We start from the raw sequence: 144,179 nt of genomic DNA, 5'->3' as shown, positions 1-144,179 counted from the left end.
AAACATCTAAATGAGCGATAGATTTTGGCAAACATTATTTCATTTCACCTGCTATATCATAATAATACATTTTATAATTGGCATGTTCAATAGCAGAATATCCCATGGACTGGGCAAGTGGGGATTTTGGCTGTTGTAATGGGGTAGGTAACAGAAATGTAACAGAAATGTTTCAAAAACCCTGTACTGTGTTTGAACCTGACTAGTTCTACCCCAACCCCTGAGGGACTTGGCAACTGTATTACTACCCGTATATGGAGGAGAGCGTCATCAGACTGATCTCAGACCTGTTCTGAGCTAACCTGGCCTGAGGTACTGAGGACTTGCGGAATACTGAAAGGTACAGTAACTGTCCAGCTAGCACATTTGGTTCCTTGGAAGTTGTGGGAACGTATGTTCTTGGTTTTACATTGGTTGTGGGAATGAAGCCATACATTTCCTGACTGGTAAAACATGTTTTAAACGTTCTGAGAACAGAAGTGAACATTTCGCTTGTTATGGGAACATTTATCATTAGGTTGCAGGGAGGAGCTGAGAACGTTTTATTCTGGTTCCTTGAAAGTTTTCCTGGGAGGTTTTATTAATGCTCCGAAAACTAAAATGATAGGTTATTTGGAGGTTTTTATATAACTTCCTTAAAACCTTCACTGAACGTTTCAATAAGACTTTTAATAACACTGCTATTACTATTATTTTGGGTAAACTTTTTTTGAACTTAAAGCACAGCTAGGACACATGGAAATTAATTTCCTTAGGATTAATCATGCAAACTCTTTTTTTATTGTGACACAATATTATTGAGATTCAAACCTATAATTTTCTGTTGTGTATCCATTGAATTAGTCCACTGCGCAACCAGCATGGCGCTAGCATGCCATGTTTTTTTTTACGCATACAAAGCTGTTCATTTTAATCTATTCAAACAGACCCCATTTAAAAGGAAACAAGCACTCATTAAGATCAGGTGTGGCCAATTAGTGGGCGCGGCCAACACACCTGAACACACTTAACAAGATAGAGGATAGAGTTTTGTTGACGCTGAAACAGAATGTAAATGTTTCAAAATCACATTCTTTAAGTTCTTGTGGTTTTCATGGAACATTTTCTTAACATTCTTGGAACAATTTGAGAACATTACTTTAAATAGAACCATTAGGAAACATTATGCTGAAGCACTGCATTTCCCACAGAAGAACTTTGTTTCTTAACATTCTCTGAACTATTTGAGAACATTCTCAATGTCAAACAAGTTGGAGAACATTCCTAGAGCATTACCAAAATTGAAATTAAATGTAACCATGTTTGAACTATTAGGAAATAGTTTATTTTCTTAGCATTTCATTACATTAACAAAGTTTTTTTGTCAACTTCCTTAAATGTGCTGAGAATGTTCCAAAGCCAAGCAACTATCCTGCACCATCCCCAGAAAGTTGTATGCAAAATAACAATAGGACAACCACGCTCTCACCAAGCTCTAAGAAACATATGGTCCTCAGAACATTATGTGCTAGCTGGGTGGAGCCTATTAAAAGAGGTAACAATGTTACAGTATGTTGCAGATAGAAATTGACTTTAGAGCTGACATGACTCAATATTCTCCATGAGAGAAAATCATGTCGGTTCTAAAAAACACATTCTTATCCGAATGTTATGTAACGTTGCAACTCCTTCAATGCGGCCATAAAATGAATGACCATCTAAAATCTTTTACTACGAGCTTACTGTAGCTCAGTGTCCTGTGCTGCCCTCGGGGCAAACTCTGGGTATTCTAAACCTGAGCTAATAGACAATTGGTTTGGTGAAAACACTGGTACTGAGAAAGAGAAGGTTGCTCTTCTAACAACTGAACTGGGGATTTGGAAGACGTCCTGAAGTGGTTCTATCTTTACCCATTATACAGTATATGAAATACAGCATGGCACTGTGTAGAGGCCTGACGGCTGTAAACCTGAAGTACTTAATGCATCTGGAGCATAGAAATGTAAAATAGAGAGACACGATTCTCTATATTCTACATAACAGAGAATCATGTCGGTTCTACTCCATACATTTCTATCTGAACGTTCTGTAATGTTGCACCCTCCAGAATAAGAAATCTGCTCTCTCTGGCCCCTGAGTAGCAGCTTGAGTACATTTACATTTACATTTTAGTCATTTAGCAGACGCTCTTATCCAGAGCGACTTACAGGAGCAATTAGGGTTAAGTGCCTTGCTCAAGGGCACATTTACGTCATTTAGCAGACGCTCTTATCCAGAGCGACTCACAAATTGGTGCGTTCACCCTATAGCCAGTGGGATAACCACTAGGCGTGTACATATCTTATATGGGAAATAACATGTTTACATTTTAGATTTGTGTTGGACTGCTCATTTCGCTAACATTTATTTTCATTTGAGGCATTTCGGGCTGTATAATTCACATGTCACACTGCGCACAACAATTAAGCATAAATGCAAGGTTTGGCAATCCACAGTGCAAGACGTGAGTGTGTGTTCATGCAAGATAGAAGAGCTCTTGTGTGGGTGTAACGTGTTCATCTTCTTGTAACAATCAGACATTTTCAAGCTATATCACAACGTTCAGATAAAAAAATAGTAGTAGCATAATATAGAGGAATTCAATACGAGCACCTGGGCAGGCTAAGCTAGTATAGCCTGAGCATTTGGCTACATTCATTGTCTGGGCAATTTTTTATGGTCGTGTAATGTGTGTGACACAGTGTTGGCAATTTTATCTCACTTACTTTCATCGAACACACATAATAAGTCATACACTTCCAGAAAACGCTTACATTGAGAAATCACATTTAACTAAAAACAATACTCAAGATAGAAAAATAGTTGTATCTTACTTTACACTCAACACATAAATGAAATCCCAACCCATCCCAAACACCCCCCCATTTTAATAAAATAGTTATATTTTCATTGAAAAGATGTCTTCTGAGGTTACTTTAGGTCACGCTTTTTGACCTTTCTGCTATAATGTCTCATGACACGGACCCTGTCTGTCTGTTTGGTCATAAACCTGAGGTGTGGTCAAACTGTAGAATGTTCACCAACATCACTTATATTTGCAAATGTAGAGTAAGTTATTGGTACTTTGGGGTTGAACCGCTTCGCAAAATATTACAACTTTTTATTTTCAGGATAATTCATATTTGTCAAAAGGAATATTCACTCAAAAACTGCAGAAGCATCATTACATTATTGGTTCAAAATTGGGCTGAGAGGAATTTGTCAGGAAACCAGCAATCATGAACATCCAGTGACTTCAACACACCTTAGGTTTAGCCCTTGAGCTGCAGACAACATTCAGCCATGTCTGAAGAGAGACAGAATTGGAGACATGGATGACTAGCCAAAAAACTAGCTTATCTACGGGTTTAATGCTTTGCTATAGTGGTGTTCTTATTGCTTTTGAAGGGAGGATCTGTTATGGCCAAATCTTACCTTGAGAGAAATGTGTGTCTAATGCAAACTACCGCACAGATCCTAAACTGACATCAATGCATGATTTACACAAATGTTTGAGGTACACACACTTGTCTAACAGCTAACAGATGTAGTGTACATTTGAGAAATATTCACATTAGTTGCACACTATTATCTCAAGTTAGGATTGGGCCTTTGGCTTAGTGACTTGGTTGGTTCCACTGTTGCGTAGTAGTTGTGGAATGCATCCGTGGGGCCCAGGCTAGTCGATGGGGCCCTGGAAGATGAGGCGTGTCCAGCCCTGTGGAGTGCTGCTAAGAGGGGCAGAGCAGAAGGGACAGGTGGGCCGGAAGGCGTGGGTCCCATGGGGCAGCGGGGTATCCGCCCAGTACTTGGCTGTCCTCTCTGAACACACGTGGCCGCAGGGTACAAACGCGTACGTAGGCGCTCCTGCATCCACGTACACGGCAGGCTCACACCCCAGCCACAGGGGCACGTAGGGCCCCACGCTCCTGCATAGAGGGCACTCCCGGCGGACTGTGGAGATCCTTCCTTCCCCCTCTCCCTCTCCTCCTCCTCTCGCCTCCTGGCGCTCGGGGCGCTGGCCCCAGTCGTGGCGGCCGTGCACGTGTCCGCAGGTGAGGTAAACCCAGGGCTGGCGCTCCTCCAGACTAGGGAGAAAAGGAAAACTACTAGGTTTAAGTTTTTCCTCAAACTCAAAGCATCATTTATTTTATTGGTAGTAGTTGTATCGTAAAATAGCTATAAATAGACTACAAGGGATAAAAACGTAGTTGTAATCGAGAAATGTTGTGTAGTTCTCAAGGTTGAATTTGCCCCGACCACTGTACCAGTAGATAGGGTCAACTCATGAATACTACCTCCTTGTGGTGTAGCTCCTTGTCTGTCACTGTGTAGTAGCTACCCACCTGTGGCTGCGTGGCAGGCTGGGGAATGCCAGGGTACTGAGGCCTACAGGACACTGTGGCCGGGCAGCGTTGAGCTCCTGTCGCAGCGCCTCCAGGTGGCGGAGGGTGGGAGCGTGGAGCAGGCCCTCTCCAGTACGCCACAGCAGAGTGGCTCCACACAGGTCCACCAGAGAACCATCACGCAGGGCACTGCTCTCTCCCTCCGCCTGCAGGCCAGGAGACACACACACACACAGGGAGGACATCAGACTACTACTGCTAAACACTAGTACATATGCACACAAAGAACAAATCAGAGAAAATGATATGTTCACAGATACATACAGGTGTCTATTCCCTATATAGTGCACTCCTTTTGACCAGGGTCCATAGGTAATAGGGTGCCCTGGTTGTACCTCTTGTAGCCTACGGTACTGACCAGTTTGCCTCGGCTGGGTCCAGAGCGTGTCTCTCGGAGGGCGTAGACGTCCCCACAAACAGAGATCTCCCTCCACAGGCCCTGTCTGCTGTCCTCAGGGAAGCCCTCAGGGTGCATCACCAGCACCCCGTTTGTGGTCAAACCATCCATGTGGCCGTCCGGGTTCTTCCACTTAGTGGCTTTCTCCTGGAAGAGGAGGAGGTGATGAAGAAGATGAAATAGAATAAGAAAACGGAGAAAGAACAGAAGCTTGGTTATTCACATCTAGGATGGGTTGTGTTCAGTAGCCACCCAATTTGAGAAAACGTAGGTAGGTACTACCTGAACCTGTCCTATAAGAACACACTGTTGTCTCCCGTTTGTACCTAATGAACGTGGCCCTAATGAAGTGTGATTCTACTCCAACTCATTTTCAACTGACATCCATTTAGAGCTCTCCATTTGGTCTCTCTACCGAGCCCGTGCTACACACTCACCCCTAGAAATATGTTTTTGGAGGAGTCAAAGCCAGCGGCGTAGATGCGTGCGGTGTAGGGGGGGCTGCGTTCACACACCACCCTGCAGGCGAAGCGGGAGATGGTGCTGGGGGCCACCGAGGGGTCCTCGCCCTCCTTCCCCTCTCCTGATGTGTCCGTCACAACAAAGTCTATGGGACACTCTGTGGAGCGCCCAATCTACAGGGGAAACGGGAGAGAGAGAGAAGCATTACATGGGATCTTTATTGTGTTCAGAACAGGGTTCGTTGGGAAAGCAATTTTAAAAGGTCCTTTGCTCCACTTAAAGTAATATTTATGTCAAGTCGTGATTTTGGTTTTATTGATGATGTGATTTTGATGATTTGAGCTTTTCTTTAACTTGTTAATTAGGCCAGGACTTGAAGGATCCTGCTGTGCTTATTCCTTGCCACGATTTGAATAATCTTTCACACAAAAATAGCAATAACATCTACATTTAATTTCAAGCTGTGTGCAGTTACTCACGGTAAATTAACCACCTGTGATAACCCACTTAAGATACATTTCTTCATAGTTCTACAACGCTCTCCGTGCTTTGAATGTATCTGGGCCCCTGTTCTAAGCTGGCCACCAGACATTACATTTAACATTTTAGTCATTTAGCAGACGCTCTTATCCAGAGCGACTTACAGTTAGTGAGTGCATACATTTTCATACTGGCCCCCCGTGGGATCTATTTCAGAACTGATTGAATATTCATCCCGTTCCCCTGCTGTTGTGGAAGGCTGCTGGTGTGGTTCTTACTCATACAATGATTCCATTCTTCTTTATTTCAGTGTGTCACACACACACGCCAAGCCCATATGTGGTGGAGAGTATTCCCCCAATAAAGCATCCGATACACAAACTCTGGAGGAGGTTGTATACACACAGCAAAAGCGAAAATAACAACCAAATTCTTTGTCTTCCAAAAAGGGAAAAAGTGGTAGCAACACCTGGGTGTTCGGTAGCTATCCTCTTTCTGTTCTTCCTGTTTTTGGAAGACAAAGAACTGAGTATTACCTAGATAAGCAGGCAAGCATTATTTTCGTATTTAGCCAACAACAAAAAAAGTTTTGTTGTGGGGTTTACCTGGAACATGTCAGTGTCGTTGTCGTGGCAGTACTCCACCACCACTGTCTGGTTGCGGGACAGAGTGAAGGAGATGCTGTGCTGCCCCCTGCTGTGGACTGCCTGCAATCACAACACCACCACAGGAGAGGAGAGTTTAGGGTAGACTTCAACATCCTCATTTTGCTGAGATATCCTCTCTCTTTCACACACACACACACACACACACACACACACACACACACACACACTCTCTGTCCACCGTTACTGTCGGCCTACCATGAGGACAGCATTTCCCACCATAGGAAGACTATGGTAACATCACATTCTCACACACACACACACACACACACACACACACACACCTTGCTGCCTTGTGGTGTGTTGAGGATGTGAACAGTGCTGGGTTTGACTCCGTTGGCCTTGGTCCTCCGGTACAGAGCGAAGCGGCTCTTCCTCCTCCCCCGGTCTCCACTGGGCAGAGAGCCATTGTACCTACAGAGAACACAAACACATACAGAGATTCAACATGATTAAATAAATCATTCCTTTACATGCTAAATGTTTTGTTACTAAACTAAACGATGTAATATGATCATTCCTTTGTATCTATGCATATTTTCTTTCTTTTTCTGAGTGGCAGCCCACAGGTATGACAGAAATATACACTCAGTGGCCAGTTTATTTGGTACACCCATCTAGTACCGGGTCAGACACCCCTCCAGAATAGCCTGAATTGTTCGGGGCATGGAAACCTTGCTCAGTTGGTATCAAGGGATCTAACATGTGCCAGGAAAACATTCCCCACATGACTACACCACTGCCACCAGCCTGTACCGTTGACACCAGGCAGGATGGGTCCATGGACTCATGTTGCTTATGTCAAATCCTGACTCAGCCATCAGCATGACGCAACAGGAACCGGGATTCGTCGGACCAGGCAATGTTTTTCCACTCCTCAATTGTCCAGAGTTGGTGATCGTGTGCCCACTGGAGCCACTTCTTCTTGTTTTTAGCTGATAGGAGTGGTCCTTTGCTGCAATAGCCCATCTGTGACAAGGACTGATCAGTTGTGCGTTCCGAGATGACATTCTGCACACCACTGTTGTACTGCGCCGTTATTTGCCTGTTTGTGGCTCGCCTGTTTGCTTGCCATTCTCCTTCGACCTCTCATAAACAAACAGTTTTCGTCCATAGGACTGCCGCTGACTGGATGTTTTTTTGTTTGTCGCATCATTCTCGGTAAACCCTAGACACTGTCGTGCGTGAAAAGCCCAGGAGGCCGGCCGTTTCTGAGATACTGGAACCAGCGCGCCTGGCACTGACGATCATACCACGCTCAAAGTCGCTTAGGTCACTAATTTTGCCCATTCGTTCAATCTAACAGTAACTGAATGCCACGATGCCTGTCTGCCTGCTTTATATAAAATATGATATGAACCGAATATATTAAATTATATGAATATTGTGCCTGTAACCCAACCAACTAACAAAAAAAATCTGGAAAAATGTTTAAATGTGGTCACCAATAGAAATGAAGTAAGAGAATATGCCATGTAGCCTATTCACCTCGTGATCATTGGAGATGTGATATTGCAAATCCCTATCACCTCCACCACTCATTCCTCACAGACAACTAATGTACAACTACTCGCTCATATACGGATAAGTATCACTTGAGCCCAATTCACTGACACGCCACTTGAAACCTCAGAATAGCATGCTTACTGGGCGAACACTCCTTACACTGAAACACCAATTAAACTGTATTCAGCAAATGCCTGAATAACAATGGTTGAATGAATATGGTGCTCTGAATACTTGTAGGTTCAACTCCTTCTTAACCTCACTTCTGGGCACTTTTCTGTGTGTGTGTATGCGTTTGTTAGTGTGTGTCAGCACCGAAAGAGACGGCGAGAGACACGGAAGAGAGAAAGAGAGAGAATGAGCAAGCGTTAGGCTAAGTGGAACTGTGCTGTCATCTCTGCTGATTGTTCAAATCTAAACTCTTTCGTGTCTCGTCTCTAGCTTTCTGGGCAACTGAGTAGAGCTGCGCCGTCACGCTAAGAGTTCACGGTGAGGGCCGCTTTCAGCTAATCAGCGGGGCATGGTACCTATTAAACACTATTCAGATGATGCCCAGTGGACACAGAGCCCTTTGTGAGGGGACATCAATCCTGCTTTCAAATCAAATCACTCCTCTCGCTCGCTCTCTTAGTCTTGCAATCCTCTCTCGCTCTTGGCCACCCTCGCTCTTTTCTTCTCTCTCTCTCTCACTCCCTCTTTCTAGGTCTCTTGCCAGCCCTCCCTCTCTCCTCTTTAACAAAGCTATGCCTCTCTATGCCAAGCTGCAGCTGCTCTTCCTGGACGATCAGAATCATTCCACAGTTCTAAACCAGACCTAAGCCAAGATCTTTCCCTTTCACAATGTTAGTCCAGACCAGACTAGACAAGCCAAGACATTTCCCTTTCCACAGTGTTAGAACAGAGTGCAGTAGAGATGCCCGGTCATGAGATCTAAGGAGAGGAGATCTGAAGGGAACCCACTGCTACCTGTACAATGATCCTGTGTCACATCAGGACAGAGCTGAACAGGCAGGAGGAGAGGGGGTAAGGAGAAAGAGGGAAAAGAGGAGAGGTAGACCAGAAAGAAAGAGACAGGGCAGGGAAAGAGGGCGGAGAAATACAGGGAGAGAGGGCAGAGAGAAAGGGGGTAAACATGAGGGAGAGCGTGAGAGAGAGCAGGAAGAGAGCAGGGCAGAGGTCAGGAAGCGAGGGATACAGAAAGAGATGAGAGAAGGCCGAGATGCAATGTGATGCGGGAAGCAGATGGACCAGAACTGGCCAGGCAAAACGCAGTAGGGTTTGGCGATATTATGATAGTATTGTCTATCAACGATAACTGACAGCCATCGTCGATGGTGACGACATCGTGATGTGACAGACGATGGTTTAACCTATTTGAACTTGACTGGTCCTGCGCAGTAAAGAATGGAGTTGGCCAGCGGACGGCAGGGCAGCACACGAATAACATTCAGAGTAATATGCCTGTTCCTTTCTATTTGATATAGCCTATGTTATATAGGCCTACAGAACGCAAGAGAGGACTAGACAGAGCAGAGAACTCCACCAAAACAGCGCAAAATGTCCAGTCAGAAAACATTGTTTCTCTCTCTCGCTCTGTCACACTGTCGGATGAATGGGCCTTAAAGCCTAAACCTATTCATTTATTTTTTATAAAACGGACACTCCTTAACTATACTGATCAAAAATATAAACGCAACAATTTCAAAGATTTTACTGAGTTACAGTTCATAGAAGGAAATCAGTCAATTGAAATAAATTGATTAGGCCCTAATCTACAGACTTCACATGACTGGGCAGGGGCGCAGCCATGGGTGGGCCTGGGAGGCCATAGGCCCAGCCACTGGGGAGAGCCAGGCCCAGCCACTCAGAATGAGTTTTTCCCACCAAAAGGGCTTTATTACAGACATAAATACTCCCCTCCCCCCATCATGTATGTGAGACACAGACACACACACACACACACACACACACCTGTTCCATGCTGATTCTCCACCAGAAAGGAATATTATAAAATATTTGCTTGCACTTAGCCTCTGCCCAGGCTTTCAACAACATTATCTTTCGTCATGATTCGTCCAGTTGTAGCACGCGATTAATCGCTATTAAAATACGAGCCAATAGGGGGCGATACCATCGTATATCACAATGTTTTATGAGTACATAATCACAATAGGAAAAAGGTTGACATCGCCCAACCCTACAGCACAGCTGTACGCAGTATGAAATATTCACTTCCTCTGCCCCCCGACACAGGGCTTATTTTTGTAGAGGGCAGAAGAGCCACCGAGGACTGCTTCTCTCAGAGAGTCAGCAAACAGCACTGGGGAGGGGGGAGGGGATGGAGAGAGAGAGAGAGAGAGAGAGAGAGAGAGAGAGAGAGAGAGAGAGAGAGAGAGAGAGAGAGAGAGAGAGAGAGAGAGAGAGAAGTAAGACAGAGAAAGATAGAAATGTAGAGAAGGAGAAGTTGGCATGAGAGCAAAGGGCAGGGGTGAGCAGCAGAGCTGGGCCCTGGGTAGCATACAGAACCAGAGAGCCCACTCAGCCCAGTCTAACTAAGATAATGAATGACAGATAGCAGACAGGGACTCTGGTTCTGGTTCAGAACAATCACCACATCACATGCCCTGCACTGAGATAGACAGGCTGAGACTGCAGAGCATGTGAAGGTTAAGGTGGATCTGGCAAATCATGCCATCGTAGCATAACATAGGCTAGTTATAGTCAAAATATACATGTCTGATAGCGACGAGGAGAGGGTTCTCTCAAGATTTCCTCAATGTTATACTGCAGCTAGTTATCCAAGAGAGCGAACATGGAAGAACATTCAGCATTTCCTAGAACATCATTGGGTCTGTGTATGAAGATTTCATTTTTAACATTTACATTTTAGTCATTTAGCAGACGCTCTTATCCAGAGCGACTTACAGTTAGTGAGTGCATACATTTTCATACTGGCCCCCCGTGGGAAACGAACCCACAACCCTGGCGTTGCAAGCGCCATGCTCTACCAACTGAGCGACAGGGGACTATATATGTAATGACTAAATCATTACAGTGTAATTACAAAGGAGCGAGGGAGATTCCAATAGCATTTCTGCAGAGGACTGCGTGCCTTGTAGTGTCACGCATGGCTGTTTTCTCTCTGCCACTGTATGTCCTTTAGCTACAGGGGGGAGAATGCGGCTAATCAGTATTCAAGTGCAGCCTGACTCTATGCCCATGATGGTCAGCAGCATATGGACAGCATAGCCACGAGGGCTAGGTGGAGATTTAACCATACTGCTAACACATTACTATTACTACACTTACTAGAGCTAGTAGTCAGACAGTTTCTTTTATTTTTAAAAGGAGTGGAATTCCACTCTCCTTGCGTATTTTTTGCATGTTATTGAGACAGTACTGAAACGAGAGGGGGAGACAGTAAAGTGTGAAAAGGGAGGATGCAGGGATTGAACCCCAGTCTCTGGTGGGTAGAACCATGTGTTTAGACCCGGGAGCGTTAACACGAGACGGTGGATAAACCATTAGCCTCTACCCTTATGTAGTGTTACTTGTGTAGGTCTGAGAGCATTGGAGAGGTACATGCAACATGCCAAAAAATTCCGGACAAGAGGTAGTCTAGCTATAATAACTATATTGCTCATACCTATCCAATATTTGAATATCTGTGCCCAAGTCAGGGCTAGGGGTTGATTTGGGATTGGTCAGTGGTCTAGTTCAGGGGGGGGGGGGGGGGGGTGGAGAGGGATATCATGGGGTCACTGCATCACAGGCCTGTATACAGGATGCTCTGGAAGCTTGGCGGAAGTTTGAGAATGAGAGAGTGCATGGGAGAGTAGATAAGCAACTGATCCTCAGGACTATAGACTGGGCAGAGGTGGAAATGCTGAATGTCTGTCTCTCTTACACACATCCTGTCTGGTATGAGTGGGGAAAATATGTTAGCTAACATGCAGGCTCCATTTATGAATGTTCCAATAGGCCTGTGTGTGGTTGTTGATTAATTCCCTAAGTGAAACACAAAAATTGGCTATATATACACATTAATTGTGGTGAGATATGTTTGGCTGTGTTTTATCGGTTGGTTTGGTTTCATCCAGTGTCCCACTTTCTGCGATCATCACAGCTCCAGAATAGTATGACATCATAGGTATTTTCAGCCTGAGCAATCGAGTGGTGATTTTACACCCACTCAGACCTTTATTGAAGAAAAAAGGCTACATCCTCCTTCCTAATTTCAGTGTAGGCTTATGGTGCAATGTAGCAGCTACTTATTATACCAATTATATTCGGGCGCTGTAAACAATGTAACAATATTTCGTCGACATAACCAGAGTGTATCAAATCAGTCCTCCAGTGTTACAAAGTTACTGTAACGTTACCATACTTAGCGCTCGTTCTCTTGCAACTTCACAATAATTTCCCCACAATTTTGCGGGGCAAATATGTTGCGAAATAACAATAAGCTTACATTTTCTGTACAGCAATAAAGGATAACGTTTGTCTGTATAGAACAAAACCAACCGAACTCAATCGACTCACACGTCATCCTTTCAATTTTTTCGTAGTAGGCGAACATAATAGTAGTAGGCGAATCGCGCTACTACGACTATTAGTTCAGTTTCGATCCGGTGAGATGAACTACTATTTATCCGTCTAGCCTACTGTTACTCACCCCAATATGACCAGCTCGCCGTATTTTACCGGGTCTTTAACGGGCACATCATCTTCGTCCTGGTTCGGCGAATTCATCAGACTGGCGCGAGCTTGGTCTTGTAAACGTTCGAGAGCGATAGTAGTGAAATAAAATAACAAATACACCCTTCAAACTACGAGGAAGTTACTTGATTTGAAGTGTATCCAAGTTTGTTTAGAGGCAAGAGTTCCTTGAGAATTCTTGTTCTTCGTTTTATTGTTTTGATTCGGTGAGCGAGCATCTTTTGGAAAGAACGTAGAGCAGCTACTGATTGAAGGCCCGCGCCACACAAAACTGTTCTGTAGCAGAGGGTACAAAAACAGCTCGCGGGCAGAGGGAGTCGACTGACCCATCTTTCTTAGGGGAGGACAATAAAAAAAATAAAAAAAAACTAATAATACAGTCCTTATAAGATCACATTTTCTCCCATATGTATTGTTATGAATCAGAAATACTGTGTGGGAATAATACTGAAATACAATTTGGTTCTTTATGAAAATGTAATTCAGTGACCAACAATCTCCCTTTGAAACCATTCAGATTGTCGAGGTCTTAATGAGAAGCTTGCTAGTAGTGACTATGTAAAATAAAAAAGCGGTTTCAAATTCTGGAGGAAATACACTCCCTTTGTAGTCCATATTATATTTCACATTCCTGATTTAATTTTTTTGTAATTTTATAGAAGAGCTTGAATAATTGTGCAATGTCTCTCTGGTGGCAGTCATTCTCTTGCTGACTGTATATATTTCATTTGGATGTCGGTCAGCCAATCCCAGTATATCGGTACACTCAGTCTCACTCCCATTGACATAGGTTGGGAAACAGGGGATATTGGACATTTAATAGATTTATGATTCAAATAAAAAATGAAGTAACCAATTTTGTGGGTCAGTTCACTTGTGTGAAGCTAGCCACAATAAGGATTAGCCACAATCGTGGCGTTTGCTGTTCGCCTTCAAAATAAAAGTCCCCCATCGAAACTGATACAAACAGATACAAATAGTGGAATAATGTCACATTTGGACTAGATCATGCTAAACAAGGTTGGAATGTTGTTATATAACTAAGAAATAAATACAATAATGAATTAATTTGATAATAAACAGTAGAAAAACGGTGGATTTAATAGACTTCATAATTGCATTGGGGCATAACATATACACACACACACATATATATATATACAGTGGGGAGAACAAGTATTTGATACACTGCCGATTTTGCAGGTTTTCCTACTTACAAAGCATGTAGAGGTCTGTCATTTTTATCATAGGTACACTTCAACTGTGAGAGACGGAATCTAAAACAAAAATCCAGAAAATCACATTGTATGATTTTTAAGTAATTAATTTGCATTTTATTGCATGACATAAGTATTTGATCACCTACCAACCAGTAAGAATTCCGGCTCTCACAGACCTGTTAGTTTTTCTTTAAGAAGCCCTCCTGTTCTCCACTCATTACCTGTATTAACTGCACCTGTTTGAACTCGTTACCTGTATAAAAGACACCTGTCCACACACTCAATCAAACAGACTCCAACCTCTCCACAATGGCCAAGACCAGAGAGCTGTGTAAGGACATCAGGGATAAAATTGTAGACCCGCACAAGGCTAGGATGGGCTACAGGACAATAGGCAAGCAGCTTGGTGAGAAGGCAACAACTGTTGGCGCAATTATTAGAAAATGGAAGAAGTTCAAGATGACGGTCAATCACCCTCGGTCTGAGGCTCCATGCAAGATCTCACCTCGTGGGGCATCAATGATCATGAGGAAGGTGAGGGATCAGCCCAGAACTACACGGCAGGACCTGGTCAATGACCTGAAGAGAGCTGGGACCACGTCTCAAAGAAAACCATTAGTAACACACTACGCCGTCATGGATTAAAATCCTGCAGCGCACGCAAGGTCCCCCTGCTCAAGCCAGCGCATGTCCAGGCCCGTCTGAAGTTTGCCAATGACCATCTGGATGATCCAGAGGAGGAATGGGAGAAGGTCATGTGGTCTGATGAGATAAAAATAGAGCTTTTTGGTCTAAACTCCAATCGCCGTGTTTGGAGAAAGAAGAAGAAGGATGAGTACAACCCCAAGAACACCATCCCAACCGTGAAGCATGGAGGTGGAAACATCATTCTTTGGGGATGCTTTTCTGCAAAGGGGACAGGACGACTGCACCGTATTGAGGGGAGGATGGATGGGGCCATGTATCGCGAGATCTTGGCCAACAACCTCCTTCCCTCAGTAAGAGCATTGAAGATGGGTCGTGGCTGGGTCTTCCAGCATGACAACGACCCGAAACACACAGCCAGGGCAACTAAGGAGTGGCTCCGTAAGAAGCATCTCAAGGTCCTGGAGTGGCCTAGCCAGTCTCCAGACCTGAACCCAATAGAAAATCTTTGGAGGGAGCTGAAAGTCCATATTGCCCAGGGGAAAAAAGTATTTAGTCAGCCACCAATTGTGCAAGTTCTCCCACTTAAAAAGATGAGAGACGCCTGTAATTTTCATCATAGGTACACGTCAACTATGACAGACAAATTGAGAGAAAAAATCCAGAAAATCACATTGTAGGATTTTTTATGAATTTATTTGCAAATTATGGTGGAAAATAAGTATTTGGTCACCTACAAACAAGCAAGATTTCTGGCTCTCACAGACCTGTAACTTCTTCTTTAAGAGGCTCCTCTGTCCTCCACTCGTTACCTGTATTAATGGCACCTGTTTGAACTTGTTATCCGTATAAAAGACACCTGTCCACAACCTCAAACAGTCACACTCCAAACTCCACTATGGCCAAGACCAAAGAGCTGTCAAAGGACACCAGAAACAAAATTGTAGACCTGCACCAGGCTGGGAAGACTGAATCTGCAATAGGTAAGAAGCTTGGTTTGAAGAAATCAACTGTGGGAGCAATTATTAGGAAATGGAAGACATACAAGACCATTGATAATCTCCCTCGATCTGGGGCTCCACGCAAGATCTCACCCCGTGGGGTCAAAATTATCACAAGAACGGTGAGCAAAAATCCCAGAACCACACGGGGGGACCTAGTGAATGACCTGCAGAGAGCTGGGACCAAAGTAACAAAGCCTACCATCAGTAACACACTACGCCGCCAGGGACTCAAATCCTGCAGTGCCAGACGTGTCCCCCTGCTTAAGCTAGTACATGTCCAGGCCCGTCTGAAGTTTGCTAGAGTGCATTTGGACGATCCAGAAGAGGATTGGGAGAATGTCATATGGTCAGATGAAACCAAAATATAACTTTTTGGTAAAAACTCAACTCGTCGTGTTTGGAGGACAAAGAATGCTGAGTTGCATCCAAAGAGCACCATACCTATTGTGAAGCATGGGGGTGGAAACATCATGCTTTGGGGCTGTTTTTCTGCAAAGGGACCAGGACGACTGATCCGTGTAAAGGAAAGAATGAATGGGGCCATGTATCTTGAGATTTTGAGTGAAAACCTCCTTCCATCAGCAAGGGCATTGAAGATGAAACGTGGCTGGGTCTTTCAGCATGACAATGATCCCAAACACACTGCCCAGGCAACGAAGGAGTGGCTTCGTAAGAAGCATTTCAAGGTCCTGGAGTGGCCTAGCCAGTCTCCAGATCTCAACCCCATAGAAAATCTTTGGAGGGAGTTGAAAGTCTGTGTTGCCCAGCGACAGCCCCAAAACATCACTGCTCTAGAGGAGATCTGCATGGAGGAATGGGCCAAAATACTGTGTGTGAAAACCTTGTGAAGACTTACAGAATACGTTTGACCTGTGTCATTGCCAACAAAGGGTATATAACAAAGTATTGAGAAACTTTTGTTATTGACCAAATACTTATTTTCCACCATAATCTGCAAATAAATTCATTAAAAATCCTACAATGTGATTTTCTGGAAAACATTTTCTCATTTTGTCTGTCATAGTTGACGTGTACCTATGATGAAAATTACAGGCCTCTCTCATCTTTCTAAGTGGGAGAACTTGCACAATTGGTGGCTGACTAAATACTTTTTTTCCCCACTGTAGGTGGTGGATTTAGAAAATGGCCACCTTTAACCTGAAGTTTTTTCTGGATAACCCTACGTGGGAGGGTTTTGAGAATTGTAGGAGAATGGATTTAGAGATTTTGGCAGACCATTTAGATATCTCTGTGCCAAGGGTTTTTGTTAAGGCGGAGGTAAGGGCATTGGTGTTAGCGGCGCTGATTGAACAGCAGGTGTTGGTTTTGCCTCGGCCTGCGGTGGGAGAGGTGGTGGATGCTCCAGGTACCCCGTATAGGCCCGACGATGAGGTCGACTATAAGGCCCCGGCCACCTTGCCTCGATTTGACCCTCTCTCTCCTATGCCTATGGCTGTACACTTGCAGCTGGAGGCGGAAGAGAGAGCACAATTCCGAAAGGATGATTTACATCTCAAGTTGGAGATGCGCCGACTGGAGTTGGAAGCAGAAAAGGACATTAAGATGAAGATTCCGTGAGTCTGAGGTTGACTCTTACTTTTGTGCATTCAAACGCATTGCAGTGGCTTTGAATTGGCCTAGGGATGTGTGGCCGCTGTTACTTCAGTGTAAATTGTCCGTTAAAGCGCAGGCGGTGATGGGTACTCGCTCTCTCACTGACTTAATTACGACATTGTTAAGGCTACTGTGCTCCGGGGGTATGAGCTTGTGCCGGAGGCTTATAGACAAAAGTTTAGAAAGCACTCCAAATCCTCCATAAAAACGTTTGTTGAATTCGCTAGAGATAAGGAGTCTCTTTGACAAATGGTGCTCAGCGAGTAAAACCAATGACTTTGAAGGTCTTCGTGAATTAATGTTATTGGAAGAATATAAAAACAGCCTCCCAGAGCGGTTGGTTGTATACATTAATGAACAGAAAGTGTTAAAGTTATCTGAAGCCGCGGTGCTGGCAGATGAGTTTGTGTTAACACATAAATCGGTGTTTCCCACACCCCGTAGTGAGAATAGACCGGTTGTATCCTCTCCTGTCTACAATTCCCACCGTTACTCAGGAGGTTCCCGGCTGACTCCAAAGGAGGAACGCGCATGTTTTTACTGTCATAAAGTCGGACACGTAATTTCGGGATGTATGTCTCTAAAACGCAAGTCACCACCTTCAACCCCTATAACCCATAAAAGTGTGGGTTTGATTAAGGTAACCACTAAGAGCTCTGTAAAGGAGAGTCCTGGGGTTGTACTAAGGCTTTGTTTCACTGACAGGTGATTCTGGAGAACAAAAGCCAGTATTGATATTGAGAGATACTGGTGCGGCTCAGTCTGTAATTCTCTCAAGTGTTCTGCCCTGGTCAGAGGAGTCTTATTGTGGCTCTAGTGTATTATTAAGGGGGATCGAAATGGGTTGTGTGCCTGTTCCGTTACATACTGTCCATTTGACTTCTGATCTAGTGAGGTGGATGTTTCAGAATCGGTGTACAGTCCGAGCTTCCCGTAAATGGGGTTGCTCTAATCATGGGTAACGATCTAGCAGGAGGCAAAGTTGTGCCTGTGTTAGAAGTACTAGACAAGCCTGATGCTCAGTCAAGTGCTGATGTTTTGGCCACTACGTTTCCCGAAGCATTTCCAGCGTGTGCCATTACGCGTGCGCAGTCGCGTCGCTTAGGTACCATGGTAGACTTAGCTGACTCTGTGCTTGCACCTATGTTGAATGGGGAAGATATCCAGTGTTCTACTCCTGTGTTCCCAGTGAGTTCTGATCATGACGATGGTAATAAAGACAAGACAATGGCTTCCTCGGTGGACTGTTTAAGGTTGCCAGTTACTCGGGAGAAGCTAATAGCTGCCCAGAAAGAGGATGTGGGTTTGGCTAAACGTTTTTGCTCCAAGTTACCTTTGAGTGAGGCAAAAAAGGAAAGGTGGGACATATTTCCTTGAGAAGGGTCTTTTGATGAGAAAATGGACTCCCATTGCTGACCTAGAAAATGATTGGAGTTCCGTTTTCCAGATTGTAGTTCCTGCCACGTTTCAGACAAAGGTGTTGTCCATAGCTCATGATATTCCCTGGTCTGGTCATCTAGGGGTGACTAAAACCTACGATCGAATCCTCCATCATTTCTTCTGGCCGGGAATGAAACGGGATGTGGCTCGTTATTGCCGTACATGTAGTACGTGCCAAGTGGTGGGGAAGCCTAACCAAGTAATTTCCCCCGGCTCCTCTCTGCCTGATTCCGGTCATGGGAGAGCCGTTTGAGAAAGTAATAATCGATTGTGTTAGTCCATTACCCAGGACTAAGTCGGGTAATCAATAATTGTTAACAATAATGTGTACGGCTACAAGGTACCCAGAGGCGATTCCTATGCGTAAAATCACAAGTAAGGCAATTGTGAAGGCGCTGATTAAGTATTTCTCTACCTTTGGATTTCTAAAAATCGTACAGACGGATCAAGGCACTAATTTTACATCGAGATTGTATGGAAGTGTGTTGAAGTCCTTGTCAGTGTCCCATCAGATGTCTAGCGCTTACCACCTGGAGAGTCAGGGTGCGCTGGAACGTTGGCATCAGACGCTAAAAGCCATGTTGCATAAATACTGTATGGACACAGAAAAAGATTGGGATGAGGGGGTGCCATACGTGCTGTTTGCTATTCGGGAGACTGTACAAGAGTCTCTTGGGTTTAGCCCAGCTGAGCTAATCTTTGGTCACACCTTGAGAGGGTCTCTCAAGGTTCTGAAAGAACAAATTATGGCTGATGATTCAGTTGGGTCCTCTACTAATGTACTAGACTATGTTAGTCAAGTCCGGGAGCGGTTGCATGACGCATGTGCTGTAGCCAGAGAAAATCTGTCTTCCACACAAAATAAAATGAAACGTCACTTTGATGTAAAAACTGTGTCTCATTCTTTTCAACCAGGTGACCAAGTCTTGGTGTTGTTGCCAGTACCCGGCTCGTGTCTCTCTTCCAGTTTCTCTGGCCCATATGTGGTGGAGCGAAAACTCAGTGATACTGATTATGTTATGAAAACGCCAGACCGTAGACGCCCATTTCGGGTATGTCACATTAACATGATTAAAGCCTATCATGTTAGAGTTGGTATCGAATCCCCCATTACCAGTGAAAATCCTATTGTATCCTCTGTTGCTTCTGTGAGCATGGTTACTCACCCAGGAGTCAGCATAAATGATGAGGATGGTTTGGTGATGCGAAATACTCCTGAGCAGTGTGCTCGTTTATGTAATTCGGAGATGGTAGCGTCTCTCCAATCCCATTTGTTGCATATATATATATATATATATATATACATATACATACACTGGTCAAAAAAATAAAGGGAACACTTAAACAACACAGTGTAACTCCAAGTCAATCACACTTCTGTGAAATCAAACTGTCCACTTAGGAAGCAACACTGATTGACAATAAATGTCACATGCTGTTGTGCAAATGGAATAGACAACAGGTGGAAATTATAGGCAATTAGCAAGACACCCCCAATAAAGAAGTGGTTCTGCAGGTGGTGACCACAGACCACTTCTCAGTTCCTATGCTTCCTGGCTGATGTTTTGGTCACTTTTGAATGCTGGCGGTGCTTTCACTCTAGTGGTAGCATGAGACGGAGTCTACAACCCACACAAGTGGCTCAGGTAGTGCAGCTCATCCAGGATGGCACATCAATGCGAGCTGTGGCAAGAAGGTTTGCTGTGTCTGTCAGCGTAGTGTCCAGAGCATGGAGGCGCTACCAGGAGACAGGCCAGTACATCAGGAGACATGGAGGAGGCCGTAGGAGGGCAACAACCCAGCAGCAGGACCGCTACCTCCGCCTTTGTGCAAGGAGGAGCAGGAGGAGCACTGCCAGAGCCCTGCAAAATGACCTCCAGCAGGCCACAAATGTGCATGTGTCTGCTCAAACAGTCAGAAACAGACTCCATGAGGGTGGTATGAGGGCCCGACGTCCACAGGTGGGGGTTGTGCTTACAGCCCAACACCGTGCAGGACGTTTGGCATTTGCCAGAGAACACCAAGATTGGCAAATTTGCCACTGGCGCCCTGTGCTCTTCACAGATAAAAGCAGGTTCACACTGAGCACGTGACAGACGTGACAGAGTCTGGAGACACCGTGGAGAACGTCCTGCTGCCTGCAACATCCTCCAGCATGACCGGTTTGGCGGTGGGTCAGTCATGGTGTGGGGTGGCATTTCTTTGGGGGGCCGCACAGCCCTCCATGTGCTCGCCAGAGGTAGCTTTACTGCCATTAGGTACCGAGATGAGATCCTCAGACCCCTTGTGAGACCATATGCTGGTGCGGTTGGCACTGGTTTCCTCCTAATGCAAGACAATGCTAGTCCTCATGTGGCTGGAGTGTGTCAGCAGTTCCTGCAAGAGGAAGGCACATTGATGCTATGGACTGGCCCGCCCGTTCCCAGACCTGAATCCAATTGAGCACATCTGGGACATCATGTCTCGCTCCATCCACCAACGCCACGTTGCACCACAGACTGTCCAGGAGTTGGCGGATGCTTTGGTCCAGGTCTGGGAGGAGATCCCTCAGGAGACCATCCGCCACCTCATCAGGAGCATGCCCAGGCGTTGTAGGGAGGTCATACAGGCACGTGGAGGCCACACACACTACTGAGCCTCATTTTGACTTGTTTTAAGGACATTACATCAAAGTTGGATCAGCCTGTAGTGTGGTTTTCCACTTTAATTTTGAGGGTGACTCCAAATCCAGACCTCCATGGGTTGATACATTTGATTTCCATTGATAATTTTTGTGTGATTTTGTTGTCAGCACATTCAACTATGTAAAGAAAAAAGTATTTAATAAGATTATTTCATTCATTCAGATCTAAGTGTTCCCTTTATTTTTTTGAGCAGTGTATATATATATATACACTACCATTCAAAAGTTTGGGGTCACTTAGAAATGTCCTTGTTTTCGAAAGGAAAGCAATTTTTATGTCCATTAAAATAACATCAAATTGATCAGAAATACAGTGTAGACATTGTTAATGTTGTAAATGGCTATTGTAGCTGGAAACGGCTGATATTTTAAATGGAATATCTACATAGGCGTACAGAGGCCCATTATCAACAACCATCAGTCCTGTGTTCCAATGGCACATTGTGATTGCTAATCCAAGTTGATCATTTTAAAAAGGCTAATTGATCATTAGAAAACCCTTTTGCAATTATTTTAGCACAGCTGAAAACTGTTGTGCTGATTAAAGAAGCAATAAAACTGGCCTTCTTGAGACTAGTTGAGTATCTGGAGCATCAGCAATTGTGGGTTCGATTACAGGCTCAAAATGGCCAGAAACAAATAACTTTCTTCTGAACTCGTCAGTCTATTCCTGTTCTGAGAAATGAAGGCTATTCCATGCAAGAAATTGCCAAGAAACTGAAGAGCTCATACAACGCTGTGTACTACTCCCTTCACAGAACAGTGCAATCTGTCTCTAACCAGAATAGAAAGAGGAGTGGGAGGCCGCGGTGCACAACTGAGCAAGAGGACAAATACATTAGTGTCTAGTTTGAGAAACAGGCACCTCACAGGTCCTCAACTGGCAGCTTCATTAAATAGGACCCACAAAAAACCAGTCTCAACGTTTACAGTGAAGAGGCGACTCCGGGATGCTGACCTTCTAGGCAGAGTTGCAAAGAAAAAGCCATATCTCAGACTGCCCATCTTAATATTTTATTTTTATTGGCCAGTATAAGATATGGCTTTTTCTTTGCAACTCTGCATGCACTGTACAGCCTTACCTATTGATTGTGCACCCATGAAATGGGGTATCAGCCCACTCAGTGACACCCACAGAACCAAACTATGTAGAGTTATACAAATATTAGCATTTAGATCTTATTGTTGGACTCTGAAAGACTGAAATGAGCCACATTAAGCTCACCAGTCAACCTATTGTGTGAATTGGACAGTCATATTGGACTGTACAGCCTTACCTATAAAGTGTGCATCCATGAAATGGGGTATCAGCTTACTCAGTGACACCCACAAATTACAATTCCAAGGAGTTTACACAAATATTAGCGTCTTAGCTCTTATTGCAGGACTCCGAAACCACTGTGAAATGAAATACGTTAACCACATTGTGTAAACTCGACATAGTTGTGTTCTGTGGGTGTCACTGAGTAGGCTTACACCCCATTTCATAGGTGCACACTCAATAGGTAAAGCTGTACAGTGCATATACGCACTCTAAAACAGGCCATAGGCTACATGTGCACTACCAAGTCAGAACAGTTGGCTAAGTTATGAGGGGAAAAAGGACCAACTATCTACACAACGTACACTTAGTATAACTGTCAAGGGCTGAGGTGTATGGTATGTGGAAGTCAGGCGCAGGACACCGAAGCTAGTCCAACAAAGTTTACTGAAGTTCACCAATAGGCAAAAATACAGAGAACGACCTCAACAATAAACAGAGGCGAGCAAATACGCAAACAGTGCGTAAAACAAATAAACACGAAAACAGGTACAAAACACGCAGCACAACGGACAGGCGAAAAACAACACACAATCTAACCTAAGCAAAACAAGGAACTTATAGGACAAGTAATCAACACACAAACGGACACAGGTGTAAAAGACAGACGAAAGCAATCACACCAAGAAACATAGAGCGGTGGCAGCTAGTACTCCGGGGACGGCGAACGCCGAAGCCTGCCCGAACCAGGAGGAGGAGCAGTCTCGGCAGAATCTGTGACAATTACTTTCTTAGCTACAGTTGACATATCTCCCGGGCATATTACATCATTTATGCAGCAGCATACAATACATTTTTGGACTCACCTTGTGCTGTGCTCACTTGAACAGGAAGATGGCACGGCGGTCCTTCTTGTGGGCAAATTCTGTCATCAAACTTTGTCATCAAAGTCTGTCATTCTCTGGATTTATGGTGCTTTCAAGACAACTGGGAACTCGGGAAAAAACAAGGTTGAGTCATGACGTCAGTGATCTTCAGGTCAGAGCTCTAAAAAGAGCCCAGAGTTCCCGACTTGGAATTCCGAGTTGGATGACCGTTAAACTTATTTTCACAGTCGGAGCTCGTTTTTTTCAGAGTTCCCAGTTGTCTTGAACTCTCTGAAGTCTGAGATTTTCCAGTTCCGAGTTTCCAGTTGTTTTGAACGCAACAGAAGGCATGCTGATTGACAGCATAGCAAATGTATTCAACCATTTCTGGCCCATGGTGTTGCATGTGAATGTTTATCCTTTTAAGCTTGGAAAAGAGAACCTTAAACCCAGACTTGGACCACACACCCTCTCCACCGAATAGGAGGCTAGTGATTGCTTTGCAACGCTTGCAGTTAACCACTGATTCCTTCCAAACGACTCATTGTTGAATTTGAAATTTCCAACTTGTTGTGTAATGTTTATGTCCAATGGCCGATGAGCACCGATACGTTTTATCTATAATTTCTCTTCATATGACAAAGATTTAAAAGGATTTGCCAGTAGATTGTCGACTTGATTCAGGATAATGCCTGCTTGATGTTGACATGATAAGTCCAATCAAAGCTATGGTAGATATAACGTGATTTGACGTCATTTTATCTGTGGCCAATGACCTTGAGCCTTCTTGGATGGGCACTTCTATTGTAAATATATGGCAGCCCCCAATGGGCTTGAACTTTCTAGCTCCCCCTGTAGATTTCGTGGTGATGTGGTGTCCCCATGAGTGACACAACACTGAGCCAATCACAGCGCAACTAGAGAACATTACCAACCCCTACGCTCTGTATTTTCTGCTGGCTGCCCCACCACCACAGAAAGCACTGAGCTAGGCTGAAACACCTGCATTTTGGAGCTGTCTTACTCAAGTAAGCAAAAAAGAGACCATGTTTGTACGTGGCTTTATTAACTCTATTTATTTATTTATTTATTACATTGTTTGTAAACTGATATGTGACACATATTAATGCCAAAATAACATGCAAATCAGCCAACAACAAAAAAAATTTTTTTATAGCTAAACAGGTGGAGCTCAAAACAAGTGGGACTTTGCCCCACTTTCCGTGAATGACGAGTCACCACTGCATATACGTATGCCCCAAATGCAATTATGCAGTCTAATACATCCACAATGGGATTTGAACTGTTATTTTACTGTTTGTTAAATTCATTGTATTTATTTGTAAGTTATATAACATCCTAACCTTTTTTTTTCACTAGTCCAATTATGGCATTATTCCACAATTTATATCCATTTGGATTAGTTTCAATGGGGAATTTATTGTGAAGGCGAACCGCAAATTCCACTATTGTGGCTAATCCTTATTGTGGTTAGCTTCACACAGGTGATTAGTTCCACATCTACAGTTGAAGTTTACATACACCTTAGCCAAATACATTTAAACTCAGTTTTTCACAATTCCTGACATTTAATCCAAGTAAAAATTCCCTGTCTTAGGTCAGTTAGGATCACCACTTTATTTTAAGAATGTGAAATGTCAGAATAATAGTAGATAGAATGATTTATTTCAGCTTTTATTTATTTCATCACATTCCCAGTGGGTCAGAAGTTTACATACACTCAATTAGTATTTTGTACCATTGCCTTTAAATTGTTTAACTTGGGTCAAACGTTTCGGGTAGCCTTCCATAAGCTTCCCACAACAAGTTGGGTGAATTTTGGCCCATTCCTCCTGACAGAGCTGGTGTAACTGAGTCAAGTTTGTAGGCCTCCTTGCTCGCACACGCTTTTTCAGTTCTGCCCACACGTTTTCTATAGGATGAGGTCAGGGCTTTGTGATGGCCACTCCAATACCTTGACTTTGTTGTCCTTAAGCCATTTTGCCACAACTTTGGAAGTATGCTTGGGGTCATTGTCCATTTGGAAGACCCATTTGCGACCAAGCTTTAACTTCCTGACTGATGTCTTGAGATGTTGCTTCAATATATCCACATAATTTTCCTTCCTCATGATGCCATCTATTTTGTGAAGTGCACCAGTCCCTCCTGCAGCAAAGCACCCCCACAGCATGATGCTGCCAGCCCTGTGCTTCACGGTTGGGATGATGTTCTTCAGCTTGCAAGCGACCACCTTTTTCCTCCAAACATAACGATGGTCATTATGGCCAAAAAGTTATATTATTGTTTCATCAGACCAGAGGACATTTCTCCAAAAAGTAAGATCTTTGTCCCCATGTGCAGTTGCAAACCGTAGTCTGGCTTTTCTATGGCGGTTTTGGAGCAGTGGCTTCTTCCTTGCTGAGTGGCAATTCCGGTTATGTCGATATAGTACTCGTTTTACTGTAGATACTTTTGTACCTGTTTCCTCCAGCATCTTCACAATGTCCTTTGCTGTTGTTCTGGGATTGATTTGCACTTTCCGCACCAAAGTACGTTCATCTCTAGGAGGCAGAACGCGTCTCCTTCCTCAGCGGTATGACGGCTGCGTGGTCCCATGGTGTTTATACGTGCGTACTATTGTTTAAACAGATGCATGTGGTACCTTCAGGCATTTGGACATTGCTCCCAAGGATGAACCAGACTTGTGGAGGTCTACAAAAAAAAAGGTCTTGGCTGATTTATTTTGATTTTCCCATGATGTCAAGCAAAGAGGCACTGAGTTTGAAGGTAGGCCTTGAAATACATCCACTGGTACACCAATTGACTCAAATGATGTCAATTAGCCTATCAGAAGCTTCTAAAGCCATGACATAATTTACTGGAATTTTCCAAGCTGTTTAAGCACAGTCAATTTAGTGTATGTAAACTTCTGACCCACTGGAATTGTAATACAGTGAATTATGAATGAAATAATAATCTGTATGTAAATCATTGTTGGAAAAATGACTTGTGTCATGCACAGATGTCCTAACCGACTTGCCAAAACTATAGTTTGTTAACAAGACATTTGTGGAGTGGTTGAAAAACAAGTTTTAATCACTCCAACCCAAGTGTATGTAAACTCAACTGTATATTCTACAGCACTGTATACTTGTCTGTCATTTTTGTTAAAAACAATTTTGTAAAATATTTGTAACCTCTAAATCCAACAGTCACATTGGGTCAATGTATTTGCTTTGACAAATGGTAGTAGACTACTGATAACTACCTCACACTTCCCCTCTCTCGCCCTGTGTGTGTATGAGAGAGCGAGACCCAACCAAATCATGAGAAAACAAAAAGATAATTTCTTGACACATTGGAAACAATTTACAGAAAAACAGAGCAAACTAGAATGCTATTTGGCCCTAAACAGAGAGTACACAGTGGCAGAATACCTGACCACTGTGACTGACCCAAAATTAAGGAAATCTTTGACTATGTACAGACTCAGTGAGCCTTGCTATTGAGAAAGGCTGCCGTAGGCAGACCTGCCTCTCAAGAGAAGACAGGCTATGTGCACTCTGCCCACAAAATGAGGTGGAAACTGAGCTGCACTTCCTAACTTCCTGCCAAATGTACGACCATATTAGAGACACATACATCCCTCAGATTACACAGACCCACAAATAATTCAAAAACAAATCCAATCTGGATAAACTCCCATATCTATTGGGTGAAATACCACAGTGTGCAATCACAGCAGCAAGATTTGTGACCTGTTGCCACAAGAAAAGGGCAACCAGTGAAGAACAAATACCATTGTAAATACAACCTATATTTACTTATTTTCCTTTTTGTACTTTAACTATTTGCACATCATTACAACACTGTATATATACACATAATGACATTTGAAATGTCTTAATTATTTTAGTGTAAATGTTTACTGTAAACACATTGTTATTGTTTAATTCACTTTGGTTTATCATCTATTTCACTTGCTTTGGCAATGTAAACATATGTTTGCTATGCAAATAAAGCCCCTTAAATTTAAAGCGAGAGAACTGAAATTCACTGGTCGCTTCAACTCACTGACTGTTTCCTTCAGTAGAACAAGGTCTGCTTCTGGCCACAGGAGGGCGGTGCTTGTCACAAAGTTCAGAAAGTTTTCAAAATACCACTGAGGAAATAAATATGGCATCTATTCCTCACCATAAATAGCTGTGTTGAATTGACAATCACTAACCACCTCACTGTCCCCAAGAATCTCAAGAGTCTTCCATGGAACTCTCCAGTGGAGGTCTCAGCATGTAGGTAGTGGAGGTGGTTCATCAAACTACCTAAACTTAAGTCAAATTTTCACTTGGTCATGCATTGGTGTCAATTGGAGACTAAGTGAAAATACAATTTGTCCCATGATGAGTAACCTTGGATGAGACCTGAAGACTCCCAGCACAGTCAACTTAGTGTATGTAAACTTCTGACCCACTGGAATTGTGATAGTGAATTATAAGTGAAATAATCTGTATGTAAATAATTGTTGGAAAAATGACTTGTGTCATGCACAAAGTAGATGTCCTAACCGACTTGTCAAAACTATAGTTTGTTAACAAGAAATTTGTGGAGTGGTTGAAAAACTAGCTTTAATGACTCCAACCTAAGTGTATGTAAACTTCCGACTTCAACTGTACATACACACACACACTAGTATTAACGGTAGTGTTTTTGCAGACATGACCGTAGTATACAAAAGTGTTTTTGCAGACATGACTGTAGTATACTATAACATTCACTAGTGTTTTTGCAGACCTTGCTGTAGTATTCACGTATTGTTTTTGCAGACATGACTGTAGTATATAGTATTACCTGCTGACTAGGGTTGGCTAAAACAGCACAACTACCAGACTACGCCAGTTACTGTTTAATGAAGGGAACACCTCAACCTGAACACAGGTTCGTGACAGGCCGCTTATTGAGTTGGGTCAACAGTTCTGAGCAATGCAACGGACCAGACAACACCTTAGCAATATACAAATATTACAATTGTAACAAACGTTAGAGGTTCTATGCCCATTAAAGTGAAACAGTACAGAGGCAGATAAAGAACAAGCAAAGTTTAGTAAAGCTTGGAGGATTAGGTTTGCTTGTTTGACACAGATAACACACATGAAGAGTACACCAAAATGACTTACATCTGCCATTTCCACTAGATAGCTTTCTGAAATAGTGTTTCACAGAGATTCAGCTGATCAAGTTCACAAGATGACCAAAAACAGTGAAAAACAATACTGTACTTCTGATTGTAAAAAATAACAGTTAACCACTGCATTTAGATAATAGAAATTTTAGAAATACAAATGACTTTACTTAAAAAGACAGTCACCTTATTGGAGGGCACTGTCAATAAACTGCCTGGACCTCAAACCAGCAAAGCTTCTCCAAACAAACCAACTGAAAACAATAGGACATTATTGCAGTGGTTTTACATACTGAACATCTTGAATATTTTCAGACATGAATAAACTCAACACATACCATTTAGAACAATCAACCACACCCCAAACATTTCTTCAAGACAGCATGGTCACAAAATGGTTGCTCACAGAAATAAACCAACAGCAACGACGCTACACAGCCTATACACATAAAGGACCTTCCAGGTACAATGCTCTCACCTGGACATGGACATGACCTCCATGTCCTCTCCTAATAAGGTTGCCCAGGGAAACACTGACCAAAACATTGGTTCCTAGCACTGTTACAATATTCTTCAGTTCCAAGACTAACTGATTGAGGTTTAGGTGAGGGTTACGGTGATGCCCATCCACTGTAGTTAAAGAGTAGGCGGAGGCAGAGATGCAGTTCAGTTTAAGAGGCTTTCTAGATTCAGGTACTGGAGATGATACATGGCAGGCAATGATTGACAGTTGACACGAGACTCATCTTGAATTGTGACTTGGTTGTATCTAAAAGACACAGAAAGGTGCAATTAATAAATGGGCAATGACAGCAATGGACACAATTAATCGGCTGTTACTGGCAATAATCAATGACAAATGTATTAAACATATAAATGGGTAAAGCTATGCATAAATATAGCAGCAGTTAACAATGAAAAGCCAGAAAGGGGGTGCAATAGCATGCGGCATGGTAGGCCGAAGCTATAGCAGGCTAATTTATCAGTGGCTGCATGGCAAGCAAACAAACATTTATAAAGCTAACAAAAGTAGCAAGCATAGCCATAAAGCATGCCTAGTTAGCATAACAAAGGCAATGCACAAGAAATGCAACAATTAACATGTGTCCATTAACACAAGTACCAAAGGGAACAGATCAATAGACTCAAAACGGCTGTTTATTTGGACCCCCATTAGATTTTGCAGAAGCGTCAGCTACTCTTCCTGGTGTTCTCAAAAAACAGAACATGACAAGCGACAAAACACTGATATACTGATAGACAAGAACAGTCACAAATGTTAAATACAACCCTATACAAACAATACAACACAAAAAATAATGTGTTAGAGTGTGTCTGTGTGTGCGCGTTTGTGTGCGTGTCCCCTTTGTTCCATGTTTTATCCATATTTATAGGTCATTTCGCTGTTTGCTTGAGTAATGGGAGACGGGAGTTCCATGTGATCATGGCTCTGTATAATACTGTTTGTTGCTTTGAATTCGTTTGGATTTAGGGACTGTAAAGAAACCCCTGGTGGAATGTCTTGAGGGGTCGGAGCTGAATGTTACTTGATTATGCAGACAATCTGCAATTTCCATCACAGTCATCTTTCATATAAAAACTAGAAGAGAATCAGTTAATCTCCCATCAACCCTCAACCAGGAAAGACTGGCATGTTTGTTGTTGATGTTAGTTTTGTATGTGTTCCTCTGTTTTGAGCCAGCTTCAGCTTTGTTAGGTATTTCTTTGCTGCACTTTACTGGACAGTAATCAAGATGAGACAAGACCAGAACCTTAACTAGAACAGTTGATTTGTGTAAAACACTTTTTATAAACAGACATACCCCTCCCCATCTTCACAACAACTTTGTCAATATGACTTGACCATGATAATTGACCATCCAATGTTATACCTAGGAGTTTAGCTTCCTCAACTTTCTCAATGGTCACACCCTTTATGCACGACTCCAGTTGAGGTTTAGGTCTTAGAGAATGTTTTGAACAAACAGAAAGCTTTCCGTTTTAGATGCATTTAAGACCAGTTTATTATTACTCACCCATTTCTGACACTGACTAACTCATTATTTAGAATTTGAGTGAGCTCACTGGCTTTGGGTGCTGACATGTAGGGTGTGGAATAATCTGCATACACAGTCATTCTAGCGTTGTGTAAGACCAGTTGCAAATCATTTGTAAAAATAGAGACTAGTAATGGCCCAAGGCAACTGCCCTGAGGGACAATACACTGTACATACAGTGCATTCGGAAAGCATTCAGACCCCCCACCTTTTCCACATTTTGTTACGTTACAGCAGGGGTGTCAAACTCATTTTAGCTCAGGGGCCACATGGAGGAAAATCTATTCCCAAGTGGGCCGGACCGGAAAAATCATGGTATATATAACTTAAAAACAACAACTTCAGATTGTTTTCTTTGTTTTAATACGATCAACATACAACATAAAGCTGGAGCCTGAGGACAGTGTGTCCAAAATAGTACAAGCACAACATCACTATTAATCATAAAACACGTCAAGTTTATTTGAAAATTCTAAAGAAAAAGAACACACAAACACACACTGCCTCAGTGATTAACAGAACTGTTTCACAGATCACAGAACTATATCAGGGTGTCATTTCTCAGGCAGAAATGTAGATAAAAATAATGAAATCCTGTTCCCCAAACAAGTGCAAGAACCACAGAGTCAAGAATAGGTTAAATATACAAATAAAATAAAAACAATTAAAAACAATAGCACATCAAAATAAAAACATATAAACATAAAGCTGGAGCCTGAGGACAGTGTCCAAAAGCACAACATCACTATTAATCATAAAACACCTCAAGTTATTTGAAAGTTCTGAGGACAAAGAACACACAAACACACAATGCCTCAGTGATTAACAGAACTGTTTCACAGATCACAGAACTATATCAGGGTGTCATTTCTCAGGCAGAAATGTAGATAAAAATAATGAAATCCTGTTCCCCAAACAAGTGCAAGAACCACAGAGTCAAGAATAGGTTAAATATACAAATAAAATAAAATCAATTAAAACAATAGCACATCAACATAAAAACATATAAACATAAAGCTGGAGCCTGAGGACAGTGTCCAAAAGCACAACATCACTATTAATCATAAAACACCTCAAGTTATTTGAAAGTTCTGAGGACAAAGAACACACAAACACACAATGCCTCAGTGATTCACAGAAGTATATCACAGATCACAGAACTATATCAGGGTGTAATTTCTCAGGCAGAAATGTAGATAAAAATAATGAAATCCTGTTCCCCAAACAAGTGCAAGAACCACAGAGTCAAGAATAGGTTAAATATACAAATAAAATAAAACAATTAAAAACAATAGCACATCAACATAAAAACATATAAACATAAATCTGAAAGCGTTGCTCAAACTCCCGTAACAGTCCCGTTATTTTATCTTTGAACCGCTTCATGTCTGCCACATGTTGGGTCGCGCACACATTTTTCAGACAGGGGAAGTGAGCTGCATCACCACCGGCAAGTTGCGTCTCCCACAACGACAGCTTCAACTTGAAAGAACGTATGCTGTCATAATACTGCGTGACAACTTTGTTGCGCCCCTGCAGCTGTTTGTTCAAGTTATTCAGGTGCTCTGTAACATCCACCATAAATGCAAGGTCCTGCATCCATTCTGCGGAATGAAATTCTAACACTGGTTTGCCCTTTTCTTCCATGAACTGTTCAATTTCTTCTCGTAAATCAAAGAAACGTCTCAGCACCTCGGCTTAACCATCTTACCTCAGTGTGGTATGGCAGGCCATAGATGTGGTCTTTCTCTCTGAGAAGGCTGTCAAACTGACGGTGATTCAGGCTTCTGGATCGGATGAAATTAACAGTTTGGATGACCACCTTCATGATGTTATCCATCTTTAATGACTTGCAACACAAAGCCTCCTGGTGCAAAATACAGTGAAAAGTCAAAAAATCACGTCCTCCATTTGCAGATTGCACTTTCTCCCTGAACTTTGTCACAACGCCTGCTTTTTTCCCGATCATTGAGGGCGCACCATCTGTAGCCAGGCTGACAGCGCGGGACCAGTCCACTCCGACCCTGTCCAGCGCGCCGACGAGTGCGGTAAAAATATCAGCTGCTGTCGTTGTATCTGTCATCGGCACCAACTCCACGAACTCCTCGGTGACGGTCAATGTGTCATCAACTCCGCGGATGAAAATGGCCAGTTGTGCAACATCTGTAATGTCCGTGCTTTCATCAATTGCAACCGAAAACACAATAAATGACTTTACTTTTTGCTTCAACTGGCTGTCCAAATCCACTGAAAGATCGGAAATCCTGTCTGCAACTGTGTTTCTTGTCAGGCTGATATTTGCAAAAGCCTGCCGCTTTTCAGGGCACACAATCTCCGCTGCCTTCATCATGCATGTTTTTACAAATTCACCCTCACTAAATGGTTTTGAAGCCACTGCGATTTCATTAGCAATGAGGTAGCTAGCTTTCACTGCAGCGTCACTGATGTCTCGGCTGTGACTAAACACAGACTGCTGTTTCTTCAGACCCGCCAACAGTTCATTCCCCTTCTCATCTCCGCTGTCCTTGAAAGTTGTCATATTTGTCGGCATGAAGACTCACATAGTGGCGACGAAGGTTATATTCTTTCAGCACTGCAACATGCTCTGAACACACCAAACATACAGCTTTCCCATTCAATTCCGTGAATAAATAGAAGGATGACAATTTTTCTTGGAACACTCTGCACTCTGCGTCCACTTTTCTCTTTTTTGACAGAGACATATTGGGGCAATGAGGGTGCCAAAGCACATAATGTTAAAAGTAGAAGCCGTAATAAATATCGCAGGCAAAACAAAGTAGCTCATTGGCTGCACGTGCTTGACCTACTTGCTCTGCCCCGGTATAAACAGTTTGCTTGCTTAACACAATTGCTATTGCGCCATCCAGTGGACGCAATTGGAACAGCAGTTTATTTTATTGAAAATTTGCAGCGCATTTTTATACTTGACAAAATTATGATAACATATTATTATTATTATTATTTATTTTTTATCATCTCGTGGGCCGGATTAAACCCATTTGCGGGCCTGATCCGGAACACGGGCCGGACGTTTGACACCCCTGCGTTACAGCCTTCTTCTAAAATAAATACATTTTTTTTCTCAATCTACACACAATACCCCATAATGACAAAGCAAAACCAGGTTTAGACATTTTTGCAAATGTATTAAAAATAGAAAACAGAAATACCTTATTTACATAAGTATTCAGACCCTTTGCTATGAGACTTGAAATTGAGCTCAGGTGCATACTGTTTCCATTGATCATCTTTGAGATGTTTCTACAACTTAATTGGAGTCCACCTGCGGTAAATGCAATTGATTGGACATGATTTGGGCCCCATGTAGCTCAGTTGGTAGAGCATGGTGCTTGCAACGCCAGGGTTGTGGGTTCAATTCCCACGGGTGCCTAGTATGAAAAAAATCAAATATGTATGCACTCACTAACTGTAAGTCGCTCTGGATAAGAGCGTCTGCTAAATGACTAAAATGTAAATGTGGAAAGGCACACACCTGTCTATATAAGGTCCCACAGTTGACAGTGCATGTCAGAGCAAAAACCAAGCCATGAGGTCGAAGGAATTGTCCGTAGAGCTCCAAGACAGGATTATGTCGAGGCATAGATCTGGGGAAGGGTACCAACAAAATTCTGTAGCATTGGAGGTCCAAAAACACAGTGGCCTCCATCATTCTTAAATGGAAGAAGTTTGGAAGCACCAAAACTCTTCCTAGAGCTGGCCGCCCGGCCAAACTGAGCAATCGGGGGAAAAGGGCCTTAGTCAGGGAGGTGACCAAGAACCCGATGGTCACCCTGACAGAGTTTCTCTGTGGAGATGGGAGAACCTTCCAGAAGGACAACCATCTCTGCAGAACTCCACACATCAGGCCTTTATGGTAGAGTGGCGGAAGCCACTCCTCAGTAAAAGGCACACGACAGCCCGCTTGGAGTTTGCCAAGAGGCACCTAAAGGACTCTCAGACCATGAGAAACAAGATTCTCTGGTCTGATGAAACCAAGATTGAACTCTTTGATCTGAATGCCAAGCGTCACTTCTGGAGGAAAGTGCTGTGGGGATGTTTTTCAGCTGAAGGGACTGGGAGACTAGTCAGGATTGAGGGAAAGATGAATGGACTAAAGTACAGAGAGATCCTTGATGAAAAGCTGCTCCAGAGCGCTCAGGACCTCAGACTGGGGTGAAGGTTAACCTTCCAACAGGACAACGGCCCTAAGCACATAGCCAAGACAACGCAGAAGTGGCTTCGGGACAAGTCTCTGAATGTCCTTGAGTGGCCCAGCCAGAGCAAAAACTGTACTATTTAGATCCCTACACAGACCCCCAAATCTATTTGCCGCCTTCACAATGATATCTAGCTTCTTTTATTTGTTTATTAGTTTGACTAGTGCAATTTATCACTTGGCTATAAACGCAACAAGGTCCACCTTCTTCACTATTAGTCGGGATCCTTCTCCTGCATGGCATTCACTGCAGACTGTGGGACATCCACTACCATCTCCTCTCTACTGAAAGGAAGTGCCCTCGAACTTGCCCTTATAAATACCTTGCCATAGAGTTATATAGAGGGCACACCTGCCACATACTGCCCACCGTCCTCATGTGACCATAGAGATGGGTAGAGGGCACACCTGCCACGTCACCGAGCAGGGAATTCTGTACAAAGATTAAAAACCAACTGGCAGCTACTTTTGGGTTTAAATCATCAACAATCATCAGAAAACCAATAATACATACCCAGATAGTGGTTTGCTCTACTCAGACAATCTTGTCATTGAAGAATGTTGTGTGACAGGCTAGGAACCAAAGTTTCGGTCAGTGTTTCCCTGGGCACCCTTATTAGGGAAGGAATGCAGCAAATGTATAAAAGCACTGAATGGTATGTGTTGAGGTTGACCATCAGTGAGTTTATTAATGTGACAATATTCAAGATGTTCATTATGTAAAGCCACTGCAATAATGCCCTTCTCTGTTTTCAGCTGGTTTGTTTGGAGAGGCTTTGCTGGTTTGAGGTCCAGACAGTTTATTGGTCACTGTCTTTAAGTATAGTAATTTGTATTTCTAAAATATATATTGTTTATGAAAATGCAGTGGTTAACTGTTATTTTCTACAATCAGAAGTACAGTTGTTTGTACCTGTTTTTGGTCATCTTGTGAACTTGGTCAGCTGAATCTCTGTGAAACACTGTATTTCAGAAAGCTATCTAGTGGAAATAACAGATGGAAGTCATTTTGCTGTAGTTTTGTTAATGTGTTTATCTGTGTCAAACAACAAACCTTATCGTCGATGGTTTAATAAACTTTGCTTGTTTATTTATATCTGCCCCTGTACTGTTTCCCTTTAATAGGCCTAAAGCCTGTGTCTAATGTTTATGTTACAATTGTAATAAAAATTGTATATTTTTGCTAAGGTGTTGTCTGGTCTGTTGCATTGCTCAGAACTGTTGACCCAACTCAATAGGTGGCCTGTCATGAACTTGTCTTAAGTTCTAGTTGCAGTGTTCCCCTCATTAATGACTAAATTAAACAGTAACTGGCGTAGTCTAGTAGTTGTGCTATTTTAGCTAACCGTAGTCGGCAGGTGTTACTACAATATACTGAAGTCATGTTCGCAAAAGCACTACAGTAAATACTACAGTATACTACAGTAATGTCTGCAAAAACACTACAGTAAATACTAGTCATGCCTGCAAAAACACTAGTGAATATACTACAGTCATGTATGCAAAAACACCACAGTGAATAATATAGTATATACATATAGTAATAATAACCAATCAGCCTCCTCAGCATTAATTTCACTATTATCTAACCAAAATTGCCATCCTTTACTCTGGATGTTGTGCAAAAGATGGTGGATAAACTCAGGCCGTTTACAATTGATTAAATGGTCAGTTCTTGTCCACTTAAGGGTGTTGCTCTCCCATAGATACCGATGCGATAGCAGCTAGGTCTGGTCTACTTAGTTCATTGACTTCCATTGAAACAGAAAAAAATGAGTGAGTGGGATGTCTCACTTCTTCTTCCGTCTCTGGTTATGCTTAGCAGTTTCCCCCTCTCTTCCCACCAGCTGGCAACTCAGTCAAGATGATGTGTTCAGGGTCCACATTACATTTGTGACTTACAGTATGTCTCGATAGAGGCACAGAAGAGGCCAGATACATTGGCTGGCATTTCAATGCACAGAATTGGAGGCGATTTGGTGTAATAGGAGTGACTCAAAAGGGATCGAATTACAGGGGTTCTCATCGCATTGCCACTGCCCACTGCTAAGCACCCCATAACAAAGGTCAACTGCTGTATGTACAGTACCAGTCAAAAGACCTTCATGTCTTAAAGTAATTATGGACTGTTGTTTCTCTTTGCCTATTTGAGCTGTTCTTGCCATAATATGGACTTGGTCTTTTACCAAATAGGGCTATCTTCTGTATACGACCCCTACCTTGTCACAACACAACTGATTGGCTCAAACACATTAAGGAGGAAATAAATTCCACAAATTAACTTTTAACAAGGCACACCTGTTATTTAAAATGCATTCCAGGTGACTACCTCATGAAACTGGTTGAGAGAATGCCAAGAGTGTGCAAAGCTGTCATCAAGGCAAAGGGTGGCTACTTTGAAGAATCTCAAATCGCAAATATATTATGATTTGTTTAACACTTTTTGGGTTACTACATGATTCCGTATGTGTTATTTTATAGTTTTGATTTCTTCACTATTATTCTACAATGTAGAAAATAGTAAAAAAATAAGAAAAATCCTTGAATGAGTAGGTGTGTCCAAACTTTTGACTGGTACTGTATGTCAAAACGGACACCCTCAAAAACTTTGACATTGATCCACATCTCTTTTTCTGGTCACCCCAATAATTATTAAATGTGGAATTGGAATCCTTAATTACAGTGTAGAAAGCATGTCAACATCCAATAGTGGAGTCACAGAAAGAGATTGTCTGGGGAACATATTTGGTGATATGATTTGAGATCTGACTGTGCCTTATTATTGTGATAGTATGGAATGCATTACTCTTTGCTATCACTATGCAGCCAGCTGCTGGATGCAGATGTATTTCAGTCCTACAACAAGAGCACAGAGCAGCCAGTAGATCGTTTGTTTTTGGAAACACTCACATTTATACGCACAACTGTACAGACACACACATGCAAATGCACAAAGCATATACTCACTACTACCACGTTTCGACTACCAGTCAAACGTAACATAAACACACAGAGCACACATTCCCCCCTCTTTCTCACTGACACATTCTTTCTATCATCCCCTCTCTCTCTTTCACATACATGCGCACACGTCTACATGCACGCACACACGCACGCATGCACACAGTAATTATGTCATGGCTCTGGAAAGGGGGGTGAAATATTTTGGCTGCGGATCATGCTCCACATGCATCATCAAAGATGTTTCCTGGTTGTGGTTCAGCTTTCGGCTGCTAAGGCTGAGCTCAATGATGAGTGGGGCTTCATTTGGCAGACTATGGGAGAAGTATCTCAATTGGTAGAGCATGGCGCTTGTAATGCCAGGGTAGTGGGTTCTATCCCCGGGACCACCCATACGTAAAAATGTATGCACACATGACTGTAAGTCACTTTGGATAAAAGTGTCTGCTAAATGGCATATTATTATTAAGTAACGGTCCAATATCCTCCTCTGATTTAACTCACTTCTCTTCTACAAAATGCCTAGCAATCTCAATTTATAGTGTCTAATGCTTATATCCCCCCTCCTCTCATGCCATACAACAGGTGTCAGGCGATCACCACGGAAACAAGTGCGAACAAAGTAAAGGTACAGTATTTAGCAGTGCAGTGATCTCACCTCTTGTGTCTGAGGGCTCACTAGCCTAGCAGAGCTTTGGATGCTTTTGGAATTGTGTAAGGGAAATAAGAGGAAGGTGTGTGTGTTCCTTCACATTTTATATGATATGGAGGGTTATATGTGTCAGTAGTTCAGCTGATATGATATGGAGGGTTATATGTGTGTCAGTAGTTCAGCTGATATGATATGGAGGGTTATATGTGTCAGTAGTTCAGCTGATATGATATGGAGGGTTATATGTGTCAGTAGTTCAGCTGATATGATATGGAGGGTTACAGTGGGGGAAAAAAGTATTTAGTCAGCCACCAATTGTGCAAGTTCTCCCACTTAAAAAGATGAGAGAGGCCTGTAATTTTCATCATAGGTACACGTCAACTATGACAGACAAAATAAGAGAAAGAAAATCCAGAAAATCACATTGTAGGATTTTTAATGAATTTATTTGCAAATTGTGGTGGAAAATAAGTATTTGGTCAATAACAAAAGTTTCTCAATACTTTGTTATATACCCTTTGTTGGCAATGACACAGGTCAAACGTTTTCTGTAAGTCTTCACAAGGTTTTCACACACTGTTGCTGGTATTTTGGCCCATTCCTCCATGCAGATCTCCTCTAGAGCAGTGATGTTTTGGGGCTGTCGCTGGGCAACACGGACTTCCAACTCCCTCCAAAGATTTTCTATGGGGTTGAGATCTGGAGACTGGCTAGGCCACTCCAGGACCTTGAAATGCTTCTTACGAAGCCACTCCTTTGTTGCCCGGGCGGTGTGTTTGGGATCATTGTCATGCTGAAAGACCCAGCCACGTTTCATCTTCAATGCCCTTGCTGATGGAAGGAGGTTTTCACTCAAAATCTCACGATACATGGCCCCATTCATTCTTTCCTTTACACGGATCAGTCGTCCTGGTCCCTTTGCAGAAAAACAGCCCCAAAGCATGATGTTTCCACCCCCATGCATCACAGTAGGTATGGTGTTCTTTGGATGCAACTCAGCATTCTTTGTCCTCCAAACACGACGAGTTGAGTTTTTACCAAAAAGTTATATTTTGGTTTCATCTGACCATATGACATTCTCCCAACTTTGGTCCCAGCTCTCTGCAGGTCATTCACTAGGTCCCCCCGTGTGGTTCTGGGATTTTTGCTCACCGTTCTTGTGATCATTTTGACCCCACAGGGTGAGATCTTGCGTGGAGCCCCAGATCGAGGGAGATTATCAGTGGTCTTGTATGTCTTCCATTTCCTAATAATTGCTCCCACAGTTGATTTCTTCAAACCAAGCTGCTTACCTATTGCAGATTCAGTCTTCCCAGCCTGGTGCAGGTCTACAATTTTGTTTCTGGTGTCCTTTGACAGCTCTTTGGTCTTGGCCATAGTGGAGTTTGGAGTGTGACTGTTTGAGGTTGTGGACAGGTGTCTTTTATACTGATAACAAGTTCAAACAGGTGCCATTAATACAGGTAACGAGTGGAGGACAGAGGAGCCTCTTAAAGAAGAAGTTACAGGTCTGTGAGAGCCAGAAATCTTGCTTGTTTGTAGGTGACCAAATACTTATTTTCCACCATAATTTGCAAATAAATTCATAAAAAATCCTACAATGTGATTTTCTGGATTTTTTTTCCTCAATTTGTCTGTCATAGTTGACGTGTACCTATGATGAAAATTACAGGCCTCTCTCATCTTTTTAAGTGGGAGAACTTGCACAATTGGTGGCTGACTAAATATTTTTTTCCCCCACTGTATATGTGTGTCAGTAGTTCAGTTGATATGATGAGTCATTTGTCTGTCTGTATGTATGTGTGAGTGGCCCTTTCCCACTTGCTGAGCAACGTCAGTCTCCCGTAAAGAGCAGTCATTATACAGTAGATGGCTCAGCAGATTCTCCAAGGCTGATCATTCTCTATGGGCCCACACACAACAGGCTCCTCTACAGACTACACAAGGAAATGTAATTGTTTAGTTAATTTTACAAAAACAATTATGTAGTTGATTGGTATTTCATGAATTATTATTATAGACAATAGGCCGCACAAATACATATGTGCACAAACAGGCACACACACACACACACAAAGTCCCTTCAGACAGAAAAAGAAAGAGACGGAAAGCATACAGTGAGGGGGAAAAAAGAGAGGGGGTGAAAGGAGGAGGACTAGAGCCAACAGGAAACAGCTTTGTGACAGTTGTGAAGAGCAGTAGTTTCACTCCAGTGCTCGGTGAAGTCACATAAACAACCTTTGACCCCACAACAGACACGACCTGCACTATCTCTCTGATCTTTAAAGCAAAGAGAAGCATGTCAATACACACACGTGTTCAATCAAAGCTACTCTCGTAAAATGGCACTAACATGGTTTAGTGTCCTTCTACTGTACTGTATAAAGATTTACTAAATAACCCTGAAAGTATACAGCAGTGGAAACTGCTGCCTTGAAATGGTAAAACTGTTTTGTATCATTGCCCCAGCTGCAAAGATTCATAACGTGTTACTCTGTGAAAATCTGACTAGAATTTAAAATCTGTGGTCTTCAATGTGACCATTTACTGCATTGACAAGTAGGGGAAAGTAAGAGCTGCCAATGTGATGGGGGCAATGAGCTCACACACTGAAACAGACAAATATCCTTGTGGTTAAAAAGGACCTGTGGCTAGCCAACAAACTCTCCATAACATGTTTCCATAACAGACAACAGACAGTGACTCCTAATACACAGTAGTTAGTTACATAACAAAAACAAGATATAACAAGACGTTTCTTGCTCAACATCTATGCGTTGAAGATACTGTATCTAAGGGATCTCAAAAATGTTCTCTACCTCTCAACAAAGATATTACAGGCCTGTTGCATCGCATCTAGGAAAACAGCCGGTATTGTATGGAATGCGAGACCAGGAAACCAACCGCACTCCCCTGAGTCATCACCAGCCATGCCTGTGGGACAACAACTGCAGGAGTCAGCGTGTGTGTGTGTGTGTCCAGCAGGTGTACATAGCAGGTGTGTGTTTGAGCTCTAGGAAGGGAGATTATTGAAGGAGAACGTGTCTTGTTGAGAGAGAGTGGAGTGGCAGGCTATTTAAGGATGCAGTGTTTATGGGAGGATCTACGGCAGGTATGTGTGTGTTTGTGTGTTTGTGGATAGACCACAGGGCGAGCGACATTTAGAGTAATTGACTTCCTGTTCTCAGTCCCACAGTATCAATACTTTCATTCGCAGTGAATAGGAGCCTCCATCGCTAAGCCTCCATCGCTATAATCTAAGTGACAGAGATCTGAGAACAACTATAATAGAGTCACTTCAGTTGGTCTTTGAGCACATTAGTGTTATTGGGATGAAGGGAATCGCTGTAAATATGATATAACTTCATATGATATAACTTTATTAATTAGTCTCACTTCACATATTGACTTATGTATGTCATGTTGTCACACTATGTAAAAGCCCTCCTCCTGACTCCACTCATTATCCCCCTCTCCTGAACACTGGCTAGTCAACCAAGAGGTCAATGTGTGTGTGTGTGTGTGTGTGCAGAGGATTTTAGACGGCTGATTATGCCACGTGGCAGAATTCCTCTTAAACTCATTCCGGATAATTGCAGTCGCTTTGCTAATTAACGAACACGAAACTGGACTGATATCTTGGATCTGGATCGAGTAATTCCTAAATGTGTCGTTGATTGTTTTATTTTCAGACGTACTCAAGTAGATTAGAGAATGTCTGTCTGCTAGTAGAAGGAAGGGTTGTTATCACAGCACGTCTATCTGTCTCTGGACCTCACAGGAGCCTAATTCCAATTCTCCTCTTTGGCTCATTTCCCTCGGTAGCATTGGATTGGTCCAATGTTTTGTACTGTATCCTATACTGTAGGTGCACCTGAACCATTGCAGACTTCAGGGAGGAGGAGAATCCACATTGGGCTCCCTTATGTTCAACAGGAAAGCTGTGAGTGTCGCTTCCTGTGAAACTGCATAGGGAACAGGAAACACATAATTCCTTTTATATTTGGGACCTATAACAACACTTCAAAAACACATCTGTCCTTCCTCCCTTCCCTGGAAGTAATCAGTCAGCATGATTGGATAAGCCTTGCGTTCACCTAACCAATCGGGTGATCAGTGACTCCAAGTCTGCATTTACACAGGCAGCCCAATTCTGATCTTCTTTTCACTAATTGGTCTTGTGACCAATCAGATAAGCTCTGAAAAAGATCTGAAGTGATTTGGTCAAAAGACCAATCAGTGGAAATTATCAGAATTGGGATGCCTGTTTAAACGCAGCCCAAAGAAGCTAGAAAGGAAAGGTACAATTTGAAAAGGGCTCAGATTCCTCCCACATTCATTTAGGTCTGGCAGCTCGCATCACATCCTGTTTTAGAGGGCCAAAGGATGCATCCCTGCCACAACATACTGCCACCAGATGCACTAGGTCCTCTAGGCCCTGTATAATTGTTAGCATATGGTCAAAGGGAAAAGCTTGCTGTGACATTTTCTAAAGGGGCTAGTTACAGCCACAAAGCTGAGTGACTCTGTTAAAGCACAGCATGGTTGTTTTATAGAGCTGTGTAAAGCATCCACAGCTGACCAGACTGTGTGTGTGTGTGTGTGTGTGTATTTCATTAGACTCAAGTGGCTTCCTGTCTTTCATCTGCAGTCATATAAAGACACACTGGATAGAGGTGAAATATTTCACCCATCTTGTGACTTTCCCGTCTGATTCCACACTCAAGGCTACGGATAGTGGAAAGGAGATGAGGACATAGTAATTATTTAATTTGGAGTATTCAGACACGCCCTGGGTTTTCAGGGTAGTATCTTAGCTCTTCGCTAAACAGGTTAGTCAGTAAGATGTCTGCTGTTGCTCCTGAACAGGATGTCAGGGGAGTAGAGGAGGCAGATAATTACTATTCATTGATCAGACTACCTGAATGTGGAATCTCGGTATATGTGCTTGTCACCATACAATAGGCCTTCCTTCCCACTGATTCTAATGCTAAGGACTTTCTGTTTGATGTTTTACACATGAGATTGCTGTATGTCTCTAAGAATGATAGATTCAAAGGTTGGGACATAATTGGAAGGGATAGATATAGGCCTACTCTGCAAATATAATAGCCAATAGTCATCTCTAACTTCCCTAATGTCAAACTTGAAGCAAGTGAATAACAATGATAAATGTAAAGCATTTATTTTTCATCATCCGTTACCCTCAAATGTTTACAATGGAATATTTGGAGTTCCAGAGACCTAGTTACCATCCAACTCTCACTGTCCACTCAGTGTTGGTGGTCCTCAAAGTGTGTTTTAGAGAACTTGTCGGGACACCACAACCAGTTTATGCTACGCCCTAGTAGACGTGGTACATATTTACATGATCCACTTCCAACACACATGCAAACAGATGTATACAGACACGTCTATACTAACAAATAACAAAAAGTTAATCCAAACTCATTGAATACAATTTTGATGTATTTACTGTTTTGTACTCCAATTCAATGTAATAAAACATGAATAACCAAAGTAACATTGCATGTGGTTGTGGCGTCTATGAATGAACAGTTCAGTTTTGTTCAAGGAAGAATTGTTGAGTGTGTGTGTTTGTGTGCGTGTGGTTCAACACAGCAGCAGTAAGATTAATATCAGGGAGGAGGCCTGAGTAAACAAATTACAGGGAACTGGTAACAAGGTCCATTAAACATTATTGTTTGAGTCCACCCCCTCCAAACGAACACAATAGATCGGTCCACCTCTACCCTGCAGCAGACAATGGTTCGGCTCGGCGCTAAATCCACCCAGCAAAACCCAAGCAGGTTTGTCTTTACTAACTACATACACGCCTCGAATAACTTTCACTTCTAAACCCTTCTTTAAGACATTAGAGGAAAGTGAGTGATTCAATAGTAGTTCCCCTAATCTTGACGTAAAGAAATGTAGAACCAGAAAAGCAGGGAATATAGCTTCAATGTGTAAATGTGGCAGGCATGTAACTAACTACATGTGTTTACTAACTTCCCAAAGAGGTCTTTATCAGGAAGGTCTAAGTCTTAAAGTTCAAAAGCCATACTGAACACAGTAGAACACAAACTGTTGAGTGTAACATGTGGCCACAGGTGAGAATGACAGCAGAGGCTGTTCACTATTGGTCGGTGCTATCCGGGATCCTTGGGATGTCCCAACACTGATGTTACCCCATTGAAGATGACATTTAAAATGGTTAAGGTAAGGGTTAAGGTTAGGGTTAGGTGAGGGTTAGTGTAAGTGTAGGGGTTAAGGTTAGGGTTTAGGGTATGGACGTCCCAAGAAATCCCAGATAGCACTAACTGTTAGCTATTGTCTATTTATTTTAGATCCGCCACAGAGTGCAGTGACAGCTGTAGGGAGGCCTCTTACGCTTGTGCTTCTGAGCCTCTCTAATCAAACACTACAGGCTGAGTCTCCATAGTCTAGAATGGCTTCTTCTCCTTGTCTCCTCTCTGTCTGAGCTGATATGAGTGAGCTGGACTGGTGAAAGCAATATCCTGCTCAGCATTCAACATGGTGCTTCTCCAATGTTTTCAGATTATTTCCGATGTAAGATAAGGTATGGAGAGGAAGAAAGGAGAGTAAGTCACATTAGTCAATTGAGACACAGCCAGAGAGTTGAACTCCCCTCGCGGTGTATGCTGGGATCTCTAGTTTTCATACCAGGCAAATGGAGACACTGCTTATTCAAACATTTGCCATACAGCGAGAGTGAGGGACAGCAGGATAATTTGTACCTTTGTCTGTAGAATTTAGTTGCGTTTAAAGACAGTTGTAAAAGCATCAGTGGTGAAAGCAGGTTGGTTCAGAGGAGATAGCAGGCAGCTCCATTTGATCTCCCTGGTGTGGATTTCAGTTTAACTACACGTCCTTCGTCCAGCCTGCCCAAGTCACGGGGAAGTCAATAATTTCAACACAGCGACAGCCAGGTCAAACTCCAAACCAACAGACGCAGAACAAACAACACATTAGCAAACACTGTAGCAATTCCTCCATTTCATCAGAGAAAGGAGAGAGCAGGGCTGACATTCCCTCACAGAGACTCATAAGGGCTGGGTACTAGCTGCTGGGTTATTGTGTGGTAATACATTAGCACAAACTGCATACTAAACGGCAAATATGTAATACCTTAAACTGCTCCTTGTTTTTTTCTTTATCATAAAGGTCACACTGAACTTTCCTATACCTGCTCATCTATAAGAGCAAAACTGAAGCTTTGCATTTGGCTGAATGCACTCTCTGGAACAACTGGCCCAAACAACAACCACACTGACATGCGTCTCCCTCTAGAACTTTCTGACTTCAGTCGCTGATGTCACACCAATAATTTACCATCCCTCCCTCTCTCACTGGGGATGAACTTGCCCATAGACTGATCTAATGTCAGTTTTCTTAATGGTTAATGTTAGGATTTGGGAGCGGGTAAACTGATCCTAGATTTGTGCATAAGGGCATTGTCTACCCTTGCCTTATGTATTATTTAAATCTGTGAATGTATACAGTTGAGAATGTCAACGTACATACTCAAATACACTGTGTGTTGTTTGTTCTTGAGGACAAATCTTTGTTTGAGTGAACCATTTAAATCAGGTTATCTACCCTCTCTGTACACAAGTAGACAGGTGTCAGTCAGTTCCATTCAGTCAATGTCTCTCAATCTGTGGCCATTTGAGGCTAATCGACAAGGTGGTGGGGTTCAATCTGTCAGCAGTCTCCTACATTCTCAAACCAACACCAGCTTAAAGACTCACTTTCTTCAACTTCAAGTTTGGAAATTGAGTTTCAGACTAGAACCCCTTACAAATTCACAAAAGAACAGCTTGGGCATGTTTTGCTTACACATCCCTAAATGTCAAAAAGCACTTTGGGTTGAATACACCAGAGACTCCTACTACAGCATTCTAATGGACGATGGGATACGTAGAGGCCTTGAAGTAGGCCTAGAAAGTAAGGTCTAAGCTACCTGACAATCACTACCCGAAACCAGAGATATCATCACTTATTCACAGCCTGTGACTCACGCCATGCAAGAGCACAACGGAAACACACCAGACTTCACACATCCATTTTTTTTACAGACAAATTTTACTTCCTCTTTCGTGACATTCAAATAGTTTAAGCATGTACATATTAATCCACTTGTGTTGGAGGTGTCATATTGAAAAAGCTCCACTTCCATGTTGATCTGGATATATATTTATTATTTCATCAGCATAGCAAATAGAACAAAAATAATAAAACAAAGCATTTTCTTTTCTATACTGAACAGAAAGTAGTCTTGTCTGACTGCATGACATGAGCTGTACAGCTAATGTGAATGAATTAAATGAGCAGCGCAGAAGGCCCCAGTTACTGGAGAGCAGAGCACCATGGAAGTGGTGGTGGGGAGGGGGTTGAAAAGTAAACGCTTGCTGGGGTCCAAGAGTCAGTCAGAAGGAGTCAAGTGTGCACTTTTAGTCAAGGGGCCTATAGTATGAGGTGTCTCCCTCACGGACAGGGTAGTCCCCCCACCTATAGTGCAGTCTCAGCTATGAGGGTGCTTTCCGCCACCCTGTCAGTCTGTTGGTGCACCTATCAACTCAGGGCTTCGCAAAAGCCAGCGAGACCTGCAAATACTCAACTGGAAATGGAAGCGCTTGGAAGAATAGAGGCAAAAAGAGATCAGTGGTAAAAGATTCTGACCCGAAAACAGAACAAAAATACAACATGTCACAGTTTCCATATATTCCAGCATCCATATAGTGTCTTTTTAGAAAACCTCCCTAGCAGACATCGTGGATGGAATCACTGTTTAAGGAATTACATACTAACACATTTTCCTCAATCATCTGAGCAAGTATTATTATTTTTACAATCAATCAACAGTGAAAACAGTCCTTCTTCATAAGTTCCTTACATGTCCATAATACACAATCTTAATTCTTTAAAAAAACATGGTGGAAGTTGAAACCATGAGAACCGATATGCTGATGCTGCCCCTTTGTTTCCGGCTCAGATATGAACGGGTAACGTCCTCAAAAGGGCATTGGCATTTCCCATCTTCTGGGTGGTAGCTGGGTCATGAGAATACTGTATGAAAACTAAATAGAAGGCAGACTGTAATGTATCTATAAAACACCGTAACCCTGAATGAACCCTGCCATCCCCCGAAAATAAATCATACAAGATACAAAATTCTGATTCTGCATCTTTCAGAGCTTCTGAAAGTAATGTATTGAGTGATAAGAATGTGAGCGAAGAATACTACAGAGCCAAAGCGGGGAAAAATAGGAAGGAAAAGCCAGCCAAAACAATAGTATTTTTGTTCATAAAGAAAATGTGGGTTATAGGGAAGTCATTATCAAAAAACAAAAAGGGGAGTATAATCAAACTTCTCTTTCATATAATCATCTGAGAAGTCATGTTATTCTTTAATTGCCTCAGCTTGTACATTTTTTCCCCATCTCTTGTTCATTTCACTTATTTTTTTGCTTGTTGTTGTAACTAAACAGTCCAGGCTGAGCATAGAAGTGATGAACATTAAGATTTGTAATTCGAGGTGAGCCAGGTCAGACCCTCGTATAGTCCATCACCGGTGGTAGCGCATGAAGGCTGAACATACCAATTCCTATCTCTGATCCGGGTCAGGCCCAGCTTCTCCTGGATCTCGTGGGGCTTCATGGCATCGGGCAGGTCCTGCTTATTGGCGAAGATCAGGATGATGGCGTCCCGCATCTCCCGGTCGTTGATGATCCGGTGGAGCTCCTGGCGGGCCTCGTCTATCCGGTCCCTGTCGGCACAGTCCACCACGAAGATGAGGCCCTGGGTGCCGGTGTAGTAGTGCCTCCACAGAGGCCGGATCTTGTCCTGGCCCCCGACGTCCCACACGTTGAACTTCACGTTTTTGTAGGTTACAGTCTCAACGTTGAAGCCGACAGTGGGAATGGTGGTGACGGACTGGCCCAGCTTCAGTTTGTAGAGGATGGTGGTCTTGCCAGCAGCATCAAGTCCAAGCATCAATATCCTCATCTCTTTGTTGCCAAAGATCTTCGAGAGCATTTTCCCCATCTTGTAGGCTGTGCATAAATATCCACTTCCTTAGAAGAAGAAAAAATAATTGCTTCCCTATGATTTAAAGAGAGCAGAAATTGTTATTTTAAAAAAAACGTTAGAGGTTTCGTTTCTATTGCTGTAGCAGGTTGCCTGACAGCAGACGTCCACGTGACAGTCTATCAGTGGTAGGTTGACACAAGTATCAATTGTTTAAAACGGTGGCAGTTACAAAAGTTGGTTCCAGATAAACTTGTGTCTAGACTGGCGGGCAATCAATGGAAAATGATTCACTGAAAGATACAAATATTCCGTTATCCTAACAGCTGTCAGAAAATAATTAGGAACTATATGAAAGGGTTGCAAAGGGAAACTGAAGTGGTTGAGAATTGGACGTCTTGGTAACGGGAGTGGGTGGGGAAATATTTTCATAATCCACAACACTACAATTCAGTCTATTTGATTCAAATGATTAGCCTAGCGCACCGACATCATTTAAATCTAAATTTCAGGTCCGGGTGCGTACCTTGGTGTTTTCAATAATGTAGAAAGAAATACAAAAAATATAGCCTAATAGATGCGTTTAAGAAATTAGGCCCTGTCAAAAGCCCGTAGTAGTTCCGACTTCCTTCTTGTCTGCCGGCTGTCCACTTGCCCTTATTCCAATCGGCGGATTCAAAAGAACAGTTCTATTCGGGAGTTCATTGTACCGGAGACAAATAAGATCACCCCCAGGTCTAGAATGCGCAAAAGGTCATTGATTCATCCTACTTTCAGCTCTTATCGCTCTCCCTGTAACACAAGAGCGGTTCAGAAAAGGGAGGGGTGTCAGACAGACAGAGCACAACTTTCATCGGCTACTCATTTGTCCAAAGCGCACTGTTCTAGGCTGAAAATAGCGCGTAATATAATTTTAAAAGCTTACACAAAAGGCATCGCGTTGGAAAATGTGATCGGTAGCCTACCTGCAACTGCGGCAACCCCCGGTCCCCAGGTTAATTCTCCCCGCTCTTGCCTCTCTCTACAGACGTTCAGTCAAAGCGGTGGCGGTGCTGTGTTACCGGAAAAGGTGCGGACCCAGATCACCCGCCACTTCCTCTCGATTGCTCATGCACTACGCCATCTGGCATGCGCACACCGAGAGACTTCAAGAGCAAACCGATCGTATTATAGTTGAAATGGACGCCATTTGGGCTCTGTGCGGCTCCGCGTTTTCTCTGTCTCGAAACTAAAGAACAATGGTGTAGACTTAGTTGTTGGGTATTATTGCGGAAAAGCTCGTGAGTAACAAAAACCTCACGGTTTAATTTTGTGTTGTGATTATCTGGTTCTGTGTTTACAAATCTAGAAACCGATCTGATCTCCCATTTGCCTACGTCGTTTTCCGTGATAATGCGCCTCTTTATGACGTCGTGATTGTTCACTGGACGTTGTGAGTGAATTCAAATAATGACACAAGTAATGCAAGATTTGTTGCAATGCCCAAATTGAGAGAATCAGTGTCAGCTAACCACGTTTCCATCCACAGTTTTTATGCGAGGAAAGTCATAAAAATAAAAATCACTACAGCTGTGATGGAAACAGGTAGTTTCGGTACAATTGCATGAATGCAGACAGATAATTTGTTCGTTTGACATGGTGGGACCTTTTTTTGTTGGTAAAATTAATGATGCGAGAAATGGTAGCAGAAACTTGGAGTCATGATGGTATTTATATACCAGTCAAAAGTTTGGACACATCTACTCATTCAAGGGTTTTTCTTTATTTTTACTATTTTCTACATTGTAGAATAATAGTGAAGACATCAAAACTATGAAATAACACATATGGAAAAAATATGTAAACTAAAAACTGTTAAACAAATCAAAATATATTTTATATTTGAGATTCTTCAAATAGCCATCCTTTGCCTTGATGACAGCTTCAAATCAAGTCAAATTTTATTTGCCACATGCGCCGAATACAACAGGTGTAGACATTACCGTGAAATGCTTACTTACAGCCCTTAACCAACAATGCATTTATTTTTTTTATACAAAAGTTAAATAAAACAAAAAAAATGTAAAATAAAACAACAGTAGGACTGCCACAGGAATGGAAGAACCAGAGTTACCTCTGCTGCAGAGGATAAGTTCATTAGAGTTACCGGCCTCAGAAATTGCAGCCCAAATAAATGCTTCATAGAGTTAAAGTAACAGACACATCTCAACATCAACTGTTCAGAAGAGACTGTGTGAATCAGGCCTTCATGGTCGAATTACTGCAAAGAAACCACTACTAAAGGACACCAATTATAAGAAGTGACTTGCTTTGTCCAAGAAACACGAGCAATGGACATAGACCGGTGGAAATTTGTCCTTTGGTCTGGAGTCCAAATTGGAGATTTTTGGTTCCAACCGCTGTGTCTTTGTGAGACGCGGTGTGGGTGAACGGATGATCTCCACGTGTATTTCCCACTGTAAAGCATGGAGGAGGAGGTGTTATGGTGTGGGGGTGCTTTGCTGGTGACACTGTCTGTGATTTATTTAGAATTCAAGGCACACTTAACCAGCATGGCTACCACAGCATTCTGCAGCGATACGCCATCCCATCTGGTTTGGGCTTAGTGGGACTATTATTTGTTTTCAACAGGACAATGACCCAACACACCTCCAGGCTGTGTAAGGGCTATTTTACCAAGTAGGAGAGTGATAAAGTGCTGCATCAGATGACCTGGCCTCCACAATCCCCCGACCTCAACCAAATTGAGATGGTTTGGGATGAGTCGGACCGCAGAGTGAAGGAAAAGCAACCAACAAGTGCTCAGCATGTGTTGGAACTCCTTCAAGACTGTTGGAAAAGCATTCCAGGTGAAGCTGGTTGAGAGAATGCCAAAAGTGTGCAAAGCTGTCATCAAGGCAAAGGGTGGCTATTTGTAGAATCTCAAATATAACACATATTTTGATTTGTTTAACACTTTTGGGGTTATTACATGATTCCATATGTGTTATTTCATAGTTTTGATGTCTTCACTATTATTCTACAATGTAGAAAATAGTAAAAAATAAAGAAAAACCCTTGAATGAGTAGGTGTGTCCAAACTTTTGACTAGTACTGTATATACAGTGCCTTCAGAAAATATTCAGACCCCTTGACTTTTTCCACATTTTGTTACGTTACGGCCTTGTTCAAAAAAAAATTTTTTTAAACATCCTCAGCAATCTACACAGAAAACCCCATAATGACAAAGCAAAAACAGGTTTTTAGACATATTTGAGAATATATTAAAATAAAAACAGAAATACCTTATTTACATAAGTATTCAGAGCCTTTGATTGATGAGGGACAAAAATTATTTAATCCGTTTTAGAATAAGCCTGTAACGTAACAAAATGTGGAAAAAGTCAAGGGGTCTGAATACTTTATGAAGGCACTGTAAATATACACTGAACAAAAATATAAACGCAACATTCAACAATTTCAAAGATTTTACTGAGTTACAGTTCATATAAGGAAATCAGTCAATTGAAATAAATAAATTAGGCCGTAATCTATGGATTTCACATGACTGGGAATAGAGATATGCATCTGTTGGTCAGTATCTGGTGTGACCACCATTTGCCTCATGCAGCGCGACACATCTCCTTCGCAAAGAGTTGATCAGGCTGTTGATTGTGGCCTGTGGATGGTTGTCCCACTCCTCTTCAATGACTGTGCGAAGTTGCTCGATATTGGCGGGAACTGGAACACGCTGTTGTACACTTCGATCCAGAGCATCCCAAACCTGCTCAATGGGTGACATGCCTGAGTATGCAGGCCATGGAAGAACTGGGACATTTTCAGCTTCCAGGAATTGTGTACAGAGCCTTGCGACATGGGGCCACGCATTATCACGCTGAAACATGAGGTGATGGTGGCAGATGAATGGTACGACAATGGGCCTCAGGAACTCGTCATGGTATCTCTTTTCATTCAAATTGAGTTCATTTCCGTAGCTTATGCCTGTCCCTACCATAACCCCACTGCCACCATGGGGCACTCTGTTCACAACGTTGACATCAGCAAACCGCTCACCCTCAAAACGCCATACAGCATGTCATCTGCTCAGTACAGTTGAAACCGTAAATCATCCGTGAAGAGCACACTTCTCCAGCGTGCCGGTGGCCATCGAAGGTGAGCATTTGCCCACTGAAGTCGGTTACGATGCCGAACTGCAGTCAGGTCAAGACCCTGGTGAGGACGACGAGCATCCCTGAGACGATGAGCTTCCCAGTTTGTGCAGAAATTCCTCGGTTGTGCAATCCCACAGATTCCTCAGCTGTCTGGGTGGTTGGTCTCAGACGATCTCGCAGGTGAAGAAGCCGGATGTGAAGGTCCTGGGCTGGCGTGGTTACACGTGGTCTGCGGTTGTGAGGCCGGTTGGACGCACTGCCAAATTCTATAAAATGACGTTGGAGGCGGCTAATGGTAGAGAAATGAACATTAAATTCTCTGGCAACAGCTCTGGTGGACATTCCTGCAGTCAGCTTTCCAATTGCATGCTCCCTCAAAACTTGAGACATCTGTGGCATTGTGTTGTGTGACAAAACCTTTTTTTTCCTACATTTTTGAGTGGCCTTTTATTGTCCCCAGCACAAGGTGCACCTGTGTAATGATCATGCTGTTTAATCAGCTTCTTGATATGCCACACCTGTCAGGTGGATGGATTATCTTGGCAAAGGAGAAATGCTGATTAACAGGGATGTTAACAAATTTGTGCACAAAATTTGAGAAATAAATGTTCTACCCCCCCCCACCCCCCCTTTACTCCAACCCACCCTCCCCCCCAAAAAAATAAAAAATAAATAAAATAAAAAACATTGTAAAGTGGTTATCCCACTGGCTATAAGGTGAATGCACCTATTTGTAAGTCGCTCTAGATAAGAGCGTCTGCTAAATGACGTAAATGTAAAAATGTAAATGTGTGTATGGAAAATTTCGGGGATCTTTTATTTCAGCTCATGAAACATGGGACCAACACTTTACATGTTGCGTTTATATTTTTGTTCAGTGTATACAGTGATTTAGTAGAGATACAGTGATGATTTAAAAATACAATTAAAAAGACTGCATGGGGGCTTTAAACATCTGCAGCTTTTGAAAATATTAGGAATGTAAGTACATCATAATTATGTACTTTAGTTCCTGATATATCATAACAAATAGTCTGATTTAGAGAGTCAGATTTGGGTTTATTTATTCAGTTAGTCTACCTCTGTCTACCATTCAGGAATCAAGACAGTATACACACGTTGGATTTCTATCCAGCCTACATTGGATTTCTTCTATTATTTATAATCTAGACCTTAGTCAAATCTATGCTCTCATTCCAATTCTTCTACAGTTCTAAGATAAATTAATGTTGTTGTTTTTTATGATGTAAAATAGTGGCAAAAAATCAAATGGCAAATAGGAATATTATTATCCTATCATCTTATTCTTATTCACCTTTTTGCATAAATCAGTGACTGCAGCCTCTACTGGCTACAGTTGTTGGATTCATTACAAAGTAGCCAGACAAACAAGTAGACAGATATACAGAACATACAGTGTAACCATTCTTGGTTACTCTGGGCTTGTTCAAAATTCGAGCTAACACTGCAGGCGACTGCCGACTGACTGATCAACAAGGAACATTGTATTATAAATAACTACTGCTTACATTTTGTAGATCAGTTAGTCAGTCACAATTTAGCCATGATACATTACGGTTTTGATCCTCTCGAACACAGCCATTGTATTAGTGGACCCGCCCCCCTACAGTACGCATGTGTCGTCACTAGATACGACAGCCACAAATACATTATGGCTAAACCCCGCCTATTTCTACAATGTATCTTAAAATCTGATTTTAAACCTAACCCTAACCTTAAACATAACATTAACTACATTGCTAAGCCTATGCCTAACCCTAACATTAAAGTAAAAAGCAGATTTCTACGATATAGCCATTTTGACTTTGTGGCTATGGTAACTAGTGACAACCGTACGCATGCGCCCCTTCTGTCTGCCCTTCCGAAGCCTCTTCAAAGTTGTCACTGGAGAATGAGAGTAGAAACGCGGCTACATGTTGTTGGTTAGATAAGTTTAAAGTAAAGGAAATACACATTTGTCCAAACCGAATTTCATGGAAGATACTGGTAAGTTGGCGCAAACCCTTTCTTTGTTAATTCCAAAACCCCGAACTTCTTACCACTCCGCTTGCTGTAATGTGAAGGTGGTGGATGTGTGCGGTCTGGCTAGCTAGCAGCTAACGTTAGGCCCAAACCGAGGCAGGGTTGAAGACCTCACTTCGCTGTGATACTGTTTGTAAGACTTTCAGCCAATTATTGGATTAAAATGAAACGGTCGCCTTTCCCTACTATCGTTACAATGACACGCAGCATCTGGAAACGTTACTAACGTCTTATTTTCGAGGATATACAGTCAGTGGGTATCTATTCAGAGCCGTTTGAATTAGCTAGTTAGCTAGCTACAGTTAGTTAGGTTGCTAAGCCAACTTTACAGTTTTGTTTACCGTATCGTGCTTCAATGACGAGCGACATGTCTAGCTAGCTATCATTACAAGTGGGCTAGTTAAATAGTTAGCTATTTCGGTAGTTTTTCATTGAGCAGGTAAAATGTTGTTTCGTTAGATATAATGATAACTAACGTTACTATACACCAGCACGCGCGCCTGTAGCTAGCTGACACGCTAACTATGTTCCTAAACACGGAAGTACGCATGCTTGTACAAGAGTCGGTGTGACTGGTCAAGTCAAGAGCTGCGGTCAGAGTGGGGATTCTTTAGTTTACAGCTACTTGAATAAACCGAGTTGAGCATGACTTGAATGGTTCAGGTTACTAATCTGGAGCATGTATGATAAATGTATTTGAGCTACTCTCGTTTTCATCTTACGTAGCTAGACATATCTGGATATTTGGATCAGCCGTATAGATTTTTATTGAATGTCAAACCGTGGTTGATAAGGATGTTTTTTTTTGTTGTCATTTTCAGCAGACGCTCTTATCCAGAGCGACTTAGTTAGTGAGTGCATACATTTTCATACTGGCCCCCCGTGGGAAACGAACCCACAACCCTGGCGTTGCAAGCGCCATGCTCTACCAACTGAGCTACAGGGGACTATGTTTTAGTACATTACTAGTAAACTCAGCAAAAAAAGAAACGTCCTCTCACTGTCAACTGCATTCATTTTCAGCAAACTTAACATGTGTAAATATTTGTATGAACATAACAAGATTCAACAACTGAAACATAAACTGAACAAGTTCCACAGACATGTGACTAACAGAAATAGAATAATGTGTCCCTGAAGTACTGCAGTGCATATCCTCCTCATGGACTGCACCAGTTCTTGCTGTGAGATGTTACCCCACTCTTCCACCAAGGTACCTGCAAGCTCCTGGACATTTCTGGGGGGGAATGGCCCTAGCCCTCACCCTCCGATCCAACCGGTTCCAGACGTGCTCAATGGGATTGAGATCCGGGCTCTTTGCTGGCCATGGCAGAACACTGACATTCCTGTCTTGCAGGAAATCACACACAGAACGAGCAGTATGGCTGGTGGCATTGTCATGCTGGAGTGTCATTTCAGGATGAGCCTGCAGGAAGGGTACCACATGAGGGAGGAGGATGTCTTCCCTCTAACACACAGTGTTGAGATTGCCTGCAATGACAACAAGCTCAGTCCAATGATGCTGTGACACACCGCCCCAGACCATGACGGACCCTCCACCTCCAAATCGATCCCGCTCCAGAGTACAGGCCTCGGTGTAACGCTCATTCCTTCGACGATAAATGCGAATCCGACCATCACCCCATGTGAGACAAAACCGCGACTCGTCAGTGAAGAGCACTTTTTGCAAGTCCTGTCTGGTCCAGTGACGGTGGGTTTGTGCCCATAGGCGACGTTGTTGCAGGTGATGTCTGGTGAGGACCTGCCTTACAACAGGCCTACAAGCCCTCAGTCCAGCCTCTCTCAGCCTATTGCGGACAGTCTGATCACTGATGGAGGGATTGTGCGTTCCTGGTGTAACTCAGGCAGTTGTTGTTGTCATCCTGTACCTGTCCCGCAGGTGTGATGTACCGATCCTGTGCAGGTGTTGTTACACATGGTCTGCCACTGCGAGGACGATCAGCTGTCCGTCCTGTCTCCCTGTAGCGCTGTCTTAGGCGTCTCACAGTACGGACATTGCAATTTATTGCCCTGGCCACATCTGCTGCAGTCCTCATGCCTCCTTGCAGCATGCCTAAGGCACGTTCACGCAGATGAGCAGGGACCCTGGGCATCGTTCTTTTTTGCTGACTTTAGATATGCCACACGAACCTATAACCCTGCCTAAACATCAGACTATTACCATGGTTACTCCATAGACTTTCAGTCTGACCAAAGTCGCCCTAAAAAAGACGCAATAGTCTTTATAAGCCAGAATGTTGAAGAAAAATATATTTACCGGTTGTACATGCTGTTGGTCCTTTTTGGTGGTAGGACGTGGAGCAAAAACCAAGCCATGAGGTCGAAGGAATTGTCCGTAGGGCCCCAAGAACAACGGCTTCATCATTCTGAAATGGAAGAAGTTTGGAACCACCAAGACTCTTCCTAGAGCTGGCCGCCCAGCCAAATTGAGTAATCGGGGGAGAAGGGCCTTGGTCAGGGAGGTGACTCTGACAGATGGTCACTCTGACAGAGCTCCAGAGTTCCTCTGTGGAGGTGGGAACACCTGCCAGAAGGACAACCATCTCTACAGCACTCCACCAATCAGGCCTTTTATGGTAGTGGCCAGATGGAAGCCACTCCTCAGTAAAATGCGCATGACAGTTTGCCAGAAGACACCTAAAGGACTCTCAGACCATGAGAAACAAGATTCTTTGGCATGAATACCAAGTGTCACGTCTGGAAACTGGCACCATCCCTACGGCGAAGCATGGTGGTGGCAGCATCATGCTGTGGGGATGTTTTTCAGTGGCAGAGACTGTGAGACTAGTCAGGATCGAGGGAAAGATGAACAGAGCAAAGTACAGAGATCCTTGATGAGCGCTCAGAACCTCAGGTTCACCTTCTAATAGGACAATGACCCTAAGCACAATGCCAAGACAACACAGGAGTGGCTTCGGGACAAGTCTCTGAATGTCCTTGAGTGGCACAGCCAGAGCCCGCACTTGATCCCAATCAAACATCTCTGGCGAGACCTGAGAATAGCTGTGCAGCTACGCTCCCCATCCAACCTGACAGAGCTTGAGTGGAAGTAGTCTACTGAAACATGTTTCCTCGCAATCAGCTGGAAGTGTTTGCAGTCCAGTCTGTGGTTTGGTTAGGCTCAACCATATTGTGCAAGTGCGAATTGCATCAGTATAAAAAAATATACAAACCTATATACACCCCAGCGTACTGAAGGTCGGGTAGATATTTTGTATCAGATTACCTCCAATATGGGGACAAAATCAGGGGACAACAGGTCAAGTAAGTTGAAATGAAGTTTGTTCAACATTCTGACTTGTAATGGGCCTACATGTTAGAGAGGAGAGTATTAGTATTTCACTCTCGGATTATAAAGGGGCTACCAATAACCCAGTCATGTCAATGTGACCTATTGCATTTTATGTCAACACTGTATGGATCCACTCCTGACTCAAGGGCTGGGCGATATATTGTATTAACTGAACTTAATGTTTTAGCGCGTTGTTCCAAATGCCTGGATTGCAAGAATCAAGGCTTACATTTTTCTGGTTTTTATGCGCGTTCTGCCTTTTTAGTCTTGTCTCCTTCGCTCCTTCTGTGCTGTGTGCGCTGTGCACCTTCCCACTCGCACACATACACCAAGCCCCTGCCACACAACATCGACAAAAGATAACAGTTTAAACTCGCTATTTGACGTTTGGTCCAACAGAATCGGTCATATGGACTCCGAAACGCTTAGACGTTATTTTACTGTAATAGATGAGGACATCCTTTCTAACAATACCTTTTTATGTCTCAACTCCCAGAATGTAGAACAGAGCAGACCCTACTAAAACGAGAGTATCGATGAACATGATTGTGGAAAATGTATGCTAAGTTTCTGTCGCGCAACATACCACTAGCAGCATTTTAGCCACAGACTGTTATGTGCTAGATGTCTAGTCTGTGTTTTTATAAATGTGCAATGAGTATAAAAATATGCATTTATATAACAAATTGGCAACTCTTCTCATTCTCAGAAATAGCCTAAGCATCTTCTTATCCAGGCAGGCCACTTGATTTCAGTGTCTAAACAAAGTGAACAGGCTCTGTTGTTCAAATAGTTGGTGACAGACAGGAGGGTGTATTCATAAGTTCAACTGTTCTACCTTGTTGGCAAGCAAGTATATCCAAGTTGGCTAGACTTTAAATATACAGTGAGGGGGAAAAAAGTATTTGATCCCCTGTTGATTTTGTAAGTTTGCCCACTGACAAAGAAATGATCCGTCTATAATTGCAATGGTAGGTTTATTTGAACAGTGAGAGACAGAATAACAACAACAAAATCCAGAAAAACGCATGTCAAAAATTTTATAAATTGATTTGCATTTTAATGAGGGAAATAAGTATATGACCCCCTCTCAATCAGAAAGATTTCTGGCTCCCAGGTGTCTTTTATACAGGTAACGAGCTAAGATTAGGAGCACACTCTTAAAGGGAGTGCTCCTAATCTCAGTTTGTTACCTGTATAAAATATACCTGTCCTCAATCAGATTCCAAACTCTCCACCATGGCCAAGACCAAAGAGCTCTCCAAGGATGTCAGGGACAAGATTGTAGACCTACACAAGAATGGAATGGGCTACAAGACCATCGCCAAGCAGCTTGGTGAGAAGGTGACAACAGTTGGTGCGATTATTTGCAAATGGAAGAAACACAAAATAACTGTCAATCTCTCTCGGCTTGGGGCTCCATGCAAGATCTCACCTCGTGGAGTTGCAATGATCATGAGAACGGTGAGGAATCAGCCCAGAAATACACGGGAGGATCCTGTCAATGATCTCAAGGCAGCTGGGACCATAGTCACCAAGAAAACAATTGGTAACACACTACGCTGTGAAGGACTGAAATCCTGCAGTGCCCGCAAGGTCCCCCTGCTCAAGAAAGCACATATACAGGGCCATCTGAAGTTTGCCAATGAACATCTGAATGATTCAGAGGAGAACTGGGTGAAAGTGTTGTGGTCAGATGAGACCAAAATCGAGCTCTTTGGCATCAACTCAACTCGCCATGTTTGGAGGAGGAGGAATGCTGCCTATGACCCCAAGAACACAATCCCCACCGTCAAACATGGAGGTGAAAACATTATGCTTTGGGGGTGTTTTTCTGCTAAGGGGACAGGACAACTTCACAGCATCAAAGGGACGATGGACTGGGCCATGTACCGTCAAATCTTGGGTGAGAACCTCCTTCCCTCAGCCAGGGCATTGAAAATGGGTCGTGGATGGGTATTCCAGCATGACAATGACCCAAAACACACGGCCAAGGCAACAAAGGAGTGCCTCAAGAAGAAGCTCATTAAGGTCCTGGAGTGGCCTAGCCAGTCTCCAGACCTTAATCCCATAGAAAATCTGTGGAGGGAGCTGAAGGTTCGAGTTGCCAAACGTCAGCCTCGAAACCTTGGAGGAAAAAAAAAAAAAGATCTGCAAAGAGGAGTGGGATAAAATCCCTCCTGAGATGTGTGCAAACCTGGTGGCCAACTACAAGAAACGTCTGACCTCTGTGATTGCCAACAAGGGTTTTGCCACCAAGTACTAAGTCATGTTTTGCAGAGGGGTCAAATACTTATTTCCCTCATTAAAATGCAAATCAATATATAACATTGATGATTTTTTTGTTGTTATTCTGTCTCTCACTGTTCAAATAAGCCTACCATTAAAATGATAGACTGATCATTTCTTTGTCAGTGGGCAAACGTACAAAATCAGCAGGGGATCAAATACTTTTTTCCCTCACTGTAAAGATTAGCTGGCTACTCACTAGCACGTGGGCTTGAGAGATTGTTTATGGGACGTGTTAATTTTCTATAATGCCTGCTACAAGATGTTGGTCATTATTAGTGGATGTGCATTGTTATGGTAAAATTTGTAACAAAAATTGTATTTTTATAGACTTGAAAGCCAGATCAGTGATTGTTTATTTTGATAAAACAATTACAATATTAGTGGGTCTTATGGTTGTGGAAAGCCTATATTTAGCCAAGGTATAATTTTACAATCCCTGAATTAATTAGATTATTCCTGGCTGTTTGAAATATTGACCTTTTGTGTAACAAAGCTTATTTAGAGAATGGCAGAAATACATTTCGATATTTGAGAAATAAGCTTTTTGTGCGTATGGATTAGGGCTGTGACAAATGGACAATTTTGCTTAACTTTTAAACTGTTATTTTCTTAATCGGTTTTCCGTTCAAATGATAAGAAAAAATCGTACATTTCCAATGCAGAATAATGGTCCTATTACGTATGTATGACCTCTAGGGCCGGGCAATGAAGAACACTTTTTCGGTTAGGGTTTTTTCTTAACATTAAGGATCCCAACCCACACCCCTAGTATGGACATTTTCTGGGATCTTTTATTTCAGCTCATGAAACATGGGACTAGCCATATCGCCTGGCCATACCTAATTCCACATCAATTTCCTGTAATACTAACTAATAATTACTGTCCCTTCTCGATCTTGTTATATTGACGTGCAATCTATGTTCTTCTCCCCAGACCTGCACCTCTCAGACGAACCCATGATGGGGATGTTGGACACAGACAGCCCTGAGAGTGGGGAGTCCCCAACCATGGAGGGCAACGGAGAGGGCTTCCTCCCCGACCTGCCTGTCCTCACGCATGCTGCTGAATGGACCATGGATCAGGTCAGTGTGGGAAATGCATGTGGGCTTTGACCTCTTTTGCCCTGGACGTAGTTGTATTGACAAGGCTAATATATCCCTTTGTTATTATTCTGTATAACAACATAGCAGATGTTATTTTGTCTGCCTGCATTACTAATAGGTCTAAACACCAACACTTCCATCTTTCAATAGTGGTGCTCTCTCAAACATGAGGCAGTCCCTTGCCTATTTTCTTAGTGGCGTGTTGGTAATAATTTCCTTCCCCCTTGACCAGGATCCCCATGACAACCTCACCACAGTTATCCACGACTCGGACTCAGAGTCAGATCAGTCGTCACCAGAGGTAATAGAGCAGCACCAGGACCAGCAGTGTGATCTAGGATCCGTTGAACAGGCGGTGCAGCACTTCCAGCTAGCGAGCGCTGAGCTCTTCCAAGAGGAGCGTCGGGAGCAGGAGGATTCAGATGAGCAGTCTCGTTCTCCACAGGTAGAACAACAGAACCAAATGGAGGCGTCGTCAGACGATAGTCGGGATGGACAGAACAACACCGCCACGGAGCCTTTGATACAGAGCGAGAAGATGTCTGACGCTGTAGAACAGCCACAAGAACAAGATCCAGTTCAAGCCCAGCCACCAATGGTTGCAGAAGATGGTAGCCCAGCTAACATGGAACTGGAAGAATCCAAAGAGACAGAGCAGGGGGAACCTGTTGAGGAACCAGCTGTTCCTACAGAGCCTCTCATCCCTGCTGAGTACGAGAAGCTGGCTAAAGGGTGTGAGGAGAACCCTGAAGACTTCAATGGTTGGGTCTACTTGCTGCAGTATGTGGAGCAAGAGGTGAGTGTGGATAAGTCCTGGAATTTTTATGTTGACCCTTGTATTGTAACTAGGTTTTATCTGCTGTCATTCTGCTGTATTGAAAACTAAATGTAAACATTAGGTTTTTCTGTCAGGAAGCAAGTTATAAATGTTATTTTTCCTCAGAATCATCTTGGTGTGGTGAGGAAGGCGTTTGATGCGTTTTTGTTGCGCTACCCCTACTGCTACGGCTACTGGAAGAAGTTTGCTGACACTGAGAAGAAACATGGCAATGCACAGGTGGCAGAGGAGGTAAGTCTGAAAAGAGCATGGCTGGCTCTCTGTCTTCCATGGATGGGCTCATGTAGTGGTATTTGATAGTGTAAATGGACTTCTTCTCCTCCTATCCTCTGTCCTGATCTGAAAGGACTTGACAGGGTTAGTGTCTGGAGCTTTGTTCTGACTACTGTTTGGGTCCTTGCTGTGGCAGTCATTGGCTTTTCACATTGTTTGTCTCATTCCCCAATGTCGTTTTGTCTCCTGTCCGCAGGTGTACCGGCGGGGTGTGCACGCCATCCCCCTCAGTGTGGACTTGTGGCTCCACTACCTGTCCTTCATCAAGGACAACGCTGACCCTGAAGACCCAGAGACACCGTCACGCATTAGAGCGTGAGTAAAGAGCTCTGTCCTCACTGAAAAGTGAAAGACCGCACCTCAACACACACACTCCTGTATATCCACAAGTTAGGTGCATGGGAACCTCGTGACAATTACACAACCAAAACAACAAGTGTCTTACTGATTTTACAGGTCATAGTGTATTGTTAACAGGGTTGGGGAGTAATCTGCTTTCCAAAAAAATAACTATTCAGATTACATATACTTTTGAAAAACTAGATAACTTCTTGATTACTTTAAAATTCAGAAAGGATGTTTGCAGGAAAAAATACATTGACACCTTTCTGTTTTCTCAATGATCTTCAATTCAACATTGAAAAAGGGTGCAAGTTTAAGTTGAGCTAGTCTGACCACAAGTCAGAGACCACTATGATGACACCTCAAATGTGTTTGATGGATCATTTTTGTCTTCTAATGCCTCTTAAAGGGAAAGCAATCAGATTACTTTACATTTTAGTCATTTAACAGACGCTCTTATCCAGAGCGACTTACATGAGCAATTAGGGTTAAGTGCCTTGCTTAAGGGCACATCGACAGATTTTTCACCTAGTTACTGAGTTTGGGTAATCCAAAAGTTAAATTACTGATAAAAAATGTGGACTAGTAACTATAACGGATTACATTTATAAAGTAACCTACCCAACCCTGATCGTTAATCATGTAGTCTGTGTTCTATCCTACAGTGCGTATGAGCATGCTGTGTTGGCAGCAGGGACAGACTTCCGCTCTGACCGTCTGTGGGAGGCCTACATCAACTGGGAGACGGAGCAGGAGAAACTGGCCAACGTCACGGCCATCTACGACCGCATCCTGGGCATCCCCACCCAGCTCTACTCACAGCACCTCCAGAGGTATGACGGGTCAGCTCATTCACAATGGGGTTTGATAAACCTTCCATGAGGGTTATGGTCAACATCTCAGGTTGAGGGTAGCTAAGAGAAATCACACTGAACATTGGCATTAGTTCTAACCTTGTCAGCCACACTCACTTTCAGGGGCACTATCTGGTAGTACTTTTGGTTCTCTTAGTGCTGTACTGAATGTCTCTCTTCAGGTTCAAAGAGCACGTGCAGAACAACAACCCCAAACACTTCCTGTCAGAGGAGGAGTTTGTCCAGCTGAGGGTGGAGCTAGCCAAAGCCAATGCAGTCACAGTCGATGAGGAGGGAGAGGTAGCAACACCTGCTGAGCCAGAGGGGCTCCCAGCCGGCACCGAGGACCTCCCAGATCCTGCTAAGGTACGCCTCCTCCTCCTCACCCTCAGGGGGGGTTGATGTAACACAACATGCCAGAGGCCCTCGCCTCTTCATCATCACCCATGGAGACATCATCCATGGGAAGAAACACAAATCTGTGCAGGTTTGAAGAGGTGTCTTTCCGTCAGCAGCCAAGCCAATGAGTACGTGGGGGATTCAAGTTGGCATCATCCAGTCAGGGATTCGGCTTAAAACTGGTCAGGAATGGACGGATCGTGGGCCGGCTGGCCTAGTCGAGTGACCCCTCACCCTCTCCAGTCCCCAGCACCAGGGCTGGCCTACAGTCATGGTGTATATGGTACATACCCTGCCCCGGGGTGTGCCTCGGTCTCTGGGTAGGCCCCCACACCTTCTACAGGCAGGGCCCCTGCTTGTCTGTGGCTCTCTCTTGGTCTCATGGTGATGTAAATAACCTTGGCAGCTGGACATGCAGTTTGCACATCAGTGGAGAATGAGATGGTTACGAGATTGTGTTTTAAAGTCAAGTGGTTAACATTGAGTGTCTTGTGTTATGTTTAGAGGGTGACAGAGATCGAGAACATGCGCCACAAGGTGATCGAGTCACGCCAGGAGGTGTTCAACCAAAACGAGCAGGAGGTCAGCAAACGCTGGGCCTTCGAGGAAGGGGTGAGTACTGACACCTGTCTTTACTGATCAGAATATTATCCAATTGTATTTCATATTGCTAAAAGGAATAGTTCACCTCAAAGTTTTCATACCTCTAAAGTGGGCTTTGTCAAGCTGGGTCGAGATGGAATTGGATGGTGCCACACTTTCCCATTCATTTGGGATTGAGGCCTACAGATGTCTACACAATAGATGGAATACGAGGTATGAAAATATCTGACAAATGTTGATTTTGGGGTGAACTATCCCTCTAATTTCCTTCCATTGTTAATGACGTTAATTTGAAATGGTTGTAAATGTAGGTCTTGCACCATTTTGAATGCTGTGTTTCTCTTCTCCCCTTGTAGATAAAACGCCCCTACTTCCACGTTAAAGCCCTGGAGAAGACCCAGCTCAGCAACTGGAAGGAGTATCTGGACTTTGAGATCGAGAATGGCACTCCTGAACGCGTGGTCGTTTTGTTCGAACGCTGCCTCATCGCCTGTGCTCTCTACGAGGACTTCTGGACGAAGGTAACCCAACCCCTAACCTTTGACCTTCAACCCCACTTCAAAAATAATGACCCCCGCACTTCCCCCATCAACGATTTCATCACTTCCTGACAACAGTAAATCGTCCTGAACATCTCTTCTTTGCGTGTAACGTTGATCTGTTAATCACTGTATCTGTTGTATTAGGGGATGGCCAGCTTTGCCACACAAGATTTGACTCCAGCATTTGCCAACTACTACGTTGCATCTTCTCCGTCTCCCACTACCTTACAGAAACTTATCTTATTGGTTCCATGAAGGTGCTGATGGGTTTACAAAGAACATTTCTAAAAACACGATCTTGTCAATGAAGAAATTCACTGGTTGAGCAAACCGGAATTGGGTGTTTTTAAAATGTTGTTGTCACCTTCCCCTCCTCGTCTTCTCTCCACCTCCTGCTCTCCATCCACCCCTTCCCCCCCTCTTTCTCCAACCCTCCTCTCTTTCTCTCGCTTCACACTGAAGTATGCAAAATATATAGAGAGCTACAGCATTGAGGGAGTGAGACATGTGTACAAGAAGGCGTGTACCATCCACCTGTCCAAGAAGCCCAACATTCACCTGCTGTGGGCTGCGTTCGAGGAGCAGCAGGGTGAGTGGTGTTTCTAGTTCCCTCTTAACATCTTATTCACATAGAGCTGTGACGATTATGACATTTTGGGTAAGGATTCATTGTCAAGCAAATTACCTTACTGTTATTGTCATTTTTGTTTAACTGTTTTGAGCTTGTAATGTATGATAATGCATCTATGAAAATCAGCTACGACATGCATACCTAATGAATGCAACACAGCTCCCGTCTAAATAAAGTAATGTTTTTGACCGCTTGGAACTTTTGGAAATGAAGCTTCTCCTCCTGCCTGTGTCGTTTTGCTTGTAGAAAATGTGTATCTATTTGAAAATGAAATTCAATCCCCACCCTATTAAAATGAATGTATTAAGACAATTCTGACAAAACAACTTTGGTTCATATAATAATATAATATAATATGCCATTTAGCAGACGCTTTTATCCAAAGCGACTTACAGTCATGCGTGCATACATTTTTGTGTATGGGTGGTCCCGGGGATCGAACCCACTACCTTGGCGTTACAAGCGCCGTGCTCTACCAGCTGAGAGCACGGCGCTTGTAACATAATTGTTGGTTATACGATTATTGTGCCAGCCCCACGATTCACACACATCTCACTTGTCATTAGACCTTTACCAGATGTGATTTACAAACAAGTATATTCAAAAAACGAGGCTGAGACGATCAAATAATATAAGTTCAAAAGCCTTGGTAGCCTCTGTCTACACAGACTAGTAAGAAACATTCAACCCAGAAGTGGAACTGAGTTCGTGTTTTGTTTCCCTGCAGGGAACATAGAGGAGGCGCGCGGCATCCTGAAGTCTCTGGAAGAGGCGGTACCGGGCCTGGCCATGGTGCGTCTGCGGCAGGTCAGCCTGGAACGTCGCCACGGCAACCTGGAGGAGGCGGAGGCCCTGCTGAGGGAGGCGATGGCATCGGGGAAGAACGCCAGCGAGACGTCGTTCTACGCCGTGAAGCTGGCCCGGCAGCTGCTGAAGGTGCAGAGGAGCCTCACCAAGGCCCGCAAGGTGTTGCTGGACACCATAGACAAGGACCAGGTAAGATCACAGAGCTAGATGAAGAATGGAATCACTTGGTTCAGGATCTTGAGATTGAGATGTGTTATTGAGAGACAGTACATGGTGTCAAAGGGAGTTTGATTCAGAGAAAATGTGTTTAGAGAAACCATTTTAGTTCATCATTAATCTACTGTGTGTGTGTCTCTCTCCAGACGAGTCCTAAACTGTACCTGAACCTGCTGGAGCTGGAGTACAGTGGGGATGTGCAGCAGAACGAGGCGGAAATCTTGGCCTGCTTCGACCGCGCCCTGAACAGCCCGCTGCCCCTCGACTCCCGCCTCACCTTCTCTCAGCGCAAGGTCGAGTTCCTCGAGGACTTTGGCAGCGACATCAATAAGTCAGTTCACCTACAGTACCTACACCCTCAAACAATTAATACATTTTCACTGACCAGTGTTCTGATTAGTCAATGAATGACAGTAAATCCATATGGCTTGAACCCATCCTCACAGGTTAGTGACTGCGTACGATGAACACCAGAAGCTTCTGAAAGAACATGAGTCGACAAAGAGGAAAGCAGAGAATGGGTAAGATTTGAATTTGTTCACTTCTCTGTTGAACATTTACGACATTGAGTACAACACAATAGGATCGGTAGGATGCTTCATAGCAGGTTGTGAATTGCCATACCTGAATTGATTAGTTGGGTGCTCTTGATTGACATGAACCTGCTCCTTCATGTCCCTGCAGCTCCCAGGAGCCCGAGTCGAAGAGACAGCGTACAGACGACCACCCAGGCTCAGGGCACATGATGCAGGGAGACAACTCTGCCTACAACTACAACTGGTACCAAGTGAGTCCTATGATAGAGCAGTGTCAAACATTCTGTTATACACTCAATTTGTATTGCAAGGTGACAAATGTAATACCATCCCTGACAAAGGCGCTCCATGCCAAAATTGGTTCTCACTAGAATAGAAAACAGGAGTGCGATAGTGTTGAGCTCTATCATCTGGTGACGCTGACACTAGAATAAGATGTTCCTGAGTATTTGAAGGAATGCCAACTAACCCTGTCTGTCTTTGCTTTCGTTTTCCAGCAACAGTACAACAACTGGGGACAGCATTCCTGGGGACAGTACAACCAGTATGCCCAGCAGTATAACCAGTACTACCCCCCTCCACCCACATGATGTCTCACAGACAGATGGACAGAGATCCTTCTGAAGGAAGAAATTCAGAGGAAGCATCTTTTCTACCCAGCCCAACCGCTCAGCTCAGCTAGACCATCTTCCTCCTTCTTTGGTTTGATGTTGTTTCCATTGGCCATTTGACACATTCACTGTAGTCACCATCTCACCATCATTCATTGACTGACTGCTTTTTGTGTTCGTTACGCATGTGTTGTTGATGCGGACTTCAGATGAATTTTTATTTTCCCCTCAGTTAAAATTACGCTAAATTATATGTTTTCAATTTTAGATTGAATGGCTGCTTAGTTTGGTTCCTCTTCGATATCTATGTTTGGGAAAACTAGTTATGTTTGATACAGATTATAGATTCGTATGGAGGTAGTGGTACCTGCTGTGCTCAGAGTCCTCCCTGAGGCTCTCTCTGCTTTCCTAAAATGTGAGCTTTTCAAGATTATGGTTTGTTTTGTTTCCTGGGACAAGAACAGAAATGAATGAAGATTCTTTTTATTTTGACTTAATTTCATAATAAAGACATTGATATCCTATTTCTTGTTTCTGTTTTGTTATTCCCTGAATTAACCCTTCTTATACTATATTAATATCACTGCCATTGCAGCGTAACTGTTAAAGATTGGTGAGCAATTGCATGTACCTATCCAATCATAACTTTTAGTAATTGTCATGTTTAAGAGCGTCTGCTAAATGATGTAAATGTACTTACTCCTTGTACACAATTTATAGATTAAGCATATGTCATACTCAGCAGACATCAACCCTGGTCATGGAGTGGTACAGTAGGATGTGGCATGTGCTGGCTTTTGTTCCAAGTCCAACCCACCACTATAAAGCTGATTCAGTTTATCATGGTCTTGATCCAGCAGTTCTAATAGGCTTTTTATGTTGTGGATGGGAGTGACCTCAGCCAGTGTACTTAGAATGAGAAATTACAGTACTAGAAGGGACTCCTAAGAACCCTGTCCCTTTTGATGGTCCCAATGTCAGCCATGTTGGCCAACCATGGTTTGCCAGTGCTGTGATAGTGCAGATAAATTCTACAAATTCAAGTTTTAAACTATGTTAGCTAGGTAGCCAGCCAGTTTTAGAGGAATGATTCCATACATTTTTCAAATTAACTGCCCATATTCCATTTGGACAATGCTGTCAATCCACAACCATACACTGGCTCAAATCAGTTGATGATAAGATTTAGACAAGTCCTGATATTGTATCATATAATAGGACTCACAACTTTCCAAAAATGTATGGTCTGTTTACATATATTTTAGAGGCTATTTATACAGTAAATGTGTATAAAACCTGTATAAACTATCTGTAATTATGACAATATCTTAGGTTGACTATAATTCCATTACACAATTTCTGATACATCAACATGCCTTACTTTTATTTTCCTGCATAATTAAAAGCAGGAAATGCATCACTTATGCCTCTCCTTCCATTCATTCCCAATTAGACAAGTTTGGGATTTCTCCCTGACCAAGATGGCTGCCATTCACACTGCATTGTGGAACTTTGAGGGTTTATGAAATGCTCCTCTAGTAATTTAACAGACTCTCTATGGTTTACTACTTATCTACGTCACACGTTGTCACATGCGCACCGCCGACGCGCAGTAAGTCCTTTTTTAACCTAGTGTTGAACGACTAGCATCAAACAAGGTAAGGCCTGTGCAAAATGAGAGGAAATAATGAATTGTATACCCTTTAGAGACAACATATCAGGTCGGAATATTGGTCGTAAGTACTTCACCATCCACGACGAACAATTGCTTGTTGGATTGCCTTGTATTTAGCAATTTTAAGAGTTTTTCCGGAACCGCGTGCCCCATGTGGCTAACTTTAGCTAGCTAATTACGTGACTGTCGCTAAGCAAACAAGTATGGATGCCTAGCTAGCTACAAGTTGGTCGTATAATAAATATATGTTCGTATAATAAAACGTATTTTCACATTTGTCATGTTGCTGATTTGCAAACTCTTATTGCCGGGCTATCTATGTCTAACTACAACTTAAGCTAACGTTAGCCAGTCAACTTAATCCATGCCTCACAACATTACTGCAATACTAGCTAGTTGTCTATTTAACTAGTTAGCATTTCTCTTTTCAGCGAACTTATAGTTATTGGTTCCTAAATGGCTATTTATAGATTTTTAGATATCTAACAAATTAACCACTTAAGGAGGCAATATGTCAAACTATCTTCAACCCTAGCTCAGTCATTGTTGCTTTTTAGAGGGGATTCAAGTCACATGTGGACCAATGATGACACCCCAATTCCTGCCTGCTGTTCATACTAGACGCTAACTGGCCATCTCTTCCTATCCACAGCATCAAGATGCAGCTCTTCTTGCGTGCCCAGAACACTCACACCCTTGAGGTGACTGGACAGGAGACCGTCAGAGACATCAAGGTGAGGCCAAGCTAGGATACATCAATGAACATGTTAATTGTGGTGTAATGATAACTGGTGTACTAGTCCCGTGTAGCTCAGTTGGTAGAGCATAGCGCTTGCAACGCCAGGGTTGTGGGTTCGTTTCCCACGGGGGGCCAGTATGAAAAATGAATGCATTCACTAACTGTAAGTCGCTCTGGATAAGAGCGTCTGCTAAATGACTAAAATGTACAATGCCACAATTAGTGTTTATAATATAATATGCCATTTAGCAGACGCTTTTATCCAAAGCGACTTAGTCATGTGTGCATACATTTTATAATAATAATATGCCATTTAGCAGACGCTTTTATCCAAAGCGACTTACAGTCATGCTTGCATACATTTTTGTGTATGGGTGGTCCCGGGGATCGAACCCACTACCTTTGCGTTACAAGCGCCGTGCTCTACCAGCTGAGCTACAGAGGGTGGTCCCAGGGATCGAACCCACTACCCTGGCGTTACAAGCGCCATGCTCTTGTTCCATTGTCTGGATTTGTTACATGTATGTAAATTGTCTGGATGCATGCATGTCTGGATCAAACCATTGAGTGTGTCTGTGGGGTTGTTTCAGGTCCATGTCCAGACTCTGGAGGGTCTCCTAGTGGAGGACCAGGTGCTGTTGCTGGCCGGCTCCCCCCTGGAGGATGCTTCCTCTCTGGTGGAATGTGGCATCTCTGAGCACTGCACCCTGGAGGTGGCCGGCAGACTTCTGGGAGGTCAGTTCCCAAAATGATGGTGCACCAAACATGGCCTGATTTTAATACTTTGAAAATGCATCCTTCCCCCCTTGAAAGTAATCACAGATGAGGATTGGATTGTTTAAAGAAATAGTGAATACCATGCTTTGATTTATCAAAAGGATTACTGGTACATTTTATTTTATCGTCCATTGCACAAAAGGTCCAACCGAAACTTGACTTCTGCTTTTAACACAATCCGTCTAAATTGGAGAGGTGCAGGGGGCTGCCACATTGGGGAGCTGTTGTGGGGGGTTAACTGCCTTGCTCAAGGGCAGAACAACAGATTATTCACCTTGTCGGCTCAGATTAAAAAAGGCAACCTTTTGGTTACTGGCGCAGTGCTCTAACCGCTAGGAACCTGCTACCTATCACATACAGTTCCAGATCAGTAGTTAACTCAAGGATGCTCTACGATGGTCTATTGTCATTAGTTCCATTGCTCTATGTTCACTCAGGATAATCACTGTTTTCTTTCTCTCTCTACCAGGAAAGGTCCATGGCTCCCTGGCCCGTGCCGGTAAAGTGAGGGGACAGACACCCAAGGTCAGCAGATACTTTCTGCATTTCTTTAAAAAAATATATGATAGATAGACATTATGTTAGTTGGTTATGATTTTGTAGTTGATATTGTGGCAGTTGTAACATTGTCTGGTTGTTTCAAAGTCATTATAGCTCCTGGGTTAGTGTCTGCTAAATGTAATATATTTCTGCAGAGTAATGACCATAGTAGCACTGTCCCTCTATCACTTCAGGTTGACAAACAGGAGAAGAAGAAGAAGAAGACTGGTCGTGCCAAGCGTCGCATCCAGTACAACAGGCGCTTCGTCAACGTTGTGCCCACCTTCGGCAAGAAGAAGGGCCCCAACGCCAACTCCTAAGGACCCTGTCCCTCTTCAGGAGAATGCTTGTTATCACACCCCTTTAGTTTTAACCCACTGAAAGGTTTTCCTCCTGTACAGAATAAAGATTTGGCTAAGACTAAAGAACAACTTGTTTGTTTGTCATTTCTTGGGTCTTTATGAATTTGAGACAGGGTTGTTTGATAATCCCTGTGTAGCTCAGTTGGTAGAACATGGCGCTTGCAACGGCAGGGTTGTGAGTTCGTTTCCCACGGGGGGCCAGTATGGGGGGGGGGGAGTGTGCACTCACTAACTGTAAGTCGCTCTGGATAAGAGCGTCTGCTAAATTACTTAACAAAAATATGTGGCTCTTATTAGAAAGGATTGTTTGGACAAGTGATTGAGCCTGGAGGTCTGCAGTACTGCTGGTTTTCTGTTCTACCTGATAATTGCACCCACCTTGTCCCAAATATAAATCTTTCCATGATTAGAGGGAAAACATTTAAATCGGCAGTGGAACTGGGTTGGAATTCCATATGAATTTTCCTGTTCTAGTTGTTTCTAATGGTTTGTTTGGGAAATTAATGTAGTTTCAAGTTTTATTAGTCTTATGTACAGGATACATGGTGTATACCCATCAAACTCAACTCTGGACCTCGAAGTCAGTTTCACAGCATTTTTTTTCATGGTTCCCCTCTAATCGAGGACTGATTTAGACCTGAGACAACAGGTGGGTGCAATTTAATTATATAGAACAGAACCAGCAGGCTATGAACCTCGTAGGGTAAGAGTTCAATACCCATGGTATACCAGGGTTCTTCAATTCCGGTCCTGGAGGGCCGAAACACTTCTGTTTTTTATTTCTACCTGGTAGTTAATTGCACTCACCTGGTGTCCCAGGTCTGAATTAGCCCCTGATTAGAAGGAGAGGATGAAAAACAGGTGTTTCGGCCCTCCAGGACCGGAATTGAAGAGCCCTGGTATACACCATTCAACTCATACCCTACGAGGTCCAGAGCCTGCTGGTTTTCTGTTCTACCTGATAATTAATTGCTCCCACCTGGTGTCCCAGGTCTAAATCAGTCCCTGATTAGAGGGGAATGATAAACAAAAAATGCAGTGGAACTGGTTTCAGTGTCCAGAGTTGAGTTTGAGGAGTATACACCGTCCAACGAAATGCTTACTTGCAGGTTTCTTATCGACAATGCAACAATAAGAAATCAAATATAAGATTATGAACAAAGTAAATGGCTCGGTAGAATAAAATATTTTTTAGCATAAGTATAAAACAGGAAGGCACAATTTGTAGTACAATATTTACACATGTATCAGAGAAAGGGGTAAAGTGTTTAAATTGTGCAGTATTAGCAATAGTAAATAAGTCTGGTAGCAGCAATTGTGATGTGTGTGGAGAGTCAGTCCAGGTCAAGTGTTCGGCAGTCTGATGGCTTGTAGATACCAACAGGCTCAGAGACAGTTTCTATCAGACCTCATGCTCTGATACCATCTACCTGACGGTAAGGGAGTGAACAGCTCGTGTGGGGTTCTTGATGCTGCGGGACTTCCTCAGGCACCGTTTCAAGTAGATGTCCTCAATGGGAGGGAACATGGCGCTAGTGATGTACTGTGCCGTCTTCACCACCCGCTGGAGGGCCTTGCGGTCGTGGATGGAGCAATTCCTGTACCAGGCCATGATGCAACCAGTCATGACGCTCTCGATGGTGCAGCGGTATTTGGAAGACCCTGGGTGGCATGCCAAATTTCTTCAGCTGCCTTAGGAATTAGAGGCGCTGTTGGTCCATGTCAAGTCCTCGGTGATGTGGACGCCGAGGAACTTAAAACTGCTGACTCTACATGTAGTGTCAAAATCAAACTGGTAATACCAACACCATGTGATAGTCTAAGAGGAGTTATATATAGTTCTGACAGCTATCCAAAGTGACTTGAGTACAGACTTGTCTTGTGTGGTGTATAAATCTTCATACTAAAAATAGAATTTCAAGTATACATTTCCATAAAGAACTGGGCCATGTTCAGCAGGAGTCAAAGCACAACATTTAATTCAACAGAACCAGTGCGTTTTTTTTTTTTGTCCCAGAGAGTGATTGTTTGTTAAAGATGGCAGGGAGGACAGGTTTGACATTTGTCTGATGATATACCATTGGAGCTTGCAAGTTAAGTTTTAATGCCACATGCACAAGTACAATTGAAATGCCTTTCTTGCACACTCTAAACCCAACAATGCAGTAATCAATAACAATGTAATACTAGAACTGAACGAGTCATTTAAATAAGAGGAACGCAAGAATGTAAGTAGGCATACTATATACAGGGTAATTCAGTTCCAGTAACATATTTAAAATGTGCAGGGATACTGCAAGAAATGCATTTCACTGTACTTGTGCATGTGACATTAAAACTTGAAACTTGATCATACAGTTGAAGTCGGAAGTTTACATACACTTAGGTTGGAGTCATTAAAACTCGTTTTTCAACCACTCCACACATTTCTTGTTAACAAACTATAGTTTTGGCCATCTACTTTGTGCATGACACAAGTAATTTTTCCAACAATTGTTTACAGACAGATTATTTCACTTATAATTCACTGTATCACAATTCCAGTGGGTCAGAAGTTTACATACACTAAGTTGACCATGTCTTTAAACAGCTTGGAAAATTCCAGAAAATGATGTCATGCTTTAGAAGCTTCTGATAGGCTAATTGATATGATGATATGATGATGATTATATGCCATTTAGCAGACGCTTTTATCCAAAGCGACTTACAGTCATGTGTGCATAAATGTTTACGTATGGGTGGTCCCGGGGATCGAACCCACTACCCTGGCGTTACAAGCTCCATGCTCTACCAATTGAGCTACAGAGGACCATAATTGACATCATTTGAGTCAATTGGAGGTGTACCTGTGGATGTATTTCAAGGCCTACCTTCAAACTCAGTGCCTCTTTGCTTGACATCATGGGAAAATCAAAAGAAATCAGCTAAGAAAAATTGTAGACCTCCACAAGTCTGGTTCATCCTTGGGAGCAATTTCCAAACGCCTGAAGGTACCACGTTCATCTGTACAAACAATAGTACGCAAGTATAAACACCATGGGACCATGCAGCCGTCATAGCGCTCAGGAAGGAGACGCGTTCTGTCTCCTAAAATGAACGTACTTTGGTGCGAAAAGTGCAAATCAATCCCAGAACAACAGCAAAGGACCTTGTGAAGATGCTGGAGGAAACAGGTACAAAAGTATCTATATCCACAGTAAAACAAGTTCTATATCGACATAACCTGAAAGGCCGCTCAGCAAGGAAGAAGCCAATGCTCCAAAACCGCCATAAAAAAGCCAGACCATGGTTTGCAACTGCACATGGGGACAAAGATTGTACTTTTTTGGAGAAATGTCCTCTGGTCTGATGAAACAAAAATAGAATTGTTTGGCCATAATGACCATCGTAATGTTTGGAGGAAAAAGGAGGTAACTTGCAAGCCGAAGAACACCATCCCAACCGTGAAGCACAGGGGTGGCAGCATCATGCTGTGGGGGTGCTTTGCTGCAGGAGGGACTGGTGCACTTCACAAAATAGATGGCATCATGAGGAAGGAAAATTATGTGGATATATTGAAGCAACATCTCAAGACATCAGTCAGGAAGTTAAAGCTTGGTCGCAAATGGGTCTTCCAAATGAACAATGACCCCAAGCATACTTCCAAAGTTGTGGCAAAATGGCTTAAGGACAACAAAGTAAAGGTTTTGGAGTGGCCATCACAAAGCCCTGACCTCAATCCTATAGAAAATATGTGGGCAGAACTGAAAAAGCGTGTGCGAGCATGGAGGCTTGCAAACCTGACTCAGTTACACCAGCTCTGTCAGGAGGAATGGGCCAAAATTCACCCAACTTATTGTGGGAAGCTTGTGGAAGGCTACCCGAAACGTTTGACCAAAGTTAAACAATTTAAAGGCAATGCTATCAAATACTAATTGAGTGTATGTAAACTTCTGACCCACTGGGAATGTGATGAAATAAATAAAAGCTGAAATATATCATTCTCTATTATTCTGACATTTCACATTCTTAAAATAAAGTGGTGATCCTAACTGACCTAAGAAAGGGAATTTTTACTAGGATTAAATGTCAGGAATTGTGAAAAACTGAGTTTAAATGTATTTGGCTAAGGTGTATGTAAACTTCCGACTTCAACTGTACGTCTGATTTCAAGAGCAGGAACTTACTTCCAAAACATTCACTGATGCCCAGTTTTCTTGACCATTCAAACACTTACTGAAGGCGCACAATAAACAAGATTTCAGATGCATGTGTCAATTTAGTCTCCAAAATGTGTTTATTAATCTTTACAAGAACATTATACATGCAAAAGAACAAACAAAAAAAACAGGAATAAAACAGAATATCCTGAAAGAGGCTTTCCTCTGCGGTGTATAACTTGTCAGAAAGGATGCCCCGTCTGTACAGTGTTGCCCGGTCGTCACTATCTGGCCATGCTGTAAAGGACAGAAGTAAAGCACCTACTTAACTCAGCACAAATAACCCTAACCTGGTCCCTCATCTGTTCCTGCTTCAGACAATATGCCAAGACAATGATAAAGGACTTGGCTTAAGCAGAAAAAGACTTGAAACAACCAGACTAACCTTAAACGTAAATTAAGACAGATTACAGATTATTTCTTCAAAGTTCTGACAGTGAAAGCCACTTCTGTCCTTTCGCGCATGACCGTCTAGTGACTACCGTGTTTTCCCCGTCCATGGAGAGAAGTGCATGCTGGGTAGTTTTCTGCCGTTAATCGACAGCCACCAGCTCGACCTCGAAGATCAGCTTTGCATTGGGTGGGATTCTGGTGGTGGGAGAGTTAAGGGAAGCACACAGGAAACAGTTGCATATCGATTCAATGACAGAGACATTCATTATAAAGTTATTCAACTTTAAAAGACTTAGGAGTTATAAATCCAGCTCAAATTCAATTACTATCGACAAAGCTATGATAGAGCCATTGTACAGGAGAAGACTACTCTCGGAGGATTGGCAATCTTCCTGACCATCACTGGTGGTGTAAAACATACCCTTAAAGCCAAGAGGCATCACGTTCTGCTATCTCCTAGATAAATATTAGCCCATAGTTCCCATGATGTTCCAATGTAAAGGATACTTTGAGTCAGGAAGTCCCTTCTTCCCGTAGGCCCATTCTGGTTCAATCTCCAGTTTGGCCGTCTCACCTTTGCTCATCGTTAGGATGCCTTCATCCCACTGTGGAAAAACACACATTTCTCATAAGACTTAGTGATAACTGTTGCAATCACAAGGGACATTGTTGCAATAAGGCACCTTTAGCCATATAAATGAATATAACATCAATGTTCTTACCCCTCTGATGACCCGGCCCAGGCCAACTTTGAAGCTCAGTGGCTTGCTCTGTTTCTTCTTTCTGGCAGCTGGAGAAGGGAGGGCAGAGTAAAGCGTAACATCATTATTGGTATTAATGAGAGAAAGGTAATTGAGGAAAAGGGAGTGTGTGACAGAGTGACAATAAGTGTGTGTGAGACAGAAACAGTCTGCATGTGTGTGTATGAGAGAGAATACATACTTGCAGGGATGTTGGTGTCGAACACTGTGCCGTCCTCCAGGGAGCCAGTGTACCAACAACTCACATTGTCTCCCTTCTTAGGGAAGTTAGTCTTGTCTCCTTTCTTCAGCACATACTTGAAGAACTTAGGAGGACCCTGGGAATTGAAATGCATAACATAAGTGACCATTTTAATAATACAATTCTTCTGACAACCAGTGGAAATTGGATGTAGTGGAGTTGCAGTAACTTCTAGACTTGTTCAACTTAAATACAACATTTAGCACGTTTACCCTGAAGCTTATTTCAGTGGGAAGCGTGGAATCAAAAGCTTTTCAAACATGGGTCGTTTACCTCATCCACGACTTCCACAACTTCTTTGGGCTTGTCTTCCATCTTCACATTTTTCACATGCTCTGTCACATCTTCAATTGGTTCTGACCCTAAAAACCTCTGTTGGTTGCACCAACAACAAAAAGTATCAACTTGTCATTCATAATTTACATCTTATGAGGTCATGCCATATGCTTCTAAAATAGGTATCACTCCATCCATGTAGTCCACCTACCTTGCTCTCAAACAAGTCGTTGTAGGCAATAATCAGTTGCTCTTTCTTTGCTGTTTTTGCAACATTCTTGATATTTCCCATCAGCTTGTGCTCTGCAAGAAACTGGAAGAGAAAAATAATGACGTCAGAAGAGGGTCGTTTTGGCATGAATGCAACAACAATCAGCCCTTTGGTGCAAATTGATGCTCCTGCATTATTTACCAAATTTGGCGACCAAAAAACTAGCCTGGCTGACGCGACTCATGTGACGTCGATTTAGGTGTTAGCTAGCCCATTCATAGACACAAACTACCTTTCGTGTCTATCCATGAGGGCATCTTCTGGCCAGAGAAGTTATAAGAGCCCCGACGCGCTGACTGCACGTTAACACGCATAGCTTGCGGTACGGTTTAGGAAACATAAGGAACGTATATTTCATATCAGTGAATCCGTAGGGGTGGGGTGTGTCTCTGTCAACAAAGACTGGTGCGCGATCTCTAATATTAAGGAAGTCTTGAGGTTCTGCTCACCTGAGTTAGAATACCTCATGATAAGCTGTAGACCATACTATTTACCAAGAGAGTTTATCTATATTTTTTGTATTTTTTCCCACCACAAACCGATGCTGGCACTAAGACCGCACTCAACGAGCTGTATAGGGCCATAAGCAAACAAGAAAATGCTCATCCAGAGGCGGAGCTCCTAGTGGCCAGTGATTTTAATGGAGTAAAACTGAAATCCGTTTTATGTCATTTCTACCAGCATGTCACCTGTGCAACTAGAGAGAAAAAAAACACTCTACATCACCTTTACTCCACACACAGAGACACATACAAAGCTCTCCCTCGCCCTCCATTTGGAAAATCTGACCATAACTCTATCCTCCTGATTCCTGCTTACAAGCAAAAAATTCTAACAGGAAGTACCAGTGACGCGCTCAATACGGAAGTGGTCTGATGAAGCAGATGCTAAGCTACAGGCCTGTTTCTTTAGCACAGACTGGAATATGTTCCCTGGATTCATCCGATGGCATTGAGGAGTTTACCACATCAGTCACTGGCTTCATTAATAAGTGCATCGACGACGCCATCCCCACAGTGACCGTACGTACATATCCTAACCAAAAGTCATGGATTACAGGCAACATCCGCACTGAGCTTAAGGCTAGAACTGCTGCTTTCAAGGAGCGGGACACCAATCCGGACGCTTATAAGAAATCCTGCTATGCCGGCGAGCGTCCAGAGTCGCCGCCGCCAACCGCCGGACCCAACACCCCACCAGTCCGCCCGCCGACCGACACCACCCCAATGAACCCCCGCACGCAGCCCCTTGCGAGACCACGCATGAGAGCCCGTGAGACGGGCCGCACAACGAACCTCCGACGGTGGTGAGAGGAGGGCGACAGAGCGACTGCTCCCCCAGCCGCGGAGCAGTCGCCCTGGACCCACTCCAATTCGCATACCGCCCAAACAGATCCACAGATGACACGATCTCTATTGCACTCCCCACTGCCCTCTCCTACCTGGACAACAGGAACACCTACTTGAGAATGCTGTTCACAGCCAACAGCTCAGCATTCAACACCATAGTGCCTTCCAAGCTCATCACTAAGCTAAGGTCCCTGGGACTGAACACCTCCCTCTGCAACTGGATCCTGGACTTCCTGACGGGCTGCCACCAGGTGGTGAGTGTAGGCAACAACACATCCGCCACACTGACCCTCAACACGGGGCCCCTCAGGGGTGCGTGCTTAGTCCCTTCCTGTACTCTTTGTTCACCCACGACTGCGTGGCCGCGCACGACTCCAACACCATCATCAAGTGTGCCGATGACACAGCGGTGGTGGGCCTGATCACCAACGATGATGAGACAGCCTATAGGGAGGAGGTCAGAGACTTGGCAGTGTGGTGCCAGAACAGCAACCTCTCCCTCAACGTGGGCAAGACAAAGGAGGTTATTGTAGACTACAGGAAACGGAGGGCCGAACAAGCCCCCATTCACATCGACGGATCTGTAGTGGAGCGGGTCGAGAGCTAGAAGTTCCTCGGGCCCACATCGCTAAGGCCCTATCATGGTCAAAATACACAGTCGTGAAGAGGGCACGACAACAGATCCTCAAAAAGTTAAACAGCTGCACCATTGAGAGCATCTTGACTGGCTGCATCACCACTTGGTATGGCAACTTCACAGCATTCGACCGCAAGGCGCTACAGAGGGTAGTGCGTACGGCCCAGTATATCACTGGGGTCGAACACCTTGCCATCCAGGACCTCTATACCAGGAAGTGTCAGAAGAAGGCCCTAAAAATGGTCAAAGACCCACCCAAGTCATTTACATTTATGTCATTTAGCAGACGCTCTTATCCAGAGCGACTTACAGTTAGTGAGTGCATACATTTTCATACTGATGAGAAGAAAAAAACGATTTAATAAATGTTAGAATAAGGCTGTAACGTAACAAAATGTGGAAAAAGTCAAGGGGTCTGAATACTTTCCAAATGCACTGTAGACATGTACATATAGGTAGGAGTAAAGTGACTAGGAAACAGGATAGATAATAGACAGTAGCTACCGCACGGCAAACAGTACCGGAGCGCTAAGTCTGGGACCAAAAGGCTCCTGAACAGCTTCTACCCCCAAGCAAACAGCTACCCTTACTATCTGCATTGACCCTTTTTGCACTCTATGACTCTACCACCACACACATCACATACACGTTGCTGCTACTGTCTATTATATATCCTGTTTCCTAGTCACGTTATCCCTACCTATATGTACATGTCTACAGTGCATTTGGAAAGTATTCAGACCCCTTGACTTTTTCCACATTTTGTTACGTTACAGCCTTATTCTAAAATGGATTAAATAGTTTTATTTCTTCTCATCAATCTACACACAATACCCCAAAATGACAAAGCAAAAACAGGTTTTTACGTAAATATCACATTTACGTAAGCATTCAGACCCTTTACTTAGTACTTTGTTGAAGCACCTTTGGCAGCGATTACAGCCTCGGGTCTTCTTGGGTATGGCACACCAAGTTTGGCACACCTGTATTTGGGGAGTTTCTCCCATTCTTCTCTGCAGATCCTCTCAAGCTCTGTCAGGTTGGATGGGGACTGTCGCTGCACAGCTATTTTCAGGTCTCTCCAGAGATGTTAGATCGGGTTCAAGTACGGGCTCTGGCTGCGCCACTCATGGACATTCAGAGACTTGTCCCAAAGCCACTCCTGCGTTGTCTTGGCTGTGTGCTTAGGGTCGTTGTCCTGTTCGAAAGTTAACCGTCGGCCCAGTCTGAGGTCCTGAGCGCTCTGGAGCAGGTTTTCATCAAGGATCTCTCTGTACTTTACTTCGTTCATCTTTCCCTCGATCCTGACTGGTCTCCCAGTCCCTGCCGCTGAAAAACATCCCCACAGCATGATGCTGCCACCACCATTCTTCACCGTAGGGATTGTGCTAGGTTTCCTCCAGACGTGACACTTGGCATTCAGGCCAAAGAGTTCAATCTTGTTTCTCATGCTCAGAGTCCTTTAGGTGCCTTTTGACAAACTCCAAGTGGGCTGTCATTTGCCTTTTACTGAGGAGAGGCTTTCGTCTGGCCACTACCATAAAGGCTGATTGGTGGAGTGCTGTAGAGATGGTTGTCCTGGAAGGTTCTCCCATCTCTACAGAGGAACTCTGTCAGAGTGACCATCGGGTTCTTGGTCACCTCCCTGACCAAGGCCCTTCTCCCCCGATTGCTCAGTTTGGCCGAGTGGCCAGCTCTAGGAAGTCTTGGTGGTTCCAAACTTCTTCCATTTAAGAATGATGGAGGCCACAGTGTTCTTGGGGACCTTCAATGCTGCAGACATTTTTTGGGACCCTTCCTCAGATCTGTGCCTCGACACAATCCTGTCTCTGCGCTCTATGGACAATTCCTTCTACCTCAGGGCTTGGTTTTTGCTGACTGTCCACTGTGGGACCTTATATAGACAGGTGTGTGCCTTTCCAAATCATGTCCAATCAATTGCATTTACCACAGGTGGACTCCAATCAAGTTGTAGAATCATCTCAAGGATGCTCAATGGAAACAGGATGCACCTGAGCTCAATTTCGAGTCTCATAGCAAAGGGTCTGAATACTTATGTAAATAAGGTTTTTATTTTTTTATTTTTTTAACAATTCTAAAAACCGGTTTTCGCTTTGTCATTATGGGGTACTGTGCGTAGATTGATTTAATCAAGTTTACAATAAGGCTGTAACGTAACAAAATTTGGAAAAAGTCAAGGGGTTTGAATAATTTCCGAATGCACTGTACCTACCTCAATTTACCCCATGTATATAGCCAAGCTATTCATTCTCATTGTGTATTTATTTCTTGTTTTTTTCTATTATTATTATACAAATATTTAAAAAAATAATATTCTGCATCGTTGGGAAGGGCCTATAAGTAAGCATTTTACTGTTAGTCTACACCTTAATTTGAGGTGTTAGCCAGACTAACCCAAAACAACATCTCTGATTCGTAGCTTGTGGCTTACTGCCTGGTGCAACAACGTATTTCCTACCGGTTCGCCCAAAGGCGAAAAACATATTGAAAGTTAAATAAGAAGTCGTATCAAAACACTTGACACGGCATGGTGATATACAGAATGAATGGGACTATGCATGCATGCCATGTTGAACTGTTACATGCTAGGCTAACAAGCTAGCATCAAGCTAAATTGGCAGTGGTGCGCCAATGCGGAGGTAACTGATATCACCATGCGTGCGCACTAAAAGTGAGCAATGGCGTTTCAATGAGCGCTGTTAAACCAATGCATGCATTGATCAAACATAAAACATACCGAGTGGGTCGCATTGTCCTGAATGAACTTAATAACGTCTTTTTTGGATAGATCATCACTTTTGAGCTGCTCATCGCTCCACTCTCTGGTCAATTCAGCCGCCATTTTACAAGGCGCACTGCTGAACTTTCACCTCTGTTGTGGGAGGACCAGAGGCGCAATATCTTTGGGACACTCTTTTCACGCCACTTCGATACAAAGTGATTTTCATAGCAGGTTAGGAGAGCATTTTCGCTAACAATAACCCCAACCTTAACCTCCGTCTCCTAACCTGCTGCCTAAATTCTCCTAATCTGCAACGAAAAAGTCCCTTAGGAATCGAAGTGGCGTGAAAAGAGTGTTTCCCCAATATTATTTGCGGTTTGCCTTGCCTTGGTGCAAAGGGAGATCATCATCATTAATGCTCTGCTTAATCAATATATTTTACAGGACCAGAAAATAATTATTTAGACTTTGATTGCAAAATCTGACAAAGAAATCTGACATTGTACTTTTTCATTTTTAAAAATAGAAAATACAAAGTGTATATTCACTTTGAATATTGCAAATTAATCATGTGCATTTAATGAAACCACCTGTAAGAAAATTGCAAGAGTTAATGTGGTCAATTAAATACATGGACATGTTCCATAAAGACCGTGCATGGGGTTGCAATTGATTGTAAATCAAATACCTCTGATTCCACCTTGTGGTAGAGATGTGTTAGAGAAACCATATCAGTCCTTTTCCCGACTTTGTCTGTGTTCTAAACTCATTCTTCCACAACTGAAGTGTAATAAAGAGTCCCACCTTAGTCTGTATAATCAGTGAATCCCTTACAAAAATATGTACATTTTGGTGGTAAATCTTTGTATAGCAGTTAATAAATTGTATTCAGTCAAGAGGCACAGCTATAGACAGATAACAGCATCTTTTTTTGTAGTTTTGTATTTTACCCCCTGTCTTGTTTTGTACGCTTTGTACAAAATAATAAAATGCAGGACGACAGGATATTTATAAACGTAGCTCTTTATTAACTAGCTATAACGTGCATGTCCATGTGTCTCTGGCCATGATCATCTTAGAATGACCTCACCACCTGGGTGGTCTTAACCAATCATTGCACAGTATGATGCATCCAATTACAATTCAGTATGGTGACACATATGAATATTACATCCCCCTTCTTTTAAAAAAAAGAAAAAATATGTGGAACAATAAAGCGTTTCTTTTGAATATATGCTCTGTAGTTTGAACTCGAGGTAAGTAACCATTTAAACTGCACCAACTGCATCAACATAACAGACAAACAATGATTCAGCATATTGTTATTTTTAGAACAAATATTTCTCAGCAACTCAGCTTTTCACTGTAGCAATGACATCTCAACATATCAAACAAATACAATACCAAAGCATTTCAAGTTAACTTTCAATAACAAGTTTACAGTCTGGAAACTCTTTTAGGGCAGCGATCCGCCTACACCCTTTGACATTTCACAGGTCTAGGACAGCTCTAGGCTTGACCTCTCTTCCTGACCTTGTGTGATATGAAGCTGAGCATGCTTCTGTGTCAGTCAACAGTTCTTGTGGTGTTGCAGGTAAGTATGGTGTATGTTGTGTTGTGTCTGTGTTTAGTCCATCCCGTTCTCTTTCAGGGGAACAGTTCATCTCGTCAGTGTGTTGTTCTTTTGTGTTCAGTAGGTGACGACGATTGCGGCGGTACACCGCTCCTTCTGCGGTGCGAACGTGATATGAACGTTCAGTGTCAGCTGGTTGGATGACGACTGCTGGCTTCCAGTAGCCATGCTCCTGGATTCTAACTGACTCTCCGTCGTTCAGTGGTGGCAGTGGTCTGGCTGACCTGTCGTAGTATCGCTTTTGCTGTTGCTGTCTCTGTGCACGTTTTGCATGCACTTCCTTGTAGCTGACGACCTCAGGTTGCAGCTGCTGGTTGGTGCTGGGGAGGATTGAGCGAAGTCTGCGGCTCATCAACAGCTGGGCTGGTGATTTGAAGTTGTCAACTGGAGTGTTGCGGTATTCAAGGAGACTGAGGTAGGGGTCTCTCTTGTCTGCTTTTGCTTTGTCCATGAGTGATTTAGCGATCTGCACAGATTTTTCAGCAAGGCCATTACTTTGAGGGTAATGTGGGCTTGTGGTGACGTGTGTGAACTCCCATGCTTTTGTGAAGGATTCAAACTCATTTGATTTGTAACAGGGCCCATTGTCAGATATTAAAGTCTCTACAATGCCATGCCTGGCAAAGGCTGCTTTCAGCTTGTGTATCACAGCTGCAGATGTGGTGCTGTGAAGCTTGTCGAGTTCGAAGTATCTGCTGTAGTAGTCCACTGTTATAATGTAGTCCTCGTTGTTCCACGTGAACAGATCTGTTGCCACGACCTGCCAGGGTCGGTCTGGGATACGGTGAGGTAACATTGGCTCTTTGGTGTTTGAGGGGCGTCGTTCAAGACAGGTGGGGCATTTACCAACCATGTCCTCTATTTGTTTGCACATTCCGGGCCAAAACAAAATGTCCCGTGCTCTCTGTTTGCACTTTTCCATGCCCATGTGTCCAGCATGGATCTTTGTCAAAATCTCTTCTCTGAGACTGGTAGGAATGATGATTTTCTCTCCTTTGAAAATGATTCCGTTGATCTGTGATAGTTCGTCACGATGGTTCCAGAACTCTGAGACGCTCGGAGGCCATTTTCTCCTCTCCTCAGGCCATCCTGACTGTATGACTTTCCTCAGCTGTGTGAGTTGTGTGTCTTTTTCTGTTTCTGCTCGGATCTCCTTCAGTTTTGTGTCACTAACTGGTAAGTTGCTGTACACAGTGTGCACCTGCATGTCCATGCCTTCACTGAGGCTGCTGTCCTTGTAGGTAAGAAACTTCCTGGAGAGTGTGTCTGCGACAGGGATGTCTTTGCCTGGACGGTGAGTGATTGTGAAGTCGTATTTTTGTAGTTGAAGGATCATTCTCTGTAGCCTTGGCGGGGCTGCGGCTAATGGTTTCCTCATGATTGACTCGAGGGGCTTGTGGTCTGATTCCACAATGACTTGTCGTCCATAGACATACTGATGGAAACGCTTACATCCGAACAGAATGGCGTACGGCTCCTTTTCGATTTGAGCGTAGTTGATTTCACAGTCTGTGAGAGATTTGGAAGCGTAGCCGATGGGTTTTCCTTCTTGCAGTAGCACTGCCCCTAGTCCATACTTTGACGCGTCCACCTGGAGTCTGAGCTCTTTGTTGGGGTCGTAGTAGGCAAGGATTGGTCCTGGTTCTCTCGTGATCAAGTCTTTCACTTTCTGGAAAGCGATGTCGTGTTGGTTGTCCCAGAGGAACTCACTGGACTGCTTTAGCAGCTGACGCAGGGGTGCATTAGCATTGGAGAGGCTGGGTGCGAACTTGGCTAAGTAGTTGACCATGCCAAGCACTGTTTCCAGCTCTGCGCGGTTCTTTGGTGGCTCCATTTCCTTTATGGCTGAGATCTTCTGCGGATCTGGCTTGATTCCATTCGCTGTGAGAAGATGCCCGAAGTAGCTGACCTCTGTAGCGCCGACTGTGCTCTTCTCGGGGTTGAGCCGGACTCCTCTCTCGCGGGACCTTTGCAGCATCGCGCTGAGGTTTCTGTCGTGTTCCTCTTTGGTTCGACCATAGACAAGGATGTCGTCCACAATTGCCACGACTCCGTCGAGGCCTTCGTACACCTCGTCGATCTTTCGCTGAAACTCGTCTTGGGCTGAGATAATCCCAAAAGGCAGGCGACGGAACCTGTAGCGTCCAAACGGTGTGTTGAACGTTGTGAGCTTAGATGACTCTTCTGTGAGCTTGATAGCCCAGTAGCCTGATCTGGCGTCCATGACACTGAAGTAGCGTGCGCCCGCTAGCTTGTGTGTGATGCCATCTAGCGTCGGTAAGGGGTAATGGGGGCGTTTGATAGCCTTGTTCAAGTCTCTTGGGTCGAGACATACTCTGAGCTTGCCTGTCCGTGGTTTCTCCACCACCACTAACGCGTTGACCCAATCCGTCGGTTCTGTAACCTTGGTGACGATGTCAGATTGCTCCATGCTCTCCAACTCTTTCTTCAGACGGGCGCGGAGAGCAAGTGGAATCTTTCTCGGTGGGTAGATCACAGGGGTTGCGTCTGGGTTAAGGTGAATGGTACATTCTCCTGGGAATAGTCCTATTCCTGTAAAAACATCAGCAAACTCCTCCATGACATTCTCTATCTCTACTGGTGCTGTCACTGATAAAACTAGCTTGATAAGGTCCATGTCTAAACATGCTTTAAGACCTAGCACTGCAGGTGCTCGAGTGTCAACAACGTAAAAGTCCAACATCATGTCCCTTTCCTTGTATTTGCATTTGAGAGTGCATGTGCCTTTTACTGGGAGCTGTTCACCACCATAACCAGTCAGTCTGCGCGTGGTGGGCTGTAGCTCACACTCAGATGTCAAGCTTCTGTACTTACTCAGAGGAATAATGTTTACTTGTGCACCAGTGTCTAGTTTGAATTTTAGCTCTGTGCCTTGTCTTCCTATCTCAATGTCAGCAAAGGCTTGCTCTGTCTCTGATATCTGACTTTTCTGTGTCACTGAATCAATAAACAGTTCATCAGCATTTGACTCTTTGATTGACATTTCATCTTCACTCACTGTATGTACTGTTTTTCCACGGTAAACTCTGCACACTTTTGCAAAGTGATTCCATTTTCCACATTTAGTACACTGTTTGCCTTTAGCTGGGCAATTCCCCTGTTCGCCATGCACTTTGTATCCACAATATCCACATGTTTTGGGGCGTTTGGAGTCTGTGTCGCTCTGTTTTGGAGTTCTGTCTGTCTCCGTTCTGAAACATGCTCTCTGGGCACTGGAGGTGTGCTTTGATGTCTGCCTGACTGCGTGCACTGCTTGTTCACGTGATGCGCTCGTGCTGCCGCCTGAAATGGTTTTCATCTGAACCTGTGCTAGCTCGTGAGATCTGGCTATGTCGATAGCTTTGTCCAGCGTTAACTCTGATCCAACATTCAAAAGTTTCTCTCTCACTCGCGGTGATTGTATTCCAAATACAATACGGTCCCTGACCATCTCATCCTTGTTTGCATAATCACAGTCTTTCACAAGCAGACGCAGCTCAGTGACAAACTGTTCAAACGATTCACTAGCGCCTTGTACTTTCTCATGGAATTTGTACCTAGCGAAAATTGTATTGGTCTTTGGCAAAACATATGCTTCAAAACGATCGTAGTATGTTTTCAGTACCTTTGATTCAGCCTCGGTAAGTGTCCATGTGTTGTAAATGTCTCTCCCTTTTTCACCGATCCAGAGGAGCAGGTAGCTGCACTTTTCCTCTTCTCCTCTTTCCTTCAGAGGACCCGTGAACATCAGCTCCACATGCTGTTTGAACTTACGCCATGCATCGGGTAGATTTGTAGACCCCCAATCCATTCGAGGTGAAGGAACTCCAGCAAAATCCATCTTTTAGTCCTTTTACTCTGACACCATGTCTTGTTTTGTACGCTTTGTACAAAATAATAAAATGCAGGACGACAGGATATTTATAAACGTAGCTCTTTATTAACTAGCTATAACGTGCATGTCCATGTGTCTCTGGCCATGATCATCTTAGAATGACCTCACCACCTGGGTAGTCTTAACCAATCATTGCACAGTATGATGCATCCAATTACAATTCAGTATGGTGACACATATGAATATTACACCCCCTTTTTCTCGCAATTTCAATTACGATCTTGTCTCATTGTTACAACTCCCCAACGGGCTCGGGAGACTCGGGAGAGGCGAAGGTCGAGTCATGCGTCCTCCGAAACACGACCCGCCAAACCACACTCCTTAACACCCGCCCGCTTAACCAGGAAGCCAGCTGCACCAATGTGTCGGAGGAAACACGTTCAACTGACTACCGAAGTCAGAAGCAGGCGCCCGGCCCGCCACAAGGAGTCGCTAGAGCCTGATGAGCCAAGTAAAGCCCCGGCCAAACCCTCTCCTAACCCGGACGACGCTGATCCAGTTGTGCGCCGCCCTATGGGACTCCTGGTCCTGGTGGTTAAACTCAAATATACTAATTGATAAAAAAACTTTTTTTTTGACAAAATGTTTATAAAAGGTATAATATTCGTAAATGATATCATCGGTAGGACTGGTGGAGTTGTGCCGCACATGCAGCTAACAAAAACATATGGAAATATCTGCTCTACCCAAAATTACAACCAAATAATTCCAGCATTACCGCAAAAATGGAAGAGGAAAGTGGAAGGGGGGAAAATGTAAGGAACTTGTCTGTCTGCCTTGCATTAAAGAACATAATTGGTTAAAGAAAACTGTGATAAATAACAAAGTATACCAGTTTCATTTAAGGACCAAAGGATTGACAGCCGTCCCATATAGATTGCAAAATAGTTGGGAAGAGATTTTTGACGTGCCGATCCCATGGCATAGTGTTTATGAACTGATATGCAAAATGACGCCGGATTCAAAACTTAGAACTTTTCGATTTAAATTATTAGATACAATTCTTGCAACCAATATAATGTTATTTATTTAGGGGATACAATCTTCCCAGCTCAGCAGATTTTGCTACGAAGAGACAGAATAATTAGATCATTTGTTTTGGTACTGTCCATTTATAGCTTGTTTTTGGACACAGGTCCAGGAATGGCTAAAGGATTGCAATATTTACCTGGAGCTAACCCTGAAGATTGCATTACTGGGTGATCTGAAAAGTCATAGTCAATCGATCAATAATATAATAATACTTTTAGCAAAAATGTTTATTTTCAATTTACAATCTGTAGAAACAATGGGAATAGAAAGGTTCAGAACTTTTTTTAAACATCACAGTGCAGTTGAAAGATATATGGCAAATAGAAATCTAATACGGATGGTGTTAAGAGATAGATGGGTGGTGTTGAATGGAGTTGAAGGATGGGACTAATAACAACTAATAACAACAAGATAACTAATAAAGTAAGGATACTGTGTCCATAATAAGTATATAGGTTATAGGTTGAGAGCTTTTGTGAAAGAGCACAGTTAGAATTATATGGCATATAGAAGCAAACCGGATGGACATCATGAAAATGATCGGAGAGGTTGAGGGTAGAGGAAGTTCAGGAGTAAAAACAAACAAAATATAATTATTGTAAAATTGACTGTGTCCATAAAATGTATATAGTATGTATAAACTGGAAGTAGAGGCCTAAGCATTGTTGTTCACTAGTTTACTCCAATTAGGGAAGGGGTGGTGTGGTTGGAAAGTAATAAAGGGATTAAAAAATAAATTGAATTAAAATTGAAAAAACCTGCAATGTCACAAGTGTCAGTGTAACGCGGTGGATCGAAGTCAGGCGCAGGACACAGAACTCGAAGAAACGTACTTTACTGAAATGAGTAAAGAATACAACACAGAAATACCTCCACACAGGGAGGAACTAACCCGCTCACCAACGACACACGAAACGAAAAACAACCACGCACAAAACACCTTGGGAGCCACTGGGTTAAATAGGGAAGGCGTGATTACAATAATGGGCAACAGGTGTGTAACAATAGACAACAGGTGCAACATAGAAACATAGAACATAGATCGGCAGCAGCTAGTATTCCGGTGACGACGAACGCCGAAGCCTGCCCGAGCAAGGAGGAGGGGCAGCCTCGGCAGAATCCGTGACACACCAAAAAAAACAAACACCTGGTTTAGGCCTGACTGATATATTGTGTGTGTCTACTGATGAAAACATAAATACTACGAGTGAGAACTATACTGTAAAACCATGACCTGCTGTATGGGAGGGTGGGGAGTGATAAAGATCTGTCATTATGTCAGATCATATGACTGTATTTAAACACACATTGTAGCACAATATAATGAGGAAAGCAATACAGGTACACATCTGTGAAGTTGACAGGACACTCAAGAAACCTCATGATCCTCCTGTCAGAAGATTCACTAATCGGCAACGGATCCGACGGAGGTTCGTTTGTGTAGCTCTTTCCATAGTTCTGCATACTTTGGTGCAGTTGGAATTTTGGAATACGATGCAAATAGAGCTCCGTAGCTCTGTTTGCATAGACTGAAATCACTGTGGAGAGCCATATACAATGCTACTATAACACTAGTATAAGCCTGGAAACAGAGGCTGAAGGCATATGGATCATCAGCCTCCTGATCATACACACACACACACACAGGTATACAGTATATAGGCTAAGGCCTGGGGTGATGTCATCCTATCTGGGATAGTCTTTAAAGTGATTTAATGTCACTGGTGTGTCACACGATGCCAGCTATAAGAAAAATGACCACATAAGTAAGTGATCAGTTTCTCTTCCTCAGATAGAATACATACTGCACAATAATAGTTCTCAGTGAGTGATCGAAGATAAGTGAGCTGAAGTTTAGGAAGCAATGAGAGCCCCAAGGAAGCACATCATAGGAACATTTAAATAAAGTGAGGATGTGACAGGTTTGCTAGCAGTTTGGGTGACATCTGCAGAATCCACTGTACACTCAATAGGACTCACATTTACTTTGGGGTCATCGTACACTTGAACCTTGGCCTATGCTCAAATATGACATACAAAATAACTTCGAAGTCATCTTTCGCAACCACTATTCTCTTTGTGACTTCAAGTCTTTGTTTTCCGTGTGGCCTATGACCTCATTTACAGTGAGGGAAAAAAGTATTTGATCCCCTGCTGATTTTGTACGTTTGCCCACTGACAAAGACATGATCAGTCTATAATTTTAATGGTAGGTTTATTTGAACAGTGAGAGACAGAATAACAACAAAAAAATCAAGAAAAACGCATGTCAAAAATGTTATAAATTCATTTGCATTTTAATGAGGGATATAAATATTTGACCCCTCTGCAAAACATGACTTAGTACTTGGTGGCAAAACCCTTGTTGGCAATCACAGAGGTCAGACGTTTCTTGTAGTTGGCCACCAGGTTTGCACACATCTCAGGAGGGATTTTGTCCCACTCCTCTTTGCTGATCTTCTCCAAGTCATTATGGTTTCGAGGCTGACGTTTGACAACTCGAACCTTCAGCTCCCTCCACAGATGTTCTATGGGATTAAGGTCTGGAGACTGGCTAGGCCACTCCAGGACTTTAATGTGCTTCTTCTTGAGCCACTCCTTTGTTGCCTTGGCCGTGTGTTTTGAGTCATTGTCATGCTAGAATACCTATCCATGACCCATTTTCAATGCCCTGGCTGAGGGAAGGAGGTTCTCACCCAAGATTTGACGGTACATGGCCCCGTCCATCGGCCTTTTGATGCGGTGAAGTTGTCCTGTCCCCTTAGCAGAAAAACACCCCCAAAGCATAATGTTTCCACCTCCATGTTTGACGGTAGGGATGGTGTTCTTGGGGTCATAGGCAACATTCCTCCTCCTCCAAACACGGCGAGATGAGTTGATGCCAAAGAGCTCGATTTTGGTCTCATCTGACCACAACACTTTAACCCAGTTCTCCTCTGAATCATTCAGATGTTCATTGGCAAACTTCAGACGAGCATGTATATGTGCTTTCTTGAGCAGGGGGACCTTGCGGGCGCTGCAGGATTTCAGTCCTTCACGGAGTAGTGTGTTACCAATTGTTTTCTTGGTGACTATGGTCCCAGCTGCCTTGAGATCATTGACAAGATCCTCCCGTGTAGTTCTGGGCTGATTCCTCACCGTTCTCATGATCATTGCAACTCCACGAGGTGAGATCTTGCATGGAGCCCCAGGCCGAGGGAGATTGACAGTTATTTTGTGTTTCTTTCATTTGCGAATAATCGCACCAACTGTTGTCACCTTCTCACCAAGCTGCTTGGCGATGGTCTTGTAGCCCATTCCAGCCTTGTGTAGGTCTACAATGTTGTCTCTGACATCCTTGGAGAGCTCTTTGGTCTTGGCCATGGTGGAGAGTTTGGAATCTGATTGATTGATTGCTTCTGTGGGCAGGTGTCTTTTATACAGGTAACAAGCTGATATTAGGTGCACTCCCTTTAAGAGTGTGCTCCTAATCTCAACTCGTTACCTGTATAAAAGACACTTGGGAGCCAGAAATCTTTCTGATTGAGAGGGGGTTAAATATGTATTTCCCTCATTAAAATGCAAATCAATTTATAACATTTTTGACATGCATTTTTCTGGATTTGTTTTGTTGTTATTCTGTCTCTCACTGTTCAAATAAACCTACCATTAAAATTATAGACTGATCATTTCTTTGTCAGTGGGCAAACGTACAAAATCAGCAGGGGATCAAATACTTTTTTCCCTCACTGTATGTACAGGAGGAACACAGCTAGGGTAAGATACTTATTTTGTACATATTTGCACTAAAACCAAAACAACCAAAACTATTTAGCTGCTTAGCTCTGAGCTCTGGCTACAAACGTAAACCACTCACAAATCTGATTATAACCCTCCATTTTGAGACTAGAAAAGGGCAGATAGGCTTGCATATCTAAACTGCCTAGCCTGTTAGGCCTACCCCTATTTCACAAAATAACATGTTGTTAGCCTTGTCAAGATGTAGGTATTATATTCTCCTCCATTTTACAACAGGGGTGAACGTTTGACATGTTGCGGAGCGGTTTGTACTGAATGACACGTTTTCCCAAAACGTTCTTGTACGTTCTTGAACAGAATTTGAGGTACGTGTGTTTGGTGGGTGTGGAGGGTGTGGCTTGAAGCAATGACTGACACATTTAAAGGGCAGTGGCCATGCTGACAGTGTTCCCCAACCATGGACCCCTCCCGTTTTTAACTAGTTGTTCAGAACACAAATTTTTTCGTAGTGTAGGCTAGTTTATCAGTCACACAGATAACTACTTGTTTTGTTGTGGTCCATTTTCTTATTTGAAAGCTGATTCTGAAAGGGTGAATTGTCTCTATCCCCTAGTGTTGTGAACAAAGTTCAGACATGTGCAATTAATCTAAAATTACCATGACGACAATGTGAGTTCACATTTCTTGTTATGCTGCCTCACTCATGCCATATTGATGGTCTGTTCATTCAAATGTCTCCATCATGCTTCATAACACATGCCCATAGAAATGAGTAGGCTTCGTGAACAATTATGTTTATCTTGTGTTGCTGGTGACAGTCCAAGACACGTCATCTTCTGCTATGGGCCAGAAAAGACTGAAAACCTGTGGATCTGTTGGGGCGGTATGTTAATTGGACTGGGTCCAGGGTGTCTGGGATGATGGTGTTGATGTGAGCCATGACCAGCCTTTCAACGCATTTCATGGCTACAGATGTGAGTGCTACGGGGCGATAGTCATTTAGACAGGTTCCCTTGGCGTTCTTGGGCACAGGGACTATGGTTGTCCGCTTGAAACATGTAGGTATTACAGACTGGGTCAGGGAGAGGTTGAAAATGTCAGTGAAGACACTTGCCAGGTGGTCAGTGCATGTACGTGTCCTGGTAATCCGTCTGGACCACAGCCTTGTGAATGTTATCCTGTTTAAAGGTCTTATTCACATCGGCTACGGAGAACGAGATCACACAGTCATCTGGAACAGCTGGTGCTTTCATGCATGGAATTTAGCTTGTCTAGTAGGCTCGCGTTACTGGGCATCTCGTGGCTGGGTTTCCCTTTGTAATCCGTGATAGTTTGCAAGCCCTGTCACATCCGACGAACATCAGAGCCGGCATAGTAGGATTCGATCTTAGTCCTGTATTGATGTATTGACTGTTTGATGGCTCGTCGGTGGTCGTAGCAGGATTTCTTATAAGCGTCCAGATTAGTCTCCCGCTCCTTGAAAGCAGCAGCTCTAACCTTTAGCTCAGTGCAGATGTTGCCTGTAATCGATGGCTTCTGGTTGGGATATGTACGTACGGTCACTGTGGGGATGACATCGTCGATGCACTTATTTATGAGACAGTGACTGATGTGGTAAACTCCTCAATGTTATCGGATGAATCCCATAACTTATTTCAGTCTGTGCTAGTGAAACAGTCCTTTAGCTTAGCATCTACTTCATCGGATCACTTCTGTATTGAGAACGTCGCTGGTAATTTTTGCCTGTAAGCAGGAATCAGGAGGAAAGAGTTATGGTCAGATTTCCAAATGGAGGGTGAGGGAGAGCTTTGTATGCGTTTCTGTGTTTGGAGTATCACTGATCTAGTGTTTGTTTCCACTTTAGTTGCACAGGTGAAATAGAACCATAGAAAATACAATTTCACATTGTATTAATGTGAAGCTAGTCTTGCTTATATACAAACTTTGCTAGTGTTATACACTACCGGTCAAAGGTTTTAGAACACCTACTCATTCAAGGGTTTTTCTTTATTTTTACAATTTTCTACATGGTAGAATAATAGTGAAGACATCAAAACTATTAAATAACACATACAGTGGCTTGCGAAAGTATTCACCCCCCTTGACCTTTTTCCTATTTTGTTGCCTTACAACCTGGAATTAACATGAATTTTTGGGGGGTTTGTATCATTTGATTTACACAACATGCCTACCACTCTGAAGATGCAAAATATTTTTGTGTGTGAAACAAACAAGAAATAAGACAAAAATACTGAAAACTTGAGCGTGCATAACTATTCACCCCCCCCCCCCCAAAGTCAATACTTTGTAGAGCCACCTTTTGCAGCAATTACAGCTGCAAGTCTCTTGGGGTATGTCTCTAGGAGCTTGGCACATCTAGCCACTGGGATTTTTGCCCATTCTTCAAGGCAAGACTGCTCCAGCTCCTTCAAGTTGGATGGGTTCCGCTGGTGTACAGCAATCTTTAAGTCATACTACAGATTCTCAATTGGATTGAGGTCTGGGCTTTGACTAGGCAATTCCAAGACATTTAAATGTTTCCCCTTAAACCAATCGAGTGTTGCTTTAGCAGTATGCTTAGGGTCATTGTCCTGCTGGAAGGTGAACCTCTGTCCCAGTCTCAAATCTCTGGAAGACTGAAACAGGTTTCCCTCAAGAATGTATCTGTATTTAGCGCCATCCTTCATTCCTTCAATTCTGACCAGTTTCCCAGTCCCTGCCGAGGAAAAACATCCCCACAGCATGATGCTGCCACCACCATGCTTCACTGTGGGGATGGTGTTCTCGGGGTGATGAGAGGTGTTGGGTTTGCGCCAGACATAGCGTTTTCCTTGATGGCCAAAAAGCTCAATTTTAGACTCATCTGACCAGAGTACCTTCTTCCATATGTTTGGGGAGTCTCCCACATGCCTTTTGGCGAACACCAAACGTGTTTGCTTATTTTTTTCTTTAAGCAATGTTTTTTTTCTGGCCACTCTTCCGTAAAGTCCAGCTCTGTGGAGTGTACGGCTTAAAGTGGTCCTATGGACAGATACTCCAATCTCCGCTGTGGAGCTTTGCAGCTCCTTCAGGGTTATCTTTGGTCTCTTTGTTGCCTCTCTGATTAATGCCCTCCTTGCCTGGTCCGTGAGTTTTGGTGGGCGGCCCTCTCTTGGCAGGTTTATTGTGGTGCCATATTCTTTCAATTTCTTTATAATGGATTTAATGGTGCTCTGTGGGATGTTCAAAGTTTCAGATATTTTTTATAACCTAACCCTGATCTGTACTTCTCCACAACTTTGTCCCTGACCTGTTTGGAGAGCTTGGTGCCGCTTGTTTGGTGGTGCCCCTTGCTTAGTGGTGTTGCAGACTCTGGGGCCTTTCAGAACAGGTGTACAGTGGGGAGAACAAGTATTTGATACACTGCTGATTTTGCAGGTTTTCCTACTTACAAAGCATGTAGAGGTCTGTAATTTTTTATCATAGGTACACTTCAACTGTGAGAGACGGAATCTAAAACAAAAGTCCAGAAAATCACATTGTATGATTTTTAAGTAATTAATTTGCATTTTATTGCATGACATAAGTATTTGATCAGAAAAGCAGAACTTAATATTTGGTACAGAAACCTTTGTTTGCAATTACAGAGATCATACATTTCCTGTAGGTCTTGACCAGGTTTGCACACACTGCAGCAGGGATTTTGGCCCACTCCTCCATACAGACCTTCTCCAGATCCTTCAGGTTTCGGGGCTGTCGCTGGGCAATATGGACTTTCAGCTCCCTCCAAAGATTTTCTATTGGGTTCAGGTCTGGAGACTGGCTAGGCCACTCCAGGACCTTGAGATGCTTCTTACGGAGCCACTCCTTAGTTGCCCTGGCTGTGTGTTTCAGGTCATTGTCATGCTGGAAGACCCAGCCACGACCCATCTTCAATGCTCTTACTGAGGGAAGGAGGTTGTTGGCCAAGATCTCACGATACATGGCCCCATCCATCCTCCCCTCAATACGGTGCAGTCGTCCTGTCCCCTTTGCAGAAAAGCATCCCCAAAGAATGATGTTTCCACTTCCATGCTTCACGGTTGGGATGGTGTTCTTGTTGTTGTACTCATCCTTCTTCTTCCTCCAAACACGGCGAGTGGAGTTTAGACCAAAAAGCTCTATTTTTGTCTCATCAGACCACATTACCTTCTCCCATTCCTCCTCTGGATCATCCAGATGGTCATTGGCAAACTTCAGACGGGCCTGGACATGCGCTGGCTTGAGCAGGGGGACCTTGCGTGCGCTGCAGGATTTTAATCCATGACGGCGTAGTGTGTTACTAATGGTTTTCTTTGAGACGTGGTCCCAGCTCTCTTCAGGTCATTGACCAGGTCCTGCCGTGTAGTTATGGGATGATCCCTCACCTTCCTCATGATCATTGATGCCCCACGAGGTGAGATCTTGCATGGAGCCCCAGACCGAGGGTGATTGACCGTCATCTTGAACTTCTTCCATTTTCTAATAATTGCGCCAACAGTTGTTGCCTTCTCACCAAGCTGCTTGCCTATTGTCCTGTAGCCCATCCCAGCCTTGTGCAGGTCTACAATTTTATCCCTGATGTCCTTACACAGCTCTCTGGTCTTGGCCATTGTGGAGAGGTTGGAGTCTGTTTGATTGAGTGTGTGGACAGGTGTCTTTTATACAGGTAACAAGTTCAAACAGGTGCAGTTAATACAGGTAATGAGTGGAGAACAGGAGGGCTTCTTAAAGAAAAACTAACAGGTCTGTGACAGCCGGAATTCTTACTGGTTGGTAGGTGATCAAATACTTATGTCATGCAATAAAATGCAAATGAATTACTTAATAATCATACAGTGTGATTTTCTGGATTTTTGTTTTAGATTCCGTTACTCACAGTTGAAGGGTACCTATGACAAAAATTACAAAACCTGCAAAATCGGCAGTGTATCAAATACTTGTTCTCCCCACTGTATATATATACTGAGATCATGTGACAGATCATGTGACACTTAGATTGCACACAGGTGGACTTTATTTAACTAATTATGTGACTTCTGAAGGTAATTGGTTGCACCAGATCTTATTTAGGGGCTTCATAGCAAAGGGGGTGAATACATATGCACGCACCACTTTTCCGTTATTTATTTTTTAGAATTTTTTGAAACAAGTTATGTTTTTCATTTCACTTGGACTATTTTGTATATGTCCATTGTAATGCAACAAAATAGGAAAAACGCCAAATGGAATCATGTAGTAACCAGAAAAGTGTTAAACAAATAAAAAATATATTTTATATTTGAGATTCTTCAAATAGCCACCCTTTGCCTTGATGACAGCTTTGCACACTCTTGACATTCTCTCAACAAGCTTCACCTGGAATACTTTTCCAACAGTCTTGAAGGAGTTACCACATATGCTGAGCACTTGTTGGCTGCTTTTCCTTCACTCTGTGGTCCGACTCATCCCAAACCATCTCAATTTGGTTGAGGTCGGGGGATTGTGGAGGCCAGGTCATCTGATGCAGCACTCTATCACTCTGCTTCTTGGTAAAATAGCCCGTACACAGCCTGGAGGTGTGTTGGGTCATTGTCCTGTTGAAAAACAAATGATTGTCCCACTAAGCCCAAACCAGATGGGATGGCATATCACTGCAAAATACTGTGGTAGCCATGCTGGTTAAGTGTGCCTTGAATTCTAAAGTGTCACCAGCAAAGCACCCCCACACCATAACACCTCCTCCTCCATGCTTTCCGGTGGGAAATACACATGCGGATATCATCCGTTCACCCACACCTTGTCTCACAAAGACACGGCGGTTGGAACCAAAAATTTCACATTTGGTCTCCAGACCAAAGGACACATTTCCACCGGTCTATTGTCCATTGCTCGTGTTTCTTGGCCCAAGCAGGTCTCTTCTTATTATTGGTGTCCTTTAGTAGTGGTTTCTATGCAGCAAAAGTGACCTTGAAGGCCTGATTCGTACAGTCTCCTCTGAACATTTGATGTTGAGATGTGTCTGTTACTTGAACTCTGTGAAGCCTTTATTTGTGGTGCAATTCCTGAGGCCGGTAACTCTAATGAACTTATCCTCTGCAGCAGATATAACTCTGGGTCTTCCATTCCTGTGGCGGTCCTCATGAGAGCAAGTTTCATCATAGCGCTTGATGGCTTTTGCGACTTCACTTGAAGAAACTTTCAAAGTTCTTGAAATGTTCTGTATTGACTGACCTTCATGTCTTAAAGTAATGATGGACTGTCGTTTCTCTTTGCTTATTTGAGCTGTATTTGCCATAATATGGACTTGATCTTTTACCCCCCCTACTTGGTCTTCTGTATACCCCCCTACCTTGTCACAACACAACTGATTGGCTCAAACGCATTAAGAAGGAAATAAATTGTATTCCAGGTGAATTCCTCATGAAGCTGGTTGAGAGAATGCCAAGAGTGTGCAAAGCTGTCATCAAGGCAAAGGGTGGCTATTTGAAGAATCTGAAATATAAAATATATGTTGAGTTGTTTAACACTTTTTTGGTTACTACATGATTCCACATGTGTTATTTAATAGTTGTGATGTCTTCACTATTATTCTACCATCTTCAGTCGTGGTCAAAAGTTTTGGTCTCCACAAAGTTTTCTGCTTCAGTGTTCTTAGATATTTATGTCAGTAGTTACTATGGTACAGTGAAGTATCATTACAAGTATTCAATAAGTGTCAAAGGCTTTCATTGACAATGACATTCAGTTTATGCAAAGAGTCAATATTTGCAGTGTTGACCCTTTCTTTTTCAAGACCTCTGCAATCTGCCCTGGCATGCTGTCAATTAACTTCTGGGCCACATCCTAACTGATGGCAGCCCATTCTTGCATAATCAATGAGTTTGTCAGAAGTTGTGGGTTTTTGTTTGTCCACCCGCCTCTTGAGGATCGACCACAAGTTCTCAATGGGATTAAGGTCTGGGGAGTTTCCTGGCCATGGATCCAAAATGTTGATATTTTGTTCCCCGAGGCACTTAGTTATCACTTTTGCCTTATGGCAAGGTGCTCCATCATGCTGGAAAAGGCATTGGTCGTCACCAAACTGTTTTTGGATGGTTGGGAGAAGTTGCTCTCGGAGGATGTGTTGGTACCATTCTTTATTCATGGTTATGTTCTTAGGCAAAATTGTGAGTGAGCCCACTCTCTTGGCTGAGAAGCAACCCCACACATGAATGGTCTCAGGATGCTTTACTGTTGGCATGACACAGGACTGATGGTAGTGCTCACCTTGTCTTCTCCGGACAAGGTGTTTTCCGGATGACCCAAACAATCGGAAAGGGGATTCATAAGAGAAAATGACTCTACCCCAGTCCTCAGCAGTCCAATCCCTGTACCTTTTGCAGAATATCAGTCTGTCCCTGATGTTTTTCCTGGAGAGAAGTTGCTTCTTTGCTGCCCTTCTTGACACCAGGCCATCCTCCAAAAGTATTCGCCTCACTGTGCGTGCAGATACACTCACAACTGCCTGCTGCCATTCCTGAGCAAGCTCTGCACTGGTGGTGCCCCGATCCCGCAGCTGAATCAACTTTAGGAGATGGTCCTGGCGCTTACTGGACTTTCTTGGGCACCCTGACGCCTTCTTCACAACAATTGAACCTCTCTCCTTGAAGTTCAAGATGATCCGATAAATGGTTGATTTAGGTGCAGCAATATCCTTGCCTGTGAAGCCCTTTTTGTGCAAAGCAATGATGACGGCACGTGTTTCCTTGTAGGTAACCATGGTTGACAGAGGAAGAACATTGATTTCAAGCACCACCCTCCTTTTTCCAGTCTGTTATTCTGACTCAATCAGCACGACAGAGTGATCTCCAGCCTTGTCCTCGTCAACACGCTCACCTGTGTTAACGAGACAATCACTGACATGATGGCAGCTGGTCCTTTTGTGGCAGGGCTGAAATGCATTGGAATTGTTTTTGGGGGATTAAGTTCATTTTCATGGCAAAGAGGGACTTTGCAATGAATTACAATTCATCTGATCACTCTTCATGACATTCTGGAGTATATGCAAATTAGAATCATCAACACAGAGGCAGCAAACTTTGTGGAGACCATTACTTGTGTCATTCTCAAAACTTTTGACCACGACTGTAGAAAATAGTAAAAATAAAGAAAATCCCTTGAATGAGTAGGTGTTCTAAAACCTTTGACCGGTAGTGTATTTAAAAAAAATGATTGTCCAATGCAATATTACAAAATGTAAAGACCTTGGTGCATCCCAACATGGTTCATGATTCATGAGAGGTGAACGTCATCCTAAGAGAGCCCTCAGCATGGCAACACCCAGCATTTCGGGGACGTCCTGAAGACATTTGGCGACATTCCCAATAGGTCTCTTAAGGGTTCCGGCGTGACGTTATCCCACTGACGTTCTGAGAACGTTCTAAGATAGTTGCATGATGGTCCGAAGGTAACGTTCTCTGGGGGACCTTTGTGTAGTTCCCTGTAAGTTACCAGTACATCACTGAGAACCGTGTCAGAACCTTTTTAGGACATTCTCAGGACTTTCATTTTACTAGTCCTTAGGACAACATGTGATGGTCCCAGGTGTCCCAAGCCATTATTTTGTAAAGTAATGAAATGGTATGGGGGTTTTATGATAAGTGGTACGCTGTTCAGCTAAAATAGTGTAAAAAACATTCATGAATTACAATATTTGACATGATCACTTATTACTGACTTTTCAATATGACCCCACCTGGAATTTGAACTCACAACCTCTGGATTTGTGGTATACTGATCTTTCTGCTGTGCCACAAAGTCTGTAGAAATGTAAAAGTCCCCTAAACATTCATTAACTATAGTACATCTCTGCAATTTGGAAGAGAGTGCCATCTGCACTGCTATTTTAGTTAAGGGTTAATCTGACTATTCTCTCATTGATTTCATTTACTTATTTCAGCAATTTGAGTTTGGGTTTTCAGTATAGTTGTCTAATGTTGGTGGGGCATATTATTCTGTTTTAATGTTACTCCTGAATTGCTATGATAAGTATAATAGGTGAAATCAGTCATTGACACAGGTGGCATAGCAGGAACATTGGAATGCCGTGAATTAAGCGGTTGTGAGTTCAAATCCCAGGTGAGGACATGTTGAATAATAATTACAGAATGAATAAACATACAGTGCCTTCAGAAAGTAGTCATACACCTTGACTTATTCCACATTTTGTTGTGTTATAGCAGGGAAATCAAACTCCTTCCATGGAGGGCCTAGACCTAGAGTCTGCTGTTTTTTGTTCTTTCCTTTCAGTTAAGACCTTGACAACCAGGTGAGTGGAGTTCCTTACTAATCAGTGACCTTAATTATTCAATTAAGGACAAGGGAGGAGCGAAAACCCACAGACACTCGGCCCTCCTTGGAATGAGTTTGACACGTGTGTTACAGCCTAAATTCAAAATGGATTAAATTGATTTTTTTTTAAACCTATCTACACACAATACCCTATAATGACAAAGTGACAACATGTTAAAAAAAATATTTGCAAATGTATTGGAAAAGAAATACAGAAATATCTCACTTACATCAGTATTCACACCCCTGAGTCAATACTTTGTAGAAGCACCTTTGGCAGCGATTACGCTTGGTAAATTTCTAAGAGCTTTGCACACCTGGATTGTACAATATTTGCATATTATTATTTTTAAAATTCTTAAAGCTCTGTCAGGTTGGTTGTTGATCATTGCTAGACAGCCATTTTTTCAAGTCTTGCCATAGATTTTCAAGCCGATTTAAGTGAAACTGTAACTAGGCCACTCAGGAACATTCAATATAATCTTGGTAAGCAACTCCAGTGTATATTTGGCCTTGTGTTTTATGTTATTGTCCTGCTGAAAGGTGAATTTGTCTCCCAATGTCTGTTGGAAAGTAGACCGCTTAGCTCTATTCCATTTATTTTTATACTGAAAACCTCCCTAGTCCTTGCCGATGACAAGCATACCCATAACATGATGCAGACACCACCATGCTTGAAAATATGAAAAGTTGTACTCAGTGATGTGTTGGATTTGCCCCAAATATAATGCTTTGTATTCAGGACATTAAGTTAATTTCTTTGCCACATTTTTTGCAGTTTTACTTTAATGCCTTATCTGTATTTGAAATTCACTGCTTGACTAAGGGACCTTACAGATAATTGTACGTGTGGGGTACAGAGATGAGGTAGTCATTCAAAAATCATGTTAAACACTATTATTGCACACAAAGTGAGTCCATGCAATTTATGTGACTTGTTTAGCAGATCTTTATTCCTGGACCTATTTAGGCTTGCCATAACTAAGGGTTTGAATACTTATTGACTCAAGACATTTCAGCTTTTCATTTTTAATTAATTTGTAAACATTTAGAAAAACATAGTAGCACTTTGACATTATGGGGTATTGTGTGTAGGCCAGTGACACAAAATCTCAATCACTGTTTGTGTGTGTTTTGGTGTACCTAGCATTGCCAAAAGAAATTGAGCTGTGACTGGATTAGTCGTTCACTAATCAGGGCCTTGATGGGCTTGGCAACAGTAACAAGGGGTGATGTGTAATGAAACTAGGGTGTGCGTGCCCTTGGAATTGTTAAAGTGCTCCATGCACACAATGCAGAGGTTTTGCTGCTTGAGTCTGTGACTTGGATGATGGATCTATCCAGAAGTTTCTTCAGTTTTTATTAGACATTTTAGTAATAATTATACATTTGATTTGTAACTCGCTTTTCAGAAACCCAAAGTGCGTTACAAATAAAATGTAAAACACTTAGTAGGGAAGTATGGAGAATCTCGAGAATTCGAGATGCAACTTTTGTAGAGGCATTCATTAAATCCTAAATGAACTCACTCCCCATAATTTCACTCCCCATCATTCATTGTATCATTCATTTTTGTATTACAAAGTAGGCTGGCCCTCTTTGAAGTCTCATAGATCGATGCATTGCACTCTTTCTGTTTATAAAGCCCTCCTGCATAAACTTCCACCATACCTTACTTCATTGTTAACTTACAGAGGTACGAGATACCAGACCCGGTCTCAGGAATGGCTAACTCTGGAGATCTCTTCAATCTCCACTGAGTTAGGTAAATCTGCTTTTAGCTTTTTGCACCTTACTTGTGGAATGACCTCCAAAGCTCTCTAAAGTTGGATGAATTGGTGCCTTTAGGGGAATTCAAAAGGCTGATTGAGGACCTTTTTAACTGAAGAATGTGTTTGTTTTCTATGATTGTGTTTAGCTTTTCGTGTATTGATGTGTATATTGATGTGTATACAGGGCTCATCTGTGAAAGAGAAGTTGGTCTCAGCATGGCTCACAGTTAAAATAAAGGTTACACATAAAAATGGTCTGTCAGTAAACTGCAGTTACTCTGTACGGCCACATGGGGCTAGTATACCCCCACCACTGATCATCAGCGCTCAGCTCCCTGTCACTATGGAGACATCATGAATCACACTGCAGATGGATTCTTCCACTGAAGAGGTTGACTGGGGTGCCTCAGCCCTGCTGTGCCAAAATGACCATGTTTACCTGAGGCAAGAAAAATGATTCCATAAGAACCCTCTGGTGCACTCAATATAGAGCCAGTAAATTATGAATATCAAAGAAATATGTTTTAAATCCACCATTATAGTCAATTCACCTTAATAGTCCACTCTTACACCTCACAAATGATGGACAATCAATAAGAGAGAAATACATATTGTTAGTCTTAAATATAAATGTTGGCTGTGTGGTCCTCTCCGTCATATCAAAGACAACCGTGCTCTCCACCATTGTGAACATTTATATGTAAATCGGGTTAGGCTTCAGACTGAAGTCAGGAAAAAACAACTAAGCCAGCTATGATACATGCCTTTGCCATGTAAGACTGCAGCATACCCCAAAGACATACACAACTAGCTTCACCTGCAGTATAGCATGGAAGCTTTTCCTTGAGAGTTGTATGGGCTTACAGCAAACAACATGAGGAGAGAGCTGACCAATGCCTAAATATTGCAGTATGTGGGTGTGTGTGTGCCTGTCTGAAAGTGGTGTAAAGTACTTAAGTAAAAATAATTTAAAGTACTACTTAAGTCATTTTTTTGGGTATCTGTACTTTACTTTACTATTTATATTTTTGACTACTTTTACTTTTACTTTTACTTCACTACATTCCTAAAGAAAATAATGTACTTTTTACTCCATACATTATTCCTGACACCCAAAAGTACTTGTTACATTTTTTATGTTTAGCAGGACAGGAAAATGGTCCAATTCACACACTTATCAAGAGAACACGTGGTCATCCCTACTGCCTCTGATCTGGCGGACTCACTAAACACAAATGCATCGTTTGTAAATGATGTTGGATTGTGCCCCTGGCTATCCCATGAATGTTAAAAACAAGAAAATTGTGCCGTCTGCTTTGCTTAATATAAGGAATTTGAAATGATTTATACTTTTACTTTTGATGCTTAAGTATATTTTACCAATTACATTTACTTTGATAGTTAAGTACACTGCTCAAAAAAATAAAGGGAACACTTAAACAACACAATGTAACTCCAAGTCAATCACACTTCTGTGAAATCAAACTGTCCACTTAGGAAGCAACACTGATTGACAATACATTTCACATGCTGTTGTGCAAATGGAATAGACAACAGGTGGAAATTATAGGCAATTAGCAAGACACCCCCAATAAAGGACTGGTTCTGCAGGTGGTGACCACAGACCACTTCTCAGTTCCTATGCTTCCTGGCTGATGTTTTGGTCACTTTTGAATGCTGGCAGTGCTTTCACTCTAGTGGTAGCATGAAACAGAGTCTACAGTCACACAATTGGCTCAGGTAGTGCAGCTCATCCAGGATGGCACATCAATGCGAGCTGTGGCAAGAAGGTTTGCTGTGTCTGTCAGCGTAGTGTCCAGAGCATAGAGGCGCTACCAGGAGACAGGCCAGTACATCAGGAGACGTGGAGGAGGCCGTAGGAGGGCAACAACCCAGCAGCAGGACCGCTACCTCCGCCTTTGTGCAAGGAGGAGCAGGGGGAGCACTGCCAGAGCCCTGCAAAATGACCTCCAGCAGGCCACAAATGTGCATGTGTCTGCTCAAACGGTCAGAAACAGACTCCATGAGGGTGGTATGAGGGCCCGACGTCCACAGGTGGGGGTTGTGCTTACAGTCCAACACCGTGCAGGATGTTTGGCATTTGCCAGAGAACACCAAGATTGGCAAATTCGCCACTGGCGCCCTGTGCTCTTCACAGATGAAAGCAGGTTCACTCTGAGCACATGTGACAGACGTGACAGAGTCTGGAGACGCCGTGGAGAACGTTCTGCTGCCTGCAACATCCTCCAGCATGACCAGTTTGGCGGTGGGTCAGTCATGGTGTGGGGTGGCATTTCTTTGGGGGGCCGCACAGCCCTCCATGTGCTCGCCAGAGGTAGCCTGACTGCCATTAGGTACAGAGATGAGATCCTCAGACCCCTTGTGAGACCATATGCTGGTGCGGTAGGCCCTGGGTTCCTCCTAATGCAAGACAATGCTAGACCTCATGTGGCTGGAGTGTGTCAGCAGTTCCTGCAAGAGGAAGGCATTGATGCTATGGACTGGCCTGCCCGTTCCCCAGACCTGAATCCAATTGAGCACATCTGGGACATCATGTCTCGCTCCATCCACCAACGCCACGTTGCACCACAGACTGTCCAGGAGTTGGCGGATGCTTTAGTCCAGGTCTGGGAGGATATCCCTCAGGAGGCCACCTCATCAGGAGCATGCCCAGGCGTTGTAGGGAGGTCATACAGGCACGTGGAGGCCACACACACTACTGAGCCTCATTTAGACTTGTTTTAAGGACATTACATCAAAGTTGGATCAGCCTGTAGTGTGGTTTTCCACTTTAATTTTGAGTGTGACTCCAAATCCAGACCTCCATGGGTTGATACATTTGATTTCCATTGATAATTTTTGTGTGATTTTGTTGTCAGCACATTCAACTATGTAAAGAAAAAAGTATTTAATAAGATTATTTCATTCATTCAGATCTAGGATGTGTTATTTTAGTGTTCCCTTAATTTTTTTGAGCAGTGTATATTAAACCAAAGACTTTTAGACTTTTACTCAAGTAGTATTTGACTGGGTGACTTTCACTTTTACTTGAGTAATTTTCTATTAAGGTATCTTTACTTTTACTCAAGTATGACAATTGGATACTTTTTCCACCACTGCTGTCTGCATGCATGTGCTGTGTGTGTGTGTGTGTGTGTGTGTGTGTGTGTGTGTGTGTGTGTGTGTGTGTGTGTGTGTGTCATCCCAGGCTTGATAAACACAGATCAAAGGTCCATTTGGTGCTGGTCCCTGGAGGGCAGAGAGACAGGAGAGACTGGATGCTCAGGCTGCTTGTTCTGGCTGCTCAGTCTGTCTGTCTGGGAGAGATGAGGCCTTGATGTACTGGAGCCATGTTCAGCCAAGATGGCTTTCTGAGGTGGAGGCAGCAATAGCCAGATAAAGACAGCATTTGGAGGCGATGGGAGAAGGGTGTGTGTGCGTGCGTATGTAAATGAGTTTCATGTTGTACACATGTTCCACAGCAGATTGTGTGACACGAGTCTGGTGTATCTGCAGTTAAACAAAATGAACCTACACCCTAAGGTAGGGAATCAGTGGAAGATGTTTGTAGTAGTATTTAGTAGTTATTACATGTACATTACAGGTATGGTGCAATCCTCCTGCTACAAACATTTGGCTCAATCCAGAATTATTTTGCCCTTCTGTCAATTGATATGGTATTGAAATAGTTAGTTTGTTGTGATGGCAAATTGCCTGGACGGCAACATAAATTAATAATGATTTAGATATTTTCGACAACCAGCTGTTTGTTGATTAACAAATATATCTAGAATATTTTATCTTGTTTTGTTTGTATCAGATTTTTTTCATGGCTAAGTTGTGAGAGTTGTGATCCCTCAGAGGCCTGTTCTAAAGCCAGAATCACCCTGGGACATGTGCCAATCACACTTCAAATCCAGAGAGAGAGAGAGACAGAGAGAGGAGAGATGGACAGGAGGCAACGCGGTCTCAGGGCAATTCTTATTATTCTGTATGTAAATCTGTGACACTGCATTTAGTATAATATTTTACTTTACATTAGGTTACATTATGAATGGAACAACGGTCGTACAATATCATACGAATTAGAGGACGTATAGTATCATACGTCTTACCCGGTTGTACGGCAGGGCGGCAGGTTGGGCGGCAGGTAGCTTAGTGGGTAAGAGCGTTGTGCCAGTAACCGAAAGGTCGCTGGTTCTAATCCCAGAGCCGACTAGGTGAAAAATCTGTCGATGTGCCCTTGAGCAAGGCACTTAACCCTAATTGCTCCTGTAAGTCGCTCTGGATAAGAGCGTCTGCTAAATGACTAAAAATGTAAAAATGTAAAATTGTACAATAGCATTCAAATTGGATGACATACTGTAACGTATCATAGATCTTGGGGGATGTGTAGTATTATACGTCTTTCTTTGAGACCAGGCTGCTCGTTGCACTGTAACAACAAATGAGAATTACTGGGAGAATTGGTGGTTAGGAGAACTAAAGGAAAAGTTAGGATAATTAACGTGAAAGGTTAGGGGAACTATAACGACAAAAGTCAGGTGAATTTACGTAGCAGGTTTGGTGAATTGGGTTATGTTTAGAATAAGGGTTTGGGGAAGTGTGAGCTAAAATGTTACATTTGTCCCCGACACGACTCGAACACGCAACCTTTGGTTTTCTAGAAGGTCGCGGATTACACCCAACCATCCTCCCCGACAAACCTCCCTACTGTCACGACTTCCTCCGAAGCTGCCTCCTCTCCTTGTCCGGGCAGGCTTTGGCATGCGACGTCACCGGCCTTCTAGCCACTGCCGCTCCTCATCTCATCATTCCATTAGTTTTTTCTTGTTTATTACACACACCTGGTTCATATCCCCTCATCAGTACCTGTATAAGTGTTCCCTCTGCCCCCTTGTCTTTGTGTGTGATTGTTTATTGTGGAGGTTAGTTTAGCTCGGTGGAGCTCCTTGTATTTTGTATCGTCGAGATATTTCACCCGTGTGCCTTGTTGTTCCCAGTGCGCCTGATTTACGCACTGGAGTGTTTGACGCATTTTAGCGTAACGCTGTGTTTTCGGAATAAACCCTTTTATTCTGTGACTGCACCTGACTCCTTCAAAATCACTCATCACAGAATCACACACCCAGGCATGTAGTCAGCAGGAGAAGAGCACATGCCTGGAGTCGTGGTGCGGGTCCGGGAGCATTCTACAATGCTAGCCAGCTTGGGAGAGGCGATGGATTGGGTTCTCCAGGTCGTCCAATGCCTGAAGAGGAGAGGACCCGACCCTTCGGGACCAGCTGAGCGACCGGATCCAGCCACCCACACCCCAGCACCCAGAGGGATTCATCTATCCCTACCAAGGGATTATGATGGTACAGCTGCCCGCTGCCAGGGATTCCTTCTGCAACTGGACCTAAACTTCTCAACCATCAGCCCGGCTCCATCGGAGCGGGAGAAGGTGTCCGCCCTCGTCTCTTGCCTATCGGGGACAGCCCTGGAGTAGGCCAACAAGATCTTGAGTGAAGGAGTTTGCTCGCCTCTTCCGGGCCGTCTTCGATCACCCGCCCGAAGGTAGAGAGGCGGGCGAGTGGCTGGTCCACCTGAGGCAGGGGACGAGGACCAAGCAGGACTTTGCCCTGGAGTTTCGTACTCTAGCGGCTGGGTCCGGGTGGAACGAGCGGGCCCTCATCGACAGATTCCAGTGCAGCCTACGAGAGGATGTCCGAAGGGAGCTAGCCTGCTGGGATATCATGTTGACTTTCGACCAGCTGGTGGACATGGCCATCCGGTTGGACAACCTGCTAGCTGCAAGAGCCCCCAACCCAGATTCAGTTCCGATGGAGCTGGGAGGTGCAGCGATCCGGGAGAACGGAGGATGACAGCTCCAGTCTCACTCTTGTGACGGATAGGACATTCTGCCGCACGCTGTGGTCAGGGTTCTTCCGGGTCTGGAGGCAGTAGGCAGGGCACTCTCGCGTCACCCCAGGTAGTTCAAACCCACACTCGTTCAGAGCCCTCTGCTGCGGACTGCACCACACACGTTATCTTCCCTGATTACACAGTAGTTTCCCAGTGTAAGGCGCTGATCGATTCAGGCGCACCTGGGAACTTTATGGACAGGTCATTAGCTCATAGTCTAGGTATTACTTTGGTTCCCCTATCCATTCCACTACCCATCAAAGCACTTGACAGTCGACCATTAGGGTCCGGGTTCGTTAGGGAAGTTACAGCACCAGTCACAATGGTTACGCACAAGACACATAGAGAGCAAGTCACCTTTTTTTGCATTATTGAGTCTCCTGATTTCCCTGCTGTGTTGGGTCTTCCCTGGTTAGCAATACACAACCCCACCTTGTCATGGCCGCAGAGGGTTCTCACAGGGTGGTCGCGAGAGTGTCAGGGTAGGTGTCTAGCTGTTTCAGTTGGTGCAACTACGGTGGAAAGTACAAACACTACCTCCACGGTGCGCATTCCCCCGGAAAACCTAGATTTGGTGCACGCGTTTTCCAAAATGCAGGCGACCAAATTACCACCTCATCGGGCGGGGAATTGCGCAATAAACCTCAGGGTAGACGCTGTGCCTCCCAGGAGTCATGTATATCCCTTGTTGCAGGCTGAAACGGAGGCGATGGAGACATACGTCTCCTAGTCCCTGCGCCAGGGATTCATACGTGCCTCCACTTCGCCCTCCTCCTCAAGTTTATTTTTTGTGAAGAAGAAAGATGGAGGTCTGCGCCCTTGCATTGATTACCGAGCACTGAACAAGAGGACAATACGTTAATAATGATCCTCTACCCCTCATTCCATCTGTAATCGAGTCAATGCATGGGGCGCGCTTCTTCACAAAATTAGATCTCTGGAGTGCGTACAACCTGGTTCCGTGTCCGAGAGGGGGACGAGAGGAAGACAGAATTCAGCACAACCATGGAGCATTACGAATACCTGGGGGTGCTGTACGGTTTGATGAATACTCCATCCGTCTTCCAGTCCTTTGTGAATGAGGTGTTTCGGGACATGCTTGGTTGCGGTGTAGTGGTCTACATCGATGACATTCTGGTGTATTCCGCTACGCGTGCTGAGCATGTGTCCCTGAGTCGCAAAGCGCTGGTCCGACTGTTGGAACATGACCTTTATGCCAAGGCAGAAAATAGTCTGTTTTTCCAACAGTCCCTCTCCTTCCTCTGATACAGCATTACCACCTCAGGTGTGGAGATGGAGGGAGATCACATTTCAGCCGTGCGTAATTGGCCGACTCCAACCACTGTAAAGGAGGTGCAGCGCTTTATTGGCTTTGCCAACTACTCTCTGAGTTTTATCCGGGGCTTTGGCAAGGTCGCAGCTCCCATCACCTCTCTGTTGAAGGGTGGGCCATCCCGGCTCCGCTGGTCTGCTGAGGCTGACAGGGCCTTCAGTAACCTGAGGGTTCTGTTCACCTCAGCCCCAGTACTGGCCCATCCCAATCAATCACTACCGTTCGTAGTGGAGGTGGATGCGTCCGAGGTAGGGATAGGCGCTGTCCTATCTCAACGCTCGGGCACGCCACCCAAGCTCCGCCCCTGTGTCTTCTTCTCCAAGAAGCTCAGCCCGGCGGAGCAGAACTACGACGTTGGTTATCTGGAGCTGTTGGCTGTTGTCAGAGCCCTGACCGTGTGGAGGCACTGGCTCGAGGGGGCGAAACACCCTTTCCTCGTCTGGACGGAGCGCCGTAACCTGGGCAGCGAGTAGGCTGAACCCTCGCCAGGCCAGGTGGGCCCTATTCTTCACCTGGTTTGATTTTACACGGTCTTACATCCCGGGTACGAAGAACGTGAAGGCAGACGCACTGTCATGGCTGTACGACACAGAGGAGAGGCCCATAGACAACACCCCCATACTCCTGGCCTCCTGCATTGTGGCACCAGTAGTGTGGGCGATGGACGCGGACATAGAGCGGGCGTTACGCACAGAGCCATATTTACCTCAGTGCCCAGCTGGCCTGCAGTATGTGCCGTCTCTTGTCCGTGACCGTTTGATCTATTGGGCACACATGTCCCCCTCCTCTGGTCACCCAGGTATCGGCCATACAGTGCGCTGCCTGACCGGAATGTACTGGTGGCCTACCTTGGCTAAGGACGTGAGGGTGTATGTCTCCTCCTGCTCGGTGTGCGCCCAGAGTAAGGCATCTAGGCACCTCCCAGCGGGAAAGTTACATCCCTTACCAGTTCCACAATGGCCATGGTCCCACTTGTGTATTGACTTTCTTACTGATCTTCCCCTCTCTCAGGGTAACACCACCATCCTGGTCATTTTGGACCGCTTTTCAAAAGCCTACCGCCTCCTTCCTCTGCCCGGTCTCCCCACAGCCCTGCAGACTGCAGAGGCCCTGTTTACTCACGTCTTCAGGCACAACGGGGTGCCAGAGGACATAGTGTCTGACCGGGGTCCCCAGTTTACATCTAGGGTCTGGAAGGCGTTCTGGGTTTCACCCCGAGTCTAATGGGCAGGTGGAACGGGTGAATCAAGATGTGGGTAGGTTCCTGCGGTCCTACTGCCAGGACCGGCCGGGGGAGTGGTCGGTGTTCTTGCCATGGGCCGAATAAGCTCAGAACTCTCTCCGCCATTCCTCCACTAACCTTTCGCCATTTCAATGTGTTTTAGGTTATCAGCCGGATCTGGCACCGTGGCATCAGAGCCAGACCGAAGCTCCTGCAGTGGATGACTGGTTTTGGCGCGCGGAAGAGACGTGGAACGCTGCTCACGTCCATCTCCAGCGCGCCGTACGTCGCCAGAAGGCCAACGCTGACCGCCACCGCAGTGAGGCCCTGGTCTTTGTACCGGGTGATCAGGTCTGGCTCTTGACCCAGAATCTGCCCCTCTGCCTGCCCTGCCGGAAGCTGAGCCCGCGGTTTGTGTGGCCGTTTAAAGTCCTGAGGAGAATAAATGAGGTTACCTATAGGTTACTACTCCCTCCAGATTATCATATTAACCCCTCGTTCCATGTGTCTCTCCTCAGTCTGACATTGAGGGGGCCCTGGTGTACTCCGTCCGTTCCATCCTGGATTCGAGGCATCGGGTGGGGGGCCTTCAGTACCTCGTGGCGTGGGAGGGGTACGGTCCAGAGGAGCGGTGCTGGATCCCAGTGAGGGATATCCTAGATCCCTCCCTGGGGGGGGGGGGGGGTACTGTCATGACAATCCTCCCCGACAAACCTCCCTACTGTCACGACTTCCTCCGAAGCTGCCTCCTCTCCTTGTCTGGGCAGGCTTCGGTGTTTGTCATCACCGGCCTTCTAGCCACTGCCGCTCCTCATCTCATCATTCCATTTGTTTTGTCTTGTTGTTTACACACACCTGGTTCATATCCCCTCATCAGTACCTGTATAAGTGTTCCCTCTGCCCCCTTGTCTTTGTGTGTGATTGTTTATTGTGGAGGTTAGTTTAGCTCGGTGGAGCTCCTTGTATTTTGTATCGCCGGGATATTCACCCGTGTACCGTTGTTCCCAGTGCGCCTGATTTACGCATTGGAGTGTTTGACGCATTGCTGCATACCGCTGTGTTTTCGGAATAAACCCTTTTATTCTGTGATTTACCCTCCTGCGCCTGACTCCTTCAAAATCACTCATCACACCTACTTTAGTTTCTGTCTAAAGTAGCTAGACCATTATAATAATAATAATATACCATTAGTAGGTATCATACATCTTGGAGGTGCTCAGAAATACATAAAGTATGTTTCATATGGCTTTGAGGCTAAGCTGGAGGAGAGGAGAGAGAGGAGATAGAAAACACACCAAGGGCTTTGGCGAACGACACGAATCCTTTCGCCACCTGGTTTTGTGCTTTTCAGAGTTTGTAATTTTTTTGATTTTCAGGTGAATGTCTTGGATGGTGGTTCTGCTGATCTCAGTTAAGCCCCATTAAGCCCCATTTCATGGTGCGTAGCTGAGAGATTAGAACTGACAAGGCAGGCGTGGCAGCTCCAGGGCTTTGCTCCAGCTTGGAAATGGTTAAAGAAATGGAAAAAGACCAGGGTCCAGGGAGCCTCTGCTTTGCATCATGGGTCAGGGGGAGTGAGTAATGCAGAATCCCAAATCGACCCCGTGCCTCTAACCACGCCCTAGACACAGTGGCGGCCGCGTAACGGGGGTTGGAGTTGTCAACAAAGCAGCATTACAGAGATATGATGCAAAGTTTTCGAACTACCGGTAGATTCTTTGAGAATATATACTGTGTAAAGCGATCTGTGGATTTGAACAACAGCATAAATACACCTATTCCACTTTTGCATGTCAAAAACCGAATGGCTACTGCTGCACATGCAGCCAGTGTTTTGAACAGATTAGATTATACTATTTAGAACGAGTGCACCAGCTATCTATCTGCTTATTAAAGGTAGAGAACCGGTTAATTGTAAAAAAAAAAAAATCAATAAAACTACAATATTTCTTAATGTTTCTCAAAATTACTGTAGCTGGCTAATTCATTTGATAATGCTTTGTCATGCACCTGGTTTTATGCTCTTTTAGCCCACACAACATGTCACCTACAGTAGAACATGATGAACAACATGAAGATCAGATCCGCGATGAGAAGGTTCTAGCTAGTGTATCCCTCTGTCCTTCGACTTTTGTTGGATGTAGTTGTCCGGTTTATCAGGTCCCAGATAGCTTTTTGCTTTAGCGCCATCTGTACCTGATAGAGCAGATCTAGTCTCATGTGGAAGTAAGCCGTCTGGCGTGAGAGACTCATTGGGAGGGGGACTAGAGCAGACACAGAAGTTTTGACTGAACGGACGCACATTTGAACGCTCCTGGACGGTCCATTTACTTTGTACTGTTATAATTTATGCTACGAAATCCTCCGATTTCATTGGAGCAGTTCTCCCTCATACTACATAGCTGGCAAAACAATCCAAGCAATGTTCGCACGGCTTATGTGCCCAGCTTGTTTTTTTAAACAGGAAAATGTACACATTCAGCACACTTTTATGAGCATTTCAAACATAATCCATGAGTTATGCCCCTAACGGCCTAATGGGCTGACCGCCTCTGCCTAGACATTTTGTGGTGGCTAGCTCCATCTCCATGTATCGCCTTCTGATAGGAAGGGTGCCAGGAGTATATTTGGAATTCAGTCTAACATAGGGAATAGGGTGTCATTTTGGACTAAGCCTATAAATCACTGGACCTTAACACCGGATCTAGCTAGCCACAACCGAATGGATGTCGAATGGATGTTGCTGTAGGCTAATCACCACTGCCCCCGTAGCACCAGTTAGCCTTGAGCCTTGAGCTAGCCCCGGCTATCTACCTCTCTGTCTACCGGATGGGAGTAGCCAGCTACCCAGGTAACTAGCTACTTGCTATTAGCCACCGTTAGCGGCTTTTTCTCCATTGTCCGTGGCCTGCACTACCTACCAGCCAGCTCTAGCCTGGACTATTATTGGCCAGTCTGCACTGTCTGCACAGCGAGTTATCGACCCAGAACCTATCGGATTTTCTGCCGGAATCACTGAATCACTGGACATTTAACTCTGGATAATCGCAACTAGGTAGCTGCAACCAAATTAACGTTGTTGTTGGCTAATCAGCCTTAAGCTAGCCTTGAGTCAAGCACATCTCCCGGCTATCTACCTCTCTGTCAACTGGACGGGACCTCCTAGAGTCGACACGGAGCCCTGCCGATCCATCACGACTGGTCTGCAGACATAATCGTCTGTGGTTTCAACAGGCTTCCCGTTGCGACGACCACGAAGATCCATCTACTAGCCCCGGCCCGCTAGCACACACAAACTACAACCGGGCTTCCTGCTCGCTGTGCTGAAGCACCAATTTGAACTGCTCTCGGATTCACATATTGCTGTTCACTGGACCTTATGATCACTCAGCTGCACAGCTGATGCCTGCTGGACTGTTCCTTTACACGGTACCCTGTCCTGTTTATTCTGTTTAGCCTCAGCCCAAACTTTATCGCCATTACCAGTTGTTGTCTTAGCTCTCTCTAATAACACCTGTGATTGCTTTATGCCTCTCTCCCATGTCAATATGCCTTGCCTATTGCTGTTCCAGTTAGTTATTATTATACATTTTCATTGTAGAACCCCAAGTCCCTCTCAAACTGCCTCAAATAGTTCCTTTGTTCCACCCCCCATACACGCCGAGACCGGCTCAATCGATGCCTCCAGTGATGCTATCTCTTGCATTGTTACCCAACGCTTAGGTTTACCTCCACTGTACTCATATCCTTCCATATCCTTGTCTGTACATAATGCCCTGAATATTTTCTACAACGCCCGGAAATCTGCCCCCTTTATTCTCTGTACCCAACGCACTAGAAGACCAGTTCTTAAAGCCTTTAGCCGTATCCTTATTCTAGTCCTCCTCTGTTCCTCTGGTGATGTAGAGGCTAACCCAGGCCCTGCAGCCCCCAGTATCACTCCTACTCCCCAGGAGCTATCATTTGTTGACTTCTGTAACCGTAAAAGCCTTGGTTTTCTGCACATTAACATCAGAAGCCTCCTTCCTAAGGTTGAGTTATTCACTGCGTTAGCACACTCTGCCAACCCTGATGTTCTAGCAGTGTCTGAATCCTGGCTTAGGAAGGCCACCAAAAATGTCCATCCCCAACTACAACATTTTCCATCTAGATAGAACTGCCAAAGGGGGTGGAGTTGCAATCTACTGTAGAGATAGCCTGCAGAGCTCTATCATACTATCCAGGTCTGTGCCCAAACAGTTTGAGCTTCTACTTCTAAAAATCCACCTTTCCAGAAATAAGTCTCTCACTGTTGCCGCTTGCTACAGACCCCCCTCAGCCCTCAGCTGTGCCCTGGACACCATATGTGAATTGATTGCCCCCCATTTATCCTCAGAGTTCGTACTGCTTGGTGACCTAAATTGGGATATGCTTAACACCCCGGCCATCCTACAATCCAAACTCGATGCCCTCAATCTCACACAAATGATCAACGAACCTACCAGGTACAACCCTAAATCCGTAAACATGGGTACCCTCATAGATATCATCCTGACTAATTTACCCTCTAAATACACCTCCGCTGTCTTCAACCAGGATCTCAGCGATCACTGCCTTATTGCCTGCGTCCGTAACGGGTCCGCGGTCCAACGACCACCCCTCATCACTGTCAAACGCTCCCTAAAACACTTTAGCGAGCAGGCCTTTCTAATTGACCTGGCCCAGGTATCCTGGATGGATATAGATCTCATTACGTCAGTAGAGGATGCCTGGTTGTTCTTTAAAAGTAATTTCCTCTCAATCTTAAATAAACATGCCCCATTCAAAAAATACAGAACTAAGAACCGATATAGCCCATGGTTCTCCTCAGACTTGACTGCCCTTGACCAGCACAAAAACATCCTGTGGCGTACTGCATTAGCATCAAATAGCCCCCGCGATATGCAACTTTTCAGGGATGTCAGGAACCAATATACACAAGCAGTTAGGAAAGCAAAGGCTAACTTTTTCAAACAGAAATGTGCATCCTGCAGCACTAACTCCAAAAAGTTTTGGGACACTGTAAAGTCCATGGAGAATAAGAGCACCTCCTCCCAGCTGCCCACTGCACTGAGGCTAGGATAATCTACAATAATCGAGAATTTCAACAAGCATTTTGCTACGGCTGGCCATGCTTTCCACCTGGATACCACTACCCCGGCCACCAACACTGCACCCTCCGCTGCAACTTGCCCATGCCCCCCCCGCTTCTCCTTCACACAAATTCAGACAGCTGATGTTCTGAAAGAGCTGCAAAATCTGGACCCCTACAAATCATCTGGGCTAGACAATCTGGACCCTTTCTTTCTAAAACTAGCCGCCGAAATTGTTGCAACCCCTATTACTAGCCTGTTCAACCTCTCTTTCATAACGTTTGAGATCCCCAGAGATTGGAAAGCTGCCGCGGTCAACCCCTCTTCAAAGGGGGTGACACTCTAGATCCAAACTGTTACAGACCTATATCCATCCTGCCCTGCCTTTCGAAAGTTTTTGAAAGCCAAGTTGACAAACAGATCACCGTCCATTTCGAATCCCACCGTACCTTCTCCGCTATGCAATCCGGTTTCCGAGCTGGTCATGGGTGCACCTCAGCCACGCTCAAGGTCCTAAATGATATTATAACCACGATCGATAATAGACAGTACTGTGCAGCCGTCTTCATCGACCTGGCCAAGGCTTTCGACTCTGTCAACCACCGCATTCTTATTGGCAGACTAAATAGCCTTGGTTTCTCAAATGACTGCCTCGCCTGGTTCACCAACTACTTCTCAGATAGAGTTCAATGTGTCAAATCGGAGGGCCTGTTGTCTGGACCTATGGCAGTCTCTATGGGGGTGCCACAGGGTTCAATTCTTGGGCCGACTCTTTTCTCCGTGTATATCAATGATGTCGCTCTTGCTGTTGATGACTCTCAGATCCACCTCTACGCAGACGACACCATTTTGTATACATCTGGCCCTTCATTGGACACTGTGTTAACAAATCTCCAAACGAGCTTCAATGCCATACAACACTCCTTCAGTAGCCTCCAACTGCTCTTAAACACTAGTAAAACTAAATGCATGCTCTTCAATCGAATGCTGCTGGCACCCGCCCACCCGACTAGAATCACTACTCTCGACGGGTCTGACCTAGAGTATGTGGACAACTACAAATACCTAGGTGTCTGGTTAGACTGTAAACTCTCCTTCCAGACTCACATGAAGAATCTCCAATCCAAAGTTAAATCTAGAATCTGCTTCCTATTTCGCAACAAAGCCTCCTTCACTCATGCTGCCAAACATGCCCTCTTAAAACTGACTATCCTACCGATCCTTGACTTTGGCGATGTCATTTACAAAATAGCCTCCAACACTCTACTCAGCAAATTGGATGTAGTCTATCACAGTGCCATCCGTTTTGTCACCAAAGCCCCATATACTACCCACCACTGTGACCTGTACGCTCTTGTTGGCTGGTCCTCACTACATATTCGTCGCCAAACCCACTGGCTCCAGGCCATCTATAAATCACTGCTAGACAAATCCCCCCTTATCTTAGCTCATTGGTCACCATAGCAACACCCACCTGTAGTATGCGCTCCAGCAGGTATTTCTCACTGGTCATCCCCAAAGCCAACACCTCCTTTGGCCGCCATTCCTTCCAGTTCTCTGCTGCCAATGACTGAAACGAATTGCAAAAATCTCTGAAGCTGGAGACTCTTATCTCCCTCACTAACTTTAAGCATCAGTTGTCAGAGCACCTTACCGATCACTGCACCTGTACACAGCACTTCTGAAATTAGCCCATCCCCATATTGTTATTTATTTTGCTCATTTGCACCCCAGTATCTCTATTTGCACATCATCTCTTGCACATCTATCATTCCAGTGTTAATACTAATTGTAATTATTTTGCACTATAGCCTATTTATTGCCTTACCTCCATAACTTGCTACATTTGCACACACTGTATATATATTTTCTGTTGTATTTTTGACTTTATGTTTTGTTTTACCCCATATGTAACTCTGTGTTGTTGTTTTTATCGCACTGCTTTGCTTTATCTTGGCCAGGTCGCAGTTGTAAATGAGAACTTGTTCTCAACTGGCTTACCTGGTTAAATAAAGGTTAAATAAAAAATAAAATAAGAATGATCTGCATGAGGTTTAAGAGGTTGTTCTCACAGACAAGGTCTGGAGGATGGAGCATGTGAACTCTCTAAAGGCAATGGCTTCATGACTTCATGGCCCAGGGCATCTGATTACCCTGAAAGTGACTGAATTGCATTATTACCCGGCACAGAGGAACAGAATAGCGCTGCTATGCAAGGGGGTCATGGACTTTATGGATGTCTGTCATTTTAGCCATATTAGCAAGAGTAGGGGGAGAAATGTGAACAGGACTTTCAGCAGGTCTCTACGATTGGTTCCCACTGAGACAAACATGAATCTGAAGGGTTATGGTACAGTCGTATTGCTTGTTAGGGCCAGAGGAGTGATGGAAAGAAGGAAGTAAGAATGTAAAAGGAGCAAAAAGTTTCACTGCAACTGTGAAGAGAAAGAGAAGGAGGTAGATTAAACCAAAAAGTACAAAAATACTTTCAAAAATAAAAAAATACATGTACTTTTAAAATTCTCTTTTGAGTACTTCAACATAAAAAATGCTATCTGAAAATGAAACTTAAAATACAGAGTGAGTTAGATTAAAATACACTGCCGTGACTGACCGTGTGTGTGCCTGCGTATGTGGGTGTGTTATCATTCTCTCCCTTTCTCACTCACTCTCTTTCACTGTGTAAGGTATAGAGTATTTTTTGCTTTGGCTGTCATTAGAGGAGAGCTATGATGCAGAGGTAACAAGCTACAGTAGCTCCCTGCATCAGCAGCAACATCAGCGTGTTATGCACTAGCTAAAAGCTAGCTAAATGTTGCTCTCTGGTGGCTTGAGGAGGAATTAATCTGAACATTGCCACACTTCACATCCCCCTCCATAAAGTAAGTACCTCTAATGCTGCTTTAAGCAATGGAAAGACAAGGTCTATAAATTCAATTGAATCTGTGACAAAATAAAGTATTTTACGCTTGAATGGCTGAATAATGAAATTAGTGTTGAGTTTTGAATATGCTGTGATATAAAGATGGCCTGAATTGAGAGCCTTTTTGTGTTGGAAGCTCTCTCCTTACTCATAATGGTGCTTCTTAGAGGTTTTACCTCTTCAAAAACCTCAAGGCCCATCAACACGAGAGCTACAAGATTGAATGGGACTGAATACTGTGAATTGTCGTATATGTTCTAATATGCAAGTGAACTTTTAATGCTAACAACAGACTGTACACAGACAAAACATGACTGGACCTTCAACTGCTTATGGTATTTTCTTGCACTGATGTCTGGTTTGAGATGCCTTTCAATATATACTGAACAAAAATATAAACGCAACATACAACAATTTCATTGATTTTACTGAGGAAATCAGTCAACTGAAATAAATTCACTAGGCCCTAATCTATGGATTTCACATGACTGGAAATACAGATATGCATCTGTTGGTCACAGATACCTTAAAACAAATGGGCCTTACAATGGGCCTCAGGAACACGTCACGGTATTTTTATGCATTCAAATTGCCATCGATAAAATGCACTTGTGTTCGTTGTCTGTAGCTTATGCCTGCCCATACCATAACCCCCCTGCCACCATGGGGCATTCTGTTCACAAAGTTGACATCAGCAAACCGCTCGCCCACACAACGCCATACACGTGGTCTGTGATTGTGAGGCCGGTTGGATGTACTGCCAATTTCTTTAAAACGATGTTGGAGGCGGCTTATGGTAGAGAAATGAACACTCAATTCTCTGGCAACAGCTCTGGTGGACATTACTGCATTTCTGCATGCCAATTGCATGCTCCCTCAAAACTTCTGTGGCATTGTGTTGCATAACAAAACTTCACATTTTAGAGTGGGCTTTTATTGTCCCCAGCACAAGGTGCACCTGTGTAATGATCATGCTGTTTAATCAGCTTCTTGATATGCCACACATCTTAGGTGGATGGATTATCTTGGCAAAGAAGAAATGCTCACTAACAGGGATGTAAACAAATTTGTGCACACAATTTGAGAGAAATACGCTTTTTGTGCATAAAGAACATTTCTGGGATCTTTTATTTCAGCTCATGAAACATGGGACCAACATGTTGCATTTATATTTTAGTTCAGTGTAAGTAAAACCACTGGGCAGAGATGTCAATTCGACATCTATTCCACGTTGGTTCAACGTAATTTCAGTGGGAAGGGATTGAATAAAGGAAATACCCACTGAGCACACACTAGTCGAATCAATGTTTTTTCCACGTCATTTCAATGAAATTACACTGAACCAACGTGGAATAGACGTTGAATTGACGTCTGTGCCCAGTGGGTAGTCATATAAAGCTATACACAAACATTGTGATATTATGTAGGCATACTGCACACAGGAGAAAGCATTCCCATCCTTGAACTGCTTACAGTCTTCTACATTGGCGCAGAACATACACAAGAAATTAGAGATTGAATGGGAATACGTTAAATTGGAATGAATTACTTGATACTGACTATCACACAGGTGAAAGCATAAGCATAAGTTCTTGAACTGCTTAAATTGTTTCTATTAAGCTTATATTCTTCCAACTATGTGATTCCCACCTATATTTTCACTACATGGCTGCATTCTCCTGGTTCAGATCTTTAAAGGTTTGGGGTACTTTCGTGTACCTGTTTGGGGTTGTTTGGGGTACTTTGGGGTACTTGTTTGATGTTGTTTGGGGTACTTTGGGGTACTTGTTTGAGGTTGTTTGGGGTACTTTGGGGTACCTGTTTGGGGCACTTTAAGGTTGTTTGGGGTACTTTGGGGTACTTGTTTTAGGTTGTTTGGGGTACTTTGGGGTACCTGTTTGGGGCACTTTAAGGTTATTTGGGTTACTTTGGGGTACTTGTTTGAGGTTGTTTGGGGTACTTTGGGGTACTTGTTTGAGGTTGTTTGGGGTACTTTGGGGTACCTGTTTGGGGCACTTTAAGGTTGTTTGGGGTACTTTGGGGTACCTGTTTGGGGTTGTTTGGGGTACTTTGGGGTACCTGTTTGAGGTTGTTTGGGGTACTTTGGGGTACCTGTTTGGGGTTGTTTGACCCTGGCGGGAGGCCAGCTACCAACCCCAATCCACAACCTGGGGCTGGTCTACTATCCACGCCAAAAACCCTCATACCAAACTCTATCAACTACACTACCCCTTTCGTCAGATGGCGAGAAGCCAAACTAGTGAATTACCACTTAAAACTACGATCTAGATTGGATTGATTCACTCCTCACAATGGCTTAATAATTGAATCTGCTACTGTTGAATCTGAGTTACTAAGCTATTCGTGTCAGTGGTATCAAGTGTACTTCTCTTCGAACTCACACTTAAATATGACACTTAAAGTTCTCTGATGATTTTACAGAAGTTTCTTTTTTCAATTACAAAAAGTGTATAAATATTCATCAACACAGTACCCGCAGAACGTTTAGGAAAAAGTGCAAATCTATTTCACTTTAACCAAACCGGTTCTGAAGTTTTGTTGAAAGATTGGACAGGAATTCATGACACGAACCGGAATTGCATTTCAGAGCAATTCCTCACACACACATACATACGCTGAGAGGAGAGGATCCTATGTAATTGAAAATGGGTTTCTGTTCCGGGGACGGCAAGCCATCTCATACCTTTCAGTTCCATCTCACAGCTGGGATGCTGCCAGCTTTTGTGTGGTTCTCATGTAAAATATATTGTGGCTGGGGAAGTGCAAGTCTTCATAACTGATAAATAAGTGCACAGCATGAGTGTAAAAATTGCAAAGGTTCAAATGATGTAAATGGATGAAATACCTACCAGAGGTTGCATCATACACTTGAACAGACAGATGGCTTCACAGTGTGGCCCAAATAACAAGTGTTGGTATAGGTATGTGTGTGTGTGTGTGAGAGAGGGGGGGGGGGGGGGGGGGGGGTGACAAGACAAGCACTTGGAACCAGCACGTCAAGGGCACAGACCCCCGACCATTCATGTGACATTAAAGCCAAACAGCCATCGCCCAGTTGACCTGTCACTGTTCATATTCTATTGAAATGTATACCTGCCCTCTCCTCTGTGTATCAGTCCACCAGCTACCATACTCCAGGCTGCCGCAGAGTTTGATCTCACCTTTGTTTGAAGCCTGCTGCAGATGGACAGAGCACCATGTGGCTAGCATGAAAGACCTTTCTCACACAAACATCCATGCACGAACACACACATGCACACACACACACACACACACACACACACACACACACACACACACACACACACACACACACACACTCCTGTCCAGCCTATACTATGGACAGCATACTTGAAATATGAAAAACACTCACACACACTCCAATCCCCTGCTGTGCTAACACCCCTCTCTCAGTACTCCATTCATCCCATTTACTGGGGGAAGAAAAGTGAAAGACAAGTTAGAGAGGAGCTCTAAATTTATGTTTTATGGATGAACTGGAAAAGCACAATCTGGCCCCAGCGTCTGTGTTGTTATGGGTGTGTATGTGTGTGTCTTTTAAGACAGTTTTTGAAGCGGCTACTGCAAATGTGGCATCAATGAGGACCACTGGAGAGGCAAGGCTAGTTTCAAGTTTATCTGCAAGAGAACAGCACTGATGGGCAGAGAGAGAGAGAGTAAATAATTGAAGGAGAGCTAGAGAGGATGGAAGTGAGAGAAAGCAATACAAATATACAAATAAAGAGATGAATGAGGAGAAATAAAGAGAGTGAGAGAAACAGAGACGTGGTGGTGCTTCACTGCCCACAAACAAGCAGACTGATAGACTGGACAGTCCATTTGGAGCCCAGTCACACTAAAATAAAGATGATGTTAGTTTAGAGGCAAACAAAGGGAAGCCTACTCTCCCAGCCCACCTAAGACTTGGAGGATAACACTGCCAAAGAGCAGACCATAGAGATTGAGTATAAAATGGCATGTTGCTCTTTGCTTAGAAGCTATTTTTCTTTCTTTTTGACTATTTTAATTGAAAACAATCACAGTAAGGTACTTAATTGTTACCCAGAAATGATATGATATTGAGATTTAAAAAGAAAACGTCTGCATTCGACCTTTAAAAAGAGATTACCAGCCAATGGAACTTCCACAAAGCTAGTGTAAATATTTTGGGAGGCGTTTCGAACAAAACAAGCCCTTTAGCAAGGCTTATCTGAACTAGTACACACTCAATCCAAATATCAAACAGTGGCACAACTTTTCAAAACACTGCACTGCCATCCAGGTCAGCCAGGTTACCCGTGATACAAGTTAGTATTCAATGTCCATCCACGTCGGGAGATGACGTGGAAATTGGCCACTAGGGGCAACAGTGAGCGCTGTTACCTTCAAGTAGCTTTCGGTTTTGCTAGGGTGTTGTGGACGGGGATGGCGGATAGGCGTAAGCAAGTTCAAACTTGCAACCTTTGGAATCAGAGACAGATGCTTAAAAATCGCAAAAACACATTTCTAAAACGTGCTAAATCCAGTAATAGAAAGTTGTATTTGAGAAAAAATGTTAAGCCTATCCCAAACCTTAACCCTTACCTTAACCATTAGGAGTTAATGCCTAACCTTATGCTTTTGGATTTCATGCCTAAACTTAACCAAACTTAACCTTAAACACTTTGACATTTTAAGTTCTGGCGTGAGACTGTCGGAGCTAGTTGATCCAGGGATAGTTTGGTACAGTATTTGCCGTAAACTCCTGTAAACAACCTTTTTCACCTCAAACCACTTCCATCGCTTGCAGAGAGTATCCATGTAACATAATGTAAGTCAGCACTGTACTGCCTCTGCCCAGAGGACCAAGCTTTTGTGGTGCAGTCCGTAAGACGCTTACCTCTTCTCCATAGGAGCCACAGTTCTAATCCCCGTTGCAGCTCTCTTTCTGTCCTTGCTATACTGTCATATCCTAACTCAGCCAAGGTTCTTCTCTCTGGCCTCTCTCCTGCAGGGTCTGGATGAAAGGAGGAAGAGGAGCAGTGTGTGTTTGTGTGCATGCTTGTGTGTGTTTGAGTGTGTGTGTGTACTTGCTTGTTTTCCTGCGTGTGTTTGTGTGTGCATGTGTGTGTGTGTGTGTGTGTATATGTTATTGCCCATGCTCTGTACACTCTTAGAAAAAAAGGTGCTATCTAGAACCTTAAAGGGTTCTTCGGCTGTTCCCATAGGAGAACCCTTTGAAGAACCCTTTTTGGTTGGAGGTAGAACACTTTTGGGTTCCATGTAGAACCCTTTATACAGAGGGTTCTACATGGAACCCAAAAGGGTTTTACCTGGAACCAAAAAGGGTTCTCCTATGGGGACAGCCGAAGAACCCTTTTGGAACCCTTTTTTCTAAGTGTAGAACTATAAAGAGAAGCAGGGAGACCGATAGATAGAGCTCTGCTTTTAAACCTGTGACCCTCTGACTACACCATGATGGTGTATTCAGTCAGAGAAGCCAGCAGCTCATCCTTAATTATTTCTAACTGATGGGCCAATCCATCAAGAACGTCAGCCCCAGAGAGAGAGGGAAGGAGGGAGCGAGAGAAGAAGGAGTGAGAGAGGGAAGGGGAGAAAGGAGGAGGGAGAGAGCGAGGGAGAGTATAACTTCTCTGGGCGAAGGAGAGAGGTTCAGCAAGGTTCAACACAGACACCAAGTGTTCTCAGGGCTCTGCCTTCTCTCTCTCTTTCTCTCTCTTTCTCTCTGCTCACTGTTTCCTCTCTCCTCTGGAAATACAGCCCTCTGATGCAGAAAACTTCAGCTGAAACTTTTCTGCAAACATTTTCTGGTCTATCTAGTGCAGCTAAATGCTACATTTTTATTGAGCTACAGTCACTGCCTATTCAAAGTCAATATTACAGCAATTGACAGTCTTACAAATTAATAAAGCTAAACTCAGACCTACAGTGGCTTGCAAAAGTATTCACCCCCCTTGGCATTTTTCCTATTTTGCAGCCTTACAACCTGGAATTAAAATTGATTTTTGGGGGGTTTATATCATTTGATTTACACAACATGCCTACCACTTTGAAGATGCAAAATATTTGTTATTGTGAAACAAACAAGAAATAAGACAAAAAAACATAAATCTTGAGCATGCATAACTATTCAAAGTCAATACTTTGTAGAGCCACCTTTTGCAGCAATTACAGCTGCAAGTCTCTACGAGCTTGGCACATCTAGCCACTGGGATTTTTGCCCATTCTTCAAGGCAAAACTGCTTCAGCTCCTTCAAGTTGGATGGGTTCCGCTGGTGTACAGCAATGTTTAAGTCATACCACAAATTCTCAATTGGATTGAGGTCTGGGCTTTGACTAGGCCATTCCAAGACATTTAAATGTTTCCCCTTAAACCACTCGAGTGTTGCTTTAGCAGTATGCTTAGGGTCATTGTCCTGCTGGAAGGTGAACCTCCGTCCCAGTCTCAAATCTCTGGAAGACTGAAACAGGTTTCCCTCAAGAACTTTCCTGTATTTAGCGCCATCCATCATTCCTTCAATTCTGACCAGTTTCCCAGTCCCTGCCGATGTAAAACATCCCCACAGGATGATGCTGCCACCACCATGCTTCACTGTGGGGATGGTGTTCTCGGGGTGATGAGGGGTTTTGGGTTTGCGCCAGACATAGCGTTTTCCTTGATGGCCAAAAGCTCAATTTTAGTCTCATTTGACCAGAGTACCTTCTTCCATATGTTTGGGGAGTCTCCCACATGCCTTTTGGCGAACACCAAACGTGTTTGCTTTTTTTTGTCTTTAAGCAATGGCTTTTTTCTGGCCACTCTTCCGTAAAGCCCAGCTCTGTGGAGTGTACGGCTTAAAGGGGTCCTATGGACAGATACTCCAATCTCCGCTGTGGAGCTTTGCAGCTCCTTCAGGGTTATCTTTGGTCTCTTCGTTGCCTCTCTGATTAATGCCCTCCTTGCCTGGTCCGTGAGTTTTGGTGGGCGGCCCTCTCTTGGCAGGTTTGTTGTGGTGCCATATTCTTTCAATTTTTTAATAATGGATTTAATGGTGCTCCGTGGGATGTTCAAAGTTTTTGATATTTTTTTATAACCCAACACTTCTCCACAACTTTGTCCCTGACCTGTTTGGAGAGCTCCTTCATCTTCATGGTGCCACTTGCTTGGTGGTGCCCCTTGCTTAGTGGTGTTGCAGATTCTGGGGCCTTTCAGAACGTGTGTATATTTACTGAGATCATGTGACAGATCATGTGACACTTAGATTGCACACAGGTGGACTTTATTTAGCTAATTATGTGACTTCTGATGGTAATTGGTTGCACCAGATCTTATTTAGGGGCTTCATAGCAAAGGGGGTGAAAACATATGCAGGCACCACTTTTCCGTTATTTTTTTTTTTCTTCATTTCACTTCACCAATTCAGACTATTTTGTGTATGTCCATTACATGAAATCCAAATAAAAATCCATTTAAATTACAGGTTGTAATGCAACAAAATTGGGAAAACACCAAGGGGGATGAATACTTTTGCAAGGCACTGTATATCTGTCCAGTACAGTAATCCTTTTGAGATGGAGATACTATGACAAATAGAGGAATTCAAATCAGATCCCGTGGTTAAATTCAGATTTATATGACATCAGGCCTCATCAAAACTCCCACACCCCCTTACACCATCACAGACCCAGAGCACTCTGTGGAGAGATAGAGAGACAGAGAGAGACAGAGAGAGACTGAAAAATGAACAGAGAGAGACAGAGATAAAAAGAGAGAGGGAGGGAGCGACAGAGAGACACTGAAAGACAAAGCGCGAGAGGGGGCGAGAGAGACAGAGTGACAACTAGACAGAGAGAAAGATAGTCAGAAGGAGATAGTGAGAGAGAAAGAGAGGGGGGGAGAGAGAGAGAGAAATAGAGAGACAGACATGAAAAGAAAAAGACAGAGAGAGAGATGGAGAGAGAAAGACAGAGAGAGATAGACAGAGACAGAGGGATAGAGGTAGAGTAAGAGGGAAGGATGTCCTCTCCTCCCCAGTCAGTCCCAGAGCCTGACTGAGTTATATTCCTACCAGCACAATTAGTTGACGTCTCCAGATAACAAAGGAAGGATTAATCAGTATTCAGCATGTGCCTCCAGCCTGTGCTGCCTGAGCTGCTCCACTCCCTTATCACAGGGCCGCTGTGGCCTTCCTCTAAAGGTAAGGTTAAAATGCAGATTATGCACACCTCCTCTAATGAACCTTATCGCTCTTCCCCAAATACTCATCTCTTTATTCTTTTCCTTTTTCTCTCTCACGTGCATGGATGCAGGCAGGGACGCGTGCACACACACACACACACACACTCTCTCTCTCTTTCAACCGCACACTCATGTTCCTATCTATTTATCTTCATCACTCTCTTTACTCTCTCTCCTTTCTCCCTCTCTCCATGCTTTCTCTCTGCCTCTCCCTCCCTTGTCTCTCCCCCTCAATCTGTCTGCCATGTGGTATTGTATACTTCTGTAAGGATTCTGTGGGTAGAGGGCTGAACTATTTCCAGTGTGGCTGCAGACATGATCCCAGCACATCAATGGTTGGAAACATGCTGTAAAATGAATGATTTAAGCTTTATGAGACACTGTTACACATACTGTATCTTTAAGATGAAAACATTAGACATGATGCACTGACAACCACATATTTGATTAAGTGATGCATCTCGGTTTTCTCCACCTGTACATATATCATATGTTATACAAGATACCCCATTTTTAATTTTCTGCACACCCCAGGCCTGTACCACATCACCATGCTTCAGCAGATCCGTTCTATCAAGCAGTGCCATGCTATCCCTTCACACCCTTTCTCTCTCCAGCATAGATCCAAAACCACCATTTTAAATCTGTATCACAGTACACAAACCCAAAACCACTCTTCCCCTCCCTACCTTCCCATACCCCTCCTCTCCTCCCATTCCTCCATCTCTCCTGCCCCAGCTACCGTGATGAATTTGTGTCACAGTACACAAACCCAAAACCATCTCTCCTCTCCTCCTCTCTCCCCTACCTCCCCCTCTCCCCTTGATCTACACTCCCTCTCTTCCCTTTCCACCCTCCTCATCCCTCTATCTCTCCTGCCCCAGCTACCATGATGAATCTGTATCACAGCACAAACCAAAACCATCCCTATCTTCCCCCTCCCGCCTCTTCCCTATCCTTCCTCCCTCCCTCATCCCTCCATCTTTCCAGCACCAGCCACCATAATGAATCTGTATAACTGTACGAACCGTTTAAACCCAAACCAATTCCTCCTCTTCTCCCCTCCCTCCCTCTTCTCCTCCCTCCCAATCCCTCCATCTCTCCAGTCCCAGACTCATTTGATTTCCTGTCTAATCTGGGGCTGTGATCTGTGTTTGGTTGGGCTGCTGGTGTAGAAAGAAGTGATTGCTGTGCTCTGCTGAGTGCAGGCTATGAGATAGTGGAGAAGAAACCAATGAGACCATGTTGCTACTGCCACTGCTACTGCTACAGGATGCTGCTGCATGCATATAACCCTGCTCTCTCTAGTGGCAAGCCAATGACGGTTCTGCCAGCTACAAGACTCCCTATCTTCTTTGTGTGTGTGTGTCTCTCTCGCTCTCATTCTCTCTCTCTCTCTGGCCCTTTCTCTCCTTCTCTGTCTCTCTTTCATCCGCTCCAATGATAAATGTTGCTTTGCCAGATACATGACCCTCTCTCTCTGTCTTTCTCCCTTATCTGTCTCTCTCTCTGTCTGTCTCTCTGTCTCTCTCTCTCTGTCTCTCTCTCCGCCACCATGCTTTTTCAATTTGATGTGGGATTAGTTCCCTTAACTTTAGTCAAGCCGAGCCTGGCGTTGCCAATTACCACACCGTGTTGCCTTCGCATTTTCAATTTCAAATTTGTACACACAGAAAAGTAAACCTAAATATGTGTGGATGTATATTACACAGAGATGATAGAATCTCGCTCCATCTTAGTGTCGGAGTGAGGAACCTGAAATGTTATGCCTGTCGGAAAGCAAAACTAACCTTCTTCATCCAAGACACATTGTTAAGTAACTGTCCAGTGAAAATCTCACTTTTAAAAGTTAATATTCTGTTAACTCATACCCAAATAATGTTCTTGACTCACCCTATACTCATATTCGTGGCCAAAGCATAAATTGAAAAAACATTTTTAAAAACCCACCCGTTGCTATTTCCTCTGTTGTTGGGATACGCCCACACCATTCCACCACAGAAAAGCTGCTTTTTAACATACTTAATTACAATTTTTTGGAAGCAAAACCATTTCACTCATATTGCAATTAATTATATGTCATATTTCATAGAAAACTGGAAACACTGGACAGTTACTTTAAGTTCACTGTGGAAATGTACTGCTACATTTCTCAGGCGAATCAATTCAACATAACCCTAACCACCCTGTCTCCAGTAGCTACTGACTGGGAGTACCTAGTAAGATACCTAATCTTTGTCTAGGAAGCCAGCCCTTAGGTCACTCAAGAACGTTTTAAAGTCTTGGACGATTACAATACAAAAGTGTCTTCAAACTGTTGCTTTCCTTTTTTAATGTACAGTGGGCCTTCATACAGTAGAGTACAGTGTAGCACAATATAGGACAGTACAGTATAGTACTGTACCATAAAATACATTGTAGCACACTATAGTACAGTACAGAAAACTAGAGTGCATCTTATTAATAATGAAGCCTATTCAACCAGACAATGTCACTCCACTGACGAGATACTGACAGAAGCCAACAGCCTCCCAAGGCTCCATGCCTACGGATTAATCATTGTAATGTAAGATGTAATTACACACTAATGCTGTAATATATAGGAACTCATCTAATGTATAGGAAATCACATGGACGGAAACAGAGACAAACGGCACACACACACACACACACACACACACACACACACACACACACACACTGGTTTTACTATCCAAGTGGGGACCAAAACATTTATTCCCATTCAAAATCGTATTTTCCCTAACCCTAAACCTAACCCTAACCCCTAAACCTATTCCTAACCCCTAAACCTCACCCTCATTCTAATCCTAACCCTAATTGTAACCCTAACAATAAACCTAAGACTAAAATAGCATTTTTCCTTTTGGGGACCGGCGAAATGTCCCCACTTGTCAAATTGTCCTTGTTTTACTATCCTTGTGAGGACTTTTGGGACCCAAAGGATAGTAAAGTTATACCACACACACACACACACACACACAAACACACACACACACACACACATACACACACACACAGACATGTACAAACACCCTCCCCCTCCTCCTTCTCTTCCTCCTCCTCCACCCCCTCCTCTAGGGAACCAGGAAACTAACAATTAAGCCTCAGTACGCTCCTGTACACGACAATCAAAATTAGCTTAATTACATGACATTGACAACCAAGTACTCACCCCTAAATTGGCTCCCATAAGAAAGGATCAGTGCCGATGCGTGGCTGGCTGGGTGAATATGCTAAGTGATCTGAGAGGAGCTCTATTTTCACGTTGTAAATATTCAGACTGTCAGCTGAGCTTCTACCCTGTTTTCCAGTTTGGCCTTGAGATCCTCAGAGCCATGAGGGGAAGATTCAGGGGGGGAACTGAAATTTGACAGTGAGGATCGCTTTTTAACGCAAGACACCCTTCAGCCCCGGTCCTTCGCAGGAAATTATTAATTCAGGAAGTGTGGTGTAGCAGAGGCACGACGCGGTGCAGCACAGAGGCATTGGGTCTCCCTCGACTGGTATTTAGGAGCTTCATTTACCCTTATCCTTTAATTGATTAATTTAATTAAATTTTTTATTTTATTTAACCTTCATTTAACTAGGCAAGTCAGTTAAGAACAAATTCTTATTTACAATGACGGCTTACACCGGCCAACCCCGGACGACGCTGGGCCAATTGTGCGCTGCCTTATGGGACTCCCGATCACGGCCGGTTGTGATACAGCCTGGAATCGAACCAGGGGATCTGTAGTGACGCCTCAAGCACTGAGATGCAGTGCCTTAGACCGCTGCGCAAATTCATGGCCCGGATAAAATGTTCACAGGTCTGCCAAATGTCCTTCACAACTCCTGACTCCACTGTCTCCCCACTGACTCCCCCATGGGTGTAGTGCTGGTGGAGATGTGTGCCCTCCTCGTAATGGGGGAGAGGAAAACGCTGGTGATGGAAAGTTTAGCTTCTTCTGTTAGTGGCCTTGGAGAGAACAGGGCTAAGAGTTCTCTCTAAGGATCATTCTATTCTACTCTATTATCAAGTTCTTTTTTGGGGGGGCGGTTAATGAAGGAGAGGTGTGTTAAATATTGATGATATGTTAAGTCTTCTATAATTGGGGACTAGTAGAAGAACATCCTTAATTAATGTATTACAGGACAATGAGAGTCAATTAAAGTCCTATCCCAGTCTCCTTTTTAGCTCTGTCGTATCGGGTGAATGGTGGCAATTATTGCTGATGAACAAAGGAGTCCGCTCATACTGAACTTTGATCATAAGGTTTATTCAGATCACAAGCTTTCAGCATAAGTGACAGATGACATGACATCCGGAGAGCGACGCCTCAGAATGGCCGCTCTGCCTTCTCCTTCGTTTAGCCCCTACTTATAAACAATGCAAAAAGATGGGCTCCCTCTTCTGGCCAATCACCAGTCTCCCCTGTCTACAACACACTTCCTGTCTGTTGTATGTGGCGTTACACTAAAACATTCCCTCTTGATACTAAAATCAACATTCTTTCAGTTCCACTTAAAAACATTTAACAAAGGCATAATCCCAATACAGTAATCCCTCGTTTATCGCGGGGGTTACGTTCCGAAAATGACCCGCGATAAGTGAAATCCGCGAAATAGAAAACTTTTTTTTTTTACAATTAGCAACTATTACATGTATACAAATACAGTGACTCACGTGTAGGCCGTTTCACTGCTCTTCAGACTGGGCCGCTGCATCCTGACTGCGCTCTGCAGTGTTCTCTTCTTCTGAAGCCCGCGGTGCAGGTGTGTTTGTTCGGGAGAAGAACATAGTGATAGGCAGCTGTTGTCGCTCTTTTTTCTTCTTTGCAAAAAGATCCTTGTACACCGACATGCCACCATCGATTACGTTGGAGAACTGTAATGAACGGCTCATCAAAGGGTCCCATTCCTCAGCTACTCGCTTAAGTTCAGTGGCCATTCGCACCATGGTTGCTAAGCGACCAAGCGTTAGTCCTTCCTCCTCATTGACTGCTGCTGTCGTCCTTATGTTTTTTTCCTCCTTCTTTATGTAACGAACGGAAGATTCATTGATTCCGTAATGGCGAGCAACGGCTGCATAGCTTTTACCTTCCCTTAGCATGTCCAGAAGTTTAACTTTATCTGAGATAGGTAGCATCTTCCGCCGTTTGGGCCCATCCGCAGGTGCTTTTGTCGGTCCAGGCCGTTTCGTCGACATTATGGGTTTAGGAGATGTTCGAAATTACAAGATAATTTGGCCAACTTAATGTAAATTTGCCAAGCTGTTTTATGTACGTACACATAACTGCACGAGACGACAAAATGATAGCACAATTCGTAGCATGTTTTGATACAAGAAGCGGGAGTGAGTTTTTAGCGAATCAGAATGCAGAGCACAATGCACCAAAAAAAAAAAATGCATTATGAAAATCCGCGAAATAGCGAATCCGCGATAAGTGAACCGCGAAGTGGCGAGGGATCACTGTACACGACAGCTCATTTATCACCTGATTTACTTAACAAAAGGCTCATCTCAATAGGTGGTCCAGGTATCCTCATTATTGCTCCTCTATTGTCCCTGCAAGCAAAGGGGAGGACGATGACATCAGCAGGTACCATCAGATCAACTCCTTGAATGGCTTACTCCATGAAATTTACACTTGTGTCTAAAAAACACTATTTTGCTCAAAACATATTTTTACCCTTAATTGTGTGTACATTACTGTATTTATATGTCAGACATGGTTTTTCAACAGGAAAAGTAAAAAAAAATAGCTGGAGAGCATATTTAAATTACAGTGGCTTGCGAAAGTATTAACGCCCCTTGGCATTTTTCCTATTTTGTTGCCTAGCAACCTGGAATTAAAATAGATTTTTTGGGGGTTTGTATCATTTGATTTACACAACATGCCTACCGCTTTGAAGATGCAAAATATGTTTTATTGTGAAACAAATAACAAATAAGACAAAAAACAGAAAACTTGAGCGTGCATAACTATTCACCCCGCCAAAATCCATTTAAATTACAGGTTGTAATGCAACAAAATTGGAAAAACACCAAGGGGGATGAATACTTTTGCAAGGCACTGTATATCTGTACAGTACAACTCTTACAAATTCATAATTTACAAAGTGTTTAATATCAGCAATCTTGGCCTATAAGCTTCTATATCCACTATAGACACCTGTCATACTGATGCTAACCTCGGCTTCCAGGACTCTTTCACGTTGCTCTCGAGAGCCTGGGGAGGTTCATATTGGAAAAGTAGGTATGAGTGGAGCGCTAATTGACAGTGGCTGCAGGCTGATTGGCTGTGAGTAGATGTTGATTTTTTAGAAACAACCACTCCTTTAATCCCTCTTCAGAAGCACAAATTATCCAGAGTATGCTAGCATACAATATATATTTTTAATTGATATTTCTGATTTTGTATAATTTACACTGAACAAAAATATAAACGCAACATGTTTCTCCTTTGCCAAGATAATTCCTCCACCTGACAGGTGTGGCATATCAAGAAGCTGATTAAACAGCATGATCATTACACAGGTGCACCTTGTGCCCGGGACAATAAAAGGCCACTAAAATGCGCAGTTTTGTCACACAACACAATGCCACAGATGTCTCAAGTTTTGAGGGAGCGTGCAATTGGCATGCTGACTGCAGGAATGTCCACCAGAGCTGTTGCCAGGGAATTTAATGTTAATTTGTAAGCCGACTCCAACATTGTTTTAGAGAATGTGGCAGTACGTCCAACTGGCCTCACAACCACAGACCATGTGTATGGCATCATGTGGGCGAGTGGTTTGCTGATGTCAACGTTGTGAACAGAGTGCCCCATGGTGGCAGGGGGGTTATGGTATGGGAAGGCATAAGCTAGGGACAACAATCAGAATCGCATTTTATCAACGGTAATTTGAATGCACAGAGATACCGTGACGAGATCCTGAGGCCCATTGTTGTGGCATTCATCCGCCGCCATCACCTCATGTTTCAGCATGATAATTGTCACGGAATCTGCCGAGGCTGCTCCTCCTCCTTGCTCGGGCAGGTTTCGGCGGTCGTCGTCCCCGGAATACTAGCTACCACCGTTGTATGTTTCTATGTTCGTTTGCTTTTGTCTGATTGTTGTACACCTGTGGTTAGTTAGCGTTGATTATGTGTCCTATAAGTTCTCGTTTTGTTAGTCATGTGTTGTGTGTTATTGAGCTTCCTGTCTTCGTGTCTGTATTGGTTTTCCCTCCTTGTGTTTTAGGAGAGGTTTTCGCACTTGTTGTGCGCGATAGTATTTTTCCTGTTCGTTTACGCCTGTGTGCGTATCGCTCGTCTCCGGGCACTTTTGCTCATATTGATTCACTAAAGACTGTTGAACGAAGCTTCTGTGTCCTGCGCCTGATTCCCGCACCTTCCACATACAGCACTCCTGACAATAATGCACTGCCCCATGTCGCAAGGATCTGTAAACAATTTCTGGAAGCTGAAAATGTCCCAGTTCTTCCATGGCCTGCATACTCACCAGCCTATTGAGCATGCATGTGATGCTCTGGATCGATGTGTACGACAGCGTGTTCCAGTTCCCGCCAATATCCAGCAACTACGCACAGTCTTTGAAGAGGAGTGGGACATTCCACAGGTCACAATCAACAGCCTGATCAACTCTTTGCCAAGGTGATGTGTCGTGCTGCATGAGGCAAATGGTGGTCACCAGATACTGACTGGTTTTCTGATCCACGCCCCTACCTTTTTTTTTTAGGGAGTTTGTGACCAACAGATGCATATCTGTATTCCCAGTCATGTGAAATCCATAGATTAGGGCCTAATGAATTTATTTCAATTGACTGATTTCCTTATATGAACTGTTGCATGTAGCCTTTATATTTTTGTTCATATATATGTATATATATATATATATATCACACACACATTATATGACCAAAGGTATGTGGACACCTGCTTGTCGAACATCTCATTCCAAAATCATAGGCATTAATATGGAGTTGGTCCCCCATTTGCTGCTATAACAGCCACCACTTTTTTGGGAAGGCTTTCCACTAGATGTTGGAACATTGCTGCGGGGACTTTCTTCTATTCAACCACAACAGCATTAGTGAGGTCAGGCACTGATGTTGGGCGATTAGGTCTGGCTCGCAGTCGGCATTCCAATTCATCCCAAAGGTGTTCGATGGGGTCAAGGTCAGGGCTCTGTGCAGCCCAGTCAAGTTCTTCCAAACCGATCTCGACAAACCATTTTTGTATGGAACTCGCTTTGTGCAGGGTGATCTTAGGCTTGTGTGCGGCTGCTCGGCCATGGAAACCCATTTCATGAAGCTCCCGACGAACAGGTCTTATGCTGACGTTGCTTCTAGAAGCAGTTTGGAACTCGGTAGTGAGTGTTGCAACCGAGGACAGACGATTTTTACGCGCTACGTGCTTCAGCACTTGGTGTCCTGTTCTGTGAGCTTGTGTGTCCTACCACTTCGCGGCTGAGCCGTTGTTGCTCCTAGACGTTTCCACTTCGCAATAACATCCCTTACAGTTGACCGGGGCAGCTCTAGCAGGGCAGAAATTTGACGAACTGACTTGTTGGAAAGGTGGCATCTATGACGGTGCCACGTTGAAAGTCATTGAGCTCTTCAGTAAGGCCATTCTACTGCCAATGTTTGTCTATGGCGATTGCATGGCTGTGTGCTCGATTTCATACACCTGTCAGCAACAGGAGTGGCTGAAATAGCTGAATCCACTAATTTGAAGGGGTGTCCACATACGTTTGTATATATACAGTACCAGTCAAAAGTTCGGACACACCTACTCATTCAAGGGTTTTTCTTTATTTTACTATTTTCTACATTCTCTCAACCAGCTTCATGAGGAATGCTTTACCAACAATCTTGAAGGAGTTCTCACATATGCTGAGCACTTGTTGGCTGCTTTTCCTTCACTCTGCGGTCCAACTCATCCCAAACCATCTCAATTGGGTTGAGGTTGGGGGATTGTGGAGGCCAGGTCATCTGATGCAGCACCATCACTCTCCTTCTTGGTCAAATAGCCCTTATACAGCCTGGAGGTGTGTTTTGGGTCATTGTCCTGTTGAAAAACAAATGATAGTCCCACTAAGTGCAAACCAGATAGGATGGGGTCTCGCTGCAGAATGCTGTGGTAGCCATGCTGGTTAAGTGTGCCTTGAATTCAAAATAAATCACTGACAGTGTCACCAGCAAAGCAGCCCCTCACCATCACACCTCCTCCTCCATGCTTCACGGTGGGTACCACACATGCAGAGATCATCCGTTCACCTACTCTGCATCTCACATGGCAGTTGGATCCAAAAATCTCACATTTGGACACAGACCAAAGGACAGATTTCCACAGGTCTAATGTCCAGGCCTGATTCCCGCAGTCTCCTCTGAACAGTTGATGTTGAGATGTGTCTGTTACTTGAACTCTGTGAAGAATTTATTTGGTCTGCAATCTGAGGTGCAGTTAACTCTAATGAACTCATCCTCTGCAGCAGAGGTAACTCTGGGTCTTCCTTTCCTGTGGCGGTCCTCGTGAGAGCCAGTTTCATCATAGTGCTTGATGGGTTTTGCGACTGCACTTGAAGAAACTTTAAAAGTTCTTGAAATGTTCCGGATTGACTAACCTTCATGTCTTAACTTAAGGATCATACCCTTTTTTTCAACTTTCGCCTAAAATGACATACCCAAATCTAACTGCCAGAGACAGCAGGGGGTCAAACTGTAGAACCCAGTTCCTACATTTGAATATAAAAATGGATTTTATCTAACGAAACTATGCTACATTTTATCTATGGGACCCTCAGGATGACAAATCAGAGCAATATATCTGAATGTAAGTACATTATTTACCTTCAGAGGTGAATGTATCAAACCAGTTGCCGTGATACGTCTTTTGTTGTTGTGCACTATCCTCAAACAATAGCATGGTATTTTTATTCTGTAATAGCTACTGTAAATTGGATACTACAGTTAGATTAACAAGAATTTAAGCTTTCTGCCCATTTAAGACATGTCTATGTCCCGGAAAGTTTCTAGTCACATATCGCATATTGAGCAGCAACAGTCACGGTATAGGGACACTGATCCCGTAGAGGTTAAAGTAATGACGGACTGTCATTTCTCTTTGCTTATTTGAGCTGTTCTTGCCATAATATGGACTTGGTCTTTTACCAAATAGGGCTATCTTCTGTTTACCACCGCTACCTTGTCAGAACACAACTGATTGGCTCAAACGCATTAAGAAATTAGAAATTCCACAAATTAACTTTTGACAAGGCACACCTGTTAACCATTTCACAAGTACCAACAAACGGGTGTGATCATTCTACAGTGGTCCCTGCTGCGTACGCTCAAACCGGTGTTATTAGAACGCTTATTTAGAGCGTCCAGTTTCGATTGACGCAACAGTCAGCATTTGAGCTAGCCACAGTTTTTTTCACCTAAACATTTTGCATATACACAGTCCTTACAAAGGTATGTCCTGAATGTGACCAGTTTATTTTTGGATGCAATGTTCAGATATTCACAGAAGTAGCGATAGCATACATAATCATCCAAACCGGAAAATGTAGGCTACATTAGTCCTAGCACTAACTGAGGAAAGATTGATGTAACACAAGCGGTCATATTTAGAGAACTTTCAGCTAACAGAAACCACAATATGAATTAGCTAACAGCAATTACTATTTATAATTCATCACATCAAGGGTGAGCACAACATTGATCGAAATAATTGAGTAAAACACTTTCTAGAAATCAAAAGTAATCCGATGATGGGTAGTTTGTGCATACATACATACATACATACATACATACATGCATACATACATACATACATACATACATACATACATACATACATACATACATACATACATACTGTATGTTACAGTAGAAACGACCACACGCTATACAGAAAATAAGGCACTTACTTTGACAGGAACGCACACATGTCTAAAGATATTATTTGTGAGGAAAACAACAATGCAACAATGCGCTAGCCAGAAAATGTGCCAGTTTGTGCAAGACTGTGCAAATGTCTGCATACTTGATGTGCTGAAAAAATGGTCTCTCCTCGAAGAGGGAAGTTTGTCCGGCTCAGTAAAGCCTCAAACATAAATTGTCTGCAACACTGAAATGGGCTTCTATGTGAATTAATGAGGAGGCGGAACACACCTCAATTCAAACTGTTGTTAGAAAATACAACTTGTTAGAAAATAATTTGAAATTGACGAGTTGAAACATAGGCTAAAGATAATTAGCAGGCAGCGCGTGTTAACTGTCCTTTTGCGTAACAATCACATTTTGGAACAGTAAGTTGGTTGAGAGAATGCCAAGAGTGTGCAAAGCTGTCATCAAGGCAAAAGGTGGTTACTTTGAAGAATCTAAAATATAAAACTTATTTTGATTTGTTTAACACTTTTTTGGTAACTAAATGATTCCATATGTATTATTTCATAGTTTTGAAGTCTTCACTATTATTTTACAATGTAGAAAATAGTAAAAATAAAGAAAAACCCTTGAATGAGTAGGTGTGTCCAAACTTTTGACTGGTAATGTATATATACAAAAGCATCAATGGAGGCTGCTGAGGGGAGGACGGCTCATAATAATGTCCGGAATGAAGCAAATGGAATGGCATCAAACACCTGGAAACCATGTGTTTGATTTATTTGCTACCATTCTACTAATTCTGCTCCAGTCATTATCACAAGCCCATTCTCCCCAATTAAGATGCCGCCAACCTCCTGTGATATATACAGTTGAAGTCGGAAGTTTACCTACACTTAGGTTAGAGTCATTAAAACTCGTTTTTCAACCACTCTACAAATGTCTTGTTAACAAACTATAGTTTTGGCAAGTCGGTCAGGACATCTACTTTGTGCATGACACAAGTAATTTTTCCAACAATTATTTACAGACACTGTAATTCAGGTTTCAGGACTGGTCATTCAACTGAGACTGCTCTTCTCTGTGTCACGGAGGCTCTCCGCACTGCTAAAGCTAACTCTCTCTCCTCTGCTCTTGTCCTTCTAGACCTGTCTGCTGCCTTTGATACTGTGAACCATCAGATCCTCCTCTCCACCCTCTCCGAGCTGGGCATCTCCGGCGCGGCTCACTCCTGGATTGCGTCCTACCTGACCGGTCGCTCCTACCAAGTGGCGTGGCGAGAAGCTGTCTCCGCACCACGTGCTCTCACCACTGGTGTCCCCCAGGGCTCAGTTCTAGGCCCTCTCCTTTTCTCCCTATACACCAAGTCACTTGGCTCTGTCATATCCTCACATGGCCTCTCCTATCATTGCTACGCTGACGATACACAACTTATCTTCTCCTTTCCCCCTTCTGATAACCAGGTGGCGAATCGCATCTCTGCATGTCTGGCAGACATATCAGTATGGATGACGGATCACCACCTCAAGCTGAACCCTGGCAAGACGGAGCTGCTCTTCCTCCCGGGGAAGGACTGCCCGTTCCATGATCTCGCCATCACGGTTGACAACTCCGTTGTGTCCTCCTCCCAGAGTGCGAAGAGCCTTGGCGTGACCCTGGACAACACCCTGTCGTTCTCCGCTAACATCAAGGCGGTGACCTGATCCTGCAGGTTCATGCTCTACAACATTCGGAGAGTACGACCCTGCCTTACACAGGAAGCGGCACAGGTCCTAATCCAGGCACTTGTCATCTCCCATCTGGATTACTGCAACTCGCTGTTGCCTGGGCTCCCTGCCTGTGCCATTAAACCCCTACAACTCATCCAGAATGCCGCAGCCCGTCTGGTGTTCAACCTTCCCAAGTTCTCTCACGTCACCCCCCTCCTCTGCACACTCCACTGGCTTCCAGTTGAAGCTCGCATCCGTTACAAGACCATGGTGCTTGCCTATGGAGCAGTGAGGGGAACGGCACCTCCGTACCTTCAGGCTCTGATCAGTCCCTACACCCAAACGAGGGCATTGCGTTCATCCACCTCTGGCCTGCTGGCTCCCCTTCCTCTGCGGAAGCATAGTTTCCGCTCAGCCCAGTCAAAACTGTTCGCTGCTCTGGCACCCCAATGGTGGAACAAGCTCCCTCACGACGCCAGGACAGCTGAGTCACTCACCACCTTCCGGAGACATTTGAAACCCCACCTCTTTAAGGAATACCTGGGATAGGATAAAGTAATCCTTCGAACCCCCCCCCCCCAAAAAAAATAAATAAAATAATAATAATAATAAAAAAATTTTTGGTAAAGTGGTTATCCCACTGGCTATAGGGTGAATGCACCAATTTGTAAGTCGCTCTGGATAAGAGCGTCTGCTAAATGACGTAAATGTAAATGTAATTCACTGTATCACAATTCCAGTGGGTCAGAAGTTTACATACACTAAGTTGACTGTGCCTTTAAACAGCTTGGAAAATTCCAGAAAATGATGTCAAGGCTTTATAAGCTTAATTTGAGTCAATTGGAGGTCTACAGGTGGATGTATTTCAAAGGCTAACTTCAAATTCAATGCGTCTTTGCTTGACATCATGGGAAAATCAAAAGAAATCAGCCAAGACCTCAGAAAAAAAATTATAGACCTCCACAAGTCTGGTTCATCCTTGGGAGCAATTTCCAAATGCCTGAAGGTACTACGTTCATCTGTACAAACAATAGTACGCAAGTATAAACACCATGGGACCATGCAGCCATCATACTGCTCAGGAAGGAGAAGCGTTCTGTCTCCTAGAGATGAACGTACTTTCGTGCGAAAAGTGCAAATCAATCCCAGAACAACAGCAAAGGTCCTTGTGAAGATGCTGGAGGAAACAGGTACAAAAGTATCTATAGCCACAGTAAAATGAGTTGTATATCGACAAAACCTGAAAGGCCGCTCAGCAAGAAAGAAGCCACTGCTCCAAAACCGCCATAAAAAAGCCAGACTACGGTTTGCAACTGCACATGGGGACAAAGATCTTACTTTTTGGAGAAATGTCCTCTGGTCTGATGAAACAAAAATAGAACTGTTTGGCCATAATGACCATCGTTATCTTTGGAGGAAAAAGGGGGTTTCTTGCAAGCCGAAGAACACCATCACAACCGTGAAGCACGGGGCTGGCAGCATCATGCTGTGGGGGTGCTTTGCTGCAGGAGGGACTGGTGCACTTCACAAAATAGATGGCATCATGAGGAAGGAAAATTATGTGGAAATATTGAAGCAACATCTCTAGACATCAGTCAGGAAGTTAAAGCTTGGTCGCAAATGGGTCTTCCAAATGGACAATGACCCAAGCATACTTCCAAAGTTGTGGCAAAATGGCTTAAGGACAACAAAGTCAAGATATTGGAGTGGCCATCACAAAGCCCTGACCTCAATCCTATAGAACAATTGTGGGCAGAACTGAAAAAGCGTGTGCGGGCAAGGAGGCCTACAAACCTGACTCAGTTACACCAGCTCTGTTAGGAGGAATGGGCCAAAATTCACCCAACTTATTGTGGGAAGCTTGTGGAAGGCTACCCAAAACGTTTGACCGAAGTTAAACAATTTAAAGGCAATGCTATCAAATACTAATTGAGTGTATGTAAACTTCTGACCAACTGGGAATGTGATGAAAGAAACAAAAGCTGAAATAAATAATTCTCTCTACTATTATTCTTACATTTCACATTCTTAAAATAAAGTGGTGATCCTAACTGACCTAAGACCGGGACTTTTTACTAGGATTAAATGTCAGCAATTGTGAAAAACTGAGTTTAAATGTATTTGGCTAAGGTGTACAGTGGGGAAAAAAAGTATTTAGTCAGCCACCAATTGTGCAAGTTCTCCAACTTAAAAAGATGAGAGAGGCCTGTAATTTTCATCATAGGTACACGTCAACTATGACAGACAATTTGAGGAAAAAAAATCCAGAAAATCACATTGTAGGATTTTTAATGAATTTATTTGCAAATTATGGTGGAAAATAAGTATTTGGTCACCTACAAACAAGCAAGATTTCTGGCTCTCACAGACCTGTAACTTCTTATTTAAGAGGCTCCTCTGTCCTCCACTCATTACCT

At 43.6% G+C, this 144,179-nt stretch overlaps 5 protein-coding genes and 1 long non-coding RNA gene across 8 annotated transcripts in view; 2 read left to right on the top strand and 4 right to left on the bottom strand.

The window, feature by feature from the left end:
* Nucleotides 1-12,936, bottom strand: part of LOC311108675 (E3 ubiquitin-protein ligase pellino homolog 2-like) — a 13,329-nt gene extending 393 nt beyond the window's left edge. The window contains exons 1-7 of one of the 2 annotated variants that reach the window (XM_084151386.1): nt 12,610-12,936; nt 6,713-6,842; nt 6,369-6,470; nt 5,259-5,456; nt 4,783-4,968; nt 4,365-4,570; nt 1-4,106 (exon numbers count right to left, since the gene is read on the bottom strand). The exon at nt 1-4,106 is cut by the window's left edge and continues 393 nt beyond it. In XM_084151386.1, coding sequence (XP_084007512.1) covers nt 3,698-4,106; nt 4,365-4,570; nt 4,783-4,968; nt 5,259-5,456; nt 6,369-6,470; nt 6,713-6,842; nt 12,610-12,686 — 1,308 coding nt within the window. In that variant the 5' untranslated portion in view covers nt 12,687-12,936 and the 3' untranslated portion in view covers nt 1-3,697. Of the gene's footprint in view, nt 4,125-4,364; nt 4,571-4,782; nt 4,969-5,258; nt 5,457-6,368; nt 6,471-6,712; nt 6,843-12,609 lie in introns of both variants that reach the window. The other variant, XM_084151385.1, reaches the window with a different exon arrangement.
* Nucleotides 12,937-28,274: 15,338 nt separating this feature from the next.
* Nucleotides 28,275-46,475, bottom strand: LOC311108773. The gene is made up of 2 exons (XR_014610533.1): nt 45,231-46,475; nt 28,275-29,334 (listed from the first exon to the last, which is right to left on the bottom strand). It is a non-coding gene; the product is annotated as an uncharacterized lncRNA (long non-coding RNA).
* A 198-nt stretch (nt 46,476-46,673) lies between these two features.
* Nucleotides 46,674-49,917, bottom strand: LOC311108772 (ADP-ribosylation factor 6). Of its 2 annotated transcripts, XM_084151516.1 has the most exons (3): nt 49,488-49,917; nt 49,049-49,314; nt 46,674-48,597 (listed from the first exon to the last, which is right to left on the bottom strand). In XM_084151516.1, exon 3 carries the CDS (start codon nt 48,538-48,540, stop codon nt 48,013-48,015), a length of 528 nt encoding a protein of 175 aa, XP_084007642.1. In that variant the 5' UTR covers nt 48,541-48,597; nt 49,049-49,314; nt 49,488-49,917; the 3' UTR covers nt 46,674-48,012. The 2 variants fall into 2 exon arrangements, with proteins under 2 accessions (XP_084007642.1, XP_084007643.1); XM_084151517.1 differs by lacking the exon at nt 49,049-49,314.
* Nucleotides 49,918-54,549: 4,632 nt separating this feature from the next.
* On the top strand, nt 54,550-68,601 carry LOC311108771 (pre-mRNA-processing factor 39-like). The gene is made up of 15 exons (XM_084151515.1): nt 54,550-54,680; nt 61,256-61,404; nt 61,658-62,221; nt 62,369-62,494; nt 62,733-62,851; nt 63,544-63,711; nt 63,915-64,098; nt 64,636-64,743; nt 65,091-65,255; nt 65,739-65,865; nt 66,635-66,903; nt 67,077-67,261; nt 67,377-67,451; nt 67,615-67,717; nt 67,964-68,601. Exons 1-15 carry the CDS (start codon nt 54,668-54,670, stop codon nt 68,054-68,056), a joined length of 2,448 nt encoding a protein of 815 aa, XP_084007641.1. The 5' UTR covers nt 54,550-54,667; the 3' UTR covers nt 68,057-68,601.
* Nucleotides 68,602-69,648: 1,047 nt separating this feature from the next.
* LOC311108502 (ubiquitin-like FUBI-ribosomal protein eS30 fusion protein) lies at nt 69,649-72,239 on the top strand. Its single transcript, XM_084151135.1, has 5 exons — nt 69,649-69,735; nt 70,405-70,486; nt 71,082-71,226; nt 71,738-71,793; nt 72,003-72,239. Exons 2-5 carry the CDS (start codon nt 70,412-70,414, stop codon nt 72,126-72,128), a joined length of 402 nt encoding a protein of 133 aa, XP_084007261.1. The 5' UTR covers nt 69,649-69,735; nt 70,405-70,411; the 3' UTR covers nt 72,129-72,239.
* A 4,184-nt stretch (nt 72,240-76,423) lies between these two features.
* Nucleotides 76,424-83,194, bottom strand: LOC311108452 (peptidyl-prolyl cis-trans isomerase FKBP3-like). The gene is made up of 7 exons (XM_084151076.1): nt 83,056-83,194; nt 78,252-78,353; nt 78,038-78,136; nt 77,705-77,840; nt 77,485-77,552; nt 77,270-77,367; nt 76,424-76,957 (listed from the first exon to the last, which is right to left on the bottom strand). Exons 1-7 carry the CDS (start codon nt 83,158-83,160, stop codon nt 76,903-76,905), a joined length of 663 nt encoding a protein of 220 aa, XP_084007202.1. The 5' UTR covers nt 83,161-83,194; the 3' UTR covers nt 76,424-76,902.
* Nucleotides 83,195-144,179: the final 60,985 nt, after the last annotated feature.

Source organism: Coregonus lavaretus (genome assembly GCF_964263955.1).
Source record: "Coregonus lavaretus genome assembly, chromosome: 33".
Classification (NCBI taxonomy): domain Eukaryota; kingdom Metazoa; phylum Chordata; class Actinopteri; order Salmoniformes; family Salmonidae; genus Coregonus; species Coregonus lavaretus.
This window is presented reverse-complemented; position numbering and strand designations above follow the sequence as displayed.

What these genes read in the sequence shown, in the direction of transcription:
- LOC311108502 (XM_084151135.1), top strand. Translation starts at nt 70,412, where the DNA reads ATGCAGCTCTTCTTGCGTGCCCAGAACACTCACACCCTTGAGGTGACT. An exon ending in AGACCGTCAGAGACATCAAG is followed by an intron (nt 70,487 to 71,081) that starts GTGAGGCCAAGC and finishes GGGTTGTTTCAG; the next exon opens with GTCCATGTCCAGACTCTGGA. An exon ending in TGAGGGGACAGACACCCAAG is followed by an intron (nt 71,794 to 72,002) that starts GTCAGCAGATAC and finishes CTATCACTTCAG; the next exon opens with GTTGACAAACAGGAGAAGAA.
- LOC311108771 (XM_084151515.1), top strand. An exon ending in ATGCACAGGTGGCAGAGGAG is followed by an intron (nt 62,495 to 62,732) that starts GTAAGTCTGAAA and finishes TCCTGTCCGCAG; the next exon opens with GTGTACCGGCGGGGTGTGCA. An exon ending in ACAACTACAACTGGTACCAA is followed by an intron (nt 67,718 to 67,963) that starts GTGAGTCCTATG and finishes TTCGTTTTCCAG; the next exon opens with CAACAGTACAACAACTGGGG.
- LOC311108772 (XM_084151516.1), bottom strand. Translation starts at nt 48,540, where the DNA reads ATGGGGAAAATGCTCTCGAAGATCTTTGGCAACAAAGAGATGAGGATA.
- LOC311108452 (XM_084151076.1), bottom strand. Translation starts at nt 83,160, where the DNA reads ATGGCGGCTGAATTGACCAGAGAGTGGAGCGATGAGCAGCTCAAAAGT. An exon ending in ACGACTTGTTTGAGAGCAAG is followed by an intron (nt 78,137 to 78,251) that starts GTAGGTGGACTA and finishes TGCAACCAACAG; the next exon opens with AGGTTTTTAGGGTCAGAACC. An exon ending in TTGTGGAAGTCGTGGATGAG is followed by an intron (nt 77,841 to 78,037) that starts GTAAACGACCCA and finishes TTCAATTCCCAG; the next exon opens with GGTCCTCCTAAGTTCTTCAA.